Source organism: Triticum aestivum, chromosome 5A (genome assembly GCF_018294505.1).
Source record: "Triticum aestivum cultivar Chinese Spring chromosome 5A, IWGSC CS RefSeq v2.1, whole genome shotgun sequence".
Classification (NCBI taxonomy): Eukaryota; Viridiplantae; Streptophyta; class Magnoliopsida; order Poales; family Poaceae; genus Triticum; species Triticum aestivum.
The window spans coordinates 319,119,511-319,263,689 of record NC_057806.1 but is presented as its reverse complement, the minus strand read 5'-3'; positions in this window follow the sequence as shown (position 1 = coordinate 319,263,689).

The following is a 144,179-nucleotide window of genomic DNA, read 5'->3' as shown; positions in this document are numbered from 1 at the left end:
GTATGAATTATGGTTTGGGAAGAAACCTAAGATGTTGTTTCTAAAAGTTTGGGGATGCGATGCTTACGTAAAGAAACTTCAACCTGAAAAGCTCGAACCCAAATCGGAAAATGCGTCTTCATAGGATACCCTAAAGAAACTATTGGGTATACCTTCTACCTCAGATCCGAAGGCAAGATCTTTGTTGCCAAGTATGGATCCTTTCTAGAGAAAGAGTTTATCTCGAAAGTAGTAAGTGGGAGGAAAGTAGAACTTGATGAAGTATTGCCTCTTGAACCGAAGAGTGGCACAACTCAAGAAAATGTTCCTAGGTGCCTGCACCGACTAGAGAGGAAGTTAATGATGATGATCATGAAACTTCAGATCAAGTTGCTACTGAACTTCGTAGGTCCACAAGGACACGTTCTGCACCAGAGTGGTACGGCAACCCTGTCCTGGAAATCATGTTGTTGGACAATGGTGAACCTTTGAACTATGAAGAAGCGATGGCGGGCCCAGATTCTGGCTAGAAGCCATGAAATCCGAGATAGGATCCATGTATGAAAACGAAGTATGGACTTTGACTGACTTGCCCGATGATCGGCGAGCCATAGAAAATAAATGGATCTTTAAGAAGAAGACATACGCGGATGGTAATGTGACCATCTATAAGGCTCGGCTTGTCGCTAAGGGTTATCGACAAGTTCAAGGGGTTGACTATGATGAGACTTTCTCACCCATAGCGAAGCTGAAGTCCGTCCGAATCATGTTAGTAATTGCCGCATTCTATGATTATGAGATATGGCAAATGGATGTCAAAACGGCATTCCTTAATGGTTTCCTTAAGGAAGAATTGTATATGATGCAGTCGGAAGGTTTTGTCGATCTTAAGAATGCTGACAAGGTGTGCAAGCTCCAATGCTCAATCTATGGGCTGGTGCAAGCATCTCGGAGTTGGAACATTCGATTTGATGAGATGATCAAAGCGTTTGGGTTTACGCAGACTTATGGAGAAGCCTGTGTTTACAAGAAAGTGAGTGGGAGCTCTGTGGCATTTCTCATATTATATGTGGATGACATACTATTGATGGGAAATGATATAGAATTCTTGGAAAGCATAAAGGCCTACTTGAACAAGTGTTTTTCAATGAAGGATCTTGGAGAAGCTGCTTATATATTAGGCATCAAGATCTATAGAGATAGATCGAGATGCCTCATTGGTCTTTCACAGAGTATGTACCTTGACAAGATATTGAAGAAGTTCAATATGGATCAGTCCAAGAAGGGGTTCTTGCCTGTGTTGCAAGGTACAAGATTGAGCACGGCTCAATGCCCGACCACGGCAGAAGATAGAGAAAAGATGAATGTCGTCCCCTATGCCTCGGCCATAGGGTCTATTATGTATGCCATGCTGTGTACCAGACCTGATGTAAACCTTGCCGTAAGTTTGGTAGGAAGGTACCAAAGTAATCCCGGCATGGAACACTAGACAACGGTCAAGAATATCCTGAAGTACCTGAAAAGGACTAAGGATATGTTTCTCGTTTATGGAGGTGACGAAGAGCTCGTCGTAAAGGGTTACGTCGATGCTAGCTTCGACACAGATCTGGATGACTCTAAGTCACAAACCGGATACGTGTATATCTTGAATGGTGGGGCAGTCAGCTGGTGCAGTTGCAAGAAAAGCGTCGTGGCGGGATCTACATGTGAAGCGGAGTACATGGTAGCCTCGGAGCCAGCACAAGAAGCAATCTAGGTGAAGGAGTTCTTTACCGACCTAGGAGTTATTCCCAATGCGTCGGGCCCGATGACTCTCTTCTGTGACAACACTGGAGCTATTGGCCTTGCCAAGGAGCCCAGGTTTCACAGGAAGACCAGGCATATCAAGCGTCGCTTCAACTCCATTCGTGAAAATGTTCAAAATGGAGACATAGATATTTGTAAAGTGCATATGGACCTGAATGTCGCAGATCCATTGACTAAACCTCTTCCTCGAGCAAAACATGATCAACACCAGAACTCTATGGGTGTTTGATTCATCACAATGTAACTAGATTATTGACTCTAGTGCAAGTGGGGGACTGTTGGAAATATGCCCTAGAGGCAATAATAAAATGGTTATTATTATATTTCCTTGTTCATGATAATTGTCTATTGTTCATGCTATAATTGTGTTATCCGGAAATCGTAATACATGTGTGAATACATAGACCACAACATGTCCCTAGTGAGCCTCTAGTTGACTAGCTCGTTGATCAATAGATGGTTACGGTTTCCTGACCATGGACATTGGATGTCATTGATAACGGGATCACATCATTAGGAGAATGATGTGATGGACAAGACCCAATCCTAAGCATAGCACAAGATCGTGTAGTTCGTCTGCTAGAGCTTTTCTGAATGTCAAGTATCATTTCCTTAGACCATGAGATTGTACAACTCTCGGATACCGTAGGAGTGCTTTGGGTGTACCAAATGTCACAACGTAACTGGGTGACTACAAAGGTGCACTACAGGTATCTCCGAAAGTGTCTGTTGGGTTGGCATGAATCGAGACTGGGATTTGTCACTCAGTATGACGGAGAGGTATCTCTGGGCCCACTCGGTGATGAATCATCATAATGAGCTCAGTGTGACTAAGTAGTTGGTCATGGGATCATGCATTACAGAATGAGTAAAGTGACTTGCCGGTAACGAGATTGAACGAGGTATTGGGATACCGACGATCGAATCTCGGGCATGTAACGTACCGATTGACAAAGGGAATTGTATACGGGATTGCTTGAATCCTCGACATCGTGGTTCATCCGATGAGATCATCGTGGAACATGTGGGAGCCAACATGGGTATCCAGATCCCGCTGTTGGTTATTGGCCGGAGAGTTGTCTCGGTCATGTCTGCATGGTTCTCGAACTCGTAGGGTCTACACACTTAAGGTTCGATGACGCTAGGGTTATTAGGAAGATTTGTATGTGATTACCGAATGTTGTTCGGAGTCCCGGATAAGATCCCGGACATCACGAGGAGTTCCGGAATGGTCCAGAGGTGAAGATTTATATGTAGGAAGTTGTCATACGGTCACCGGAAAGGTTCAGGGGCATATCGGTATTGTACCGGGGCCACCGGAGGGGTTCCGGGGGTCCACCGGGAGGGGCCACCTCTCTCGGAGGGCCTAATGGGCTGTAGAGGAAAGGAAACCAGCCCTGCATGGGCTGGGCGCATCCCCCCATGGGCCCATGCGCCTAGGGTTGGGGGGGAAACCCTAAGGGGGGCGCCCCCCTTGCTTGGGGGGCAAGCCCCCTCCCCTTGGCCGCCGCCCCCTCTAGATCTCATCTAGAGGGGGCCGGCCCCCTTCCTCCTTCCCCTATATATAGAGGGGCAAGGGGAGGGATGCACACACCATCCAAGGCGCAGCCCCTCCCCTCCCCAACACCTCTCCTCCTCCGCAAGAGCTTGGCGAAGCCCTGCCGGAGTACTGCAGCTCCACCACCACCACGCCGTCGTGGTGCTGTTGGAGCCCTCTTCCTCAACCTCTCCCTCCTCCTTGTTGGATCAAGGCGCGGGAGACGTCCTCGCTCCGTACGTGTGTTGAGCGCGGAGGTGCCGTCCGTTCGGCGCTAGGATCTTCGGTGATTTGGATCACGACGAGTACGACTCCATCAAACCCCGTTCTCTTGAACGCTTCCGCTCGCGATCTACAAGGGTATGTAGATGCACTCCTCTCACCTCGTTGCTAGATGACTCCATAGATTGATCTTGGTGATGCGTAGAAAATTTTAAATTTCTGCTATGTTCCCCAATAGACCAGGGGCCCACACCCTTCTCACGAGGGTGGGGGGCGCGCCCCCCTACCTCGTGGGCCCCCTGGAAACCCTCCGACGCCAACTCCAACTCTATATATTTGCTTTCGGAGAGAAAAAAATAAGGGAGAAGAAATCATCGCGTTTTACGATACGGAGCCGCCACCAAGCCCTAAAACCTCTCGGGAGGGCTGATCTGGAGTCCGTTCGAGGCTCCAGAGAGGGGGATTCGTCGCCGTCGTCATCATCAACCATCCTCCATCACCAATTTCATGATGCTCACCACCGTGCGTGAGTAATTCCATCATAGGCTTGCTGGACGGTGATGGGTTGGATGAGATTTATCATATAATCGAGTTAGTTTTGTTAGGGTTTGATCCCTAGTATCCACTATGTTCTGAGATTGATGTTGCTATGACTTTGCTATGCTTAATGCTTGTCACTAGGGCCCGAGTGCCATGATTTCAGATCTGAACCTATTATGTTTTCATGAATATATGTGAGTTCTTGATCCTATCTTGCAAGTATATAGTCACCTACTATGTGTTATGATCCGGCAACCCTGAAGTGACAATAATCGGGACCACTCCCGGTGATGACCATAGTTTGAGGAGTTCATGTATTCACTATGTGCTAATGCTTTGTTCCGGTTCTCTATTAAAAGGAGGCCTTAATATCCCTAAGTTTCCAATAGGACCCCACTGCCACGGGAGGGTAGGACAAAAGATGTCATGCAAGTTCTTTTCCATAAGCATGTATGACTATATACGGAATACATGCCTACATTACATTGATGAATTGGAGCTAGTTCTGTGTCACCCTATGTTATGACTGTTACATGATGAACCGCATCCGGCATAATTATCCATCACTAATCCGGTGCCTACGAGTTTTCCATATACTGGTTTACGCTTATTTACTTTCCCGCCGCTACTGTTACAATCACTACAAAATACCAAAAACATCACTTTTGCTGTCTTTACTTTTCTTGCCATTACCACCACTATCATATTACTGTGCTACTAAATACTTTGCTGCAGATACTAATTTTCCAGGTGTGGTTGAATTGACAACTCAGCCGCTAATACTTGAGAATATTCTTTGGCTCTCCTTGTGTCAAATCAATAAATTTGGGTTGAATACTCTACCCTCGAAAGCTGTTGCGATCCCCTATACTTGTGGGTTATCACATCACACCAACGGCAGTGGGTTGCTATGAGAAATTGGCTGCGGTGCGCGTGCCGGTGGGGGTGTCATGAGACCCACAGGCGATGGTACGGGTGGCGACTTGGCGCATATCTAGTTGTTGCCTGCTGAAGAGCAGGTGGACGAGCAGCCAGCGGACATGGTTGCTGCGGCCAAACCTTCTGATGCTAGGCAGAGTAAGTAGAGAAGAGGAGAAGCGAACGTTGGATATGTCAGTTTCATTACTTGCAGAGTAGCATATCACCATATATAGTCATAGTCTAGGTTTGGATTCAAACCAGCTACAGGAGCACGTCTTTCTTTTTTCTAAAACTCGGCAACGTCTCTTTACTGGTACACTAGCTTGTTCTGTACACCTTCCCAAGTCTTTGATTTTCTTTCCTTTTTTTGCGAGGAAGGAAGGAGGACAAAATTGAGAGTTCCTGGGACTCGAACCCAAGACCTCTCGATTGAAAACCATGGGTGCTAGTCACTTATGTGGCGAACATTCCCTATGAGGAGGACGGCAGAGGAACGCATTTTCCTCATAGTTTTGTTCCTATATATATAAAAGTATGCTACTTGGTGTCCGCTTAGTCAACAAACGATTGTGCCAACCTTGACCATTGGATTGACATTCAACGTCTGTCGCATTTCTTCGGTCTCTTCTTCCTCGAGCCGCCAAAGCCAAACCAGCGCCGACGGGACCGCCTACTCCCACCTCCCACGGCTGGCTGTGATCTTCCCCGGCTCCTGTTCGTTCTGGTCCGAGGCCTCACCATCATCCTCCGCCTTGGTTCGCTCGCCGCGGTGCCGCCCTCCGGTGTTGTCAACATGGTTAACAACCGAGAGGAATAATGAGATGACTGTACATGGTGAGGATGACAGTAGGGACCCAGCAGCGCGGGCAGTAATTTTATTTTTTCGGGACGGAGAAGGGTATCAACTGGGTTATGCGGGACCCCGTGGCCCGTCTAGCCCAGGCTTTTATTTCATATGTTTAGCACATGACCAGCCCAGTTTGTTTTTTTCCTTTCTGAAAATGGCTAGCCAGCTATTTTGTTTTTTGCAGAATAACCAACGTAGGCCTACTTGCTTTTCTACGCCCTGCTGGGCCGGAAATCTTTCAAGACGAGGAGGGATGCATTTTGCCTAGAAAGTGGGCTATAAGTAATAAGAAATGGGCTATAAGTAATAATAAATGGGCTGTAAAATAAAAAAATACAGCAAATAGGCAATTAGTTCCAAAATACTGTTTTCTTTCGGATTTTGATATTTTAAATTTCATTGTTTTTGTGCCGGTAAAATTTCATTGAATTTAAATTAAGGTATATTTAGAGTTAAAATTAATTTGAATCTGGCTAGAAATTTCGGGTTGTATGCTGTTTGGGACAGATTTGGAGGCTGACTTGTGGGTCTACTAGGTTGACGTGTACTCTGACTTTGTCAACTTAGTCCACAAACGATTCTAGCAGCAGTGACCGTTGGATGTTAATCCAACGCCCGTGCTGCTTCTTCAATATCTGATCTTCTTGCTCCAGCCGCCCAAACCAGCTCCGGTGGGACTGCCTGCTCCCGCCTCCCGTGGCCGCTGTGCTGCCGCACAGGCCGCACCGCCCCACCCTACTTCATTACTGGCCAAGCCATTCCTCTACTCACCCACACCTCCTGTTATTTTCCAGCGACGGCAGCCGGACCAGTAAACCCTCGTACTCCCCACCGTGTGGGCAACCATTGCCGAGTCTTCCCCGGCTCCGTGTCGTTCCCTTCCTAGGCCTCGCCGCCGTCCACCGCCATGGTGCTCTCGGCACGGCCTGGTCAATGTGGTCAACGAACGACATCCATCGGCCATGGACTGTACGCGCAAAATAATGATTCCTCCACCTGACAGCTGGGACCCACTGGAAGGGCCTCTGTATTTTGCGAAAAAAACGTTCCCCCACTGACATGTCGGACCCACCAGCTATATCTTCGCACGCAAGGAAGTGCCTCCTTATTACGCACAAAAAAAGAATACCCCCTGCTAGCTGGGACCCACCATAGTGGGAGGATGACTTGTGGGCCAACTAAGTTGACGGGGACGGAGGGCTTTGTTAACTTAGTCAATATGAACGATTCTAGCTCCAGTGATCGTATGATGTCCATCCAACGGTCGTAGTGCTTCTTCAACATTTGGTCTTCTTGCTCCAGCCGCCCAAAGCAGCGCCGGTCGTGCCGCATGCTCCTGCCTCCCGTGGACGGCTGTGCTGCCGCGGAGGCCTCACCGCCCCCTACTATTCCCACCGCTGGCCAGGCCCTGCGACGACGACAACCTCACACCGCAGCCGAACCAGTGAACCCTCGTACTCCTCTCCGCGCGGGCTTCCGGCTCCGCGTCGTCCCCGGCTCCGCGTCGTCCCCTTCCTAGGCCTCACCGTCGTCCAGCGCCATGTTGCTCTCGGCGCGGTCTGGTCAACATGGTCAAGGAACGGCTTCCATCGGACGTGGACTATATGTGGAGAGGCTGACAGTTGGGTCCACGGCCGCAGCAAGGAAGTGCCTCCTTATTACGCGGAAAATAATGATTCCTCCACCTGACAGCTGGGACCCACTGGACGGGCCACTGTATTTCGTAGAAAAAACGTTTCCCCCTGACTGCTGGGACCCACCAGCTTCATCTTCGCAAGCAAGGAAGTGCGTCCGGGCAAAAAAAAAACGATTCACCCCCTGACTGCTGGGACCCACCAGCTACACCTTCGCATAGAAGGAAGTGCTCCGGGCAAAAAAAACGATTTGCCCCCCTGACTGCTGGGACCCACCGGCTACATCTTCGCACGCAAGGAAGTGTGTCCAGGCAAAAAAAAATGATTCGCCCCTGACTGCTGGGACCCACCAGCTACATCTTTGCAGGCAAGGAAGTGCCTGACAGTCGGGACCCACCTGGTCGAAGCGTGCGTAGCATTGTCATTCTGGTCGCGAACGTGTACGTACATACTGGTCGACGTAGAGGCGTGCATGTGTCATAGTAGAGGCGCGCACGTAGCATGTACACGTACGTACAACGACCAGGGTGTAAGAAAGAAAATACGGCCATGTATGTGTACATACGAGCGGGGTCTCGAATGCCTACTCGCACATACGTACGGCCAGGGCTCGTGTACATGGCTGGGTCAGAACGGAGAAACAACATTGTCGTCGTGTTCATGGGGAGGCAACGGAATGCGTCGTGTTCATGGGGAGGGAACGGAATGTGTCGTGTTCATCGGGAGGCAACGAAACGCGTGGGAGCCAACCGACTGGGTCGGAACGGAATGCGTGGTCATGTTCATCGGGAGGGCTTGGATGGAACAGGCAATGGAAACGAGGCCTAGCGTACCGCACAACGGAGGAAACAGACCTCCTACGTTCGGAACAGGGTCCTGTTGATTGGGAGGGGTCTGGCGTACCGCAAAACGGAGGAAACGGACCCCCTACGGTCGAAACGGGGGTCCTGTTGATCGGGAGGGGTGTGGCGTACCACAAAACGGACGAAACTGACTTGTGTTGGAGCGCTACGGTCGAAACGGGGGTCCTGTTCATCGGGAGGGGTGTGGCGTACCGCAAAACGGGACTCCACGGGATACTGTTCATCTCCACCGTCGACCTCCTCCAGCCTCCACGGGCTCCTGTTCATCCAGCCTCCACCGCGCGCTACTCCACCGGCTACTGTTCAACCACCCCTCCACTGTCTACTGTTCATCCATCCCTCCACACCACGGGGGCCTGTTCAACCACCCCTCCACGGGCACCCCTCCACCGTCTACTATTCATCCAACCCTCCACACCACAGGGTCCTGTTCATCCACCCCTCCACGGGCACCCCTCCACCGTCTACTGTTCATCCAGCCCTCCACCACACCACGGGGTCCTGTTCATCCAGAGGCAACGCCACCGCTCACTGTTCATCCAACCCCCCCGCAAGGCTCACTGTTCATCCCAGAGGCAGCATTGATCGGCTTCAGTTAGCAGCAGTAGCGAAGGAATCGCTTGATCGGGTTCAGTTAACAGCCATCGATCGATCGCTTGGGTTTAGTAACGCGTAGCCTGCAGTGCAATCGCTCGGGTTCAGTTAGAACCCAACGCCTCGCTCAGGTTCAGTTAGAGCCAACGCCTCGCACACACGTGCGTACGTGTATGAGAGATACGCGCATCGCTCGGCCCCGACCTCCCACCGTAACCGGGAACTCCCCGAAATTTTCCTCCCCCTCGCTTCTACCATGGTTTTTTCTGTCATGGACGGCCCAAAGAATGTCATGCAGCTACGTCTCCGTCCTGCCCAGGACAAAAAGCCCATTTTCTGTCATGATTTTTTGTCATAGAAGTAGGAACCCACCACATCTATGATGATACCGGGTTTTGTCACAATTATCGTCATAGAAGTGTCATATGTATGACAATTTTTTTTTGTTCGGCCCAAAATGTCACGGATGTGTCTCTTTTTGTAGTGTGCCCAACCGCTGACAGAGTGCGTGCGGAGGGACGTGAGTAGAGTGCTCCGCGGTCGCCTCAACAGCGAGAAACCATATATATATATATATATATATATATATATATATATATATATATATGCATATATATATATATGCATATAGCAGTTGAACATGCAAGGAAAAGCTGTCCACAAGCTGAGCGCGCCGACGGACACGAGCAGAGCGCGCCGCGACGCCTAACGACGAGCACAGCATGCTGCGGCGCCTAACGGCGAGCAGAGCTTGCCGAGGGACGCGAGCAGAGGCCGACACAGTGATATGTGGGAAATAAGACGAATTGTGCGAGCGATGTCAGAGACATCAAGCACGAATCAGATGAGAGTTGCATGTGCGATACGTGCCATACAGTCGATCCATCCGAGTTGTTTGTGATGGAATAAGCCATGTGTGTTGCGGGAAAACGCTTGCTGTTAAATAATCTCAAATTTAACCAAAAAGTGTTAATGCATGTTACAAAAATTGTATAACTGGAAACTATGTTCAAATACGAATCCAACGATATAATCTTTGGCGACATGCATTCGTATTTTATTAGTTAAATCCTACATATAAACCAGGACGGGGTATAGTAGGTAATTAAATCGCAAACATTTTTTTGTGTTAATCGTATGTGTGCGTGTCCTTTCATCCTTCTCTTGCACGTCTTCTCACCCCGCTGCCATAGACGGCTTACAGCGCAAGCTTGCGCAACGCGCGGGGGCGTTCTTTTGGCCAAATGGTGGCACCAATGAATCATATGTGAGCCCGCTCCCGCGCAACCTCACAGGTTCCCGCGCAAGCTTCCCGTCCGACTAGGTGAAATCCCCTAAAATCCCAATGCTTACCGGCCTGCTATATAAACCCTCACGGCCGGCGAGTCCTACATCACATTTTCCCCTCCCTCCCTGTAGCTTATCTCGTCTACTTCTCCCACAATCACCAATGGCACCGGTCCGTCGTCGTCGCTCAGCCACTCCGCCGTCATCAGAGGATAGCTCCAGCTGGGAGGCTACACCGCGGCAGCGGCTCAGTCCCCGTCATAGGGTAGTGCGCGTGGCATCCCTGTTGGGTGTGCGTAGAACACCCACCACATGCTCCGTCGCCGCTGCCCGTCGGCAACTTTTGCCGGCCGCCGTTGCCGCAGAGGGAGTCCTGGATTAGGGGGCCCCTGGGAGTCCGGGCTATGTGACATGGGCCGGACTAGTGGGCCGTGAAGATACAAGATAGAAGGCTTCCCTCGTGTCCGGATGGGACTCTCCTTGGCATGGAAGGCAAGCTTTGCGTTCGGATATGAAGATTCCTTTCTCTGTAAACTAACTTTGTACAAACCCTAGCCCCCTCCGATATCTATATAAACCGGAGGGTTTAATCTATAGGGGCAGTCATAATCATCCAGGCTAGACATCTAGGGTTTAGCCATTACGATCTCGTGGTAGATCGACTCTTGTAACCCCTATACTCATCAAAGTCAATCAAATAGGACGTAGGGTTTTACCTCCATCAAGAGGGTCCGAACCTGGGTAAACACCGTGTCCCCTGCCTCCTGTTACCTTCGATCCTTAGACACACAGTTCGGGACCCCCTACCCGAGATCTGCCGGTTTTGACACCGACATTGGTGCTTTCATTAAGAGTTCCTCTGTGTCGTCAATGAAGGATTCGATGGCTCATTCGATCGTCCACAATGATGTTGTTTCGGGGAGATTTCCCCCCGGGCCAAATTGTCGTGTTCGGCGGCTTCGTGCTGCGATCCAACTCGATTGGTCACCTTGAGCAGATCGACAGCTACGCCCCTGGTCATCAGATCAGTTTCGGGAACTTAAACTATGTCGCTGATATCCAAGGAAATTTGATCTTCGAAGCGTTTGCGGCCCCAATTGCCGCTCTAGCCTTAGATCCAGAGCAGGCCAACAGGTCCGAAGACGGGAGTCTAGAGCCCGCCGGACTCTTTGCACTTATGGAGCTTGCTGCCAGAGAAGCACCGGACACTCCGTCGGACTCTAGGTCCGAACTCTCGAGGTCCATGTGAAGCGGGTGCCACCAGGAGACTCCGACTACGGACAGCCCCACGGACTCTCGTTTCTCTGTCCAACCCTCACCTTTAAACGAGGCCCTGGACTTAATGCGATCACTCGCCATTACGGAAGGATCGCTTCTGAAATACGCCCCGCCCAGACTAGGGGCCGAGAGCGGAGAATTTTACGTCCCACCCACCACCCACTTCATAGCCACTGTCAAAGATTTAACCGACATGTTGGATTACGCCTCCGAAGACATTGATGGTATGGACGACGATGCGGGAGACGAACAAGGCCAAAACCCTACATTTATCGGACGATGGACGGCCACCTCCACATACAACGTGTACATGGTGGACACACCCAAAGAGGATGGCAACAACGACAATGAGAATCCGGTTGAGGACAAGCCCGCCGAAGCACCTCGAAAACATCGACGCCGGTGGCGCCGCTCAAAATCGCATCGCCAAAAAGACAGCAATACCGACACCGAAGAGAATAACACTTCAGAAAACGCCGAAGACCCTGAAGCCCCTGTAGAGCCAACATCCGAACAGGATGATTGGGAGGATGGGCAAGTAAACCCCGGCGATCCTGTCGGGAACGAGGACTCGGAGGATAGTAATTACCTACCGATCTCCGAAGAGGATGTGAGCATTGGCGATGAAGACTTCATCATTCTAGAGGAACCCCTCAAGAGTGCTTTTAGCACCGACTAATCGCCACTGCGAGAAGCCTGAAAAAGAGGCAGCAACAACTTCAAGCTGATCATGATTTGCTCAACGACAGATGGATTGATGTCCTGGCAGCCGAGGAATACGGCCTCACACCCCCAAAGAACTACCCGAAGTGCAAGCTACTACCACAATTTAACGACGAGGCCCCGGAGCCCATACCACCAATGCGCGATGCTGACAAACCTGACCAACCGCTGCGTGGCTGCTACCTCTTGAGCATGCGTTGATTTTCCCTTGAAGAGGAAAGGGTGATGCAGCAAAGTAGCATAAGTATTTCCCTCAGTTTTTGAAAACCAAGGTATCAATCCAGTAGGAGACTACACGCAAGTCGCCTAGTACCTGCACAAACAAACAAGAACCTCGCAACCAACGCGATAGAGGGGTTGTCAATCCCTTCACGGTCACTTACGAAAGTGAGATCTGATAGAGATAAAAAGATAAATATTTTTGGTATTTTTGTTGTATAGATTGAAAAGTAAAGATTGCAAAATAAACGGCGACAGAAATAGCTAGTTGACAGGAAAATAATATGATGTAAAGTAGACCCGGGGGCCATAGGTTTCACTAGTGGCTTCTCTCAAGATAGCATAAATTATGGTGGGTGAACAAATTACTGCCGAGCAATTGATAGAAAAGATCATAGCTATGATGATATCTAGGCATGATCATGAACATAGGCATCACGTCCGTGTCAAGTAGACCGAAACGATTCTGCATCTACTACTATTACTCCACACATCGACTGCTATACAGCATGCATCTAGAGTATTAAGTTCATAAGAATAGAGTAACGCATTAGGCAAAATGACATGATGTAGAGGGATAAACTCAAGCAACATGATATAAACCCCACCTTTTTTATCCTCGATGGCAACAATACAATACGTGCCTTGCTACCCCTGCTATCACTGGGAAAGGACACCGCAAGATTGAACCCAAAGCTAAGCACTTCTCCCATTGCAAGAAAGATCAATGTAGTAGGCCAAACCAAACTGATAATTCGAAGAGACTTGCAAAGATATCAAATCATGCATATAAGAATTCAGATAAGAATCAAATATTGTTCATAGATAATCTTAATCATAAACCCACAATTCATCGGATCTCGGCAAACACACCGCAAAAAGAATTACATCGAATAGATCTCCAAGAACATCGAGGAGAACTTTGTATTGAGATCCAAAGAGAGAGAAGAAGCCATCTAGCTAATAACCATGGACCCGAAGGTTTGTGGTAAACTACTCACACATCATCGGAGAGGCTATGGTGTTGATGTAGAAGCCCTCCATGATCGAATCCCCCTCCGGCAGATCGTCAAAAAAGGTCCCCAGATGGGATCTCATAGGCACAGAAGGTTGTGGCGTTGGAAAAATGGTTTCGTGGCTCCCCTGGATGTTTATAGGGTATAAGAGTGTATATAGGCGAAAGAAGTAGGTCGGTGGAGCCACGAGGGGCCCACGAGGGTGGGTGCGCGCCGCCCTACCTCGTGGCCTCCTCATTGCTTCCTTGAGCTCCACTCCAAGTCTCCTGGACTGCGTTTGTTCCAAAAAAGATCCTTGCGAAGGTTTCATTCCGTTTGGATTCCGTTTGATATTCCTTTTCTGCGAAACACTGAAATAGGCAAAAACAACAATTTGCACCAGGCCTTCGGTTAATAGGTTAGTCCCAAAAATAATATAAAAGTGCATAATAAAGCCCATTAAACATCCAAAACAGATAATATAATAGCATGTAACAATCAAAAATTATAGATATGTTGGAGATGTATCAAGCATCCCCAAGCTTAATTCCTGCTCGTCCTCGAGTAGGTAAATGATAAAAACATATTTTTTTGATGTGGAATGCTACCTAACATAATTTTCAGTGTAGTTCTATTTATTGCGGCATGAATGTTTACATCCAAAACATTCTAGACAGAAGTTTAATATTGACATAAAAATAATAATACTTCAAGCATGCTAACCAAGCAATTATGTCTTACCAAAATAATATAGCCATAGAAAGCTTATCCCTACAAAAACATATAGTTTGGCCATGCTTCATTTTCTTCACAAAAATGCTCCCATCACGCACAACCCCGATGAAAAGCCAAGCAATTGTTTCATACTTTAGCCTTTTCAAACTCTTTCAACTTTCACGCAATATATCAGCGCGAGCCATGGACATAGCACTATGGGTGGAATAGAATATGATGATGGAGGTTGTATGAAAAGACAAAAAAGGAGAAAGTCTCACATTGACGCGGCTAATCGACGGGCTATGGAGATGCCCATCAATTGATGTCAATGCAAGGAGTAGGGATTGCCATGCAACGGATGCACTAGAGCTATAAATATATGAAAGCTCAACAAAAGAAACTAAGTGGGTGTGTATCCAACTTGCTTTCTCACGAAGACCTAGGGCATTTTTGAGGAAGCCCATCATTGGAATATACAAGCCAAGTTCTATAATGGAAAAAACTCCCACTAGTATATGAAAGTGACAAAATAGGAGACTCTCTACCGTGAAGATCATGGTGCTACTTTGAAGCACAAGTGTGGAAAAAGGACAGTAACATTGCCCCTTCCCTCTTTTTTCTCATTTATTTTGCAAAACTTTCCTCACATGGGACAATGCTCTAATAATGAAAATCATCACACTTTTATTTACTTAGAACTCAAGAATTACAACTCGATACTTAGAACAAAATATGACTCTATGTGAATGCCTCCGGCGGTGTACCGGGATATGCAATCAATCAAGAGTGAATGTATGAAAGAATTACGAAGGTGGCTTTGCCAAAAATACGATGTCAACTACATGATCATGCAAGGCAATATGACAATGATGGAGCGTGTCATAATAAACAGAACGGTGGAAAGTTGCATGGCAATATATCTCAGAATGGCTATGGAAATGCCATAATAGGTAGGTATGGTGGCTGTTTTAAGGAAGATATAAGGAGGCTTATGCGTGATAGAGCGTATCATATCACGGGGTTTGGATGCACCGGCGAAGTTTGCACCAACTCTCGAGGTGAGAAAGGGCAATACACGGTACCGAAGAGGCTAGCAATGATGGAAGGGTGAGAGTGCATATAATCCATGGACTCAACATTAGTCATAAAGAACTCACATACTTATTGCAAAAATCTACAAGTCATCAAAACCAAGCACTACGCGCATGCTCCTAGGGGGATCGATTGGTAGGAGATGACCATCGCTCGTCCCCGACCGCCACTCATAAGGAAAGCAATCAAAGAACACCTCATGCTTCAAATTTGTCACACAATGTTTACCATACGTGCATGCTATGGGAGTTGCCAACTTCAACGCAAGTATTTCTCAATTCCACAATTACTCAACTAGCACGACTATAATATTACCATCTTTATATCTCAAAACAACTATCAAGTATCAAGCATCTCATAACATTTAATGCACTCTATACGAAGGTTTTAATTATACCCATCCTGGATGTCTATCATATTAGGACTAATTTTATAGCCAAAGCAAATTACCATGCTGTTCTAAAATACTCTCAAAACAATATAAGTGAAGCATGAGAGATCAATAATTTCTATAAAATAAAACCACCACCGTGCTCTAAAAGGATATAAGTGAAGCACTAGAGCAAAATTATCTAGCTCAAAAGATATAAGTGAAGTACATAGAGTATTCTAATAAATTCCGATTCATGTGTGTCTCTCCCAAAAGCTGTGTACTGCAAGGATGATTGTGGTAAACTAAAAAGCAAAGACTCAAATCATACAAGACGCTCCAAGCAAAACACATATCACGTGGTGAATAAAAATATAGCCTCAAGTAAAGTTACCGATAGATGAAGACAAAAGAGGGGATGCCTTCCGGGGCATCCCCAAGCTTAGGATTTTGGTTGTCCTTGAATTTTACCTTGGGGTGCCTTGGACATCCCCAAGCTTAGTCTCTTGCCACTCCTTGTTTCAAAATCCATCAAATCTTTACCCAAAAACATGAAAACTTCACAACACAAAACTCAACAGAAAATCTCATGAGCTCCGTTAGTAAAAGAAAACAAACCACTTTAATGTATTGTAATGAACTCATTCTTTCTTTATATTGTTTTTAAACCTACTGTATTCCAACTTCTCTATGGTTCATACCCCCCGATATTATCCATAGATTCATCAAAATAAGCAAACAACACACGAAAAACAGAATCTGTCAAAAGCAGAACAGTCTGTAGTAATCTGTAGGTTTCGAATACTTCTATAACTCCAAAAATCCTGATAAATTAGGAAGTCTTAAATAATGTGTATATTGATCTACTTTAGTTGGAATCAGTATTTTATCGCTCTCTTATAAAAAATTAAAATTATTCTCGTGAGCGCATACTTTTTGTTTTTTCCAGCAAGAATAACAATCATCCAAGAAGATCCTAAAGGCTTTACTTGACACAAACACTAATTAAAACATAAAAAACACAATCATAACAGAGGTTAGATGATTTATTTATTACTAAACAGGAACAAAAAGCAAGGAACAAAAATAAAATTGGGTTGCCTCCCAACAAGCGCCGTCGTTTAACGCCCCTGCTAGGCATAAAAGCAAGAATAGATCTAGGTATTGTCATCTTTGGTATTTTTTTAGAAGGGTTTTGCTCAGATCCGGGAGGTTCCTTATGTTTCCCTTCATACTCGGAGATCTTTATATCTAGAGCATCCAACCACTTATTACAAAGAGTGGTCAACATATTCATGTCGTGAAGGTTCCCACTAACATTTTTAAGGGATTCGAGAGATTTTTGCAAGATTTTAGTTACTTCGCATATTTTCTCAAAAACTTGGTTTCCCTCTTGAGTATGATGGAGTCCCTTTTGTGGGGGTAGTATTCCTACTATTCCCTCTATAATCTCATACGCAATATTGGGATCAACGTCAATAAAACTCCCTTTAGCGGAAAAGTCCAAGAGTTGTCTATGGGACATGGTTAGCCCAACATAAAAATTGCGAAGCAAAATCTTGAAATCCCCCCTATAGTGCAATTACGATAGGATTCTATCATCCTGTACCAAGCATCTTTTAAGTTTTGTCCTCGTCTTTGTTTGAGGTGAAGAACTTCAAAATTGGGAGACAAAGGAAGAGAAGAAGGGCTCGCCATGAAGATGAAACAAACGATCTAACACACGGACACACAAGAGGCAAGCGAAAAGAGACGAACAGAAAAAGGGCAAACAGAAAAAAGGCGAATAAAACGGCAAGGGTGAAGTGGGGGAGAGGAAAACGAGAGGCAAATGGCAAATAATGTAATGCGACAGATAAGAGTTTGTGATGGGTACTTGCTATGTCTTGGCTTCAGTGTAGATCTCCCCGGCAATGGCGCCAGAAATCCTTCTTGCTACCTCTTGATCATGCGTTGGTTTTCCCTTGAAGAGGGAAGGGTGATGCAGCAAAGTAGCGTAAGTATTTACCTTAGTTTTTGAGAACCAAGGTATCAATCCAGTAGGAGACTACACGCAAGTTTCCTAGTACCTGCACAAACAAACAAGAACCTCGCAACCAACGCGATAAAGGGGTTGTCAATCCCTTCACGGTCACTTACGAAAATGAGATCTGATAGAGATAATAAGATAAATATTTTTGGTATTTTTGTTGTATATATTGAAATGTAAAGATTGCAAAATAAACAACGACAAAATAGCTAGTTGACGGGAAAATAATATGATGTAAAGTAGACACGGGGGCCATTGGTTTCACTAGTGGCTTCTCTCAAGATAGCATAAATTATGGTGGGTGAACAAATTACTGCCGAGCAATTGATAGAAAAGCGCATAGTTATGATGATATCTAGGCATGATCATGAACATAGGAATCACGTCCGTGTCAAGTAGACCGAAACGATTCTGCATCTACTACTATTACTCCACACATCGACCGCTATACAGCATGCATCTAGAGTATTAAGTTCATAAGAACAGAGTAACACATTAGGAAAAATGACATGATGTAGAGGGATAAACTCAAGCAACATGATATAGACCCCATCTTTTTATCCTTGATGGCAACAATACAATACGTGCCTTGCTACCCCTGCTATCACTGGGAAAGGACACCGCAAGATTGAACCCAAAGCTAAGCACTTATACCATTGCAAGAAAGATCAATGTAGTAGGCCAAACCAAACTGATAATTTGAAGAGACTTGCAAAGATATCAAATCATGCATATAAGAATTCAGAGAAGAATCAAATATTGTTCATAGATAATCTTAATCATAAACCCATAATTCATCGGATCTCGGCAAACACACCGCAAAAAGAATTACATTGAATAGATCTCCAAGAACATCAAGGAGAACTTTGTATTGAGATCCAAAGAGGGAGAAGAAGCCATCTAGCTAATAACTATGGACCCGAAGGTCTATGGTAAACTACTCACACATCATCGGAGAGGCTATGGTGTTGATGTAGAAGCCCTCCATGATCGAATCCCCATCCGGCAGATCGTCGGAAAAGGTCCCCAGATGGGATCTCACAGGTACAGAAGGTTGCGGCGGTGGAAAAGTGGTTTCGTGGCTCCCTTGGATGTTTTCAGGGTATAAGAGTATATATAGGCGAAAGAAGTAGGTCGGTGGGGCCACGAGGGGAACACGAGGGTGGGGGCGCGCCACCCTACCTCGTGGCCACCTCGTTGCTTCTTTGACCTCCACTCCAAGTCTCCTGGATTGCGTTTGTTCCAAAAAAGATCCTCACAAAGGTTCCATTCCATTTGGATTCCGTTTGATATTCCTTTTTTGCGAAACACTGAAATAGGAAAAAAACAGCAATTTGCACTGGGCTTTAGTTTAATAGGTTAGTCCCAAAGATAATATAAAAGTGCATAATAAAGCCCATTAAACATCCAAAACAGATAATATAATAGCATGGAACAATGAAAAAATATAGATACGTTGGAGACGTATCAGTGGCCGGGACAGAGCGGCTGCTCAAGCCGAACACCACCCCTCACCACCTCGCCATAAGGGTAGAGAAACAGCGGCCCCAGGATACACCTATGACCTACGACAAGACCTGGACAATAGAGCCGGTCAGACCAGATCAATCTACGAATCAAGGGGGCGTGCTCCAACGCGCGATGATGGCCATCAGACTTGGCGTGACAAAAACAACCTCACACGAGCCGAAAACCGCATACGGCCTCCGCCCGAACTACGCCGTGATGTCGTCCGGTACAGAGGCGCCGCACACCCTCTATGCTTCACCGACGAAGTAATGGAACATTAGTTCCCAGAAGGGTTTAAACCCGTTAACATCGAATCATATGATGGCACGACAGATCCCGCAGTCTGGATAGAAGATTTTCTTCTCCACATTCACATGGCTCGCGGTGACGACCTACATGCCATCAAGTACCTCCCACTCAAATTAAAGGGACCAGCTCGGCACTGGTTAAACAACCTTCCAGAGAATTCTATTGGCACCTGGGAAGATCTGGAAGAAGCCTTTAGAGACAACTTCCAGGGTACATATGTATGGCCCCCAGACGCCGATGACCTCAGTCACATAGTTCAACAACCCGGAGAGTCAGCCCAGAAACTATGGACAAGGTTCTTAACTAATAAGAACCAAATTGTCGACTGTCTGGATGCTGAAGCCCTAGCGGCCTTTAAACACAGCATCCGGGATGAATGGCTCGCCCGACACCTCGGCCAAGAGAAGCCAAAGTCCATGGCAGCTCTTACAACACTCATGACCCGCTTTTGCGCGGGAGAGGATAGCTGGTTAGACCGCAACAACAATGGTACCTGCGAGCAGGTACCTCCGAGATCAGAAACGACAACGACAGGCCCCGACGCAACAAACACAAGCGTCGGAGCAACAATGATAATACCGAAGACACAACGGTTAACGCTGGATTCAGTGGCTCTAAATCCGGTCAACGAAAGAGGCCATTCAAAAAGAATAAAGGCAGTTCATCTAACTTGGACCGAATACTCGATCGACCTTGCCAAATTCACGGCACCCTAGACAAGCCCGGCAACCATACCCACAGAAGCTGTTGGATCTTCAAACAAGCTGGTAAGCTGAACACTGAACATAAGGAGAAGGGGTCGCCTAGAGAGGACGACGATGACGAACCTCACTCGCTGAATAAAGGAGGACACAAGAAATTTCCCCCCGAAGTCAAAACGGTGAATATGATATATGCTACTCATATTCCCAAACGGGAGCGCAAGCGCATTCTAAGGGACGTCTACGCGATAGAGCCAGTCACCCCGAAATTCAACCCTTGGTCAGCCTCCCCGATCACTTTCGATCGTAGAGACCATTCGACTAGTATCCGTCATGGAGGCTCAGCCGCATTGGTCCTCGGCCCAATTATCGATGGATTCCACCTTACGCGAGTCCGCATGGACGGCGGTAGCGGTCTTAACTTGCTATATCAGGACACAGTCCATAAAATGGGTATTGATTCTTCAAGAATTAAACCCACCAAAACTACCTTTAAAGGAGTAATACCTGGAGTAGAGGCCCGTTGCACGGGCTCAATCACATTGGAAGTCATCTTCGGCTCACCAGACAACTTCCAAAGCGAAGACTTGATCTTCGATATCGTCCCCTTCTGGAGTGGCTATCATGCACTGCTCGGACGAACCGCGTTCGCTCGCTTCAACGCGATCCCGCACTAGGCCTACCTCAAACTTAAGATGCCTGGGCCACGCAGTGTCATAACAGTCAATGGAAACACGAAACGATCCCTCTGTATCGAGGAGCACACCGCGGCCCTTGCAGCGGAAGTCCAGAATGGCCTTATCAATCCAAATACTACATCGGCAGTCAAGCCCCCGGACACCGTTAAACGCGTCCGGACCACCCTACAGAGCGACGATCAAGACCGTCTGGAGCTCGATTAGCAGTTCGGCCTCCATCTGAGCCCCAACTGCATCATAGCATATGTACCATGCGTACATAACTACGCACTAAAGATACCATGGGCAAAGACGGAGGCATATTGAAAATAAAATCCACAATACGACTCGACCCTATGTGGACCACCATATCATTTCTCCTTTCCTTATTTTTTCTTTTTCAGGTTCCTTAAACCCACGTCAACTTTTGATGGTACCAAGGGCACCGTTTCCAGTCCCTTTATGAAAAACCAATCGTTGATCCTCTTGAAGGATCACACACCAAGGAGCAACCCGATGCATACGTGCGACAGAGTATCTAAAGGATCTTTAAAGATCGCCTCTTCCTCTTTAGGACCCATACACATCTTTCCTGGGTATTCGGCATGTAAAATAGCCTGGATGCTTGTCACATCATTTGTAAAAATACGTCTTGACGTATCAATCAGACTATAATGGAACAGTCTTTCGCCCAACATACTCGGTACTGGCTTATCTCCTAATCTGTATTCCTTCTTTTTTTCTCGTCTGATTGCCATGTACACCTTGGTATGACCTAGATCGCCAGGGGATCCATTCAACCATGTACATGCCTTAAAAAACAAGTCCAAAACACTTTACAGTGCAAATTCGGCGTCACAAATATAGCATTATATGCATCGGCTCTGAATCATGTCTTTGGTCAATAGTTGGGTTGCTCGGTTCCTGTGGTTATTGCCTTACGTTCCACTTGTTCAGCTAAGGCAGTAAAGGGAGAACTACTGCAATTGTGTTTCTAGCTCATCCCGATAAACACCTTAGTAGAGAAAGCCGAAAACTGACTGTCATGGTGCGGCGAGAGCTGGTCAGCTATTCGGCGACTAACTACAAATCTCTTGCGCTTTTGCCCGCATTATGCGAAGGACGGTCTATGCCCGGTCAGGCGTCTACAACACCCAAGTTCGGATAATCGAGTAACACCAGGGGCTGCGCCTATAAACCTCATTGTCAAACTCCTATGGCCAAGTGAGAGCGATAAAGCCACATAGTCTGATTGCCTGGTTCGCCGCACTGACACCTCCTTCAAGGACCATGCTGGTTGGGTCAAGCGTGTCTAGGTGCCATTCTGAACCCCCCCGTACTACCTACGTGGGGGCTAAAGCCGACGACTGGCCAACTCTCAGATACCGTAAACGGCCGCATAGGAGGAAGCGATTTCAAAGTATAATAAGCAACACATTATACATAAGCCTTGTTTTATAATACAAAGTACGGGCATTACAGGTACATTCATTCAAAAATAGTGTCCTTCGAACACTGGCCCTCTACAATGCGGGAACCCGCCAAGACTACATCAAAATACCGCTCCGGTGTGCGGTGCTCTTTTTTCGCAGGCGGTCCCTCGGTTGCCAGCTTAACAACGTTCATCTTTGCACACTGCACCTAGACACGAGCGAAGGCCATCCGGGCACCTTCGATACAGGTCAACTGCCTTATGACATCAAGCCGGGGGCAAGCGCTGACGAGCCGCTTCACAAGCCCGAAGTAACTTCCGAGTATGGGTTCGGCTGGCCAAAGTCGGACTATAACATCCTTCATGGCCAGTTCGGCCACCCTATATAGCTCGGTCAGCTGCTTCAGCTGATCGCTGAAGGGCATCAGATGCTCTAGTGCAAGGTACTGTGACTAGAACAGCTTCTCCATTGAACTCCCCTCTTCGGCTTGGAAGAACGCCGCAGCACCGGCAATACTCCGGGGTAGATCCACAAACGCCCCTGGAGAGCTCCAAATGCAGGTCAGTAATATGTACCTCCTCCTTACAAATTTGCTTTGCATGTTAAAGGCCTTACCCGCCGCAATCTGCTTTGCTTCTTGGATCTCCCGGCAGGCGCCTTGGGCTTCAACCCAAGGTGCCTTCATGCTTTGGAGGGCCTCAGCAAGTTCGGAATCTCTACTCGAAAGCTTGCGCTCTACAGACTCACATTTTCCTATGGCATCCTTGAGCTCTTGCTGAACTTCCTCCACCCGTGATTCATGCTTTTGGCGGGCGGCCCATTCCCCCTTCGCCTCCTTCTTGGCCTCGGCCAGCGTGTTTTTGAGGGTCTCGGCCTCAGACACGTCACCTGTGAGCATAATTACAAAAATCAGCAAGATAGCACAACAACAAGCCATATCATGTCAAATGTGAATCGCATACTTCTCCGCCAACAATTTGTTGGTGCGGTTGAGCTCTTCATTGGCCCGCTCCAGCCGCCGCTTTAGTTTGGAAACCTCATCGGCATGGGAGGCTGCCGCCAACTTCGACGCCTGTTTGTTCAGATACACATGTATGTTAATCTCCTGCGAAATATTCGACCCCCTATTCGGCTTTTTCTTCGCGAGCGCTGAACAGAGTCTCAGGGGCTACTAACTATAAACAGGCCTTCTGTTTATTTAAACCATGTACCTCAAAGCCTGTCAGAAGGCTAGTATAGGCCTTGTTCAATTCGCTCTTAGCGGACCGAACCTTTTCAACCACCGCTCCCATAAGGGTGCGATGTTCCTCAATGATGGAGGCGCTCTGAAGCGCTTCCATCAGAGTGTCTGACGCCTCCGGATTGACAGAGGTCGCCGGTGGAGTCGACACACCCCCTTCCTTTGAAGGAGGCTGCTCGCCTGATCCTGGAGCCGTATCGGCCTCATGAATGATATTCAGTTGGGGGCCGAATTGGGCATGGCCCCTGTCGCCGGGCTCCATGGGGGTCGGTTCCCCCATGTTCTCGGTTGCAGAGGTATTGCCCTCTGACGCCACCTTGACGGTGTCCCACACCTCTCCGTGGTCTGGAGAGGCCCTTCGGGACAACACTTCGGTGTTGACCGTAGCAGTGGGTGGAGAGACTGATGGAGGCGACTCGCTCGCCATCATGTCGGAACCCAGCGAATTCCCAGAGGACGATGATTGCCGGGGGAGATCGTGGGCCGGACTACAATACATGATTATGTGCATTAGAATCACAAGGCATAAAGCCAAATACATACATTATCGTTAACCACTTACGATTCGGCCGAAGGCTTCGGCCTGGGGTTCCATTCGGGGACGGCTTCGGCATCCGATTCCGAATCATCTGAAAGGATAAGTTTCCCCTTTTTGGACGCTTTCGCCTCTAGATCTGCGGAAGCTCCCCTTTTCTTCTCCCCCCTTAGGGGGAGAATTGTGCTCCTCTTCTTCCTCCTCGTCTTCATCATGGGAGGAAAGAGCTTGGGTATCTTTGGATGTAATGTCCGAAGTACCTTTTTGGCGAAGGCCACTTCGGACCTTCTGGCCCTTCTTTTCCGGTGCCCGGTACGGCGTCGGAACTAGCATCTTCGTCAGAAGAGGTATAGTTGGGTCTTTGGGCAGGGGAGTCGGACACTTGATCCGCTCCTCCTTCTTCGTCCATCCCTAGGAGACAAGGGGAGGGGTTAAACTTACCCCTTGGGTCTACAAATCAAGGATATGATTGGGAATCCGAAAAATTTACTGGAGTGGTTGGGTGAGCGCAGTCATGGCCGAGGTCTTCGATCATTGGTGGCCACGACTTTTGGGCCTTGAAAAACAACTTCCATATATCTTCGTGCTTCATGCCGAAGAACTGCTGTAAGGTCCGAGGACTTGCCGGATCGAACTCCCACATATGGGAAATCCGGCGTTGGCAGGGGAGAATCCGGTGAAATAGCATCACCTGGATCATGCTGGCGAGGCTGGTGTTCTTGTCCACCATGCTCTTGACGCGCTTTTGCAACATGATCACCTCGTCGGATGACGCCCAATCTAGGCCCTTCTCGAGCCACGACATGAGCCGCATTGGCGGACCGGTTTTGAACTCGGGAGTGGCGGCCCATGAGGTGTCGCGAGGTTCCGTAACATAGAACCACTCTTGCTGCCACCCCTTCACGGTCTCTATGAAGGTCCCCTTGGGCCAGGTGACGTTAAGGAGCTTGCTCACCATGGCACCGCCGCACTCCACGGGTTGACCCTCGACTACCTTCGGCTTCACGTTGAATACCTTGAGCCATAGGCCGAAGTGGGGGGGATGCGGAGGAACACCTCACACATGACGATGAACGCCGAGATGTTGAGGAATGAATTTGGGGCTAGATCATGGAAATCTAGCCCGTAATAGTACATGAGTCCGCAGACGAAAGAGTGGAGAGGAAACCCTAGCCCGCGAAGGAAGTCGGGAATGAATATTACCCTCTCATTGGGCTCTGGTGTGGGAATGATCTACTTTTTGGCAGGGAGCCGATGGGCGATTTCCTTGGCTAATACCCCACCTCCCGGAGTTCTTTGATGTGCTCCTCCGTGACGGAGGAGGCCATCCACTTGCCCTGCACTCCAGATCCGGACATGGTTGGAGCGTTTGTTAGGGACGGAAAGGGTTGAAACTTGGGCGGTGGAGCTCGAGAGTAGATGGGCTGAGGAGGAAGAAGGCGTGGGGTAAAAAGGTGGATCCTTGTCTCCTTATAAAGGTAGTGAATATCAAGCGTCCCCCCCATGAGCCTTAAAACTCGCCTACTCCCCAGGAGTCGTGCGAGTGGCATGGTTGGATTACCCAAATCCGTATTTATGAGAATCCCGCAATAATATAAGGGGACATGATCTCTGCTTTGATAAGACATGTCAATGAATACCGCGTCTCGAAACGCGAAACGGGAGGTTAGAAAACAGTTCAAAATAATAATAAGGTCAGAACACCATACCTCGCTGAAAAAGTTGTTAGAAGACATACCTTATTTTTTGTTTAAAGTGTTTTGTCCTCATGGCCCCGGGTTGTAACTATTGTACAAAGCCGTATATAGTTCTTTTGATCAACTACTTTGGAGTATTCGGAGGAGGAACCCGGCTTGCAATGCCGAAGACAATCTGCGCGGCGAACACATTGTCATTGAAGCCTGGTTCAGGGGCTACTGAGGGAGTCCTGGATTAGGGGGTCCCTGGGCATCCGGGCTATGTGACGTGGGCCGGACTGGTGGGCCATAAAGATACAAGATAGAAGGCTTCCCCGTGTCCGGATGGGACTCTCCTTGGCGTGGAAGGCAAGCTTGGCGTTCGGATATCAAGATTCCTTTCTCTGTAAACCGACTGTGTACAAACCCTAGACCCTCCGGTATCTATATAAACTGGAGGGTTTAATCTGTAGGGGCAGTCATAATCATTTAGGCTAGACATCTAGGGTTTAGTCATTATGATATCATGGTAGATCGACTCTTGTAACCCCTATACTCATCAAAGTCAATCAAGCAGGATGTAGGGTTTTACCTCCATCAAGAGGGCCCGAACCTGGGTAAACACCGTGTCCCCTACCTCCTGTTACCTTCATTCCTTAGAAACACAGTTCAGGACCCCCTACGCTAGATCTACCGGTTTTGACACCGACAGCCGCCACACCATCGTCGAAAGTCAAGGACATCGCCCGCTCCACCGCCACGGCCTGTAGGCGAGAGGTGGCCATTGTGGCTGCCACCCCACTGCCGGCCATCAGCCGCTCCGCCACCGCGGCCCGAAGGCGGGATGTAGCCATCGTGGCCGCCAACCCGTCGTCGGCCGCCGTGGCCGCTAGCCCACCGTCGACCACCGGGATCATCACCCGCTCTTCCACCACCGCCCGAAGGAGGGAGGTGGAGGTGGAGGCCCGCACATGCGTCAGCGAACTTGCGTGCTACATCGAGTTCCTGTGGGAGGAGGAGGAGCACTTCATCGAGCACACAAAGAGCCTTACCACAGTCGTGGCCGCAGAACACGCTCACGCAGAGGCGAGGAATCAGGAGATCTACAAGCAGTCCGGCCGCTTCGAGAGGGATCGTCTGGAGCGATAGTGGGCGTTCGATATGGCGAGCGTCGTTGAACGTGCAGCAGTGGAAGACACCGTATTGCATTTGTCCAGCTTGTCGGCCTCCTCCTCGCCTGCCTCTTACTGAGCGTGCTTGATAGAGGAGAGGCTACCGGAAGTAGCACAAAGCCCCTCCGTAGTAGTATTTAGGGGCTATTTTGTTGAGTTTATCTGACTATAGATGTGTGGTGGAACTGTACAACGTACTTAAAATTAGCTAGTATATATAGTTGAACTAGCTATTTCGGTACATGGTTGGCAACAATTGGGGAAAGTTTGGTCGGTTCAGCTATCAAGTTGAACTGTTTGTATAAATTAAGAACAACTGCTTAATCTATGAATGAAATCTATGCTTAATTACTGAATTTTAGTTGCAAAAATTAGATAGTGCTAGTGATTTCTAGCTGCATATTTTGACAAATCGCAGTGTTATAAGGATTAACAAATGGCAATGTTACTAGATCAACAAATGTCAATCTTTCCAGTTTGACAAATGGCAACATACCCAATATGACAGATGCAAATCTTACCAAATTGTTTGTACGTGGTTGCACACGGGTCATCCAAAACAACCGTTTGCGTTGAAGGCATGACCATAGCTCTTACTTTGCATATGGGTGTTCTATCTAAAATGTTTGCGATCAAGAGATGCAGAAATTTTGCTCGACACATTTTCTCTTGGCTTCCCGGGGAAGCTGTCGGTTTGCATACCGGCGTTCTAACTAAAATGTTTGCAATCAAGAGCTGCACAAATCCTGCTAGGCACATTTTCCCTTGGCTTCCTGGGGAAGTTGTCGGTTTTGCATACGGGTGTTCTAACTAAAACATTTGCAATGAGTGTTTTATATTTAAAAACCATATTAAACTGCAGCTTGGGCGCCATTAATGTAGAGGATGTGAGCAAGGCGGGCAGCCATGGAAGTCAAAGGGCTCGCTTCCCAGTGAGCCTGCGTGGCGTACAGCTTGCATGCTTCCCGGTGAGCCTCCGCATTGGAGTACATCTCGCATGCCTCCCATTTAGTCAAGCACTCAAGCACCTGTCCGCACGGCACCTCCTAGCCATTAAAAGAGTGAGGCGTTGCATCAAGTGAATGGTTAACAAAACGCACACAATTTAAATTATATAAAACATTTGAGATGTTACAGTGGTAGCTATTTGTTTCATAATGCCTTTGTTGGCTGTTATTCGAGTGCGCCTTCTCTCAAAATGGACACGAAAAATATCACAGCATGTCGGGTGCCATTCCATTATAGCATTCCATGTTTCATGAATTTTAGGCGAGTTTTGGATTTACTAGAATTTAAAAGCAAAGTATCTCAATGTTTTGCCGGCAATCAACAGTGCCCTAGTGTTCGAAATTCATTCCCATTTCTTGCATGGGACCTAAGCATGCACCGAAGGACACAAATTTGATTTTTCAACCAATTTATATGCACTGGAGCATGTGCATGTAGTTCAAATTGGAATTATGCACATAAAATGCCTAGAAAACCCAGTTAATGTATAAAAATGTCCAAACGAACCCCGAAAAATTCCAAAATTAAACACAACACTCCTGTTGTTCTATGTTGACACTAGAAATTTTTTGAAAGCAATAAGAGGCAACGGATATCATTTCATCCCCAAAGGTGGCACGTTCCCTACTGAAACCATCCCGCTTGTTGTGAGAAGCTCTGGTTTGTGAGAAGCTTATACCCAAACTTGCCCCAAATGGGACAAATTTTTTACCACGGTGATGTAGGTTAGGAACCCTAATCGGCCGGTCTTTCACGAAAGGAGTGGATCCCACGAAGAACACGAAGAACACGAGGAGGGAAACGAGGGGAAAATCACAAGGGGAACACAAGAGAACACTCAAACCAACAATTATGATCACACATGCGCTAGATCCATTAACACAAAGGAAGATTTAAGGTCCAAAGTCAACAACGGACGATACAAGAGGTATCCGGTCTTCTCCGTGAGGAGGTCTTGATATTCTTCTCCGCAAGGAGGTCTTGTATCCATAGGGATTTTCTCCGAAGAGGGGCCGCGGTCTCTCTCATGGAGTAGATCAGATGTGGATGAGCAATGCTCTATCTCTAAATATGAGCTAAACCAATGCTAACCCTAGCTAGGATGAATAGGAGGTCTATTTATAGTCTTAGTGCAAAAGGGGGGCGGAAGGAGGGGGTACATGGGCTTCGGGCCTGAAACTGGACACAACCAGGTACCGGACGTCCGCTGGGGACCGATCCTCCGATGTCTCATGGGCGGCCGGACGTCCGGTGGCTGTCGGTCGTCCGCTCATTCTGTCTCGGAGGCTGGTGTAGAGGATTTCTGGAGGAGGACGGTCGTCCGGTCGCCGAACGTCCGGGGCGTCGGTCGTCCGCTCGTTTGGCTCGGTTGTAGGGGGCACCAGTCGTCTGGGCCGGACATCCGCTCGCTGGGGTTCGGCTGGAGCTTCAGGCTCCGGACGTCCCGTCCCGACTGGTCGTCCGATGGGTGGGACTTCTTCTCCAGCTCTCCTTCTTCTTCGTCTTCACGTCCATCTCCCTCTTCTTCTTCTCCTTGCTCCTTAGCTTCTTCATGGCCAACTCCTAGATACCTGAGTATGCACAATGTCTCCGTTTGAGTTAGTAGCCATGTCTCATGTGTATCGAAGTGGAAGTGTGAGGGGAGAGATGTCACCTCGGTTTCGAGAGCTCTTGCACGTGCTCGAGTCATGGGTCCTCTAGGCACTTGGTGAGGCGATGGTATGTCCATGGGGATGACCTTGGGATGCTCCGCATCATCTCCCCTCCCTTGGGGAAGATCCGTCCTTGGATCAAATTTGTCATCACCATGATAGGGGGAGAGATCTTTGACGTTGAAGATGTCTCTCATGTTGTACTTGTCGCACGGGAGGTCGATCTTGTAAGCGTTGTTGTTGTAGCGTGCAAGCACCTTGAAGGGTCCATCCGCGCGTGTTCGAAGTTTGGACTTGCGTTCTTGGGGAAAGCGGTCCTAGCGAAGGTGTAGCCACACGAGATCACCAATGTTGAAGACCATGGGGTTCTTGTTGATGTTGAGCTTGGTCACAAGTCGTTGTACTTGGCGCTCGATAGTATGTCTTGTATGCTCATGCACCTTATTGAGATGAGTCACACATGCACTTGCATCCAAGTTGATGCGCTCTTGGAGTGGTAGAGGGAGGATTTCCAATGGTGACAATGGGTTGAATCCGTAGACGACCTCAAAGGGTGACTTGCCGGTTTTTGAGTGTCTTGCTCGGTTGTAGGAGAACTCGGTGATAGGTAGGCACTCCTCCCACTCCTTGATGTTCTTCTTGATGAGTACTCGAAGTAGAGCGGAGAGTGTGTGGTTGGTCACCTCCGTTTGGCTGTCGGTTTGTGGATGATATGCCGTGGAAACGATTAGCTTGATCCCGAGCTTGGCGCATAGGGTCTTCCAAAAGTAGCTAAGGAATTTGACGTCACGGTCCGAGACGATAGTCTTTCGCACTCCATGTAGACACAATATTTCCCTACAAAAGAGATTAGCAACATGTGAAGCATCGTCTATCTTGTTGCAAGGAATAAAATGTGCCATCTTAGAGAAACGGTCCATAACGACAAATACCGAATCCTTTCCATTTCTAGTCCTAGGCAATCCAAGTACGAAATCCATGCTAATGTCTTCCCATGGTTGATATGGAATTGGGAGAGGCATGTAAAGGCCATGGGATTGAGCTTTGGACTTAGCTTTGCGACATGTAGAGCATAGGTTGGTGAAGCGGTTGACGTCGCGAAACATCTTGGGCCAAAAATAGTTCTTGGAGAGCATTGCGAAAGTCTTGTCGCATCCAAAATGTCCTATTAAGCCTCCTCCACGAGATTCCTGCAAAAGCAACAAACGAAGAGAAGACTCAGGAATGCAAAGCTTGTTAGCTCTCATAAGATATCCATCTTTGATGTAATAGCGTTCCCAAGAGGTGTGCGTCAAACACTTGGCATAAGGAGTAGCAAAAGTAGGATCATGTTCATACAAGTCTTTTATATGCTCAAAGCCAATGACATCCAATTCAACTTGAGTAACAAGCATGAATATGCGGGAAGGGCGCCCGCCACAATATTTTCCTTACCTTTGATGTACTTGATGACATAAGGAAAAGACTCAATAAATTCACTCCATTTAGCATGACGCTTGTTCAACTTGGTTTGGCCCTTAAGATACTTGAGTGTTTCATGATCGGTATGAATGATAAATTCATGAGGGCGAAGTGTAACACCCACAATGAGGCTATATCTCCCACGTGTCGGGGCACGACTTAGAGGCATGGCCGCATGGTAGGTTTGTCGCAAGAGGGGTAATCTTCACACATCCCATGTACTGAATAAGAAAGGGATAAAGAGTTGGCTTACAATCGCCGCTTCACACAAATACAAGTTATATATATATATATACATCATCCAGAATACAATCAAGGTCCGACTAGGGAACCAAAGTAAAAGAAGACAACCCCAAATTCTAGATCCCCGATCATCCCAACTGGGCTCCACTACTGATCAACAGGAAATGGAACAAAACAACGAACAAGATCTTCATCGAGCTCCCACTTGAGCTCGGTTGCGCCATCTGCACTGGTATCATCGGCACCTGCAACTGTTTGGAAGTATCTGTGAGTCACGAGGACTCAGCAATCTCACACCCACGAGACCAAGACTATTTAAGCTTATGGGTAGGAAAGGGGTAGTGAGGTGGAGCTGCAACAAGCACTAGCATATATGGTGGCTAACATACGCAAAAAAGAGCGAGAAGAGAAGCAATGCAACGGTCGTGAACTAGAAGTGATCAAGAAGTGATCCTGAAACTACTTACGTCCAAGCATAACACGAGACCATGTTCTCTTCGACTCCGCCGAAAAGAGACCATCACGGCTACACACGCGGTTGATTCATTTTAGTTAAGTTAAGTGTCAAGTTCTCTACAACTGGATATTAACAAATTCCCATCTGCCACATAACCGCGGGCACGACTTTCGAAAATTCAAAACCCTGCAGGGTGTCCCAACTTATCCCATCACAAGCTCTCATGGTCAACGAAGGATATTCCTTCTCCCAGGAAGACCCGATCAGACTCGGAATCCCGGTTACAAGACATTTCGACAATGCTAAAACAAGACCAGCAAAGCCACACGATGTGTCGACGGTCCCGATAGGAATCACACGTATCTCGTTATCAGGGAAACACCGGATGAGACTAGCTACGAGTAAAACCAAACCTCAAGTTTCCCCGAGGTGGCCCCGCAGCCAGCTCAGTTCAGACCAACACTTAGATAAGCACTGGCCCGGGGGGGGGTTAAATGAATATGACCCTCAGGAGAACGACTCCCAAGGGAAAAGGTAGGTGGTGGTGAGGCAAAAGGTAAAACCAAGGTTGGGCCTTGCTGGAGGAGTTTTATTCAAAGCGAACTGTCAAGGGGTCCCCATAACACCCAATCGTGTAAGGAACGCAAAATCAAGGAACATAACACCGGTATGACGGAAACTAGGGCGGCAAGAGTGGAACAAAACACCAAGCATAAGGCCGAGCCTTCCACCCTTTACCAAGTATACAGATGCATTAAAGTAAATAAGAGATAAGAATGATATCCCAACAATATCCATGTTCCAACAAGGAACAAACTTCATCTTCACCTGCAACTAGCAACGCTATAAGAGCGGCTGAGCAAAGCGGTAACATAGCCAAACAACGGTTTGCTAGGAAAGGTGGGTTAGATGCTTGACATTGCAATATGGGAGGCATGATATAGCAAGTGGTAGGTATCGCAGCATAGCAATAGAGCGAACAACTAGCAAGCAAAGATAGAAGTGATTTCGAGGGTATGGTCATCTTGCCTGAAATCCCGCAAGGAAGAAGAACGAGTCCATGAAGAAGATAAATGGACATAGTCGAACGGATTCCTCACAACTCCGGAACGAAACCGAAGCTAATGAGGGAAGCAACCAGGAAAGAAGCAAGCAACATAGTAAACAACCATCACATCAACATGGCATGATGCACAACAAAGTATGATGAATGTCCGGTTTAATTATGCATGGCATGACAAAGATCACAAACAATACTACAAATTAAGTGGAGCTCAATATGCAATGAGTTGCATATTGACGGAACACCACATGACTTATTTTGTTCTCTCCCGTTTAGGTACCCATCAATATTAAATGTTCTTAAACATGGCAAGGGGTGGAGCAAATGAAAACTACCTATCTAGGCAAGTTTAAATGAGGCCGGAACAACAAACAACAAGTCCAGAAAATCCTCATATGCAAAAATATGGATTTGGTACTGTTCTGCCCTAAACACAATTTTAGAGTTATTAAACATGCAAAGTAAAGCTACCATGATAAAGTATGCATTTTTCTACCCCATTTACATACAAAGTTTATTAAATTCGGAGCTACGGTTAATTAGTTATGAAATAAAGCATTTTAACATGGCATTTGAGAAAATTTAAACAAACAACATTTTAAACATCCCAAACATGCATGAAAGTTGGATATTGTGAAACTATATGAAATTCTAGTCATTTTACATATATAAATTATTTACATACGATGCACGGTTGGGGAGTTATGATATGCATGAACAGCAAGGGGTTTTCTGCAAAACTGCTCTCTCTAGAAAAATAGGAAAAACGTACTATGGAAAAACATGAAACGGGCCGTATGTAGCAGGCCCGATAGGAACATGGGAACTGGAGGGCTTCTCACCCATGGGCCTGGCCCAGTTGGAACCAGAGGAGGCCGGCTGAGGCAGCGGTTGGGCCGGCCTGCCTGAGGCCCACGCGAGCGCTGGATCTGGGCCGCGGAGATCCAGCCCACGCGGACGCGGTCAACGCGAGCGGAAACAATGAAGGCCAGGTGCGGCCATGGCAACGACGAGACCTCCGGCGCGGTGGCGTCGCGGGGAGCCACCGGATCCGAAGACGAGGTGGCTGGGACGAGCAGCTCCGTCGCCGGGGCACCGGATCTGGCCTGGGCGGCGTGCTCCAGCGCCAAGAGGGCGGCGACGGAGGTGGAATGTGGTGGTGTGGGTCGGCACGACGGCGAGCAGACGAGGTCGCCGAAGGAGAGGCGCTAGGCGGCGGAGGCAGGCACTCGCGGGGGAGACTCCGGCGGGGAGGCGCGGCACCGGCGAGAGGCGCGAGGAGTGGGGTTCAGTGCGGCGGCAGGGAAGGAGCTGGAGCGCGGGTTCACGGCGGGCGGCCTCGGGCCCAGACCGGCCCTGGGTGAGCTCGCGATGGGCCTCTAGGGCCACGGCGGCGGGGAGCGGCAGGGGTGACGCGTGGCGTCGCGGGAGTGGGCGAGGCTGGCGGCTGCGGTGGCGCAGGGGCAATCGGGAGGCGTCAAGTGGCGGGAGCGAGGTGGCGGTGCCGGATCCGAGGAAGGGGAGGGTTTGGCTGCGGCTATGAGGTAGGGGAAGGGCTAGGGATGCCCAAAAATGGCAAGGGGGCTGCTTAAATAGGGTAGGGGGTCTAGGGTTAGGGGAACTAGTCCGTTTTTGGATCATTAGATCTCGATGAGACGACTTCGGACGCGAGGAGGGGTAGGTGGGCTGCAGGTGGGCTGTGCAGAAGGGAAATGGCTGAGAAGAGAGGAGAGAGAGAGGCCCGACAGCAGTTTCGGAGACCGAAAACGTCCGACGTTTGACCGACTATATTGTCGCTATAGTTATCCGTTGAGGCATCAAACGATCTCTGAATGCAATGAAATTTGACAGGCATTCTATCTACACTATAACAACACCGCATGTCAACTTTCAACCCATTCTGAGAACATTTTCCGGCCACTTATAAAATAATATTTCGGACGTGCCGTGGGCGTGTGCAAGTGTGTTTGGGCTCAGAACGGACAACGGAAAGAACTTGGAGACCGAGACAGATGCAAGTTTTGAAAACGTGATGATGCAATGCGGATGATGACATGGCAAGATGCGACACGCAAGCAAAAGACAAGGTAACAACAGCGAATAACTGGAGGACACCTGGCGCGTCGGTCTCGGGGCGTCACAACACTCCACCACTACGAGAGGATCTCGTCCCGAGATCTAGGATGGCACCAGAGAGAAAACGAAAGATGAAGAGAAGAGGTAAAACTAAGTTGCTTCTTTTACAAACGAGTGAAACCATGAACCTTGAGAGGTTAAACAATTTGAAAGAAGAATACAACGGAGATGAACAAAGTTGAAGACACTTCGTTAGAAAAGAGGAACAAGGAACATTACTAGAGTCTTGTAGGTTGAAAGACATAAGAAAAAGGGTTGCAATGGACAAGAATTACATGCAAGCACTCCGGTAGAAACGAGATGTACAAGGAACGATAAAGACCAAATAGGACAACACTGCGGTTCGAAAAGGAAGGTTAAGAATATGAGCTTGACAAGATGAGAGGATACTTGATGAAAATCAACAACACACTGCCTCCAGAACTATTGAAAGAATGGCACAAGGGGTAAGAACGAATTCAGACGGCACTCCAGTTGAGAAGGGAGGTAAAACTTGATAAGATGAGAGAGCTCGAATGAAAATACGACACTCCAGTTAAATAGATAAGCATGAAAAGAACACGAATCCTCACAACTTGAGATGATGAGAGAAGAGAGCAACATCACAATACCTCCGGAAGAAAAGAAAGAATGGAATGGAATGAATGGAGGGAAGCAAGATCTTGAGAGAGCACGCTTACAACAAAAGCTAGAATGGAGTTGTTGGATTATCAACAACGAAAGGAAAAGCTTGATGTGGGCTTATGGAAGAAAACTTCTCAAAATTGAGGTGAAATTCCGCCACTAACGAAAACAATAGGTTGGATTGATATGAACAAGGAGACGAGAAACTTATTTCACCAGAAGGATAAATGAAGAACTTGGGTCATTTATAAGCACCATAAATAGCAACAATCCTTAGGGAAAGCTTTAGGTGAAATAAGCCCAAGATAACTCCAATGAAGAGATTGATGGTCTGAAAAGATGACTTGACCGAAGAGAAAATGATGGATTTAGATATGTCACTCTTGAAAACTTGTGAATCATGAAACACAAAGGGAAATTATCAACAATGACATAACACCACCTCAAAAGATGAGATATGAAAGAATTGCACTTCGGAATGCAATATGAAGAATGCTTGAACTCCTAAAACAAGACATGTGTTGAGCACCATGTTTATTTAAGAGTATAGCTTGGCGGATCATAACTCTAAGAGAAATCTTGAAGAACAATTGAAGAATGAAATGAATCCTTGACGAACAACCATGTAGAGCCTCTATGAAGAACTCCGGTAATAAAAGGATGATCAAAAGAAGTGAAGGATGAAAAGAATAAGATTGAAGCCTTGCAATGATTTAGATAGATCTTCGTGATGATATAATCGAGAAAACTTCAAACTCTGGAAAGAAAAGATGAAGGATCTCGAACCAAGAATGTGACATGATGAACAACTCTGGAAAGAAGAAGCTAGAACACTTGGATGGAACAAGAATAAGAATTATGTTACGCGTATCCTTCACCAATTTAAATTGATGACAAGCAACGGGTTTGGAATACTACTTATTCTCGTAGAAAGCATTAAGATAGATATAGCGCCAACTTGGGAAGGTCTTCAATGAACCACTGGTAGGATTCAAACAACGAATAAATTGATATGATAAACGAAGGAAGAAGACTCTTGAATGAACCACCGTAAGAATTGAAAATGGAAGAAGAAAAGATAAAGAAACACCAGAAAGAATTAGAAAATGAAAGAAGATACTTGAGGGAATTTGATACGTGAGAACGAATAGATCACGAACTGACTAGAGAATATTTGAATGATGCACTGGTAAGATTTGGAGAACGATAGCTACACGCTGAGAATGAATAATTCTGAGATGATGGGCTCTGGAGAATCAAACTGAAAAGACTCCTGAATTGCTCTGGATGGTTGAAAAGAATTCTCACAATCGAAAGTAATTATGAGAGGATGGCATCAAGCTTGAAGTACACATCTCTGAGAGAATAGATAAGATTTGGAGGAAAAACTCTTCTTCGGTCTTCAAAATCCGAGAATGACGACGAGAAACACCACCCTGAATTGTTGAGGCACTCCGGAATGAAAATTAGAAAGGTTGAACCAAAGATGAAAAGAATTTGAATGATCTTAGAGAAGGACATTTGACTGATGATAATTCATTCTTATGTCAACTTGGAGAAGAATTTGATAGTAGCTCCGGAAAATAGAAGAGTCGGGTAAGATCCTGGGAAAGACCTATGGGTTAGGGCCCACTCAATAGAACCACCGTTGAACAACTTAAGAAAGATTGCGCCAGTTGAATTAAATGGCTAGAATGAGATAACAACCTCGAGATATCTTAAACGGATTGATAATGGAGACAAAAATCTTCTCAGATATCTTCAACACTCCGGATACAAAAATAATAAGAGGTGGATGACTAAGAGGTGCGTCGGCATGAGAATACATTTGAAATGAGGAAAGGAATACGATCAACACTGAAAGCTTGAGTTGGATCCACTGGAGAAGAAAACGAGTAAAGAGTGACGAACTTGAGCGCCCTTAGCATTTTCATAAGAAACACCGGGTAAAATATTGAAAGAAAAGACTGAAGAGACTTACCATCGATAAAAGGATACTTGAATAAGGAATCTTAGTCCTTGAAGAAAAAGGGTGGGAAAACAAAGACAACTTGGAGACGGATGAAACAAACATCATTGACGAAAACTGAGATTGGATCTTGCGAATGGGAAAAATGATAGGATCATCTTGAAGAGAAACACACCGGTTGGAAATAGAATTAAGATGTCAATCTCGATAAATAAGAAGGGTTAGTATTCACATAGGAATATGAGAACACCGCTTAGGAAAGGTATGGAATCAACACTTGACATTGAAGCAACTCGAATACCAAAACCCAAAACAAAACAAAGGATTGGCTTGCAAAATAAGCCGAAACAAACATATGATAGATCCCAAATCCTATCATGTGTCTGTTGGAAAGATATACTACGAGATACTTGAATTCCCACTTATAAACTCCTGAAACTTTCTAGTTATGCAATCAGGTGTTGGGGATACAGGGGAAGCATAATATCTCACCCAAACTAACAATCCCTACATCCAGCTGTATCCATCCTTCAACACATAACCAAGAAACCTTCGGAAATCGTGTACCTCAACCTTCAAAAAGCATCTGTTATACAAGTTATGTCAATACTCCCGAACTCCCGCCCCATTACTGGGTGGCATCGAGGTTATCTCACCAATAACTGCATAAAAGAGATTTTCGATGTCGGCGAACTCAGGTATTCCAGAACTGCAACGATAAAATTGTGACGACAACACCTCGGAGCTCAAATCCCCGGGACACTGCCACAACCCCTAAATGTCAGGAGGCACCAAGAACAATGTTCTCGTCACAAAACCATCGGAACAATTCCAAGATACCCGTGTGATCCTAAAACAAATTTCATGAAATTTGAGGAGAGAAGAGTCAAAACTCTATGTTAGGAGGCCTCACCAGAGCGACGAAGGGACTGAGGAGTAAAAAGAATCCCACTCACCGATATATATAATCCTAAGACTCAAAACATTTTGTTCTAGACTCTACAACATCAGCGATTCGATCAAGCAGGGGGATCCTAAGTCGGGGATGGCTCTGATTACCAACTTGTAACACCCACAATGCGGCTATATCTCCCACGTGTCGGGGCACGACTTAGAGGCATAGCCGCATGGTAGGTTTGTCGCAAGAGGGACAATCTTCACACATCCCATGTACCGAATAAGAAAGGGATAAAGAGTTGGCTTAGAATCGCCACTTCACACAAATACAAGTTATACAATCAAGGTCCGACTACGGAACCAAAGTAAAAGAAGACAACCCCAAATTCTAGATCCCCGATCGTGCCAACTGGGCTCCACTACTGATCAACAAGAAATGAAACAAAATAACAAACAAGATCTTCATCGAGCTCCCACTTGAGGTTGGTTGCGCCATCTGCACTAGTATCATTGGCACATGCAACCGTTTGGAAGTATCTGTGAGTCACGAGGACTCTGCAATCTCACACCCGTGAGATCAAGAATATTTAAGCTTATGGGTAGGAAAGGGGTAGTGAGGTGGAGCTGCAGCAAGCACTAGCATATATGGTGGCTAACATACGCAAATAAGAAGTGATCCTGAAACTACTTACGTCCAAGCATAACACGAGACCGTGTTCTCTTGCCGGACTCTGTCAAAAAGAGACCATCACGGCTACACACGCGGTTGATTCATTTTAGTTAAGTTAAGTGTCAAGTTCTCTACAACCGGATATTAACAAACTCCCGTCTTCCACATAACCGTGGGCATGGCTTTTGAAATTTCAAAACCTTGCAGGGGTGTCCCAACTTAGCCCATCACAAGCACTCACGATCAACGAAGGATATTCCTTCTCCCAGGAAGACCCGATCCGACTCGGAATCCCGGTGCTAAAAGAAGACCAGCAAAGCCACCCTGTCGAATTTCGGGTTCCGGCAGACCCTTGAGGTTCGAACACTGGGGTGCGCGCGGAGATTTCGCCTCCTACCTACCTGCACCCCTCCGCCACGCTAGGATCAAAGCTATGAAAAGAACAACACAAGGGACACAGGGTTTATACTGGTTCGGGTGACCGTTGTGGTGTAATACCCTACTCCAGTGTGTGGGGTGTGGATTGCCTCTTGGGCTGATGATGATGAATAATACAAGGGAGGACAGCCTCGCGAGGGTCTGTTCTTGGCTGGGGCGATGAACTGCTGGGAGGAGTTCAGCCACCTTTCTCTCTCTCCCTCTTTCCAATTGGTCGACCCTTTGCGATGTGGGTGTCTGGCCCTATTTATAGAGGCCCTGGTCCTCTTCCCAAATATTGAGCGGGAAGGGAGCCAACAATGGCGGGCTAATTTGAAAGGGGACAACAAGTATCAACTATCCTGACAAAAGTAGTCTTCGCCTGCGCAAAGCTCTGGTGATGACGCCGTCTTGGGCTCCATGGTGACCTCCGTCTCGTAGTCCTCCTGGTCTTGGTCTCGTTGCACCGAAATGGCAACCTTTGCCTGATGCCTCGGTACTCCGCGGCTGCGCTTGCCCCCTTTGCACCAAAGAGGAAAGGAGGACGCTGCGCGGGCTGGCACCCGCCTGGCGCCTTGAGTCGTCATGGCTTGCGTCACGGGCACCTCGCGAGGTACCCCGCCTTGATCTCTCCGCCTCCTCGTGAGCCAGCCTGACGAGGCCGTGCCTGAGAAAGCTCCGTGTCGTCCGCCCCGCGAGGCTTGGCCCCTCGCGAGGGTCTTGAGTTTGTGTTCGTGAAGATGGGCCGTGCTGGGCCCCCCTTTGAGCCACACCGCAGGCTGCAGGCAGGCAAGTCTAGGGACCCCCGTTCCCAGAACGCCGACAGTAGCCCCCGGGCCCAAGGCGTGCCTGGACTTGGCCGTGCAGGGAGGCGGAAGGGAAAGAGCGAAGCGCCGCAGGCCCTAACAGCCTGCGGCCTTAGGCGCCACGCGGCAGTTGATTGGACATGGGCGGCACTGTTCCCCCATGCCCTCCTTATCTTGCGCCTTGCAAGGCGGACCCGTAGTCGTACACAGCCGTTCCCCTTTTATCGCTCGAGCGCTTCCTGTCCTTCCTCCGCTCGAACCCTGGTTTCTGTTTTCAATTCAATCTCGAATCCTGCCCCCCCCTTTCCTATCGCCATGGCCCCGACGAAGAAGGGAAGAGGGAAGAATCCTGTGTCTCTGCCTCACCCGCCGCCGTTGGCGGCCCCCGCCGAGGGCTTGGGGAAGGTCAGCTTGGCTCTGGCCACCATCTTCAATGAATGCGGGAGAACAACGGCCTGGCCCGCGTCCCACTTCTCCATCGGCAGGATAGTTACCGAGGTCCCATATTTCCCCGACGCCCTGTGGGCAGGTCTGGTTCCCCCCTTTTCTGATTTCTTCAATGCCGTGCTCTCCCACTATCAGATCCACATGCTGCATCTGAGTCCTGAATCCATCACCCTCCTTTCGGTCTTCGCCTTCGTCTGCGAAGCCATGGTGGGCATCCCTCCTTCGGTTGCCTTGCTGCGCCACTTCTTCTCGCTGCATCTTGTCGACCCTACCCAATGCTGGGCGTGCGTAAGCTTCGTTGCCGCGCCAGAGACTGCCGCCTCTGGGATTGACTTCAAGCTCCCCCTGCCCGCGGTTGGGTTCCGCGAGCGGTGGCTGTATGTGGACGCAGGGGTGCCCAGCCCCCTGCTAACGGAGCCGACCTCGCCTGCTGTCCCCAATTCGGGCTGGGGCCAGGTGGCGCTTGAGAGCCCCCGGCTCGTCTTCGTCTGGCGCCGCTTCGCGCTCTTAAGGTCGCTTGGCGTGACAGCGCCCAAGGTGGTGAAGGAGTTCCTGCTATGCCGCGTTGCTCCTCTTCAACGCCACTCTCGCCGGATGTGGGCCTTCCGTGGGCGCGAGGATAGTATGAGGCTCCAGGAAGAGGACCTGGCTCCTGAGGTGCTGAAGACGGCGCTCTTGACCCTGGCTGGGGACCCCAACCCCGGCAGCGTCCGGCAGGGAGGGGCCTTGCTGTACCTCTGCCAGAGCAGGGTCGACTTTGTGAAGCAGATGCCTGCCTTTGATGAGTGGGGGCTGCGCCCCGCCGGCCTTCAGGGGTCTCGCGAGAATCCGGTGGTGGTGACTGCCCTTCCAGTCGGCCAAGGCGACTCGTCCTCGAGTGGCGGAGCAGGGAGGTACGAGGCGCCAGAGGCCGAGGGGGCTCCCGTCGTGGTGACGGCACCGGGCGAGGCTCATGAGGAAGCAGTTATCGGGGCCCGTACCGCTGAGGCTGAGGGTGACAAACAGCTGCCCTCTGCGCCTGCGACTGGGGCCCCTGAGGCTCCAGCTGCTTCTCTTGGGGAGGCGATTGGCGGCGCACATCAGGCAGGCGCCCCTGACGCTGATCGTCTTGACGCTCCATCTTCGTTGCAGGTCGATCCCTGCGCCCGACTCTTAGGCCGCTTCCGCGTGGACTTTGGGGCTCTCCGGAAGAGAAGGGAGGCCCTGGGCGACGGTTACCCTTGTCGCCTGCTGAAGCGTAGAAAGTACTTCGCCACTGATGAGTAAGCCTTCTCCTTTCCCTGCTCCCGATCCTTCTGTTACTCTTACTGACCCTTGCTCCGCAGGCCCCTTCCAGCCGAGCTTGCTGAGACGGCCGAGGAGTTGTCCCCTTTGGCTTTGCCCCCTCCACCGTCCTCGAGCGCCCCGAGTAGCGGAGCCCTTGTGGCGAGGACGATCGAAGAGGCGAACCATCCCGAGGCGTACCATGGCCCCGCGCACCTCGCGATTCTCCTTCGCGAGCCCTCTCGTGGCATAGCCAACCTGCCATGGGCTTCTCGCTTGGTCGTGGACTGCGATTGGCTGAGGCGCTTCATGCACTCTTCTCCTGAGGTTGGGCTGGCCCCAGGCCGGGCTTCTGACGCGGCGTGCCCGGCCGTCGCGAGGGTGCCAGCCCCCAGCACCCAGCCCGGAGGGGGAGCGCTGACCTGGAGCCCCTGGCGCTTGCTTGGGGCAGATGATGGTGTGGAAGACGTGCTTAAGCGCGCTCAGGAGCGTCGCGCTCTCTGCCAAGGATTCCTTCGAAGGGCGACTGACGCAGTGAGCCTGCTTTGTGAGGAGCTTGCTGATGAAGACGTGCGCCTTGAGGCCGAGGGCCTGCGCCTGGCTGCAGAGAGGTGCGAGCTGGAGGGCGCCATCGCCCTTGCGCGCCGTCAGCGCGACCTTGATGAAGCAGAGGCCAAGGCGTCGTTGATGGCCTCTCGGGAGGCCCGATCTCGGGCTGCCGAGGAAGCTCGGGAGGCTGACCGGCGGCGAACGGCTGCAGAGGAGCGGGCTCGGGAGCTCCTGGCCTGGTGCCACTCGCTGGAGGAGCAGGTGGAGCTGCGCGAGGCAGCCCTCGCGTCGATGAGGGTGGCCTCCGGCGACTCGGCGGAGCTCCAGAAGCGTGAGGAGGCGCTGACGCTGGAAGCCGCCGAACGTACCCGCGAGTACGAGCGTCTGGAGACGAGGGAGCGCTTAGTGACGCAGGCGGAGGACGATGTCGCTGCACAGGAAGCCCGTGTCCTGGAGGAGGTCGGACGTCGGGTGGCGATGGCGCATTTGAACCTCGAGCACGAGTTCGAGGAGAAGCTGGGGTTGATCCGGGCCGAAGCCGAAGGCAGGACTGCTGCCCTGAGGGCCAAGCTGGAGGAGGTGACGCGGCGGGCCGATGCTTCCCGGGCCGCCCTTGAGGTGGCGCAAGGTGGGCTAACCACCTCCCAGGCTGAGGTGCTCCTTCTTCGCCAGCGGGTGGAGGAGGCTGAGGCCGTCGCGCGCCAGAACACGGACGAGATACGTCAGCGGCGGCTCCTGGAGCATGAGCACGGCCCCATGCTGACCACGCTCCGGGAGAGGGCCAACGCGGCCTTGGGCAACATCTGCGAGGAGACCGTCGGCGAGCCGCACGCGGTTAACTACGCGGGCAATCTTCAATTCTTTACTGACGTGGTGACGCAGCTGGAGGCGCGGTCGATCAGGGCTGACAGGTTGGTGGAGGAGAGGAGCCGCGCCCTGCTCAGGCGCGCCTTTTCTCGTGTCTTCAGCCATCTCCGGAGCATGGATCCCCACTTCGATTTCGACGCCGCCATCGCCCCAGTCCCCCAGGCCGTCCGAGGTGAGCTGGCGCACTGGGTGGAAGACCATGTGGAGGCTCTTATCAGGGCCTTCGCCTCGGACAACGACGACGCGATCGTGGCGGCCGACGAGGGCGGCGTGACGGGCGGCCCTGACGCCGCTGGTGGCAACGCGGGCAGCGGTGGCGAGTTCAGCGACGCCAGCAACGGCCCCGATGGCGCTCCTGAGGACGCATTGGGAGATTCATCCGACTGATTGTGCATCGTTCCTGCTTACCCTGTATGAATAGAACTCAGGTTTTGGCCTGATAGCTGTGAGAGCATTTTGGAGGGGGAGCCCCTCATGTAAAACTTGTGTTTATCGTATCAGTAGGAGCTACATTGCCCATGCGCCCGCGCCAAGTGGTTGGCTTAAGCGACGCGCTGGTCGGCTAATTTACCTTTGTCCCGTGCTGGCCCTGGGGCAGCCCGCAGGAGGCTGTGGAGCCCGGAGTGTTTCCTGATTGAATCCGTTGGACCTGCAGTAAGACGCCCTCCTGAGAGGACGCGGCGGCGGCAGTCTGGGCTGCGCGCAAGCTAGGCCTGACCCGGCTCGCGAGGGGCTCACGAGGGGAGGCAGCTGAGGCGAAGCGGTAACCGAAACGCGAGAAATTGCTCGAACGAGACTAAGCACCCCTTCCCCGAACACACGCAAATCTCAAATTCGAATCCAACTTGAATCCAGCGGGGGAAAGCGGCAACCAAAGGGAAGAGCAACAAAAGCAAACAAAAGGCCGCGTCCGGCACCTAGTCTAGTCTTGGACGTCTTCTCACCAGCGCGGAGCTAAGTGCTGCCACTGGGCGTGGGAGGGAGCCCCAGGGCCTGAGGCCGGCACCCCTGAGACTCCGGGGCGTGTACAGCCCCACTCATTATTACGTGAGAGTGTCACGGGGCGGCGAGCTTCACAGGCACTGGGCCTTCTTCACAGGTACTGGCCTTGCTTCATATCGCCAGATGAGGGCCCCGCCTTGCGCCACACTCTAGTGCCATCAGCAACGACCGGAAACCAGGACGCCGCCCGATGGGGTAGAGCGGTCGCCAGCGGTTCCCCCGACGACCACGGGTCCTCCGCCGGGGGCAGGCCCTGGGGCACCTCCCCAGCGGAGGGCCTACCTCCTGAGAACGCCTTGCTCCGAACGCCGCGGTGGCGATGTCGGATCCCTGCCTCTCTCCTGCAGCCCCCTGCGCCCTCCTCCCGAGGGGTAGGAGACTGTGGGAGCGGGGCAGCTGCTCGCTGCGGCGACCTGCACCTCCTGCGATCCATGGTTAGCGTATACCTGCTCCTGAAGAATTAGCGGTACCCGATAATCGTTGCCTCCAGCGTGGCCAGTGGGACCGTCCCGGGGCTCCTGGAAAGGCTCAGCTTCTAGTGCCTCGTCCCCCCAGCTTGGGCTGAGGAGCGAGCCTTGTCCGTTCTCGTGAGGGTGTCCTTGGTCCATCATGAGGGGCACGTATTCCTCCGGCGCCGTCATCCCGAATGCCACGCCGTAATGCCCCGCATGCCACGCGGTCCTGCCTGACGCGCCCACCGTGGGGTGGCAGCGCGGCCGCCCACTGGGGCCACGGGTCGCGTTGAGTCCTTCTTCTTCGCGGACCGGGGGCGGGGGCAGCGCCGCCGCCGGTCCGGCGCTGACAGCTTCGCTGGCGTCGGAGTAGCCTTGGAGCCCGCGGGCGCGCGCGGGGCCCCCGCGTGGGTCGCCCTGGGCTTGAGATGGGAGCTGGGTGGAGAAGGGGTGAGCCCCCGAGGCGGCGAAGCCCAGGAGCTCTGCCACTCGCTCCAGCAGCACGTCGTGGCCGCCCTCCAGCAGTCTGCACTGCAGCAGCTCTCGGGCCACCGTGAGTGCGGCTCTCGAGTTCGCCTGCTCCCGGCGGGTGTACGGTGTCGTGGTCGCGGCGTGATTGGAGGCCCTTGCTGCCGACCGCGCCTGCCGCGGTGTAAGAGTTGTCGAAGCCTGTCCGCGTCGCCCGCGGCCCGCAGCGCCCTGCGGACCGCGAGCTGCCTGGGGCACGGGGTCGCCCGAGGCGAGCGGTTCTGCGCGGGCGGGCCACGCAGCCCATGGGTCTGGGTTGCCCTCCTGGTCGCCGGGCATGGTGATGACGACGCGACGGGGCACGGAGCGGTGGAAGACGAATTCCGGCGCACCCCTACCTGGCGCGCCAAATGTCGGATTTCGGGTTCCGGCAGACCCTTGAGGTTCGAACACTGGGGTGCGCGCGGAGATTTCGCCTCCTACCTCCTGCACCCCTCCGCCACGCTAGGATCAAAGCTATGAAAAGAACAACACAAGGGACACAGGGTTTATACTGGTTCGGGCCACCGTTGTGGTGTAATACCCTACTCCAGTGTGTGGTGTGGTGGATTGCCTCTTGGGCTGATGATGATGAACAATACAAGGGAGGACAGCCTCGCGAGGGTCTGTTCTTGGCTGGGGCGATGAACTGCTGGGAGGAGTTCAGCCACCTTTCTCTCTCTCTCTCCCTCTTTCCAACTGGTCGACCCCTTTGCCATGTGGGTGTCTGGTCCTATTTATAGAGGCCCTGGTCCTCTTCCCAAATATTGAGCGGGAAGGGAGCCAACAATGGCGGGCTAATTTGAAAGGGGACAGCAAGTATCAACTATCCTGACAAAAGTAGTCTTCGCCTGCGCAAAGCTCTGGTGATGACGCCGTCTTGGGCCCCACGGTGACCTCCATCTCGTAGTCCTCCTGGTCTTGGTCTCGTTGCACCGAAATGGCAACCTTTGCCTGACGCCTCGTTACTCCACGGCTGCGCTTGCCCCCTTTGCACCAAAGAGGAAAGGAGGACGCTGCGCGGGCTGGCACCCGCCTGGCGCCCTGAGTCGTCATGGCTTGCGTCACGGGCACCTCGCGAGGTACCCCGCCTTGATCTCTCCGCCTCCTCGTGAGCCAGCCTGACGAGGCCGTGCCTGAGGAAGCTCCGTGTCGTCCGCCCCGCGAGGCTTGGCCCCTCGCGAGGGTCTTGAGTTTGTGTTGGTGAAGATGGGCCGTGCTGGCCCCCCTTTGAGCCACGCCGCAGGCCGCAGGCAGGCAAGTCTGGGGACCCCCGTTCCCAGAACGCCGACACACCTGATGCTTTGCCGACACCCTCGCATCAGACTTGTTATAAGGTGTAAGTCGCACACATAATATGGTTTTCTGAGGCGGAGCAAAACGGTCGTAAACTAGAGTGTGAGTGACTAGCTATGAGATACACAAACGTGTTCAACCTGCAAAGTTTCACGCCGAGTGTGGCCCCCGCCATAACGCGGCAGCTCGAAAGTTACGGAGTCCAAACTTAGACACAAGCACTGGTAACGAGGGTATAAAATAAAGACATTTGACCCTCGGGGATGTCCGACAATCCCATAGGGCTCACATAGTTCTCAGGGCAACTAGATTGTCCAAGTGAGGCAAAAGAGTAAACGCTACAGGTTTGCAGGCCTTATGACCTGTTGAGGAAGTTGCAAATGTAAATTCAAAGGCGAACTATCAAGGAGTCCCCATAACACCCAACCATGTAAGGAACGCAAAATTGGGGAACATAACACCGGTATGACGGAAACTAGGGCGGCAAGAGTGGAACAAAACACCAGGCATAAGGCCGAGCCTTCCACCCTTTACCAAGTATATAGATGCATTACAGTAAATAAGAGATAAGAATGATATCCCAACAATATCCATGTTCCAACAAGGAACATACTTCATCTTCACCTGCAACTAGCAACACTATAAGAGGGGCTGAGCAAAGCGGTAACATAGCCAAACAACGGTTTGCTAGGAAAGGCGGGTTAGAGGCTTGACATGGAAATATGGGAGGCATGATATAGCAAGTGGTAGGTATCGCGGCATAACAATAGAGCAAACAACTAGCAAGCAAAGATAGAAATGATTTCGAGGGTATGGTCATCTTGCCTGAAATCCTACAAGGAAGAAGAACGAGTCCATGAAGAAGATAAACGGACGTAGTCGAACGGATTCCTCACAACTCCGGAATGAAACCGAAGCTAACGAGGGAATCAACCCGGAAATAAGCAAGCAACATAGTAAACAACCATCACATCAACATGGCATGATGCACAACCAAGTATGATGCATGTCCGGTTTAATTATGCATGGCATGGCAAAGAGCACAAACAATACTGCAAATTAAGTGGATCTCAATATGCAACGAGTTGCATATTGACGGAACACCACATGACTTATTTAGTTCTCTCCTGTTTAGGTACCCATCAATATTTAGTTCTCTCTGGGGGGAGCCACCGGATCCGAAGAGGAGGTGGCTGGGACGAGCAGCTTCGGTTGCTGGGGCACCGGGTCCGGTATGGGTGGCGTGCTCCAGCGCCAAGCGGGCAACGACAAAGGTGGAACGAGGCAGCGTGGGTCGGCGCGACGGCGAGCAGACGAGGTCGCCGGTGGAGAGGCGCTAGGCGGCGGAGGCAGGCTCTCGCGAGGGAGACTCCGACGGGGAGGTGCGGCACCAGCGAGAGGCGCGAGGAGCGGGATTTAGTGCGGCGGTGGGGAAGGAGCTGGAGCGCAGGTTCACGGCGGGCGGCCTCGGGCCTAGACCGGCCCTGGGCGGGCTCGCGATGGGCCTCTAGGGCCGCAGCGGCGGGGAGCGGCAGGGGAGATGCGTGGCATCGTGGGAGTGGGCGAGGCTGGCGGCTGCGGCGGCGCAGGGGCAATTGGGAGGCGCCAAGTGGTGGGAGCAAGGTGACGGCGCCGGATCCAAGGAAGGGGAGGGTTTGGCTGTGGCTATGAGGTAGGGGAAGGGCTAGGGATGCCCAAAAATGGCAAGGGGGTTGCTTAAATAGGGTAGGGGGTCTAGGGTTAGGGGAACTAGTTCGTTTTCGGACCATTAGATCTTGATCGGATGACTTCGGACGTGAGGAGGGGTAGGTGGGCTGTGCAGAAGGGAAACGGCTGATAAGAGAGGAGAGAGAGAGAGGCCCGACAGTAGTTTCGGAGACCAAAAACGTCCGATGTTTGACCGATTATATTGTCGCTATAGTTTTCCGTTGGGGCATCAAACGGTTTCCGAATGCAATGAAATTTGACAAGCATTCTATCTACACTATAACAACACCACATGTCAACTTTCAACCCATTCCGAGAACATTTTCCGGCCACTTATAAAATAATATTTTGGACGTGCCGCGGGCGCGTGCAAGTGTGTCTGGGGTCAGAACGGACAACGGAAAGAACCTGGAGACCGGGACAGATGGAAGTTTTGAAAACATGATGATGCAATGCGGATGATGACATGGAAAGATGCGACATGCAAGCAAAAGACAAGGTAACAACAGCGAATAACTGGAGGACACCTGGCGCGTCGGTCTCGGGGTGTCACACAAAGATAGTGTTCCCATTCATGCAAAACACGGACTAAAGCATATAGCTCTTTGTCATAGATGGGGTAATTGAGTTGCGCGCCGGAAAGTTTCTCGCTAAAGTAAGCTATGGGGCGCTTCTCTTGCGTTAACACACCTCCTATGCCATTACCGCTAGCATCGCAATGAATCTCAAAGCGTTTTTCAAAGTTGGGTAATGCAAGCACGGGAGCATGAGTAAGCAAATTCTTAAGCTCACTGAAAGCGGTATCTTGGGACGGCCCCCAAACAAAAGGCGCATTCTTCTTGCTCAAAGCATGCAAAGGCGAAGGAATGGTGCTAAAATCTTTCACAAAGCGATGATAGAAACCCGCAAGGCCAAGAAAGCTACGCACTTGTTGCAAATTGGTCGGTTGTGGCCAAGTCTTAATAGCATTGATCTTGGACTCATCAACATGAACACCCTTAGAAGATACAACAAAACCCAAGAAAACGAGCTTATCAACACCAAAAAGGCATTTCTCCATATTAGCATAGAGATGCTCTTTTCGAACAGTTTGTAAAACAGTTCGGACATGAGTGACATGCTCTTTGAGAGACTTGCTAAAAACAAGGATATCATCAAAGTAGACCACAACAAACACACCAATGTAAGGGTGAAAGACATGATTCATAAGACGCATAAAAGTACCCGGTGCTTCCGAACACTCATACAAGCCAAACTTGGTTTTGAAAGAGGTTTTCCATTTATCACCCTCTTGTATGAGGATTTGATAGTAACCACTCTTAAGATCAATGTTGGAAAATATAGTGGCACCGCTAAGTTCATCAAGCATATCGTCAAGGCGTGGAATGGGATACCTATAACGAACGGTGATAGCATTGATAGGTCTACAATCGGAGCACATGCGAAAGCTACCGTCTCTTTTTGGCACAAGAATGACCGGGACGACACAAGGGCTCAAACTTTCACACACATGTCCATGGTCTATGAGATGCTTTACTTGCCTTTGTATTTCTTTGGTTTCTTCGGGGTTGACGCGCTAGGGAGCTTTGTTCAGAAGAGGTGCTCCGGGGATGAGGTCGATGCGGTGCTCGATGCCTCGTAGTGGAGGTAGTCCCAAAGGTAGCTCGTCGGGGAAAACATCGTGAAATTCCTACAAAAGAGAAGATAACACTAAAGGTAGAGTGTGAGAGGTGTTAGCTTGTGTTTCATTGTCGTTGCACAAAAGGACATAGTGTATCACACTAGATGGGTTCTCACACACTCCTCTTATCTCACTTTTGGTGGCAAATAGGACTAAGTTCTTCTTTTCGCTCATGATGGAGGCGCTCAGTTTTGGCTTGTGGTGCTCACTCTCTTTTTGGTGGCTCGCTCTCTCACTATGCTCTCCACGATGGGTGGCTTGCTTGTCGGCGACCACTTGGCTTGGAGACATGGGATGAAGTACATACTCCTTTCCCTTCATCTTGAAGATGTAGTGGTTAGTTCGGCCGTTGTGGATGACTCCTCTATCAAATTGCCATGGGCGTCCAAGGAGAAGGTGGCAAACGGTCATTGGAACGATGTCGCACTCCAAGGAGTCCTCGTCGGCGCCAATTTTGAAGGAGACTTATACTCGATGCTCGACTTGGATAGTGTCGGAGTCGCTAAGCCGTTGGACTTTGTATGGATGTGGGTGCTTCGTCTTGGGTAATTGGAGCTTGGAGAAAAGTTCTTCACTTGCGAGATTATGACAACTCCCTCCATCGATGATGACCTTGACATATCTTCCATTGATGCCGGCCTTGGTGTGGAATATGTGACATCTTTGGTCTTCATCTTGGTGATGTTGGAGAGCCAAGACCTTGGAGACAACAAGAGCAGGACTTGAATCTTCATCGCAAAAGACTTGTTCCTCTTCATCGTTCACTTGTCGGTGCATGGCAACTTGTTCAAGAGCGTCCATTTCTCCTTCACTCATTGAGTCGTAAGTGCCGTCGTCGTTGAGGATCATGGTGCGCTTGTTGGTGCACTCATAGGACTTGTGGCCTCGGCCTCCGCATGTGAAGTATTTGAAGGAACTCATCTTGACGGTCTCATCGGTTGGGGTAGATGATGATGAAGCTCTCGACTTGAAGTTCCTCATTGTAGGAGGATGACTTGGAGTAGACGAAGCTTTCTTGTGACTCGACTTGTCGGCGTTGCTTGTAGAAGGCTTGGTAGACGGTGTTGGAGTCGTTGAAGCTTGGGTGTTGGAGAAGCCGTATGACTTGGATGAGAACTTGGCATACTTGTAATCGTCTTGCACTTGACATTCCGCTTTGGTGGCTTGATGCACTAGCTCGATGAGGGTCGAGTATGGTTAGAAGTCGGTGATCTTCTTGATAGGATGGTTGAGTCCATTCAAGAAACGTGTCATAGTTTGCTCATCATCTTCCGTGACATTGGCACTTATCATGGCAATCTCCATCTCCTTGTAGTACTCTTCAACGCTCTTGGTTCCTTGCTTGAGTAGTTGGAGCTTCTTGAAGAGGTCTCGGTTGTAGTAGGTAGGCACAAAGCGTGCTAGCATGACATCCTTCATTTGCGCTCAAGTAGTGATGGTTGGTTCACCTCTTGCCTCTCGGCGCTCGATAACTTGTTCCCACCAAATGAGGACATAGTCTTGGAACTCAAGGGATGCCATCACGATGTTCTTCTCTTCTTCATAGTTGTGAAAACGGAAGATTTTGTCGACCTTCAATGCCCATGAAAGGTACTCTTCGGGATTGTTGCTTCCATTGAACTTGGGCATGGTGAACTTTAGCTTGTCCTAGCGTTGCTCTTCATTGTGTTGGGGTCGAGGATGATGACGCCCATGTTGTTGATGATTGTCAAACTCGTGTTGCTCTTGGTGAGGAGGGTTGTCAACCTCAGGTTGCTCTTGTCATGTTGGATTTCCAATGTCTTCATGGTCTTGATGAACTTGATGTTCTTGGCGAGCTTGTGGAGGAGCTTGTCGAGCTCTAGGAGGAGCTTGAGGAACTTGATGATGCACGCGAGCTTGAAATCTTCTTTCTTGAACCTCTTCGCAAAGTGCTTCCTCTTGTTCATGCCGATGGCGGTTGCATGTGGTGATGGCGTGACTTGAATCTTGAAGGGCACGTTGCGCCTCGAGTGCTTGAGCTTCAAGGAGTTGTTGTTCTTGGTGTTGTGCCTCGGCATATTGTGCTTCTTGGTGTAGGCGCGCTCGCTCTTCCTCCTCATGTTGGCGTTGTCGTTTCCGTTCTCGTGCTAGCGCAAAAGCCTCTTGGGTTTGACGTTGCCAGTGCTCTTGAGAGTTGGTGTCGCGTATAGGATTGAGGCTTGCTTGACAATCGTTGCGCGTGGCATGTCGAAGAGTGTTCCATGTCGGTGTGCTTGAGCTGGAGAGGGTGAAGTCGGAGTGTGTACTTGAGCGGCTCCTTCTTGATGAAGAAGAAGTGGAAGAAGAGCGGTTGAGCAACAAAGCGCGAATCTCATCCATTCTTGCGTCATTCTCTTGGTTGTGATCGTCGAGCTTGTGGTCAAAGTAATTGAGGGAGTCCTGGACTAAGGGGTCCTCGGGCGTCCAGCCTGCTATCCATGGGCCGGACTGATGGGCTGTGAAGACATGAAGGCCAAAGACTATACCTGAGTCCGGATTGGACTCTCCTTGGCGTGGAAGGCAAGCTTGGCGACCGACTATGAAGATTCCTTCTTGTGTAACCGACTCTATGTAAACCCTAGATCCCCCCAGTGTCTATATAAACCGGAGGGGATAGTCCGAAAAGGACACATTCATTACCATAGTCATATAGGCTAGGCTTCTAGGGTTTAGCCATCACGATCTCGTGGTAGATCAACTCTTGTAACACCCATCAATATCAATCAAGAAGGACGTAGGGTATTACCTCCATAGAGAGGGCCCGAACCTGGGTAAACATTGTGTCCCCCTTCTCCTGTTACCATCGATCCTAGACGCACAGTTCGGGACCCCCTACCCGAGATCTGCCGGTTTTGACACCGACATTGGTGCTTTCATTGAAAGTTACACTGTGCCATCGACGAAGGGTTCGATGGCCCCTTCAATCATCTATGGCAACTGTCGGTGTCAAAACCGGCGGATCTCGGGTAGGGGGTCCCGAACTGTGCGTCTAAGGCGGATGGTAACAGGAGGCAGGGGACACGATGTTTTATCCAGGTTCGGGCCCTTGATGGAGGTAAAACCCTACGTCCTGCTTGATTATTATTGATAATATGAGTAGTACAAGAGTTGATCTACCACGAGATCGGAGAGGCTAAACCCTAGAAGCTAGCCTATGGTATGATTGTATGTTGTCCTACGGACTAAAACCCTCCGGTTTATATAGACACCGGAGGGGGCTAGGGTTACACAAGGTCGGTTACAAAGGAGGAGATATACATATCCGTATTGCCTAGCTTGCCTTCCACGCCAAGTAGAGTCCCGTACGGACACATGACAACGTCTTCAATCTTGTATCTTCATGGTCCAACAGTCCGGCCAAAGGATATAGTCCGGCTGTCCGGAGACCCCCTTATCCAGGACTCCCTCAGTAGCCCCTGAACCAGGCTTCAATGACGATGAGTCCGGCGCACAGTGTTGTCTTCGACATTGCAAGGCGGGTTCCTCCCCCGAATACACCATAGGAGAGTTTGAATACAAGGATAGTGTCCGACCCTGCAAAATAAGTTCCACATACCACCGTAGAGAGAATAATATTTCCACAAATCCAATCTGCTGACATGTTTTGGCAGCATGACATTATGCCATGGCCCGGTGATTATTCGAACCGTTTTTCCTTAACCAGCCCACACATAACGCGAGGCGGTTTCTTGACACGTCTTGTCAAAGCAGAGATCGTGTTCCCCTTATTATGGGATTCTCATTAATATGGACGTGGGTAACCCAACCGTGCCTAGGACTCCTAGATTTTAGGCAAGTCTCAAACGGCCACGAGGAGGACGCTTGATATTCACCCTCTTTATAAAGGGACAAGGCTTTTACTTTTTCCCTCCCGTGCTCAATCGAATCCTTCCCCCGCCTCGAGTTCTAACACCCAAAGCCCAGGTCAGGTGGTTTGGACCTTCAATCATGTCCGGATCTAGCCTTCAAGGCCGGTGGATGCCTTCCTCCGTCACGAAGGAGGATATCAAGAAGTTGAGGGAGGACAGATACCTGACCGCCGAAATTTCGCATAGGCTACCCACCCGAGGGCAGGTCATCCCTACTCCCGAACCCAACGAGAGTGTTGTGTTTGTCTCCCACTTCCTCCGAGGACTAGGCCTCGCTTTGGATCCCTTTGTTAGGGGTCTTATGTTCTATTATGGGCTGGATTTTCATGATCTGGCCCCAGACTCCCTTCTTCACATCTCGTCATTTATTGTCGTCTGTGAGGCCTTCCTCCGCATTACCCCTCACTTCGGCTTGTGGCTCAAGATCTCCGATGTGAAGCCGAAGATGGTCGAGGGATAGTCCGCAGCGTGTGGAGGTGCTTTAATAAGCAAAATTGCTGATGCTCCATGGCCAAAGGGTTCCTTTCCAGAGGTGTCCGGATTGTGCCAACGGGAGTGGTTTTATGTCACAGCTCCCCGAAGTGCCAAGTGGGTAGCTGCCCCCATCTTTTGCTCGGGCCCTCCACCGCAACTAATGTCATGGATCAGCAGGGGCTGAGCTAGGGTCCAGCCAAGGACGTGCCCATACTTCAGAGCCGCATCCGAGATCTCTTCGAGGGAGATTTCAGTATGGTTATGGTAATGCAAGTCATGTTGGTTCGTCGAGTCCAGCCTTGCAAACGCCAGCCCCTCCGCATGTGGGAATTCATCCCGGAAGGACCGCGCACTATTCAGAATTTCCTCGGCCTAACGCACGAGGAGATGTACAAATCGTTCTTCGGACCTCAAATAGAGTGTCCGGACATTACCGAGGACGTGGGCCTGAGCAGCAACCGCACCGCGGACCAAGTAAGTAATCCCATGGCCGAACACACTGTCCTTTTTATTTATCATGATGTCATTCTGAAGAATCGCTCTTTGACTAGGACTGGATAACAAAGGCGAAGATGATCCGGTGTTCGGCCCCCCTTCCTGAAGGCTTGGACAATCCGGTGCTGGAAAAGATGCTCGAGCCAGCACCTTGCCAGGTGCCCCCAAAGGAAGATGAAGGGGGGAATAAAGAGGGCGAAAGCGGGCCTCCACCGCTACCTATTCCAACTAAGGGAATGAGGTCCTCCGTGAGGGAGGATAACCCAGGGGAAGAATCTGACATTCCTTCGCCCCGGGGAAGGAAGAGGACTACCTTTGAAGATCCGGAAACCAAAGTTTCCAAACGGGAGAAGAAATCTCCACCAGAGGGTCCTGCCTCGGAGGGTGCTCTTGCCGCACAATCCCCGCGCGGGGATCAGCCCTCTAACGAGCTGTAAGTAATCAAAAAGTACTTAATAGTGAAGATATCCTACCTTACTTCTGAGGAAAATAACCAAAGCATTTATCTTGCAGTTCGGATCTTAGCCCTTCTCAGCAGAGCTCGTCTTCAGGGGATCTTCTTCCGGAGATGATGGAGAGCGAAACGCCTCCCCCGGACTCCCCAGCTCAAGAAGCGGGCGACCTTGAAGTGTTGTCGCGGAGGGTTTCTCCTAATCCGGCAAGGCCAGAAGGTAATCCTATGGCCACCCGAAGTCCCCAGTATCCGGCTCTTGAAGAGAGCAATCAAAAGAGTCCGACACCGTTTGGTGCGCGGTCGAATGTACAGAGGGATCTACTGGAGAAGGCGGCTATCTCAGAAGAGCACCGCACATTGATGGGTACGGTGATTGAAAGGATTTCGTCCGCCGAAAGCGGGCTGCATGAAGCCTTTATGAGTCTACTGATGGGTTTTGAGGTACGTGAAATGATGTATTTTTTTGAAAGTACCGCACATTTTTAGATGTGCCCTGTGTAGATAGTATCCCCTGAGACTCTGGTTGTCGTCGAAAACGGCGGCAAACAGAGGATCATAGTCCCAGGCAATAACCAAACTGCCTTTACGTGCAGGTGGTGGAGGCGCCGGTGGCTAGCCGGACTGATAGGGTTGTCGAACTAAAGCGACAACTGGATGCGGCCGATGCCGACATCGTGCTTGTTGACAAGCGGCTTGACGAGGCACAGGGTAGGTGAATTTTCTGGTGAATGTCACATAGTAAGAGCAGCATGATGCCAGTATGTTTAATATGTTGTGACTGCAGATGGAGCTGCCACCGTGGAGACCCTTCGGGCGGAGCTTGCCCGAGCCAAGGAGCAAGCAAGGAGTAGTAATGCGGCCGCTTTAAAGGCGGCCGAAGAGTTAAGGGCCGAAAAGGCCGCGCATTGCGAGAGCAAAGAGAAAATGGCCAAGATGGCTGTAAAGTTAAAAGACACTGCCAGCTATTGCCAGCTTCTTGAAGAGGAAAACCGGGCGAAGGCGATGGACCTGGAAAAGGCCACGATGGCGACCAAAGACACCCACTCTGCGATGAGAGCGAAGAAGGAGGAGCTGCGTCAAGCCGGGGATATCGCGGCTGGGAAACCCTTCATGCTGCGGAGGAAGTTTGGAGATCCTCAGTATGCCCCTCTGGACCAGCTGTGGAGTTCGGCGGACGCATATATGGACTTGGCGGCGAGTGCTGTCGATGCGGCCGAATACTTCCGAGATCAAACAGATCGGGAGGTGGACAAGCTATTCTGGTCACAATTTAATGTTCCAGAGCGTCCTCTTCCATTGGCTGATCGGCTTGCCGAATGGGCCGAGTTGAATAGATTGTCCGGACTCGCCATGTGGTCTGTTGTGGATCATCTATGGCCGGAAAGGCCAAAGCCAATAGCTATTTTAGTTTGGTGCAGTAGTTCCTTGGTGCAGTGCCGCGCATTGATGCGATGAAGAGGTCGGCGTGCATAGAAGGCTCGCGGATGGCCCTTGCCCGTGTCAAAACATACTGGGCGGAGATGGATGCCACCACTGTCGCGGCGCAGGGTTCGGCCATAGGCCGAGTGGCTGCCGAGCACTATTTTGAAGAGGTTCTTGAAGGCGCTCGTTCCATAGAGGCCCAGTGCTCGAAAAATATTATGTTTGAATGACATGTATTCCCATTGTAAAAACAATGTTTTATTAAGTTTATCAAGGTTGTATTTATACTTTTGCCCGAAAGTATTCTGATGCCTCCTGTGCGGCCGTTTATGTATATATGTATATAACCTGAAAGATTGCAGTCGTCAGCTTCAACCCCCACGCATATAATGCGGGGGTGTTTGCAGAAGACGCATGTTCACACTTGATCCAACGTCTTGGTCCATTAAGGAGGTGATAGCGCAGCGAACTAGGCAACCGGACTATAATGCTTTAACACTTTCACTTAGCTAGAGGAGTTTGACAGTGGGGCTACTATATAGCCCTTGGTGGCTCCGCACTCATCCAAATTCGGGGTGCGTACATGCATGGCCGGGAAATGGCCCTTCGTTAAGGTGGAGGAATCCCGAAGATTCCGATAGGTTATCGAGTGGTTGACCAGTCTCACGCTATATCATGACAGTCAGTTTTCGGCTTTCTCTACTGAGGTGCTCGCCCGGATGAACCAGGGCACAATCGCAGTAGTTCTCCTGGTGCCGTCTTAGCCGATAGAGCGGAACGTAAGGCAACAAAACACAGGAGCCGGGCAAACCCAACATTTGACCAAAGACATGATTCGGAGCTGGTGCATATAAGGCCAAACTCGTGACGCCGAACACTCCCTAAGGTATTCGGTCTTTATGGTGTAAACTGGGCCTAAACAGTGCCCTTTGTAATAATCCTGTGGTGTCCAGGTACGTGCATTATTCTAACATGGCCACATGCCAAGATGCCAGCATCCTTCTCAATTGTACTGAGAATCTGAGGGATGTGTATCAACAAGAGACAGTAAAAAAGGTTTATCGAGGGTCTTAATCTAAAAAGAATCCTTGGAGCGGGTCCCTGCTACACGTCTGCGCCTGTGTCTCCGTTGTGCCGTATCCTGGACGGGTGTAGCACGATGGTCATCTGTAAAAGAGAGGAACTTAGTTGAAAAGTTGTCGTGCAAAAAGGTAGGTTATACTAAAAAACCATGTACAATTCAAGACGAGTAAAATTGAGCCTGATTGCCACTTGTGCGCGCGCGTTGAGCCCCTTGTATTGTAATAGGGGTATAGCCATCAAACATGTATCAATTACCTATAGCTGTACCGAACTCGTCCAACCGTGTCCGTGGTCTTAACGACCTGTCAGATGCTTTAGTTGGTGAGGCCGTTTAGAGCCGCACGATTTTCCGCGTGCAAGGAACGCTCCATATTTCCAGTTACTGTAATGATGCCGCGTGGACCGGGCATCTTAAGCATGAGGGAAGCGTAATGCAGTATTGCGTTAAAACAGGCGAAAGCTTCGTGTCCAAGTAGTGCTTGATGGCCACTTTCGAACGGAGCGATATGGAAGGTTAAATTTTCGCTGCGGAAGTTATCGGGGAAGCTGAATATAACCTATAGTAGCAGGGAGCCCATGCAATGGCCTTCTGGGCCTGGCGTTACTACTTTAAAGGTACTATTGCTATGGCTAATTTTTGCTGGGTCTATCCCCATGTTGCGTACTGTGTCCTGATATATCAGGTTTAAACTGCTGCCGCCGTCCATCAGGACTCGTGTGAAGTGGTATCCGTCAATTATTGGGTCTAATACCAAGGCAACCCATCCTGCACGCCGGACACTTGCTGAGTAATCCCGATGGTCAAAAGTGATCGGTTGGGACGGCCAGTGGCAGAACTCCACGATGATAGTCCCCGGGGCATGTGTCTCTGGGAGTGCTGCTTTGTTTCTCCCCTTTATTACGTGTAACACGTTGACTGTTTTGACTTCTGGTGGGAATTTCTTCTGTTCCCCAGTGCTTTGCTTGCGAGGCTCGTCCTCGTCTTCGCTTGTTATATCCTGCCCCTTATGTTCGGTGTTGAGCTTGCCGGACTGCTTGAAGACCCAACATTCTCTATGGGTATGATTTGAAGGTTTGTCGGGGGTACTATGGACCTGACATATTTGGTCCAGAATCTTGTTTAGGCTGGACAGTTCGTCTCTGTCGCCTTTGGGTGGCGGCTTTTGCTGACCTGGCCGAGAGCTTCTGAATCCGGCATTTACCGCCGTGCTTTTCAGGCCGTCTTCTTTATTCCGGCGCTTGTTTTTGCTGCGTCGTGATTTCCCGTTTCTGTCCCTGACTTCGGATGTACTTGGGTCGCTGGTGCTGCATCGGGCTAACCAGCTATCCTCGCCCGCGCAAAAGAGGGTCATGAGGCTTGTTAATGCTGCCATTGTTCTCGGCTTTTCTTGGCCGAGGTGTCTGGCGAGCCATTCGTCTCGAACATTGTGCTTGAAAGTTGCTAAGGCTTCGGCGTCCGGACAGTCAACTATTTGGTTCTTCTTAGTGAGGAACCTGTTCCAAAGCTTTCGGGCTGACTCTCCGGGCTGTTGGGTTATATGACTTAAATTGTCTGCATCCGGTGGTAGGACATAAGTCCCTTGAAAATTTGCTCGAAAGGCATCTTCGAGCTCTTCCCAGCTTCCAATGGAGTTTTCGGGGAGGCTTTTAAGCCAGTGCCGAGCTGGCCATTGAGCTTGAGGGGTAAGTATTTCATGGCGTGGAGGTCGGGCCTCGAGCCATGTGGATATGGAGGATATAGTCCTCAATCCAGACCCCAGGGTCCGTTGTTCCGTCGTATGCCTCTATGTTTACGGGTTTGAATCCCTCTGGAAATTCATGGTCCATCACCTCATCGATGAAACATAGGGGGTGTGTGGCACCCTTGTATTTGGGTGTACCGTGGTGTTCGGATGTTTGTTGTGTTGTATTGCGTACTAGAGCGCGCTTGCGTGACCCGTATATGGATCTGGTTGCGCCGTCCTTTTGAGGTGAGCCCTCGCGTGGATCACGTACTGGCTTATGTGCGGTGTCATTTGCCGCTCTATATTGGCCACGAGGTCGTCTATCCGACCGGATGGCCGTTTTGTTTTCGAATTGCGTGGGATCTAAGGCCTCCTCGTCGAATTCAGGTAGCAACTTTCGCTTCGGGTAGCTATTGGTGTGGCAATTACCGCCGTACTTCGCTGCAGTGTTGAGTACTTCACTCCATCTGATTTTGAGTGTGTCTTGCGTAGCCCTGAGCCTTTGCTTCTGCTTTTTCAGAGTCCTCGCAGTGGCAACAAGCCTTTGATGGGCACTCTGTTGCTCCGGGCGCTTGTTTGGTGTGATGTCGTCTGGACTGTTATTTTCGACGGAGTTGGGTTGTTTGGTTTGATTCTCCGTGTTGCCCTGATCGGGCGATGGTTCGCCCTGCTCTATCGCTGGGTCTACATGACCGCTGTTTATGCCGAGGCGGGATTTGGAGCGGCGCTTACGCCACTGCTTTGACTGCTTCTCAAGGGAACAACCCTTCGCTGCGTCCTTCCGTTCGTCGTCGTCGTTTTCTTTGGGTGTGTCCACCATGTATACATCGTATGATGAAGTGGGCGTCTAGTGCCCTGTGGGCAGTGGTTCTGTTCGTCTCCTGCATCGTCGTCCATACTGTCGATGTCTTCAGAGTCGAAGTCGAGCATGTCGGTCAAATCGTCGACAGTGGCTACTAAGTGGGTGGTGGGTGGGCGATGAATTTCTTCGTCATCCGCATCCCAATCCCGCCGAACATAGTTCGGCCCGGACTCTCCTAACAGGGAGAGAGACCTTAATGAGTTCAGTATGTCGCCGAAGGGCGAGTGCTGAAAAATATCCGCGGAGGTAAACTCCATGATCGGCGCCCAATTGGATTCATTAGGTACGGGCGTAGGCGGTTCGGAGTCCGTGGCCGCGGAGGAATCCGGGAGTTCGGTGTCACGGATCTCATGAAGGGTAAGGTCGATACTCGGCTCGATCGCCGATGAAAGTGCGGCCTTCGTGGCGGGGTCTATCCACCCGTCCATGGATGGTGCAACTGGTTCCGAATTGAGGGTCGGAGCAGTTGCCGGTGCGATCTCCTAAACACTGTCATATGGTAGAGCTAAATCATACTCATCGTGACCGTGTGGCGCACAAGGCAGGGGCTCGAATCCGTCGAAGATCAAGTCTCCGCGGATATCGGACGTGTAGTTTAAGTTTCCAAACCCGACCTGGTGGCCAGGGGCATAACTCTCAATCTGCTCCAGATGGCCAAGCGAGTTGGCCCGCAGTGCGAAGCCACCGAATACAAAGATCTGTCCGGGGAGAAAAGTCTCACCGTGGACTGCATCGCTATCGATGATCGAGGGAGCCATCAAGCCTAATCGGCGACGACACAGAGGAACTCTCAATGAAAGCACCAATGTCGGTGTCAAAACCGGCGGATCTTGGGTAGGGGGTCCCGAACTGTGCGTCTAAGGCGGATGGTAACAGGAGGCAGGGGACACGATGTTTTACCTAGGTTCGGGCCCTCTTGATGGAGGTAAAACCCTACGTCCTGCTTGATTATTCTTGATAATATGAGTAGTACAAGAGTTGATCTACCACGAGATTGGAGAGGCTAAACCCTAGAAGCTAGCCTATGATATGATTGTATGTTGTCCTACGGACTAAAACCCTCCGGTTTATATAGACACCAGAGGGGGCTAGGGTTACACAAGGTCGGTTACAAAGGAGGAGGTATACATATCCGTATTGCCTAGCTTGCCTTCCACACCAATTGGAGTCTCATCCGGACACGGGACGAAGTCTTCAATCTTGTATCTTCATGGTCCAACAGTCCGGCCAAAGGATATTGTCCAGCTGTCCGGAGACCCCCTTATCCAGGACTCCCTCAGCGACGCTGTCCAAGGGGAAACCTTCCTCTCCGGATAGATTTTCGTATTCGGTGGCTTCGTACTGCGGGCCAACTCGCTCGGCCATCTGGAGCAGATCGATAGCTACGCCCCTGGCCACCTGGTCAGATTTGGGAACCTGAATTACGCCGCAGATATCCGTGGAGACTTGATCTTCAACGAATTCGAGACCGTGGCAATCGCTCCCCTTCGCTCCGAGGAACATGACCTAAATCTGTCATCGGATCACATCCAGGAGATGGTCCCCATTGCTGTAACGGCCTTAGAGCCAGAGCAGATCGCGCCATCCGAAGCCACAGAGTCCGCGGCGTTGGATCCGCACACGGACTCGGCACCCGCGATATCTGTGTCAGTAGAGCTCTGGATTCGTCTCCAGCTATAAATTTTGGGCCCTATACGCTCGCGGACACTAAGCTAGATCGGTTATCGATCTTCGAATTCAGTGCCGCAGACGTCTTTCAGCATGCACCCTTGGGCGATGTGCTAAACTCTTTAAGGAACCTGTCATTCACGGGAGGCTCGTAGCCGAACTATGTTCGGTTCGAACTAGGGGCTGACGACGGAGAATTTTGCTTCCTGCCCGCCACCCACTTCATAGCAACCGTCGAGAACTTAACCGACATGCCCACCTCTGGCTCTGTAGAGATTGACGGCCTAGACAATGATGCAGATAAAGAGCAAGGCCAAGATCCGCCAGTCATCGGACGCAAAACGGCCACCCCTTTGCATGACGTGTACATGATCGATACACTCAAAAAGCCTCGCGACAGAGACAAGGGAGACCTAGTTAAAACTCTTGAGTCACAGTCTAAGCCCCGACGCCCCAAGCCGCACTGCAACAACAATGGCACCGAAGAAAACAGTACTTCGGACGGCGCCGAAAGCAATGAAGACCCTATGAGAGCAACATTCGAGCAGGAGGAACAGGAAAACGAGCAAGTCAGCCCCGACGAACGGGCCCTGCACAACGATGGATCGGAAGACGAGAACTACCTTCTGCTCTCCGAAGATGAGGAAAGCCTCGGCGACGAAGACTTCATCGTACCCGAAGAGCCCCTCAAACAGGAGCGCTCTAAGCGCAGGCTGATAGCTACGGCAAGGAGCCTGAAAAACAAGTAGCAGCAGCTTCAAGCTGACCAAGACCTACTCAACGACAGATGGACCGAAGTCCTGGTCGCCGAAGAATACGGCCTCAATGGCCCAGCCAAAAGCTACCCAAAGCACAGATCGCTCTACCAGTCCGATGACAGGGCGTCGGGGCCCATACCATCATCACACAACACGGCAGGTCGACAGCAACTCTATCCAGATAGAAAGGCAACCCAAGCCGAACACCAGACCGCCACACCTCGCCGTAAAGGCAGGAACAATGCAGGCCAGGATTATCCAGTCAACCTGTAGAGAGACTGGGACAATAGAGCAGGAAGTGCAAGACCGATCTACGCATCACCAAAAAATGCTTCGACACGCGACGATAGCTACCTATTCGGACGTGCCACAACTCGCCGCGACCAGGCCGAAAACCACAATGGGACTCCTTCAGAAATACGCCACAGTGTGGCCCAACATAGAGGCGCCTCACACCCGTTTTGCTTCACCGATGAGGTAATAGATCATGAATTTCTCAAAGGATTCAAACCCGTCAATATTGAATCATATGACAGGACAACCGATCCCGCAGTATGGATAGAAGATTTCATCCTCCACATCCATATGGACCGTGGAGACGACCTCCATGTCGTCAAATACCTACCACTACAACTAAAAGGACCATCTTGGTACTGGTTAAACAGCTTGCCTGAAAATTCCATAGGCAGCGGGATGGACTTGGAAGAGGCTTTCCTCAATAACTTCCAAGGAACACATGTCCGGCCACCGGATGCCGATGACCTAAGTCACATCGTCCAACAGCCCGGCAAATCAGCCAGGGAGCTCTGGACCCGGTTCTTAGCTAAAAAGAACCAAATCATTGACTGTCCGGACGCGGAAGCCCTCACGGCTTTCAGACATAGCGTCCGGGACGAGTGGCTTGAACACTACCTCGACCAAGAAGGACCTAAATCCATGACAACTCTCACTGCTCTGATGACTCACTTTTGCGTGGGAGAAGATAGTTAGCTCGCTTGTAAAGGCAATAGCGGCAGCAACCAGGGCACCTCCGAAATCTGAGGAGCCAACGGCAAGCCACGAGGAAGCAAAAACAACAGTCACACTGACAATAAAAGACCAGGCAACACAGCGGTCAACGCCGGATTCTACAACCCCAAGTCTGCTCAGCGGAAGAAGACATCCAGGGCGAACCAAGATGAACCATCCAACCTAGACAGGATTTTGGACCGACTCTGCCAGATTCATGGCCACCCCGATAAACCAGCCAATCACACCAACAGAAACTACTGGGTCTTTAAAAAGACTGGCAAGCTCAACGCCGAACATAGGGGAAGGAAGCCGCCAAACGACAGGGATGACGGAAAGGTTCACCAACGACAAACCGGGGGTCTGAAGAAGTCTCCACCTGGGGATCGACTACCCCTAGAACGGCAATAGCAACCCGACTTCCGCCGCCCACTCTGTACACCTACAAAGTTTGTACCACACATACATCATTACGCACTCCAAGATACCATGGGCATCGGCGGAAGAACAATACAGACAAACCGGCGAGCACTCCAGTAACCTTTTTCTATGTATAGCTATTTACTTTCTTTTTTATTTTCCTCTTTCTATGTCCTTTAAAAACAGGTGATGAACATGACAAAAATTGGAAACCGGCTCTATCGGAGTCCGGACCCGTATGCTCACCTAAGGGGCTATGTCCATCAAGGACTCCCCCCCACCGAGGACTGGCGGCGCAGACGTGTGACAGGATGTCCAAAATAACCTTTTGTAGACCGCACTCTCTATGTTTCGAGCCTATACTATGCATGTTCCTCCGCCTCCAACACCGAGCATGTCAAATAGCCGGGGATGGCTTTTATATACATATATCATAAGTAATCATCGGCATATCACTCAGTTACGAGTAAACAATAACCGAGATAGTCATACGTATGGTTTTCCCGACAAATATGGCTCCTACGGTTATTTCACAAAAATACCTTGGCTTAACTTGCCAGGGGCTCGTTGTGGGAACAAATGAGTTGCTAGTAAAAGTCCGAACAACTCTATAGCACACTTCGGCGTTGCAAGTTTGGCCTTATATGCATCAACTCCGAATCATTGTCTTGGGTCAATAGTTGGGTTGCCCGGCTCCTGTGCTTGCTACCCTATGTTCCGCTCTATCGGCTAGGGTAGTAAAGGGAGAACTACTGCGATTGTGCCCTGGTCTAAACCGGATGAGCACCTCAGTAGAGAAAGCCGAAAACTGATTGTCATGATGCGGCGTGAGCTGGTCAAGCACTTGACGACTTACTAGAATCTTTAGCGATTCTCCATGTCACACGAGGGATCTTTTTCAGGTCAAATATGTAAGGTGCCATACGCCGCATACATACCAGGGGCTATGTCATAGCCCCACCATAAATCTCCTATGGCTAAGTGAAAGTGTTAATGCCCCATAGTCCGATTGCCTAGTTCGCCACATTATCACCTCCTTCATGGACCAAGACGTTGGATAAGAGTGATTAAATGCTTTTCCGAACACCCCCGTACTTCCTACGAGGGGGCTGAACCCGATGTCTGGAAAACTTTCAGATTATATCAAAACGGCCGCACAGGAGGAATTCAAGCTTTCAAGCAAAACATAAATAGATTAAACTATAAAATTGTTTTTAGAATTTTTATACACTTCACTCGAACATTACATCTTTTGAGCACTGACCCTCTACAAAGCGGGCGGCCTCTAGGATGTCTTCAAAATAATGCTCCGGTTCCGGACGGTCCTTGCATTTGGATGGACCCTTTGTCGCAACATCGATGGCCTTCATCTTCCCCCGGAACGTCTTGACTCGGGCAAAGGCCATCCGTGCACCCTCAATGCACGCAGACCGCTTCACAGCATCGATACGGGGCACCGCGTCAACAAGCCTTTGCACTAAACCGAAATAGCTGTTCGGAACAGGCTCGTTTGGCCACAACCGGACTACGACGTCCTTCATGGCAGCACTGGACATCCTATGAAGTTCGGCCCACTGGGACATCTGTTCATTAAGCAACAAAGGGCGCTTTGACGCGCCAAACTGCAACCAAAAAAGCTTCTCCGTTGCATATCCATCCCGCGCTTGGTAATATCGTGCCGCATCGGCAGAACTCTTTGGCAAATCCAAGAACTCGTCCGAAGAACTCCATACTTGGTTGAGCTGGGCATAGTTCGGGCCGCCGAACTTGGTTTGTAGTAGAAAAGGCTTTCCAGCCGCAATCTCCCTCGCCTGTCAAACCTCCTCACGGGCCGCTCCACATTCCGAACATGCTCCTCTTGCCTCTTGTACGACCTTCTCTAAATTAGCCGTTAAGGCTTCATTCTTCTTCTCCAAAAATTCACAGCGTCCGGTAGCATTCTCCAGCTCGAGCGTCACCTTGGATATCTTCTCCTCATCTTGGCGCTGTGCAGCTCGCTCGGCTTCTAATTCAGCCCATGCCTTTTCGGCAGCAACACTGCTACACCGGGCCTGCTCTTTGGCCCGGGCCAACTCCGCTCGAAGAACTTCAACGGCGGCAACACTATCTGCAGCCAAATTTCAGCGTTATGCTTACACTAAAAAAATATATGAGGATCGCACCGAATACATACCTTGCGACTTGTCAAGACGCATATTGATTAAAGCAAGATCATCCCTTGCCACATCAAGCTTCCGCTGTAAATTGGGAATCTCCATAGTCCGGGAAGTGGCCAAAGGGGAAACAACCTGCGTTCAAGGTTTATCAGGTTAGTCCTCAAATGATCATTTTTCGATCCTCCGCTTTGCTTCCCAACGGAAGCCAACCCAGTGTCTATATAAACCGGAGGGGATAGTCAGAAAGGACACATTCATTAGCATAGTCATATAGTCTAGGCTTCTAGGGTTTAGCCATCACGATCTCGTGGTAGATTAACTCTTGTAACACCCATATTCATCAATATCAATCAAGCATGACGTAGGGTATTACCTCCATAGAGAGGGCCCGAACCTGGGTAAACATTGTTGTCGGATTTCGGGTTCCGGCAGACCCTTGAGGTTCGAACACTGGGGTGCGCGCGGAGATTTTGCCTTCTACCTACCTGCACCCCTTCGCCTCGCTAAGATCTAAGCTATGGAAAGAACAGCACAAGAGACACAGGGTTTATACTGGTTCGGGCAACCGTTGTGGTGTAATACCCTACTCCAGTGTGTGGTGTGGTGGATTGCCTCTTGGGCTGATGATGATGAGCAATACAAGGAAGAACAGCCTCGCGAGGGTCTGTTCTTGGCTGGGGCAACGAACTGCTAGGAGGAGTTCAGTCACCCTTCTCTCTCTCTCTCTCTCTCTCTCTCTTCTCGATTGCGATCCGATCTCCCCTACCCTGTGGGTGGCTAGTCCTATTTATAGGCAAAGGCCCTGGGCCTCTTCCCAAATATTGAGCGGGAAGGGCGCCAACAATTGGCCACTTTGAAGGGGAACATCTGGTACACTTATCCTGACTAAAGTTGGTCCTCGCCTGCTAAAGGCTCTAGTGGTGATGCTGGCTTGGGCTCCACAATGACTTCCTCCCTGCCGTTGGACTGGTCTTGGTCTCGTTGCACCGAAATGGGTGCCTTTGCTTGATGCTCTCGCTTGCGCTTGCTCCCTTTGCACCAAAGAGGAAAGAAGGACACTGCGCGGGCTGGCGCCCGCCTGGCACCCTTGGTCGTCATGGCTTGCGTCACGGGCACCTCGTGAGGTACCCCGCCTTGATCTCTCCGCCTCCTCGCGAGCCAGCCTGATGAGGCTGTGCCTGAGGAAGCTCCGTGTCGTCCGCCCCGCGAGGCTTGGCCCCTCGCGAGGGTCTTGGGTCTGTGTTGATGAAGATGGGCCGCGCTGGGCCCCCTTTGGAGCCACGCCGCAGGCCGCAGGTAGGCAAGTCTGGGGACCCCCATTCCCAGAACGCCGACAATGGTGTCCCCTGTCTCCTGTTACCATCGATCCTAGACGCACAGTTCGGGACCCCCTATCCGAGATCCGCCGGTTTTGACACCGACAGTAATCCCTTGTATGTTGCTTGGAGAGTCGCAAGTCGGCGGCGAGGTTGTCGATGCGTTCACTCATTGCTTGTTGCTTTTGATGCAAAGCACGTTGTGCACCAAAGAGGTGGCTCTTGGTGACGTAGGAGTTCATGTCGTCGTCGTGCTCAATGAAGAGTGGGTTGGTAGTAGTACTTGGCCTATCCATCATTCCAAGAGAAAAATGTGTGTGGTAGAAAGAGAAGAACGAATACCAAATGTACCTTGACCGAAGTTGAAAGTGGATAAATGATCACTCCAATGTGGACAAGGAAATAGCACAATTGGTACCAATTCTTGTCGGTTTCTCACACCTACACAAGTAAAAGCTTATGGTGGAGCTTGGTTAGGATGGTGGCACAAAATTTGATGCAATTGTAAGTGAGCTTCAATAATGTTGAAAAAGATTCGCAAGATTGCAATGCAACAATTAGACCAAGCAATATAATGTACACAGAAACACACACGGAAAAAGATAAGTGGGGTCGTGCAACCAAGGGTGAGCCAAAATGTGGAATCCACAAAAATGCCCTTGTTGCACAACACTAGAGAGACGCTAGCACGATTGCACAATAGGCGGATACAAAGACTTGTGCACAACCTACTAAGCAAAAATGCAACGACTTCTATCCCAAGTATGCTCTATGCAAGGTGTTTCTATGATATGATCCAAGATGATCTAATATGACAATCTTAATGTTGTATGATGCTATGGTTCTTGATTAAAAGCTCTTTGCTTATCTTTCCCTTTTGCTTAAAAGCTTGTTTGGCTCTTTGATGTTTGAGCTCTTTTCTCATGCAATGCTTCACGAACCAAGATAGCAATTGTGTATGCGATGACAACCTTGTGACACAAGAGATGATACCAAGATATGCAACAATTATGTATGTATGATTTGGGAAGTATGATCACTAATGTGCACAAGTCTCATTGCCGACAATACTCAATGGTTAGTCTCGATGGGTAAGCAACGCAAAAGAGTGAGGCTATGATGGCTATCAATGTAATGGCAAGAGTGATATGTCCAAAACCAAGATGAGGTTACCGTTCTTGCTTACAGTATGGTGTGAAAATGGTGGCACGAATACCAAGATGTAGTTGAGGTGGTCGTTGTTGATGACGTGTCCGTGCCGAAGATGAGCGGTGGTGATATTGACGTCGAACCGTACCTAGATAGCCGAAACACAAAAGGATACGGAACCGCAACTCAAATTCTCAAGGTTCGAAGTAGCAACACGTGTTGGAGTGTCAAACGGGTAATCAAAGGTGGTGGTATGCGGAAGTGGTGATGGTGTATAAGTGGTAGGAGTGCGTATGCGGAAATGTTGGGCGGTGGTGGTGACTAAACTGAAAAAAAAAATCAGTTTCGTCAGGTAACTCCGGACGTCCGGTGGTGAGCGGTCGTCCGGCCGTCGGACGTCCGGTGGCGAGCGGACGTCCGGTGCCTGGGCACTATTCGGGCACGGGATGAATTGCATGTGTACGAGGTGGATGAGGTGACAATCGTCGAATTCGGGTGATTTTGTGGAAGGAAAGGGTGGGGAAAGGGGGGGAAAACTTTATGCACTCAAAACAAAGCAAATCCACGGATCAAATCCAACAAAATTTCAACACACCCAAATCACAAAAAAAATTGGGGCTATTTTTGGTGGGGATTTTCGAATTTAGGGAAGAACACAACAAAATTAGGCTAGAAAACAACGAGGGGAGGCTCCGAAATTGTGATCAATGTGGCTCATGATACCAAGATGATGTAGGGTAGGAACCCTAATTGGCCGATCTTTCGCGAAAGGAGCGGATCCCGCGAAGAACACGCAGAACATGAGGAGGGAAACGAGGGGAAAATCACAAGGGAAACACAAGAGAACACTCAAACCAACAAGTATGATCACAAATGCGCTGGATCCATGAACACAAAGGAAGATACAAGGTCCAAAGTCAACAACGGATGATACAAGAGGTAACCGGTCTTCTTCGTGAGGAGTTCTTGATGTTCTTCTTCGTAAGGAGGTCTTGAATCCAAAGGGATCTTCTCCGAAGAGGGTTCGCGGTCTCTCTCATGGAGTAGATCCGATGTGGATGAGCAATGCTCTATCTCTAAATATGTGCTAAACCAATGCTAACCCAAGCTAGGATGAATAGGAGGTCTATTTATAGCCTTAGTGCAAAAGGGGGGGGGGGGCGAAAGGAGGGGTACATGGGCTTCGGGCCCGAAACTAGACACAGCCAGGTACCGGACGTCCGCTGGGGAACGGTCGTCCGGTGTCTCATGGGCGGCCGGATGTCCGCTCATTTTGGCTTGGAGGCTGGTGTAGCGGATTTCCGGAGGAGGCCGGTCGTCCGGTCGCTGGACGTGCAGGGGCATCGGTCATCCGCTCATTTAGCTCGGGTGTAGGGGGCACCGGTTGTCCGGTCCGGGCTGGACGTCCGCTCGCTGGGGTTCGGCTGGAGCTTCAGGCTCCGGACGTCCGGTCCCGACCGGTCGTCCGGTGGCTGGGACTTCTTCTCCAGCTCTCCTTCTTCTCCATATTCACGTCCATCTCCCTCTTCTTATTCTCCTTGCCCCTTAGCTTCTTCATGGCCAACTCCTAGATACCTGAGTATGCACAATGTCTCCGTTTGAGGTAGTAGCCATGTCTCATGTGTATCGAAGTGGAAGTGTGAGAGGAGAGATGTCACCTCGGTTTCGAGAGCTCTTGCACGTGCTCGAGTCATGGGTCCGCTAGGCACTTGGTGAGGCGATGGTAGGTCCATGGGGATGACCTTGGGATGCTCTGCATCACAGGCATGTTGATGCCGCTCCGTGATAGCATGCCAAGTTTCATGAATTCAGATGAGTTTTGGATTTACTAGAATTTAAAAACCAAGTATCTCAATGTTTGCGGCCGAGTGACGGTGGCAGGGTCTTTGAAATTCATTACCATTTCTTGCATGGGACATAAGCATGCAACCAAGGATACATATTTGACTTTTCAACCAATTTATATGCACTGGAGCATGTGCATGCAGTTCAAATTTGAATTATGCACATAAAATGCCTACAAAACCAAGTTAATGTATAAAAATGTCCAAACGAACCCCGAAAAATTCCAAAATTAAAGACAACACTCCTGTTGTTCCATGTTGACACTAGAAATTTTTTCAAAGCAATAAGAGGCAACCGATATCGTTTCCTCCCCAAAGGTGGCACGTTCCCTACCGAAACCATCATGCTTGTTGTGAGAAGCTCTGGTTTGTGAGAAGCTTATATCCAAACCTGCCCCAAATGGGACAAAAAATTTACGACAACATGTTGATGCCGCTCCATGATAGCATGCCAAGTTTCATGAATTTTAGACGAGTTTTGGATTTACTAGAATTTAAAAACCAAGTATCTCAATGTTTGCGGCCGAGTGACGGTGGCATGGTGTTTGAAATTCATTCCCATTTCTTGCATGGGACCTAAGCATGCCCCGAAGGACACAAATTTGTTTTTTCAACCAATTTATATGCACTGGAGCATGTGCATGTAGTTCAAATTTGAATTATGCACATAAAATGCCTGGAAAACCCAGTTAATGTATAAAAATGTCCAAACGAACCCTGAGAAATTCCAAAATTAAACAAAACACCACTTTTGTTCTGCGTTGACACTCAAACACTCAATTTTTGTTTGAAATCAATAAGAGGCAACGAATATCGTTTCGTCCCCAAAGGTGGCACGTTCCCTACCGAAACCATCACGCTTGTTGTGAGAAGCTCTAGTTTGTGAGAAGCTTATACCCAAACTTGCCTCAAATGGGACAAATTTTTTACAACGGCATTTTGATGCTGCTCCATGATAGCATGCCAAGTTTCATGAATTTCAGATGAGTTTTGGATTTACTAGAATTTAAAAACCAGGTATCTCAATGTTTGCGGCCGGGTGACGGTGGCAGGGTGTTTGAAATTCATTCCCATTTCTTGCATGGGACCTAAGTATGCAACCAAGGACACATATTTGTTTTTTCAACTAGTTTATATGCATTGGAGCATGTGCATGTAGTTCAAATTTGAATTATGCACATAAAATATCTGGAAAACCAAGTTAATGTATAAAAATGTCCAAACGAACCCCGAAAAAATTCCAAAATGAAAGACAACACTCCTGTTGTTCTATGTTGACACTCGAAATCTTTTGAAAGCTATAAGAGGCAACGGATATCGTTTCGTCCCCAAAGGTGGCACATTCCCTACCGAAACCATCACGCTTGTTGTGAGAAGCTTTGGTTTGTGAGAAGCTTATACCCAAACCTGTCCCAAATGGGACAAGTTTTTTACCGCGACATGTTGATGCCGCTCCATGATAGCATGCCAAGTTTCATGAATTTCAGACGAGTTTTGATTTACTAGAATTTAAAAACTAGGTATCTCAATGTTTGCGGCCGAGTGATGGTATCAAGGTGTTTGAAATTCATTCCCATTTCTTGCATGGGACCTAAGCATGCAACTAAGGACACGGATTTGATTTTTCAACCAGTTTATATGCACTGGAGACATGTAGTTCAAATTTGAATTATGCACATGAAATGCCTGGAAAACCCAGTTAATGTATAAAAATGTCCAAACGAACCCCGAAAAATTCCAAAATTAAACACAACACTTCTGTTGTTCTAGGTTGACACTCGATTTTTTTTGAAAGCAATAAGAGGCAACGAATATCGTTTCGTCCCCAAAGGTGGCACGTTTCGTACCGAAACCATTGCGCTTGTTCTGAGAAGCTCTGGTTTGTGAGAAGCTTATACCCAAACCTGCCCCAAATGGGACAAATTTTTTACCACAACATGTTGATGCCGCTCCATGATAGCATGCCAAGTTTCATGAATTTCAAATGAGTTTTGGATTTTTTAGAATTTAAAAACCAGGTATCTCAATGTTTGCGGCCGAGTGACGGTGGCAGGGTGTTTGACATTCATTCCCATTTCTTGCATGGGACCTAAGCATGCAACCAAGGACACAGATTTGATTTTTCAACCCGTTTATATGCACTAGGGCATGTGCATGTAGTTCAAATTTGAATTATGCACCTGAAATGCCTAGAAAACCAAGTTAATGTACAAAAACATCTAAACGAACCCTGAATAATTCCATTTTTTGACGGCACGCCTATAGTTGCATGTTCACTGTAGATAAAAATTCTAGTAATTCAAACACCACCCTTTGTAGGTGTGACCCCATTACATAATTCAAATCAAGACGATAAATCAAGTAGATCACACACAGTTTATTATCACCAATCGTGTGAGATACAACACAAAATATCTTGGAGCACCGTCGGTGTATAGTACGCCTATGGCTTACAAGAGAAGGTGTGTCGGCTACCGTCCACATCCGGCGTGTCAAGCACACTAGCTCACTCCCCAAATATCATTTCACTATTCATTCGTCGCCGGCGAAAGATGGGGACGTGGACCCGCGTTATGAGGGCAACTTTGGCGGCCCACTCCGGCGAGAGTGCGGCCGCAGCCGCCAGGCGCGTGCTAACAAGCTTCGTGAGACGACCACAGTCTGCATCCGAGCGGGCAAGGTAGCCCAAACGGCCGTTGTTGCTTCTCAGGCGGCGGCAATAGCATGTGCCTCGGGGATAGCAACTAGCGAGAGCGGCACAACAGCTGTCCGTTCCGCAGCGCGGCCTTAGCCCTGATGGAGGCCGCCCACTACCATGTCAAGGCCGTCCACGCCCAGCTCATGGTGGTTATCGCACAAATCAAACGAAGCTTCTCCGACAATGGTCGGCAACCCACGGCCAAAGAGTTGGCAATCTCCGAGAGAGTTCGAGTAGCCGTCCGTTCCTTCGTGGCATAGCTTGCCATGACGGAGCTCGCCAAGGCCTAGATCGCGGCCGCCCACGCCCAGCTCGTGGCGGCCTATTCCAAAGATATGGCGGACGCGGACGGAGAGATGCTTGCCGAGTATGGTGTAATTGATGCCATGGAGCCCCTTCCCTAGGAGACCATCGGGCGTGAGCTGGACATGGAGGCGGCGGCGGAGATCGACGAGCACCAGTCGTAGTAGTACTCTTTGTTTCATTTAATTAAGAGCGCCGATCTTTAATTTGTTAGAGTAATGTTTAGGTCAGCCAGCTCTGTTTAATTGCTGAACTTGCTCGATTAAGAAGTGTGGGTGTGCTGTAGTCTCCTTTGTGTACCCAAATTATGCAATGACGTGCATGACCACTGTAACCAGGGAAATTTGAACCAATTTTTTTGACTTTCAAACTCATCACACACGGGTTAAGCTATCCGAATCGTTTGTGATGTTCACATATCGTACACGGTTCTGAATAAGGAACCATGTCTGATGACACTTTGCATGCCAGTTTTTTCGCTGAAGCGACTCCAAATTTTTGGCTTCCGCGGAAATATCTACCTCCCCGCCCCTCCCCTTACCAACATTTCCCCTGTTTCCACCTTTCTTTTCAAGTTGAAACCTTCACTCCTTGCTTGCAGCGCCGCCTCCTCACTGGTGACCCTCCTCCACGCTACTCGGCCTCGCCTATCCAGGCAGGTAATCCACACCCGACCCCCATCCTCCTCCTCCTTCCACATCCCACATGCCCCGACCGCCGGTGCGACACCTTCCACCCAAATCACCGACCCCTCCACCAAATAAGTGCCGCCCTAAGCCATGGAATTAACTCGCACACATGTACACAAATATGATTTTTCAAACCATTTTGGTTAGGCGTTGCATGTAGATGTTGTTCAAATTTGAATTACGGTCATTAAATGGCTAGAAAATCACTTAAATGTCTTTAAAAGGTCAAATGACCCCTAGAATTTTCCTAAATTTCCCATTACAATTGTAGTAGGGCACGTTAGACATAGAAAAAAAATTGAAGGCCGCAAGAGGAAGCTATCTCCCGTTCGTCATCAAACATGCATTGTTCCCTCTCAGAACCATGAGTCTTCTAGTGACTTGCTCCGGTTTGTGAGGGGTTTGTGTCCAAACTTTCATCAAACATGCCAATTTCTTTACCACATCATCTTGGTGGCATGCCATTACATCAACCAATCTTTCATGTGTTTCTGTTTTTTTGGAATTAAAATGCCATGTCACTCCATGCACACGTATGCATGTGTCCATGTCTTGAGACAAACATGTTTGAAAATTCCTTCTAATTTACTGCACATGGAATTAACTCGCACACAAGTACACAAATATGATTTTTCAAACCGTTTTGGTTAGGCATTGCATGTAGATGTAGTTCAAATTTGAATTACGGTCATTAATGGCTAGAAAATCACTTAAATGTCTTTAAAAGGTCAAATGACCCCTACAATTTTCCAAAATTTCACATTATAGTTGTAGGAGTGCACATTAGACGTACAAAAAAATTGAAGGCCGTAAGAGGAAGCTATCTCCCGTTTGTCATCAAACATGCATTGTTCCCTCTCGGAACCACGAGCCTTCTAGTGAGTTGCTCCGGTTTGTGAGGGGCGTGTGTCCAAACTTTCGTCAAACATACCAATTTCTTTACCACATCATCTTGGTGGCATGACATTACATCAACCAAGGTTTCAGGTGTTTCTCATATTTTTTTTATTTTTTGGAATTAAAATGCCATGTCAGTCCATGCATACGTATGCATGAGTCCATGTCGTGAGAAAAATATGTTTGAAAATTCCTTTTAATTTACTGCACATGGAATTAACTCGCATACAAGTACACAAATATGATTTTTCAAACCGTTTTGGTTAGGCGTTGCATGTAGATGTAGTTCAAATTTGAATTACGGTCATTAAATGGCTAGAAAATCACTTAAATGTCTTTAAAAGGTCAAATGACCCCTAGAATTTTCCAAAATTTCACATTACATTTGTAGTAGTGCATGTTAGACGTAGAAAAAAATTGAAGGCCGTAAGTGGAAGCTATCTCCCGTTCGTCATCAAACATGCATTGTTCCCTCTCGGAACCATGAGCCTTCTAGTGACTTGCTCTGGTTTGTGAGGGGTGTGTGTCCAAACTTTCGTCAAACATGGCATTTTTTACCACATCATCTTGGTGGCATGACATTACATCAACCAAGGTTTCATGTGTTTCTGAGTTTTTTTATTTTTTGGAATTAAAATGACATGTCACTCCAGGCTTAATAGTGTCATAGCCGTTAGACCAACATGTTTGAAAATTCCTTCCAATTTACTGCACATGGAATTAAATCGCACACAAGTACACAAAATATGAGTTTTCAAACCGTTATGGTTAGCTATTGCATGTACACGTAGTTCAAATTTCAATTACGGTCATTAAATGGCTAGAAAATCACCTAAATGTCTTAAAAGGTCAAATGACCCCTGGAATTTTCCAAAATTTGACATGACAGTTGTATTAGTACTACAAAATTTCTCGTTCATTTAAAACACCATCCGTTGCCACTTTACTTCAAATTCGTCTTTCACAGCTAATAAAAAATATCTACAACATCACACACAGTTGCTTTCTAGGAACCGTTTGCGAAGAAAATATCTGGGTCTATTTAGGTCTCCCTCCTTAAGCTTCGCCGACTCGTCTGCTCCAGTGCCGGCAACCCCCGAATCCACGAATCCCGATCCCCATTTCCGCACCCCCTTCTTGCAAAGATGACGCTATGGAAACGCTTCGTGAAGGCCCGTACGATGGCCGCGTCCCCCCGAGCACCGCCGCCTATGCCGAGAGTGTTGCCGTATCCGCATTGAGCGCGGGCGCTTCCGCCGAGTGGGCGTCTGCGACAGCCGACGGGGCAGCTGTAGCAGGCGAGACGGCTGTAGCTGCTACTGCGATGACGGCTGCAAACGTTGAGAGTGCTCGAGCTGGCATCTGTGTCGCCGATGTCGCCCTGGCCTGGGTCGAGGCCATCCATGCCAAGATTGAGGATGCACACGCCAAGATATTCCAGGCCACCTTGGACTCCAGCATGCAACCCACGTCTGAAAAGGCGGCGGTGGCCATGGAGCACCTGCTTCCTCATGAGGTCGCCGAGCGGGAGCTGGAGATGCAGGAGGCGGCAGAGATCGAGGAGCGCCGGGAGGAGGAGTTGCACGTGGCCGAGGTTGAGGTAGAGAAGAGTTTGTCCGTCGAGGAATCGGCGGTGGAGTACCAACGCGATCTCTGGCGCAACCACTACTACGAGTACTACCACCTTGAGGGCGGTGCCGAGGACGAGGACACGGTCGACTTCAGCAGGGGGTGTGGAGTCCACCGACGGCGGCATGTCGCCAGGACAAGTCATCGACGTCTCATCTCACACTGGCGATGCATAGGCCGGCGCGGCGGCAGATTTGTTAAAATTATACGTACTTAGGCTTTGTTTTTAATGCTGGTCTTTTGTTAGAGCAATTTTTAGGTCAACTGGCTCTGTTTAATTACTAAAATTGCTCAATTCAGTAAGTGTGGTATGTGTGCTTGATACGTCTCCAACGTATCTATAATTTTTGATTGCTCCATGCTATATTATCTACTGTTTTGGACTATATTGGGCTTTATTTTCCACTTTTTTATTATTTTTGGGACTAACCTATTAACCGGAGGCCCAGCCCAGAATTGCTGTTTTTTTGCCTATTTCAGTGTTACGGATAAACAGAATATCAAACGGAGTCCAAACGGAATAAAATCTTCGGAAACGTGATTTTCTCACCGAACGTGATCCAGGAGACTTGGACCCTACTGCAAGGGATCAAAGAGGTGGTCACGAGGGTGGGGGCGCGCCCCCTGCCTCATGGGCCCCTCGGTGCTCCACCGACGTACTCCTTCCTCCTATATATACCTACGTACCCCCAAACGATCAGAAGAGGAGCCAAAAACCTAATTCCACGCCGCAACTTTTTGTATCCACGAGATCCCATCTTGGGGCCTGTTCCGGAGCTCCGCCGGAAGAGGGCCGTCATCACGGAGGGCTTCTACATCACCATAGCCTCTCCGATGAAGTGTGAGTAGTTTACTCGGACATTCGGGTCCATAGTTAGTAGCTGGATGGCTTCTTCTCTCTCTTTGAATCTCAATACAAAGTTCCCCCCCTCTCTTGTGGAGGTCTATTCGATGTAATCTTCTTTTTGCGGTGTGTTTGTTGAGACCGATGAATTGTGGGTTTATGATCAAGTCTATCTATGAATAATATTTGAATCTTCTCTGAATTCTTTTATGCATGATTGGTTATCTTTGCAAGTCTCTTCGAATTATCCGTTTGGTTTGGCCAACTAGATTGGTAGTTCTTGCCATGGGAGAAGTGCTTAGCTTTGGGTTCAACCTTGCGGTGTCCTTACCCAGTGACAGAAGGGGAAGCAAGGCACGTATTGTATTGTTGCCATCGAGGATAACAAGATGGGGTTTATTTCATATTGCATGAATTTATCTCTCTACATCATGTCATCTTGCTTAAGGTGTTACTCTGTTTTTAACTTAATACTCTAGATGCATGCTAGATAGCGGTCGATGAGTGGAGTAATAGTAGTAGATGTAGAATCTTTTCGGTCTACTTGTCACAGACGTGATGCCTATATACATGATCATGCCTAGATATTCTCATAATTATGCACAATTCTATCAATTGCTCAACAGTAATTTGTTCCCCCACCGTAGAATACTTATGCTCTTGAGAGAAGCCACTAGTGAAACCTATGGCCCCCGGGTCTATTCTCATCACCAATCTCCATCACTTTTATATTGTTTTGCTATTTCTTTTCCTTTAATTTTTACTTTGCATCTTTATACCAAAAATACCAAAAATATTCTATCTATCAGATCTCACTCTTGTAAGTGACCATGAAGGGCTTGACAACCCCTAATCGCGTTGGTTGCGAATAGCTATCGCTTTGTGCAGGTACGAGGGACTTGAGCGTGGGCTCCTACTGGATTGATACCTTGGTTCTCAAAAACTGAGGGAAATACTTACGCTACTCTACTGCATCATCCCTTCCTCTTCGGGGAAAACCAACGCAAGCTCAAGATGTAGCAAGAAGGATTTCTGGCGCTATTGCCGGGGAGTCTACGCAAAAAGTCGATATACCAAGTACCCATCACAATCCCTATCTCTCGCATTGCATTATTTGCCATTTGCCTCTCGTTTTCCTCTCCCCCCAATTCACCCTTGCCGTTTTATTCACCCTCTTCTCTATCCTCCCTCTCTATTTGCCTTTTTGTTTGCTCGTGTGCTAGTTTTATTGCTTGTAATCATGGCTAGTCTCATATCTTCTCCGTTGTCTCCCGAGAGTGAAGTTCTAAATTTTAAACAAAGGGAGGGAGAAAATCTAAAAGATGCTTGGTATAGAATTTGCAATGCTCAAAATAGATCTACCAGGAAACAATCTACCTTAGTTCTTCTTCGCAATTTTTATGTAGGTTTTAATCCTTGGAATAGATATATCCTCGATACCATTACCGGAGGGAACTTCTTGGGTAGCCATACTTTTGATTCTTATAATGCTATATTAGATTTATTTGGCTGACCACCTCTTTTGGTTAATGGAACCATATTAACTTTGGAGCATGTTATGCAAAGACTTGAAATCATTGAAAACAAAGTTGCCACTATTGAATCAATTGAAAATCTAGATAAAAAGATCCACAATCAAATTATTCAATATGGACCTAAGGTAGGAATGACTTTGAAAAATATTAAGGAAAAGGAACCCATAGTTAATGAGAAGATGAACTTCGATTCTACTAGAATTGATAAACTTGAAGGTATCATTACAAATTTGGGAACCGCTTTTTCTTACGTAAAGAATACTCCTAGTCCTCCTACTAAAATTGCCATGCTTATGTATGTCCCTAAAAATAAGGTTGAATCATCTAGTAAGGAAACTGCGGATCTTAAATCTATAAGTATTCATCCCAATATTTTTGCTATCATTAAGGAACCATTTATTACAAATGAATTTTTCGATCTTGTGCCTAAAGGTTTGATAATTAATAAAAAGAAAAAATTTCCTAAAGATGGTAGAAGCCTAATTGAAGAATTGCCTACCAAAGATAGCAATACCTAGATCTATTCTTGCTTGTTATGCCTAGCTAGGGGCGTTAAACGATAGCGCTTGTTGGGAGGCAACCCAATTTTATTTTTATTCCTTGCTATTTGATCCTTTTTAGTAATAAATAAATTATTTAGCCTCTGTTTTGGTTGTGTTTTTTGTGTGTTTGTGCCAAGTAGAACCGTTGGGAAGACTTGGGGAAAGTCTTGTTGAACTTGCTGTAAAAAACAGAAACTTCAGCGCTCACGAGAACTGCTTTCATTTTTATTCGAAGAGTGCTATTTAGTTAATTCTTTTTGCAGATGATTAATATATAAATTCCCACGTCCATAAATTTATTTTAGAATTTTTGGGGTTCCAGATCTTGCGCTATCTACAGATTACTACAGACTGTTCTGTTTTTGACAGATTCTGTTTTTCGTGTGTTGTTTGCTTATTTTGATGAATCTATGGATAGTAAAATAGTTTATAATCCATAGAGAAGTTGGAATACAGTAGGTTTAACACCAATATAAATAAATAATGAGTTCATTACAGTACCTTGAAGTGGTCTTTTGTTTTCTTTCGCTAACGGAGCTCACGACTTTTCTATCTTGAGTTTTGTGTTGTGAAGTTTTCAAGTTTTGGGTGAATTCTTTTGATGGATCATGGAACAAGGAGTGGCAAGAGCCTAAGCTTGGGGATGCCCATGGCACCCCCAAGATAATCCAAGGACACCAAAAAGTAAAAGCTTGGGGATGCCCCGGAAGGCATCCCCTCTTTTCGTCCACTTCCATCGGTAATTTACTTGGAGCTATATTTTTATTCACCAACATGATATGTGTTTTGCTTGGAGCGTCTTGTATTATTTGTGTCTTTGTTTGTTAGTATGCCACAATCATCCTTGCTGTACACAGCTTTTGAGAGAGCCATACATGAATTAAAATTTGATATAATACTCTATGTGATTCACTTATATCCTTTGAACTAGATAATTTTGCTCTATGTGCTTCACTTATATCCTTTGAGCTAGATAATTTTGCTCTATGTTCTTCACTTATATCCTTTGAGCTATATAATTTTTCTCTATGTGCTTCACTTAGATCTTTTAGAGCACGATGGTGGATTCGTTTTAAAGAAACTATTGATCTCTCATGCTTCACTTAAATTAATTTGAGAGTCTCTTAATAGCATGGTAATTTGCGTAATAATAATATGCTTGGTATTCAAGATTTGTGAAACTTTCTTTTGAGTGTGTTGAATACTAAGAAAAGATTGAAACATGACAATTGTTTTGAGATATGGAGGTGATAATATTAAAGTCATGCTAGTTGAGTAGTTGTGAACTTAAACAATACTTGTGTTGAAGTTTGTGATTCCCGTAGCATGCACGTATGGTGAACCGTTATGTGATGAAGTCGGAGCATGATTTATGATTGTCTTCCTTATGAGTGGCGGTCGGGGACGAGTGATGGTCTTTTCCTACCAATCTATCCCCCTAGGAGCATGCGCATAATACTTTGCTTTGATAACTTCTAAATTTTTGCAATAAGTATATGAGTTATTTATGACTAATGTTGAGTCCATGGATCATACTCACTCTCACCCTTCCACCCTTGCTAGCCTCTCTAATACCGCGCACCTTTCGCCGGTATCATACACCTACCATATACCTTCCTCAAAACAGCCACCATACCTACCTATTATGGCATTTCCATAGGCATTCCGAGATATATTGCCATGCAACTTTCCACCATCTAGTTCATCATGACACATCCATCATTGTCATATTGCTTAGCATGATCATGTAGTTGACATAGTATTTGTGGCAAAGCCACTGTTCATAATTCTTTCATACTTGTCACTCTTGATTCATTGCATATCCCGGTACACCGCTGGAGGCATTCATATAGAGTCATACTTTGTTTTAGTATCAAGTTGTAATCATTGAGTTGTAAATAAATAGAAGTGTGATGATCATCATTCAATAGTGCATTGTCCCAAAAAAGGAGAAAGGCAAAAAAAGGCCCAAAAAATATAAATAAATAAAAAGGGGCAATGTTACTATCCTTTTTCCACACTTGTGCTTCAAAGTAGCACCATGATATAGCAAGTCTCATATATTGTGCTCCAAAGTAGCACCATGTTCTTCATATAGAGAGTCTCATATGTTGTCACTTTCATATACTAGTGGGAATTTCACATTATAGAACTTGGCTTGTATATTCCAATGATGGGCTTCCTCAAATTGCCCTAGGTCTTCGTGAGCAAGCAAGTTGGATGCACACCCACTAGTTTTTTTGTTGAGCTTACATACATTTATAGCTCTAGTGCATCCGTTGCATGGCAATCCCTACTCACTCACATTGATATCTATCGATGGGCTTCTCCATAGCCCGTTGATACGCCTAGTTGATGTGAGACTATCTCCTCCTTTTTGTCTTCTCCAAAACCAACATTCTATTCCACCTATAGTGCTATATCCATGGCTCGCGCTCATGTATTGCGTGAAGATTGAAAAGGTTAGAGTATGAAACAATTTCTTGGCTTGTCATCGGGGTTGTGCATGATTTAAATACTTTGTGTGGGGAAGATGGAGCATAGCTAGACTATATGATTTTGTAGGGATAACTTCCTTTAGCCATGTTATTTTGAGAAGAAATAATTGCTCTGTTAGTATGCTTGAAGTATTATTATCTTCTATGTCAATATAAACTTTTGTCTTGAATCTTTCTAATCTAAATATTCATACCATAATTAAGAAGATTTGCATTGAAATTATGCCAAGTAGCACTCCGCATAAAAAATTCTCTTTTTATCATTTACCTACTCGAGGACGAGCAGGAATTAAGCTTGGGGATGCCTGATACGTCTCCAACGTATCTATAATTTTTGATTGCTCCATGCTATATTATCTACTGTTTTGGACTATATTGGGCTTTATTTTCCACTTTTATATTATTTTTGGGACTAACCTATTAACCGGAGGCCCAGCCCAGAATTGCTGTTTTTTTGCCTATTTCAGTGTTTCGGATAAACAAAATATCAAACAGAGTCCAAACAGAATAAAATCTTTGGAAACGTGATTTTCTCACCGAACGTGATCCAGGAGACCTGGACCCTACTGCAAGGGATCAAAGAGGTGGTCACGAGGGTGGGGGGCGCGCCCCCTGCCTCGTGAGCCCCTCGGTGCTCCACCGACGTACTCCTTCCTCCTATATATACACACGTACCCCCAAACGATCAGAAGAGGAGCCAAAAACCTAATTCCACCGCCGCAACTTTCTGTATCCATGAGATCCCATCTTGGGGCCTGTTCTGGAGCTCCGCCGAAAGAGGGTCATCATCACGGAGGGCTTCTACATCACCATAGCCTCTCCGATGAAGTGTGAGTAGTTTACCTCAGACCTTCGGGTCCATAGTTAGTAGCTGGATGGCTTCTTCTCTCTCTTTGAATCTCAATATAAAGTTCTCCCCCTCTCTTGTGGAGATCTATTCGATGCAATCTTATTTTTGCGGTGTGTTTGTTGAGACCAATGAATTGTGGGTTTATGATCAAGTCTATCTATGAATAATATTTGAATCTTCTCGGAATTCTTTTATGCATGATTGGTTATCTTTGCAAGTCTCTTCGAATTATCCGTTTGGTTTGGCCAAGTAGATTGGTAGTTCTTGCCATGGGAGAAGTGCTTAGCTTTGGGTTCAATCTTGCGGTGTCCTTACCCAGTGACAGAAGGGGCAGCAAGGCACGTATTGTATCGTTGCCATCGAGGATAACAATATGGGGTTTATTTCATATTGCATGAATTTATCTCTCTACATCATGTCATCTTGCTTAAGGCGTTACTCTATTTTTAACTTAATACTCTAGATGCATGCTGGATAGCGGTCGATGAGTGGAGTAATAGTAGTAGATGCAGAATCGTTTCAGTCTACTTGTCACGGACGTGATGCCTATATACATGATCATGCCTAGATATTCTCATAATTATGCACAATTCTATCAATTGCTTAACAGTAATTTGTTCACCCACCGTAGAATACTTATGCTCTTGAGAGAAGCCACTAGTGGAACCTATGGCCCCCGGGTCTATTCTCATCATATCAATCTCCATCACTTTTATATTGTTTTGCTATTTACTTTGCCTTTACTTTTTTACTTTGCATCTTTATACCAAAAATATTCTATCTATCAGATCTCACTCTCGTAAGTGACCGTGAAGGGCTTGACAGCCCCTAACCACGTTGGTTGCGAGTAGCTATCGCTTTGTGCAGGTACGAGGGACTTGAGCATGGGCTCCTACTGGATTGATACCTTGCTTCTCAAAAACCGAGGGAAATACTTACGCTACTCTGCTGCATCATCCCTTCCTCTTCGGGGAAAACCAACGCAAGCTCAAGACATAGCAGTGTTGTACGCTCTTTTGTGTGCCCAAATTAGCAAGCGATGTTAAATTATGCAATGATGTACCTGGGGAAATTTCCACCAAAATTTGAATTATCAAACTCATCCCATGCTCGCAAAGCAGAAGAATCATTTGCGATGCACACAATCGTTCAAAGTGAATGGTCCGGCGGCACCGCGCGCAAAGTTTCCCTCCACATTTCCAAAATTTTGGCCTACCGCCAAAATATCTACACCCGCCCACCTTCCCCCCTTCCCCACCCCTTTTCTCCCCAACCACAAGTCACATTTCCCATGTTTCCTCCTTCCTTCCTTCCTTCCTAAGCTATAGCCGCTTCCTCGCTCTCGCCGTCTCGCATCTTACCGCCGGGGTCACCATGGTCTTCTTCAAAGACCTCTCCAGCGGTTCCTCCTCCTCCAACGAATCCTTCACCACCCAGGTATGGCTCTCTTCTCTCTCTCGGGCTATGACTTGGAATGAAGGATTTTTACCCGGCGGTTGATTTGAGTCATTTCTTTCTCTTGTAGCTCCCTAGGACCATCAGTGGCAACAAATGGAGCAGGTTGGCTGAAGATCTATCTGCTCGTTGTCACCATCAATCTCCATGCGTGAAGCTAGTTGCGTTTGAATCTATGGACAGTGGGAGGAAGTTTCTGGCATGTGCAGAGAAGGTTAGACCCTCTTTCTTTGTTATAAATCATTTGTTAGATGTGATTTAGACACTGTCACGATCCCAACCCATTGATACCACACCTTCAACCAAACACATCCTAAGATAGTGTCACAGTTTGTACCTAGTATCTTAAATTGTTGCCATCTCATCAGCGGTGCCATTAGAAAATTATTTGGCACCACTTCAGTAGTTTGTACAACCAACTTTGTTCCACACACCTGAGCAGCCAAGCAGTAAAATACTAAATCTTTATGGCATGAAGGAACTGGGCATCGGAGCAACTACGTGCTCCGGAGTCCGGGTCCCTGATTTCTTTCTGCTGCATCGGCTCGCCAGTGCAGCGCACCGGTGCGAGATGTAGCAACAATTGTCTTTACCCCAGTTTTGGCATACATAGTGGACGGACTTAGTGCTATTAGTTCGATGTTACTAAATTTGTGCATGTACACACCTGTTAGTATCAATTTGCTGTCATCCAAACACTATTGCTATGCTATTGCAGTTATATTTACCTTCCTCATAAAATGTTCAATTTGTTATTTATTGTACATGAGTAAGAACTTGTAGCATTGTTGTAGTTAATTATTGCTTCTGATGTTCCAGAATTTGGTTGTTGTCTCAGTAGCAATTAATTCATTTGCACATTGATCTTTTTGAGAAGATATGTCATAATTAACAAGTTTCTTTAGATTTTCAAAATAAGCATTGGTGATTTTCTATGTTGCTATAAACCCATTTCCCTACAATTGTTACTGATCTAGTTTTAAATATTATAGGATGAACAGAAGTGTTCTTACATGGAGTGGGTTGGTCAAGAGTGGCCACAGTCTTTGAAGATGTGCCTAGCGAAGCTCTGGAGCATGTATGAGGAAGAGAACAGACGTAGGCTTAGAGAAACTGTTGTCAACACTGAAGAATATTTGAACATGCAGGATAAAAAGTTGAAGGTGGAGAATGAGCTCAGATTTTTTAAATCAGACTTTGCTAAGATGGTGTTGGCGAAGGAGGAGGCACTTTCCCAGTTGGCCCGTGCAAAACAGGTTCTTACTGAACTGAAAGTAGAGGTGGATAAGACGAGCCTGGATGATCTCGATTAGGGAAATGAATATATTGTTCTTATGAAGTTGAACTAGCTATATGTTGTACTGTGTTGTTTTCATGTAGCTACCATACTGTGATGTTATAATATATTTATGTGCCTAGTATGAAATTGGCAAACAGCTATTCGATATGAAATGTGAATTTGCGTAATACTGGAATTATTAATTGTAAACTAATAAACCTGCTAAATGTGTTATGGACCTTTGCAAACGGTTCTAGCAGTAAAAGCGCTTGCGATGGATAGCCCAATGCCACACAATTTTCTTCATCAAATCGTGTGTGATATAGTTGATAAAAGCAAACAATTAACCAAGGCAGGCCGTGTGTGATAATTACACCTTTCACACACGATCCTACACATAAAACTGTGTGGGATGTACGTATGAATGGAAACGTTTTCCCTGGATTGACTGTGTGGGATGTACATAAGAATGGAAACATATTCCTTGGATTGATTGTGTGTGATATACATACGAACGAATTTTTTTCTGGGATTCACCATGTGGGATGCACATACCTACGGAAATGTTTTTCTCGGATTACCATGTGGGATGTACATACCTATGGAAATGGTTGGGTTTTGATGCCTCGCCCGATCACACACGACCCCAGCTTGTGTCCCAGGAGGGCCTAACCCCGATGATTTCTAGGTCGTGTGGGAACGACCCCCCTATCACCCACACTCACTTGGCGACGGTTCCAAATGCCATCGTGAAAAGGGGTTAAAAACCATTTGTATAGCACCAACGCGCACCCCTATTAATGCATATAAAACATCCAAAACAGATAATATAATAGCATGGAACAATAAAAAATTATAGATACGTTGGAGACGTATCAGGCTTCAGTGATTGCGGGATGTCAGTGATGTCTACTACGCAACTTTATTCCTGTAGAATCGTGTTGGGCCTCCAAGCACAGAATTTTGTAGGGCAATAGCAATTTTCCCTCAAGTGGATGACCTAAGGTTTATCAATCTGTGGGAGGTGTAGGATGAAGATGGTCTCTCTCAAACAACCCTGCAACCAAATAATAAGAAGTCTCTTGTGTCCCCAACACACCAAATACAATGAAAATTTGTATAGGTGCACTAGTTCTACAAAGAGATGGTGATACAAGTGTAGTAATGATAGTAGATATTGATTTTTGTGATAGTGACAATAAAAAAAACAAGTTAGCATCTAACAGAAGTGAGCACAAACGGTATTGCGATGCTTGAAAACAAGGCCTAGGGTCCATATTTTTGCTAGTGCAATCTCTCAACAATGCTAATCTAATTGGATCATATAACCATCCCTCAAAGTGCGATTAAGAATCACTCCAAAGTTCCTATCTAGCAGAGAACATAAGAAGGAAATGTTTGTAGGGTACAAAACCACCTCGAAGCTATTCTTTCCAATCGATCTATCAAAGAGTTCGTACTAAAATAACACTAAATAATTTCAAATTCATAATACTCAATCCAACACAAAAACCTCAAAGAGTGCCCCAAGATTTCTACCGGAGAAACAAAGACAAGAATGTGCATCAACCCCTATGCATAGATTACCCCAATGTCACCTCGGGAATCCGCGAATTGAGTGCCAAAACATATATCAGGTGAATCAATATGATACCCCATTGTCACCATGGGTATTCATAGCAAGACATACATAAAGTGTTCTCAAATCCATAAAAGTATTCAAACCAATAAAACGAAATCTCAAAGGGAAAACTCAATTCATCACAACAAAATAGAGAGAGGAAAACACCATATAATTCAACTATATTAACAAAGCCCGCGATACATCAAGATCCTGCCATCTCAAGAACACGAGAGAGATAGAAAGATTAAACACATAGCTACTGGTACAAACCCTGAGCCCCGAGGGTGGACTACTCCCTCCTCATCATGGTGGCCGCCAGGATGATGAAGATGGCCACCGGTGATGATTTCCCCCTCCAGTGGAGTGCTGAAACGGGGTCTAGATTGGTTTTTTCGTGGCTACAGAGGCTTGCGGCAGTGGAACTTCAGATCTAGGGTTACCCTAAGGGTTTTTGGAATATTTGGCAATTTATAGGGTGAAGAGGCGGTGCGGGAGGCCACCGAGGTGGGACAACCCACCTGGGCATGCTTGGGCCCCCAGGCGCGCCCTGGTGGGTTGTGATCTGCTCGGAGCTCCCCTCTGGTACTTCTTTGGCCCACTGGGTGTCTTCTGGTCCAGAAAAAAATTCTCCAAAAAGTTTCGCTGCATTTGGACTCCGTTTGGTATTGATTTTCTGCGATGTAAAAAACAAGCAAAAAACAACAACTGGCACTAGGCACTATGTCAATACGTTAGTCCCGAAAGTGATATAAAGTTGCTATAAAATGATTGTAAAACATCCGAGAATGATAATATAATGGCGTGAATACTTCATAAATTATAGATACGTTGGAGACGTATCAACATCCCCAAGCTTAATTCCTACTCGCCCTCGAGTAGGTAAATGATAACAGAAATAATTTATGAAGTGTGAATGCTAGCAAAGTGCAAAAGTTTGATCAATGATAATTTCAATCACTTTCCCTAGCATCATAGCAGCAATTCTTTCTCATATGAAAGTAGCAACCAATTCACATGTTAAGGTTCAAACAATGAATTCTCTTGAAACTCAACAACCTATATTCTTAGTCACCAAACAATTGCAATTCAACTTATTCAACATATTCTAAGTAAGATCTCCACATACTCAATCATCATATAGTATTCTATGATTGCTAGTACTCAAAGCATATTATTAGAGAAAACGGCATCCATCGAACAAAGAGAAAGATAGGGGCTTAATATTTTGCCTCCCAACTCATTTAGCATAGAGATAATTGTCCACAATTATAAATCATGATCAAATATATTTGACTGGTCATATGTGCCTAGATCTTTCCCCACCACATGATGCTTGCCAACTAGAGAATACTTGAGGTTGAAATGAGAACACATTCCATTGACTCTTGCATAAAAGTAAATACTGAAAAAGTAAAAGATAGGCCCTTCGAAGAGGGAAGCGGAGGTTGTCATGCACTTTTTACTTGGATGCCCAAGCTCTTAATGCAAAGGAACGTCAAGTTATATTTCCCCTTATGACAACAACCTTTATTATGCAGTCCGTTGCTTTTATTACTTTGCCATCACAAGTTCGTACAACACTCAATATTCCCTTACGATAAAAGATCAAACATATTTAGGAGCAATTTTTATTGCTTTATGCACCGATGATAACTTACTTGAGGGATATTATTCAATCCATAGGTAGGTATGGTGGACACTCATGGCAAGAAACTGGGTTTAAGGGGTTTTTGGATGCACAATCAGTATCTCTACTTAGTACGAATTTTTGGCTAGCAAAAGATCCTAGGCAAACACCACATGTTGGAGGATCCAGGACAATATAACTTCTATGCAAATATACACAACCATAACTCATTACGTTGTCTTACTTGTCTAACTTCAACTAATTTGCTCAAGTTTGAAACTAATGGGTATTCACAATCATAGAAGATGTCCAAGATAATATATTTGCATGTGAAAGTTCTCTTCCTTCTACTAATCATTCATGAATTGCTTGTATGACCAATATTGTGATTATCAAGCTTCAAAAGATTTCACTTTCTAAACCCAATGCGAAGCTATTACTAGGCATGATATGAACATATAATTTCAACTTCATGATATTCAATTCATTCATCAATTTACTCATAGGACATAAGTGAAGCACAAGAGTAAATGACAAACTACTCCAGAAAGATATAAGTGAAGATCAAGCGAGTAGTTAAGTAAAGGGGTAGCTATTTGAGGACTCTCTTTTATTTAGAACTTCCATATCTAAATATTTTATTAAAACAGCAAGCAAAAAAATGACATTCCAACAATAGCACACATCATGTGAAGAAGGAAAAACTTAGGATCAATCGATAGTAACCGATAATTGTTGATGAACAAAGGTGGGATGCCTACCGGGGCATCCCCAGGCTTAGATGATTGAGACTTCTTGCAATATTATCTTATGATTCCTTGGGCATCCCCAAACTTGAGCTTTTGTGTCTCCTTCATTCCTTTCATATCACAGTTTCCCTAAATCTTAAAAACTTCATCCACACAAAACTCAACAAGAACTCGTGAGATAAGTAATATAAATCAATGAAATAACCTTGTCATTATCTACTATAGCAAATCACTAAAATTATTATTTAACATTTCATACTAAATTCCTCTGCATATTTAATAATCCTATCCTCAAATAGAATCATTAAACACGGAAACATGTGCAAACAATGCAAACATAACAGCAATCTGCCAAAACAGGACAATTTGTAATGGATGAAGAAGTATCCATACTTATTTAACTCAATTTTTTTTGAAAATTTAACACACTGTAGAAAATTTACCAGAGCTTATTGTGCAAAAAGTTTCAACATTTTATCACATTCTGATTTTTCTTGGGAATGTTTGCAACAGCGACAAACTTTCAGTTTTGAAATAGCAGCTCATATACTTGCAAAATAAGCATGGTAAAGGCTATCTGAGGGAGTCCTGGATTAAGGGGTCCTCGGGTGTCCAACCTGTTGGACATGGGCCGGGCTGATGGGCTGTGAAGATACAAGACAGAAGACTCTCTCCCGTGTCCAGATGGGACTCACCTTGGCGTGGATGGCAAGCCTGGCGTTTGGATATGAAGATTCCTTTCTCTGTAACCGACTTTGTACAACCATAGCCCCTCCAGTGTATATATAAACCGGAGGGTTTAGTCCGTAGGGGCAATCATAATCATACAGACTAGACTTCTAGGGTTTTAGCCATTACGATCTCGTGGTAGATCCACTCTTGTAACCCCCATACTCATCAATATCAATAAAGCAGGACGTAGGGTATTACCTCCATCAAGACGGCCCGAACCTGGGTAAAACTTCGTGTCCCCTGTTACCATCAACCTTAGACGCACAGTTCGGGACCCCCTACCCGAGATCCGCCGGTTTTGACACCGACATTGGTGCTTTCATTAAGAGTTCCACTGTGTCACCGCCAGAAGGTTCGATGGCTCCATCCATCATCTGCAACGATACTGCCCTAGGGGAGGTTTTTCTCCCCGGCCAGATCTTCGTATTCGGCGGCTTCGCACTATGGGCCAACTCGCTTGGCCATCTAGAGAAGACAGACAACTACGCCCCAGGTCACCAGATTAGTTTTGGAAACCTGGATTATGTCGCAGATATCCGAGGAGACTTGATCTTCCAAGGATTCACGACCCCCACCTGCGCTCTGGCCTTAGAGCCGGAGCGCCTTGCCAGGACCGAAGACGGGATTTCTAAGCCCGCCGGACTATCTGTGGCCATTAGGCCCACTACTGGAGAGCCGAAGTTAGCAGCGTCGCCGGCAACCATCACAAAGCCAGACTCTTCCCCGGACACTGGCTCCGAACTCTTGGAGTCAGCATCGTGTAGCTCGTCCAAAGAATTCCCTTCCCGCCATGTTCCATGGACTCTTTTCTCCCCCGACAAACCTCACCGTTAAGTGAGGCTCTAGACTTGATGCGATCCCTCGTAATTACAGAGGAGCAATGTCCGAACTACGCCCAACCCGGACTAGGGGCTGAGAGCGGGAAATTTTACGTCCCATCCACCACCTACTTCATCGCCACAGTAGAAGACTTAACTGAAATGCTCGATCACGGCTCTGAAGACATCGGCGGTATGGACAACGATGCCGGAGAGGAGCAAGCCGAAAACCCGCCGTTTACCGGACACTGGACGGCCACCTCTTTGTATGATGTGTACATGGTGGATACACCCAAGCAGGGTGACAACGATAATGAGAAAAATCCAGTAGAGGATAAACCTCCCGAGATACAACAAAAGTGCCGACGGTGCCGCTCTAAATCACGCCGCAGCAAAGACAACAATACCGGCATGAGAGACAACAACACTCTGGATGATGCCGAAGACAAAGAAAACCCCGTCGAGCAAAACTCTGAACAAGACGATCGGGAGGATGGGCAAGTTAGCCCTGACGAACAGGCTGCAAATGAAGACTCGGAGGACAGTAATTACCTTCCACCCTCCAAGGATGAGGTGAGCCTCGACGACGAAGACTTTATCGTTCCTGAGGAACCTCTCAAGCAGGAGCACTTTAAGAAACGGCTACTAGCCACTGCATGGAGCCTGAAAAAGAAGCAGCAACAACTTCAAGCTGATCAAGATCTGCTCAATTATAGATGGACTAATGTCCTGGTAGCAGAGGAATACGGCCTTGAGCGCCCAACCAAAAGTTACCCGAAGCGTAAACTGCTACCTCAATTCGATGATGAGGCACTTGAGCCCGTACCATCAACGCGTAATGCGGCTGATAGACCACCACGTGGCCGGGACAAAACGACAACTCAAGCCGAACACCAGCCCGTCCTACCTCGCCGTAAAGGCAGAGATACAACAACTCAGGGATACACGTATAACCTGCGGCAGGACCTAAAGAATAAAGCAGGTCCGGCCAGATCGATCTACGGATCACGGGGGTGTGCCCCGACGCGCGACGACGGCTATCAAGCCGAACATGGCAAGCACAATCACGTCTGGGCTAAAAACCGCAGACGGACTCCATCCGAACTACGTCACGATCTGGCCCGATATAGAGGCGCCGCACACCCCCTCTGCTTCACTGATGAAGTAATGGAACATGAATTCCCAGAGGGGTTCAAACCCGTCAACATCGAATCATATGATGGAACCACAGATCCCGCGGTATGGATTGAAGACTTTATTCTCCTTATTCACATGGCCCATGGCGATGATCTTCATGCCATCAAATACCCCCCCCCCCTAAAACTCAAGGGGCCAGCCCGGTACTGGCTGAACAACCTGCCTGAAAACTCTATTGGCAGCCGGGAAGACCTAGAAGACGCCTTCAACGACAACTTCCAAGCCACATACGTCAGAGCTCTGGATGCCGATGGCTTAAGTCACATAGTCCAACAGCCCGGAGAGTCGGTGAGGAAATTCTGGACTAGGTTCTTAACTAAAAAGAACCATATCATCGACTGTCCGGATGCTGAAGCCCTAGCGGCCTTTAAACACAGCATCCGCGACGAATGGCTCGCCCGACACCTCGGCCAGGAAAAGCCAAAGTCCATGGTAGCCCTCACGGCACTCATGACCCGCTTTTGCGCGGGCAATGATAGCTGGCTAGCCCGTAGCAATAACAATACAAGCAAACCTGGCACCTCGGAAGCCAGAAATAGCAACGGCAAGCCCCGACGCAACACACACAAATGTCGAATCAACGATAACAATACCGATGACACAGCGGTCAACGCCAGATTCAGTGGCTCCAAGCCTGGTCAGCGGAAGAAGCCATATAAAAGGAACAATTTGGGCTCTTCCAGCCTAGACCGTCCATGCCACATCCATGGCACCCCTGATAAACCAGCCAATCATACCCACCAGAGTTGTTGGGTCTTTAAACAATCCGACAAGATAAATGCCGAAGACAAGGAGAAGGGGTCGCAAAGTGAGAATGACGACGAGGAGCCCCATCTGCCGAACACAGGGGGACAGAAGAAGTTTCCCCCTCAGGTCAAAATGGTGAACATGATATATGCTACCCATATCCCCAAGAGGGAGTGCATGCCCGTGTTCAGGGACGTCTATGCGATAGAGCCAGTCGCCCCAAAATTCAACCCATGGTCGTCCTGCCCGATCACCTTTGATCGCAGGGACCATCCGACCAGTATCTGTCATGGTGGTTCAGCCGCACTGGTCCTCGACCCAATAATTGATGGATTCCACCTCACACGAGTCGTCATGGACGATGGCAGCAGCCTCAACCTGCTTTATCAGGATACAGTGCGCAAAATGGGAATCGATCCATCAAGGATCAAGCCCACCAAAACTACCTTTAAAGGAGTCATACCAGGTGTAGAGGCCCGTTGCACGGGCTCAAGCACATTGGAGGTCGTCTTCAGATCTCCGGACAACTTTCAAAGCAAAGAGTTAATCTTCGATATCATCCCTTTCCGCAGTGGCTATCACGCACTGCTCGGACGAATTGCATTTGCGTGATTCAATGCGGTGCCATGATACGTCTCCAACGTATCTATAATTTTTTATTGTTCCATGCTATTATATTATCAACCTTGGATGTTTTATATGCATTACTATGCTATTTTATATGATTTTTGGGACTAACCTATTAACCTAGAGCCCAGTGCCAGTTTCTGTTTTTTCCTTGTTTTTAAGTATCGCACAAAAGGAAAATCAAACGGAGTCCAATTGACCTGAAACTTCATGGAGATCTTTTTTGGACCAGAAGAAGCCCACTCAGTACCGGAGGTGGGCCAGAAGAGCCCTAAGGCCACCACAAGGGTGGGGGGCGCGCCCCCTGCCTCATGGGCCCATCGTGGCTCCCCTGACCGACTTCTTTCGCCTATATATGTCCATATACCCTAAAACCATCGGGGAGCACAATAGATCAGGAGTTCCGCCACCAAAAGCCTCCGTAGCCACCGAAAACCAATCTAGACCCGTTCCGGCACCCTGCCGGAGGGGGGAATCCCTCTCCGGTGGCCATGTTCATCATACCGGCGCTCTCCATGACGAGGAGGGAGTAGTTCACCCTCGGGACTGAGGGTATGTACCAGTAGCTATGTGTTTGATCTCTCTCTCTCATGTACTTGAGATGGTACGATCTTGATGTATCGCGAGCTTTGCTATTATAGTTGGATCTTATGATGTTTCTCCCCCTCCACTCTCTTGTAATGGATTGAGTTTTCCCTTTGAAGTGATCTTATCGGATTGAGTCTTTAAGGATTTGAGAACACTTGATGTATGTCTTGCATGTGCTTATCTGTGGTGACTTTGGGATATTCACGTGATCCACTTGATGTATGTTTTGGTGATCAACTTGGGGTTCCGCTCGTGAACTTATGCATAGAGGTTGGCACACATTTTCGTCTTGACTCTCAGGTAGAAACTTTGGGGCACTCTTTGAAGTTCTTTGTGTTGGTTGAATAGATGAATATGAGATTGTGTGATGCATATCGTATAATCATACCCACGGATACTTGAGGTGACATTGGAGTATCTAGGTGACATTAGGGTTTTGGTTGATTTGTGTCTTAAGGTGTTATTCTAGTATGAACTCTATGATAGATTGAACGGAAAGAATAGCTTCGTGTTATTTTACTACGGACTCTTGAATAGATCGATCAGAAAGGATAACTTTGAGGTGGTTTCGTACCCTACAATAATCTCTCTGTTTGTTCTCCGCGATTAGTGACTTTGGAGTGACTCTTTGTTGCATGTTGAGGGATAGTTATATGATCCAATTATGTTATTATTGTTGAGAGGACTTGCACTAGTGAAAGTATGAACCCTAGGCCTTGTTTCCTAGCATTGCAATACCGTTTATGCTCACTTTTACCACTTGCTACCTTGATGTTTTATATTTTCAGATTACAAATACCCATATCTACCATCCATATTGCACTTGTATCACCATCTCTTCGCCGAACTAGTGTACCTATACAATTTACCATTGTATTGGGTGTGTTGGGGACAAAATAGACTCTTTGTTATTTGGTTGCAGGGTTGTTTGAGAGAGACCATCTTCATCCTATGCCTCCCACGGATTGATAAACCTTATGTCATCCACTTGAGGGAAATTTGCTACTGTCCTACAAACCTCTGCACTTGGAGGCCCAGCAACGTCTACAAGAAGAAGGTTGTGTAGTAGACATCAAGCTCTTTTCTGGCGCCATTGCCGGGGAGGTGAGTGCTTGAAGGTATATCTTTAGATCTTGCAATCGAGTCTTTTTGTTTCTTGTTTTAGCACTAGTTTAGTTTATAAAAGAAAACTAAAAAATGGAATTGAGTTTGCCTCATACGCTTCATCTTTTTAATATCTTTTGTGAAAATGATGGAAAGGAAAGTTGTGTTCAAATGCTAGAAGAAGAAGTCTATAAAATGTTTGTCACTAAATCTATGAATGATGAGCATGATTGCAATGTTGTTAGTATGAATCCCTTGAATATCCATAGTACTAATGATGATTGCCCAGTCATGATGAAAATGTCTCTTATAAGCATGTCAACTTTTGTGGAGTGCATAGAGTTTGCAAGTACATTCCAAATAGGGAAGATATATTTTACAAGAGGCATAAATATTTAGAAACTAAATGGTTGCAAGAGAGGCTAGATGTTTGTGCTGAAAATTTAAAATTTCTTCACCATAGTTGTGAACTTTGCAATGAACATGGTCATTTAAATCTTCAATGCTAATTGTTCCATGATCATATCGTGTCCAAAAATTGTGATGATTTGATTTCCCTTGCACATCATAATGAAATTAGTTTGCTTTTGGGTTATGAAGAAATGAAACGTATAACTAAGCATATTCCAAAATATAACCTTGAGAAATTCCTCGATATTGATCTAGAAGAAATTTTTATGTACTGTGCGGTGAATTGCATTGAAAATCCTTATATTGCCAATTACATAAAGAAAACAAAACAAATAGAGGATGAAGAGAATACTAATGAAAGGGAAGAGGCTTCTCAATATTCTCCTATTATTTCTTATGATGAATCAGGTAACAAGGAGGAGCCTTCTAATCAACCAATCTGATCAATAAGGAGCTCCAAAAAGAGGATTGAACCCACACATAATGTGAAGAAGAAAAAGAAAATACGAAGGAGCAAAGGTGAAAAGGTATCCCTCCCAAATGATTTTGCCCCTATTACTCATTGTGATGATGATAATTGCTATACTATTGGTGCTATCCATACTATTAATGATGAGAGCGATTATGCTTATGATATGAAAAGGCCCAAGATTGGGGATGCTATGTTTGATGAGAATGAAATGTTTGAGAATATATTTTCTGCAATTAATGTTTGCCCCAAGCTTGGGGATGCTATGTTTAATGAAGATGATATTTCTAGCCTCCCAAGTTTTGATATGCAAATTTGTTATGATGATAGCATGCCTCCTACTTATGATGATTATATTGATGAAAGTGGGTTTGGAAGAGTGTAGAATTTAGGAAGTAATGATCCCACTATTTTGGAGGATGTTGAATCTTATTGTGATAATTTTGAAAGTGGATTTGGGCAGGTCATGACTTTATTTAGTAATGATTCCACTATCTTGGAAGAGGTTTCAATCGATTATGATGAGAACAAAGTTGCTACTTATGATGATTATTGTGCTGATACTTATGCTATAAAAAGTAGTGATGATTATATTTATAAACCTTTTCATGATTATGCTTACCCTTTTTCTGAACATTACTCCTTTAATGTGGAAACAATTTATATTCGAGTTTCTTATGATACTCCCACTATTCCGAACGAGAAGAATTTTGCTTATGTGGAGAGTAATAAAATTTGTATGCTTGTAGATCATGAAAAGAATGCTTTATGTGATAGTTATATTGATTAATTCATTCATGATGCTACTGAAAATTATTATGAGGCAGGAATATATGCTTGTAGGAGTTGCAATAATATCAAGTTTCCTCTCTATGTGTTGAAAATCTTGAAGTTATGCTTGTTTTACCTTCTTATGCAAGTTGATTCTTGTTCCCATAAGTTGTTTGCTCACAAAATCCCTGTGCATAGGAAGTGGGTTAGACTTAAATGTTCTAGTCATATTCTTCATGATGCTCTCTTTATGTTACAATTCTTATCTTTTATGTGAGCATCATTGAAATCATCATGCCTAGCTAGGGGCGTTAAACGATAGCACTTGTTGGGAGGCAACCCAACTTCATCTTTGTTATTTTATTTTTGATCCTATTTAGTAATAAATAATTAATCTAGATTCTGCTTGTATGTGGTTTTATGTTTTAGTTAGTGTTTGTGCCAAGTAGAACCTTTGGAAAGACTTGGGGAAAGTCTTTGCGATCATGCTGTAAAAACAGAAACTTTAGCGCTCACGAGATTTGCTGCCATTCCTTATTGGATAGTGCTATTTAGTTAATTATTTTTGCATATTATTAATAGATAAATTACTCACGTCCATAAATTTATTTTAGAATTTTTGGGGTTCCATAAGTATACGTTTGATCCATATTACTACAGACTGTTCTGTTTTTGATAGATTCTGTTTTCTATGTGTTGTTTGCTTATTTTGATGAATCTATGAGTAGTATCGGAGGGTATGAACCATAGATGAGTTGGAATACAGTAGATATTACACCAATATGAATTTGTAATGAGTTCACAACAGTACTTAAGCGGTGATTTATTTTCTTATACTAACGGAGCTTACAAGTTTTCTGTTAAGTTTTGTGTTGTGAAGTTTTCAAGTTTTGGGTAAAGATTCGACGGACTATGGAATAAGGAGTGGCAAGAGCCTAAGATTGGGGATTCCCAAGGCACCCCAAGGTAATATTCAAGGACAACCAAGAGCCTAAGCTTGGGGATGCCCTAGATGGCATCCCCTCTTTCGCCTTCGTTCATCGGTAACTTTACTTGGAGCTATATTTTTAGTCACCACATGATATGTGTTTTGCTTGCAGCGTCATTTTATTTTCTTTTGTTTTGCTTGCTGTTTGAATAAAATACCAAGATCTGAAATTCTTGAATGTTAGAGAGTCTTCATATAGTTACATAATTATTCGACTACTCATTGAGCTTCACTTATATCTTTTGGAGTACTTTGTCATTTGCTCTAGTGCTTCACTTATATCGTTTTAGAGCACGGTGGTGGTTTTATTTTGAAGAAATAGATGAATTCTCATGCTTCACTTATATTAGTTTGAGAGTCTTTAGAACAGCATGGTAAGTTGCTTTGGTTATGAAACTAGTCCTAATATGATGGGCATCCAAGATGGGTATAATAAAAACTTTCATACAGAGTGCATTGAATACTATGCGAAGTTTGATACTTGATGATTGTTTTGAGATATGAAGATGGTGATATTAGAGTCATGCTAGTTGAGTAGTTGTGAATTTGAGAGATACTTGTGTTAAAGTTTGTGATTCCCGTAGCATGCACGTATGGTGAACCGTTATGTGATGAAGTCGGAGCATGATTTATTTATTGATTGTCTTCCTTATGAGTGGCGGTCGGGGATGAGCGATGGTCCTTTCCTACCAATCTATCCCCCTAGGAGCATGTGCGTAGTACTTTGTTTCGATAACTAATAGATTTTTGCAATAAGTATGTGAGTTCTTTATGACTAATGTTGAGTCCATGGATTATACGCACTCTCAACCTTCCACCATTGCTAGCCTCTCTAGTACCGCACAACTTTCGCCGGTACCATAAACCCACCATTTACCTTCCTCCAAACAGCCACAATACCTACCTATTATGGCATTTCCATAGCCATTCTGAGATATATTGCCATGCAACTTTCCACCGTTCCGTTTATTATGACATGCTCCATCATTGTCATATTGCTTTGCATAATCATGTAGTTGACATCGTATTTTTGGCAAAGCCACTGTTCATAATTTCATACATGTCACTCTTGAATCATTGCACATCCCGGTACACCCCCAGAGGCATTCGTATAGAGTCATATTTTGTTCTAAGTATTGAGTTGTAATTCTTGAGTTGTAAGTAAAAAGAAGTGTGATGATCATCATTATTAGAGCATTGTCCCAGTGAGGAAAGGATGATGGAGACTATGATTCCCCCACAAGTCGGGATGAGACTCCGGACGAAAAAAAAAGAAAAAAAGAGGCCATAAAAAAGTGAAAAGGCCCAACTAAAAAATAAAATAAAAAAATGAGAGAAAAAGAGAGAAGGGGCAATGCTACTATCCTTTTACCACACTTGTGCTTCAAAGTAGCACCATGATCTTCATGATAGACAGTCTCCTATGTTGTCACTTTCATATACTAGTGGGAAATTTTCATTATAGAACTTGGCTTGTATATTCCAATGATGGGCTTCCTCAAAATGCCCTAGGTCTTCACGAGCAAGCGAGTTGGATGCACACCCACTTAGTTTCTTTTCGGGCTTTCATACACTTATAGCTCTAGTGCATCCGTTGCATGGCAATCCCTACTCACTCACATTGATATCTATTGATGGGCATCTCCATAGCCCGTTGATACACCTAGTTGATGTGAGACTAACTTCTCCTTTTTGTCTTCTCCACAACCACCATTCTATTCCACCTATAGTGCTATGTCCATGGCTCACGCTCATGTATTGCGTGAAGATTGAAAAAGTTTGAGAACATCAAAAGTATGAAACAATTGCTTGGCTTGTCTTCGGGGTTGTGCATGATTTAAATATTTTGTGTGATGAAGATAGAGCATAGCCAGACTATATGATTTTGTAGGGATAGCTTTCTTTGGCCATGTTATTTTGAGAAGACATGATTACTTTGTTAGTATGCTTAAGTATTATTATTTTTATGTCAATATTAAACTTTTGTCTTGAATCTGATGGATCTGAATATTCATGCCACAATAAAAAGAATTACTTGGATAAATTTGTTAGGTAGCATACCACATAAAAAATTCTGTTTTTATCATTTACCTACTCGAGGACGAGCAAGAATTAAGCTTGGGGATGCTTGATACGTCTCCAACGTATCTATAATTTTTGATTTTTCCATGCTATCATATTATCAACCTTGGATGTTTTATATGCATTACTATGCTATTTTATATGATTTTCGGGACTAACCTATTAACCTAGAGCCTAGTGCCAGTTTCTATTTTTCCTTGTTTTTAAGTATCGTAGAAAAGGAAAATCAAACGGAGTCCCCACGGAGTACCGGAGGTGGGCCAGAAGAGCCCCGAGGCCACCACGAGGGTGGGGGGCGCCCTACCCCCTGGGCGCGCCCCTGCCTCATGGGCCCCTGACCTACTTATTTCGCCTATATATGTCCATATACCCTAAAAACATCGGGGAGCACAATAGATCGGGAGTTGCGCCGCCAGAAGCCTCCGTAGCCACCGAAAACCAATCTAGACTCGTTCTGGCACCCTGCCGGAGGGGGGAATCCCTCTTCGGTGGCCATGTTCTTCATCCCGGCGCTCTCCATGACGAGGAGGGAGTAGTTCACCCTCAGGGCTGAGGGTATGTACCAATAGCTATGTGTTTGATCTCTCTCTCTCTCTCTCACGTTCTTGAGATGGTACGATCTTGATGTATCGCGAGCTTTGCTATCATAGTTGGAGCTTATGATGTTTCCCCCCCTCTACTCTCTTGTAATGGATTGAGTTTTCCCTTTGAAGTGATCTTATCGGATTGAGTCTTTAAGGATTTGAGAACACTTGATGTATGTCTTGCATGTGCTTATCTGTGGTGACATTGGGATATTCACGTGATCCACTTGATGTATGTTTTGGTGATCAACTTTCGGGTTCCGCTCGTGAACTTAAGCATAGGGGTTGGCACACGTTTTTGTCTTGACTCTCCGGTAGAAACTTTGGGGCACTCTTTGAAGTTCTTTGTGTTGGTTGAATAGATGAATCCAAGATTGTGTGATGCATATCGTATAATCATACCCACGGATACTTGAGGTGACATTAGGGTTTTGGTTGATTTGTGTCTTAAGGTGTTATTCTAGTACGAACTCTATGATAGATTGAACGGAAAGAATAGCTTCGTGTTATTTTACTACATACTCTTGAATGGATCGATCAGAAAGGATAACTTTGAGGTGGTTTCGTACCCTACAATAATCTCTTCGTTTATTCTCCGCTATTAGTGAATTTGGAGTGACTCTTTGTTGCATGTTGAGGGATAGTTATATGATCCAATTATGTTATTATTGTTGAGAGGACTTGCACTAGTGAAAGTATGAACCCTAGGCCTTGTTTCCTAGCATTGCAATACCGTTTACGCTCACTTTTACCACTTGCTACCTTGCTGTTTTTATATTTTTTAGATTACAAATACCCATATCTACCATCCATATTGCACTTGTATCGCCATCTCTTCACCGAACTAGTGCACCTATACAATTTACCATTGTATTGGGTTTGTTGGGGACACAAGAGACACTTTGTTATTTGGTTGCAGGGTTTTTTGAGAGACACCATCTTCATCCTACGCCTCCACAGATTGATAAACCTTAGGTCATCCACCTGAGGGAAATTTGCTACTGTCCTACAAACCTCTGCACTTGGAGGCCCAACAACGTCTACAAGAAGAAGGTTGTGTAGTAGACATCAAGCTCTTTTCTGGCGCCGTTGCCGGGGAGGTGAGTGCTTGAAGGTATATCTTTAGATCTTGCAATCGAGTCTTTTAGTTTCTTGTTTTATCACTAGTTTAGTTTATAAAAGAAAACTACAAAAAAATGGAATTGAGTTTGTCTCATACGCTTCATCTTTTTAATATCTTTTGTGAGTATGATGGAAAGGATAATTGTGCTCAAGTGCTAGAAGAAGAGATCTGTAAAATGTTTGGCACTAAATATTTGAATGATGAGCATGATTTCAATGTTGTTAGTATGAATTCTTTGAATATCCATGATGCTAATGATGATTGCACTAGTTATGATGAAAATGCCTCCTATAAACATGTCAATTTTTGTGGAGTAGGCTGGGTTTGCATGTACACACCAAATAGGGAAGATAGATATTGCAAGAGGCATAAGTACTTAGAAACCAAATTGTTGCAAGAAGAGCTAGATGAATGTGCTGAAAATTTATCTTTTCTTAGCCCTACTTGTGAACTTTGCAATGAACGTGATCATTTTAGTACCCAATGCAAATTGTTTCATGAGCGTATCGTGTCCAAAAATTGTGATGACTTGATTTCCCTTGCACATCATAATGAACTTAGTTTGCTCTTGGGTTATGAAGAAATTAAATGTAGAACTAAAAGCCCAACAACGTCTACAAGAATAAGGTTGTGTAGTAGACATCAGGCCACACTATGCTTATCTCTAGCTCAACATGCTCGGACCACGCGGTGTCATCACAGTCAATGGAAACACAGAGCGCTCCCTCCGTATTGAGGAGCACACCGTGGCCTTGGCAGCAGAGGTACAGAGCAGCCTTCACAAGCAGAACCTTAATTCGGCGACCAAGCTCCCAGACACCGTCAAACGAGTCCTGACTACTCTCTCTGCAGCAGGACAGTCCAGCTTGTCAGGAGCTTGACTAGCAATCTGGCGTCCGTCTTAGTCCTGACCAAGTGGTGTCATGCGTACCGCGCGTACATAACTACGCACTAAAAATACCAACAGAGATGGATCCATAACCAGACTGTGGTCCACAATATGGTTTGACCTTCCCTGGAAACACATACTCTTACTTTTCTTTTTATCCTTTTCAGGTTTCTTTTTCACAGGCCCCTATTGACGGCCTGATAATCGGTCCTTTCGAAGGACGGACATACAAGGCGGCAAGTAGCACAAACGTGTGGGGGAATATCTAGATGTTCTTCTTAACGATCATTCTACCTGTTTTCAGGACCCGTACGTAGCTCCCCCTTGGTCTTGGCATGTTAAATAGCCATTGTTTTCTTATCGCACTATTGGTACAAATATGCTTTGACGTATTAATCAAAATTATAATGGAAAGAGTTTGCGGCTCAAATTATGTGGCACTAGCTTACTACTTCATTTTATTTCGCTATTTTATCGGTTGCATACGTACACTTTGGTACGCTGTAATTCACCAGGGGCTTTATTGCGCCCCATACTATGGCAACAAGTCCGAACACTTTTACAGTATAGTTCGGCCTCCGAATTTAGCATTATATGCATCGGCTTCGAATCATGTCTTTGGTCAATAGTTGGGTTGCGTGACTCCTGTGCTTACTACCTTACGTTCCGCTCTATCATCTAGGGTAGTAAAAGGAGAACTACTGCGATTGTTTCATGGTTTATCCAGATGAGCACCTCAGTGGAGAAAGCCGAAAACTGACTGTCATGATGCGGCATGAGCCGGTCAGCTCTTCAGAGGTTAAAATCTCTTGCGATTTTTTCCGCATTATGCGGCGGATCGGCCTTCACCCGATGAGGTGTCTACAACACCCTAGTCCGGACTAACGAATACTAGGGCCTACGCCTACATTTCTATTATCAAACTCCTATGGCTAAGTGAGGGTGATAAAGCCACATAGTCTGATTGCCTGGTTCGTTGCGCTAAACACCTCCTTCAAGGACCAATTTCTTAAATCAAGAGTATTTAGATTCCATCCCGAACACCCCCGTACTACCTACGTGGGGGCTGAAGCCGACGACTGGCCAACTCTCAGATTTGATAAAAACGGCCGCACAGGAGGTAAAATTCCAAAATAAACAGCAAGCATTATATTACACATCAGTCTTGCTTTCATCATACATGGCGGGATAACATGAAGATACTCATTCAAAGATAATGTCTTTTGAACACTGGTCCTCTACAGAGTGGGATCCCTTGAGGACATCATCAAAATACCGCTCCGGCGTGTGGTGCTCCTTGCCAGCGGGCGGTCCCTCGGTCGCGAGCTTGATGGCGTCCATCTTCGCCCACTGTATCTTGACACGGGCGAAGGCCATCCGCGCACGTTCGATACACACCGACCTCTTGATGACATCATGCCGGGGGCAGGCATCGACCAGCCGCTTCACGAGGCCGAAGTAGCTGCTGGGTATGACTTCGGCAGGCCTTAGCCGGATTATTAAATCCTTCATGGCTAGTTTGGCCACCCTATGCAGTTCCACCAGCTGTTTTAGCTGATCACTAAAGGGCACCGGATGTTCTGGCGCAAGGTATTGCGACCAGAACAGCTTCTTCGTCGAGCTCCCCTCTTTGGCTCAGAAGAACTCCGCAGCGTCGGCAACGCTGCGCGGCAGATCCGAAAACGCTCTTGGAGAACTCCAAATCCGGATCAGTAAGAGAAATCTTCTCTTCACATACTTGCTCTACATAATAAAGGCCTTACCCTCCGCGATTTTTCTGGCCTCCTGGATTTCCCGGAGGGCGCCCTGGGCTTCAATCAGGGCATCGTGTGCGCTTTGGCGAGCCTCGGTGAGTTCGGTCTGCTGATCCACAATATTATGCTCCAAGGATTTGCATTTCTTCACGGCGTCTTGGAGCTCCTGCTGGACCTCACCAACTCTAGCCTCGTGTTTTTCCCGGGCGGCTTGCTCCTCTGCCGCTTTCTTTTTGGCCTCGGCTAGCGCCATCTTGAGGGCTTCCACCTCGATTGCCACTCCTAGTAAATATCATGGCATTACGGTCAGCACAAATCACTCATCCTTTTCGGATATATAGAAAAGTTCATTGCATACCTTGCTTGTCTTCTAGTTCTTTTTCACACAACCGACCTCTTCCTCGACCTGCTCCAGACTCTGCTTTAGTCCGAGACCTCAGCAGCATGAGAGGTCGCAACTAGCAACGATGCCTGCTTATTCTCATAAGACATATCTGGTTAGTCTCCTGTGAAAATTACTTAATCCTTTGTCTGGCTTTTCCTTCCGAACACCGGACAGAGGCTTAGGGGCTACTGTCTATACTATGACATTCTTTTTATTGCGTCGCTTACCTCAAAGCCTGTTAGAAGGCTTGTGCAGACTTCGGCCAGTCCGCTCTTTGCGGACTGAATCCTCTCAACCACCGTACCCATGAGGGTATGGTGTTCCTCAACAATGGAAGCACTTCGCTGCGCTTCCATTAGAGCATCCAGTGCCTCTGGATGGACAGAGGTCACCGATGGGATTGGCGCACCTCCTTCCATCGAAGGAGGCTGCCTGCCGGATTCGTATAGGTCTCCGGGATCGTATTCGGTTGGGGGCCAAATTAGAGATGGCCCCCATTGCCAGTCTCCATGGGGATCTGCTCCCCCATGTGTCCGGTGGCCGAGGTGTTATCCTCTGGCGCCACTGTGATGGCCCCCTATGCCTCCCCTTGAGCCGGGAGTGTCCTTCGGGACAACACTTTAGCATCTTCCACAATCTTGGGAGAGGAGGCCACCGGAAGGGACCCGTTGTCCATCACCTTCAGATCCAGTGAGTTTCCCAAAGATGAGGATTGCTCGAGGTTGGAACGAGCCGGACTGCAAGTGCATGATTCAACATGTTAAAACTATGAAGTAAAGAAGCTGGATATTTGTGTGCGTCTTTGAGTACTTATGATTCGGCCAGGGGCTTATCCCTGGGACGCCACTCGAAGCTGCTGTCAATGTCCCACGCGGGGTTGTCCATGGCGGAGGCCTTCCCCTTCTTGGACGCCTCTTCCCTCCAGATGCATGGAGGCCGCCCTTTTCTTCCTCCCCCCCCCCACTCAGGGGGAGAATTGCTTTCCTCCTCCTCCTCGTCGCCGGTGGTGGGAGGGGAGTGGGTTTCGGCGTCTTCGGACGTCATGTCCGGAGTGCCCTTATGGCGAAGACCACCCCTGGTCCCCTTGGCCTTCTTCTCCGGTGCTTGATAGGGCGCTGGAACCAACATCTTCGTCAGAAGCAGGATAGCTGGTTCTTCGGGCAGCGGAGCCGGACACTGAATCCGCTCCACCTTCTTTGTCCAGCCCTGAAAAAACAAATTGGGAAGCTTAGACATCTTCCTTGAGTATGCAAGTAAAGGATACACCTTGAAATATGGAAAACTTACCGCACTAGCGGGATGGGCCAGGTCGTGCCCGCGGTCCTCGGTCGTCGCCGGCCACGTCTCGTTGGCCTTGAAGAGCACCTTCCAGATGTCTTCGTGCGTAGTGCCGAAGAATTGTTTCAAGGTCTGGTGCTTGGCCGGATCGAACTCCCACATGTGGCAAGTCCAGCTTTGGCACGACAGGATCCGGCGAGCGAGCATCACCTGGATCACATTGATAAGCATGACATTCTTGTCCACCATGCGCTTGATGCACGTCTGAAGTGCTGTCAGCTCGTCCGACGAAGACCAGTCCAGGCCCTTCTCTAGCTAGGAGGTGAGCCACATCGGGGCGCCGGACTGGAATTCAGGAGCCGCGGCCCAAGTGGCGTCGCAAGGCTCTGTGACGTAGAACCACTACTGTTGCCACCCTTTGACAGTCTCCACAAAGGTATCTTTGGGCCATGTGACATTGGGCAGCTTGCTCACCATGGCGCCTCCGCACTCTATATGTTGGCCGTCCACCACCTTCGGCTTCACGTTGAAGATCTTCAACCACAGTTCGAAGTGGGGTGGAATACAGAGGAAGGCCTCGCACACGACAATAAATGCCGAGATATTGAGGAAGGAGTTGGGGGCCAGATCGTGGAATTCCAGCCGGTAGTAGAACATGAGTCCGCGAACGAATGGGTGGAGAGGAAATCCCAACCCGCGGACAAAGTGGGGGATGAACACGACCCTCTCATGGGGCTCCGGAGTAGGGCGATCTGTCCCTTGGCCGGAAGCCGGTGGGCGACTTCCTTGGCTAAGTACCCGGCCTCCTGGAGCTTGGTAATGTCCTTCTCCTTGACGGAGGAGATCATCCACTTACCCTGCGCTCCGGATCCGAACATGGCTGGAGTGCTTTTTTGAGATGGAAAGGATGGAAGCTTGGGCGTTGGAGCTCGAGAATGGATGGGCAAAGAGAAGGAAGGCGTGGGTGAAAGAGGTGAATCCTTATCCCTTTATAAAGGCAGTGAATATTAAGCGCCTCCCCGCTCGCCTTGAAACTCGCCTATTCCCCAAGGGTCGTGCAGATGGTGCGGTTGGATTACCCACGCACGTATTGATGAGAATCCCGCAATAAGGGGACACGATCTCTGCTTTGACAAGACGTGTCAATAAAACCGCATCTTGAAACATGGAGCGGGAGGCTAAAAACGGTTTGAAATAATGACCAGGCTGTGATGTGATGTCACGCTACAAAAGTTGTCAGTGGATTGGACTCATAAAATATTACTCTCTGCGTATGTGTGGTACTCGTTTTGCAGAGACGGACACGTTTTCTGTTCGAAGGCGGTTTTGGAGTATTCGGAGGAGGAATCCGCCTTGCAATGCCGAAGACAATCTGCGCGCCTGACACCTCGTCATTGAAGCCTGGTTCAGGGGCTACTGAGGGAGTCCTGGATTAAGGGGTCCTCGGGTGTACGACCTGTTGGACATGGGCCGGACTGATGGGCCGTGAAGATACAAGACATAAGACTCTCTCCCGTGTCCGGATGGGACTCACCTTGGCGTGGATGGCAAGCCTGGCATTCAGATATGAAGATTCCTTTCTCTGTAACCGACTTTGTACAACCCTAGCCCCCTCCAGTGTCTATATAAACTGGAGGGTTTAGTCCGTAGGGGCAATCATAACCATACAGGCTAGACTTCTAGGGTTTTAGCCATTACGATCTCGTGGTAGATCAACTCTTGTAACCCCCATACTCATTAATATCAATCAAGCAGGACATAGGGTATTACCTCCATCAAGAGGGCCCGAACCTGGGTAAAACTCCGTGTCCCCTGTCTCTTGTTACCATCAACCTTAGATGCACAGTTCAGGACTCCCTACCCGAGATCCGCCGGTTTTGACACCGACACTATCCTTGCCACTTTTGTTGAAATAAAAGATGCAAAAAATTACTCTAAATAACAGCAAGCAAATCCTATCAAAATAAAATTATGCTCCAAGCAAAACACATATCATGTGAGGAATGAAAATATAGCTGCAACTGACGTTACCGATAATGTTGGAGACGAAAGACGGGACGCCTTTCGGGGCATCCCCAAGCTTAGTTGCTTGGATATTCCTTGAATATCACCTTGGGGTGCCTTGGGCATACCCAAGCTGAGTGTATTGTCACTGTTTATTCTACGCATATCGATATCTCACCCAAAACTTGGAAACTTCAATCATACAAAAGTTAACGGAACTTCGTGAGATAGGTTAGTATGATGAAGAGCAAACCATTCACTTGGGTACTGTCAAAGACAAGATTCATAATTGTTTCCACATAATTCATACTGTACTCTATAATTTCCACAATTTATATTGAGCAATATAAGCCATAGAAACTAGAAAACAAGCAAAATATGCATTGAAAATGGAATCTGTCAAAAACAGAATAGTGTGTAGTAATCCGTACTCCAACCATACTTCTGCTACTCCGAAAATTTGGAAAACTTAGGACAAAGTAGGGAATTTGTATATCTACCGCGTGTAAAAAATTCAGAGCAAAATAATGTTCCTGTGAATTGTTAAAATTCCTGGACTGAGCGCAAAAATTCCTGTTTTTGCACAGAATCAAGTCAACTATCATCCACGCTATCCCAAAGGCTTTACTTGGCACTTTATTGAAACAAAAGCTATAAAACATGATTAATACAGTAGCCTAATCATGCGAAGACACTAAGACATTAGGTAAAAGTGTTGGGTTGTCTCCCAACAAGCGATTTTCTTAAATGCCTTTTAGCTAGGCATGATGAGCTCCATGATGCTCGCATAAAAGATAAGGATTCAAACATAACAAGAGCATCATGAGTCATAAGTTCCTCTCTCATAATAATTTTCATTAGCATCATGAATAGATTCATCAATATAACCATCACATAAAGCATTCTTTTCATGATCCAAAAGCATAGAAAATTTATTACTCTCCATATAAGCAATTTTATTCTCATTCATAATAGTGGGAGTATCATAGGAAACTCAAATACTATAAATTGTTTCCACAATAAAAGATTAATGTTCAGTAAAAGGATATTCAAAATTATGACAATAATTGTCACTACTTTTTATAACATAAGTATCATCACAATAAATCATAAGTAGGAGGCATGCAATCATCATAGCAAATTTGATCATTCAAAGTAAGGGGACTACAAATATCATCTTCATTAAGCATAGCATCCCCAAGCTTGGGACAAACATTAATTGCAGCAAATAAATTCTCAAACATGTCATTCTCATCAAACATAGAATCCCCAAGCTTGTGGCTTGGCATATCACAAGCATAATCACTCTCATTATTAATAGTATGAATAACACCAACGGTATAGCAATTGCTATCATCATAATTTCCAAAGTTGGTTCCAAAAAGATTTCCTAGATTATAAGAAGTATCATTATCTTCCCAATCATAATCATCACAACAAGCAATAGGCATAACAAAATCATCATCAATAGTGCTCTCAGACATTATGCCATAAGAAATAGAAGCAATATCATCATCAAGTGCATCATCTTCCACAATTATTTGTGATTCATTTCATGAGGCATAACAATAATAGGAGAAACATTATTTGGGAGAGATACCTTTTTACCTCTATTCTTTCTTCTTTTCTTCTTCTTCATCACATCATGTGTGGGTTTAATTAATTTTTTAAAGCTTCTTATTGATGAGATTGGTTAAATAGGGAGCTCCTCCTCGTCACCTATTTCATCATGAGAGACAATAGGAAGGAAAGTGGAAATCTTTACCCCTTCATTAGTATTACTTTTTATATTCTACTCCCTCCATTCCTAAATATTTGTCTTTCCAGAGATTTCAACAAGTGACTACATACGGAGCAAAATGAACGAATATATACTCTAAAATATGTCTATATACATCCGTATGTGGTAGTCCATTTGAAATCTCTAAAAATACAAATATTTAGGAATGGAGGGAGTATTGGTTTTCCCATATTTATATAGTTGGCAATATAAGCATTCTCATTTTTTGACACCTGAAATAGTAGGACAGGCTCCTACTGTATGTATTAAATTAAAGTATCAAAAAGTTCTTACAAAGTCATAATCGTACATCCATGGCCATAGTAAATAGAAAGTAAAGTTAGGAAACCAATGTAAGTACTAGACTAAGGGACAACAAAGGATTGGGCAAAAGAGGAAATAAATTGTCTGTGCTTCTCTTTGGCTCTATGTATGAGTATAGAGAAGTCTTCTTTGAATCTTCTTGCCCATGAGCCGACAGTGGGGCCTATCCTTCGGAAGTGCTTGTTATTTCTTTCTTTCCACAAACTCCAGGAGGCATATAAAAAGATCTCCATAAACATTGGGTTGTTCCATACTGTTTTGGCTTCCTTGATCCAATTTAGACGATCTCCATTAGTTGTCCAGTGGATGTTCAAAGTGTCCCAACAAGCCACACTGAAATGACAAGTAAAGATCTTGTGTTCGATCGTTTCTTCCTCGGTGCTGCCACACATGATGCAACCATGATTGTCACCAATGTTATAGTGCCTTCTCTTAAGCATGTTTCTGGTGTTCAGATGATCTGAGAGTAGTAGCCAACCAAAAACCTTGATTTTCATTGCAATTTACCATGCAAAACATATAGATATTTTTTAGATTAGTTTCAATGTCCTCCGTGAGATTGAATACTTCAAACCAACTACTTTTATGTGTTAGTTCTTCACTCCCTAAAAATAAACAAAGCTCATTATAAAGTTCAAGGGTGATCAAGTCATTACAATATTTGGACACGATTCGATCATGAAAAGCATGCATTGGAAATTAAGGTGACCAACTTTATTGCAAAGTTCACAAGTAATAGGACAAAGAGAACATAATTTTGTAGCAAATTCATCTATCACTTTTAGTAAAAAAATTGGTTCTATCATGTTTATGCTTCTTACAAAATCTATCTCCCCTATAAGGCACATCTTCACAAATTTTATGCACTCCACAAAAATTGACATGCTTATAAGAAACATTTTTAACACGACTAGTGCAACCATAATTAGTATTTTAGATATTCATGGAATTTATACTAACAACGTTGCAACAAACATCATCATTTATGCCAAACATTTTACTGAATTCTTCTTCTATCAATTGAGCACAATTTTCCTTTCCATCATTTCCACGAAAGACATTATAAAGATGGAAAATATGAGACCACATCAATTCCATTTTTTTGTAGTTTTCTTTTATAAACCAAACTAGTGATAAATCAAGAAACTAAAAGATTCGATTGCAAGATCTAAAGATATACCTTCAAGCACTCACCTCCCCGGCAACGACGCCAAAAAAGAGCTTGATGTCTAATACGCAACTTTATTCTTGTAGACTCGTGTTGGGCATCCAAGCGCAGAGTTTTGTTGGACAGTAGAATTTTCCCTCAAGTGGATGACCTAAGGTTTATCAATCCGTGGGAGGTGTAGGATGAAGATGGTCTCTCTCAAACAACCGTGCAACCAAATAATAAGAAGTCTGTTGTGTCCCCAACACACCAAATACAGTGGAAATTTGTATAGGTGCACTAGTTCAGCGAAGAGATGGTGATACAAGTGTAGTAATGATAGTAGATATTGATTTTTGTGATAGTGACAATAAAAAAAAACAGCAAGTTAGCATGTAACAAAAGTGAGCACAGACGATATTGCAATGCTTGAAAACAAGGCCTAGGGTCCGTACTTTCGCTAGTGCAATCTCTCAACAATGCTAATCTAATTGGATCATATAACCATCCCTCAAAGTGCGATGAGGAATCACTCCAAAGTTCCTATCTAGCGGAGAACATAAGAAGGAAATGTTTGTAGGGTACGAGACCACGTCGAAGCTATTCTTTCCGATCGATCTATCCAAGAGTTCGTACTAAAATAACACCAAATAATTTTAGATTCATAATACACAGTCCAACACAAAGAACTTCAAAGAATGCCCCAAGATTTCTACTGGGGAAACAAATACAAGAACGTGCATCAACCCCTATGCATAGATTACCCCAATGTCACCTCGGGAATCCACGATTTGAATGCGAAAACATATATCAAGTGAATCAATATGATACCCCATTGTCACCATGGGTATTCATAGCAACACAAACATAAAGTGATCTCAAATCCATAAAAGTATTCAATCCGATAAAACGAAATCTCAAAGGGAAAACACAATTCATCACAACAAGATAGAGAGTGGAAAACACCATATGATCCAACTATATTAACAAAGCCCGCGATACATCAATATCGTGCCATCTCAAGAACACAAGAGAGAGAGAGAGATTAAACACATAGCTACTGGTACAAACCCTCAGCCCCGAGGGTGGACTACTCCCTCCTCATCATGATGGCCGACAGGATGATGAAGACGGCCACTAGTGATGATTCCCCCCTCCGGCAGAGTGCCAAAACGGGTCTAGATTTTTTTTCGTGGCTATAGATGTTTGCAGCGGCGGAACTTTCGAACTAGGGTTACCCTGAGGGTTTTTGGAATATTTGGCAATTTATAAGGCGAAGAGGCGGTGCGGGAGTCCATCGAGGTGGGCACAACCCACCTGGGCGCGCCCTAGTGGGTTGTTCTCTCCTCGAATCTCCCCTCCAGTACTTCTTTGGCCCACCGGGTGTCTTCTAGTCCAGAAAAAATATCCAAAAAGTTTCACTGCGTTTGGACTCCGTTTGGTATTGATTTTCTGCGATGTAAAAAACAAGCAAAAAACAGCAACTGGCAATGGGCACTATGTCAATAGGTTAGTCCCAAAAAATGATATAAAGTTGCTATAAAATGATTGTAAACATCCAAGAATGATAATATAACGACATGAATAATTCATAAATTATAGATATGTTGGAGACATATCAGTCAGCAGCACATGCCAAGTTGCGAATGAAAAGACCTGAAATATCAAACAGAATTCCTTGAGAGATGGCCAGAAGAGCATTTCCTACGATGCCATTGATAAAATTTGGTCTGTTCGTTGGCGTGAGAGAATTGCATATGATATGAAACATCACTTTGTTGTCATAGGACGACTTCTTAGGATCTACATCAACACATTCATCTCCGACCAAACTGGGATCCATCAGCATGTGAAGTTTTTCTTTGCACACTTCCCAATAATGCAGCATGTGTTATCAACCTTTTCCAAACTCACATCGAGGAAGTTTCAACCTAGCCAAAAAACGGATCTACCGAGCATTTTATCCTTTCCCTTCCAGTCATCCACTCGACAATCCATGTTGAGCTATCTCCAAGCCCTCGTGAGATGTACAATATAGCATAGAACTGATGGATTACCTCTCAATTCCAGCTATGATTAAAGCGCATGAAGCCTTCCAGAAGAGCATGCTCTATATGCTCTATGGCATGGTGGAAACAGGGTATTTCTTTGAGCTCAACAAAGTTTAGTATCTTGTGATTGAATATTCTATTCTTGCCAAACAGGATCCGAGCATAATACATAGCTTGTTCTTCGGCCCAAAACGTGGGTGACAGTGAAGTCCTTTCTCCCTCATACGGGCTGGTCCCAAAAAATGTTAGCTTTGAAAGATGAAGCTCCTGATTGAACGCAGGACCGTTTGGGCCATATCTAGCAGGGAACAAGGGAAATGTTTCTTGGCAATTTTTTAGATTTTGATCATCGCTTATTTCCATGGGCTGAATATCATTAGATGCTGGCACATTCTCATTGATTGGCTTAAGTGGAGCAGGGGGCCTTTTCATCTTCGCAGGCGCATATGGCATTGGAGCACTAGTCTGACCTTCATTTTCCATCACTGGAACTCCTTCAGCGGTATTCTAGCTATCAGGAACTAGGCCCTTTTCTTTCGGTGAACTTTCATGTGTGGGAGGCATAACAACTTCGTCGAACACTTGGGTCAGAACACCATCTTTTTCGGTCTGCTGGGGCATAACAGTCGGTACAACTTGTTCATGAGCCATATGCTCTTCATCTTTCTTTTCTTCCTGTTCTGGCTGCGAAGCAACAAAAGAAAAAGCAAGATCGACATCCATCTAGGTAGGGGCACTAGATGATATGACCGGGGTGCTATTTCCTCAGGAAGCATTTTGCTCCCCCTCAGCCTTGTCATCCTCCTTGTTGGATCCGGAGGGCTCAACTTGCATATCCTTTGATGGTGATAGAACAGCCTTATCAACCTCTGTTTCTTCATCAATTTTCTCTTCTGAGGCTAGTTGCTCAGGCTGGACATTTCCTTCATCAGGGTTGTTTAGAAAGATGTCAATAACATCAACCTCTTGAGTAGCAGAGGTAGGAATGATAATTGTCGCAGGTTCAGCTTGCTGTAGGGGTTCATCCTCATGAGCAGGGGACGGAGGTATCTGTTGCAGAGGAGTACTTGAATCAATGGGAGAATCAATTGCAACATTCCGAATACGGTGATCTTTGATAGCCTCCGGTTTGCTGGCTCTTGCTTTTTCTTGCTGATGTTTTCTTCCTTTTCCCTTCGTCGAGTAATTTCTGCTTGACATGCAATCTCATAATTCCTTCGGTCACACAGCTGAGAAACTTCCATCTTCAGTCGTGCATTCCACTCAATCTTATTGTTCCTCATAACAGTGAGAGATTTGGTGAGCTCAAGAATGTCCTTGTTCAGGGTCTTTCTTTCAGATTCAGTATTTGCATTATTCCTCATTTGCTCGAGGGTTTTCTTGTCCTCGACAGCTTGGTTTAGATCCTTAGTAATCTCTCCCAGCTCAGCAAAATGTTTTGCTACCAGCTTGGTAACATCATCGGGCAGATCCAAACTACTCAAATCAGCTGATTTTGCATTGTAGGCAGCACATTCAATAAGATCAATCATAAAATCGAAGTCATACTTATGTCCCTCCATGGAAGAAGGAACACATGTTTTGGCCTTCTTGGAAGCAACAATAGCTTTCTCTCCGCAGAAGGGGCAGCAGAACCCAAAGGTTTATCTAAGACTCGAGCGGGAGCAAGCCTTGGTGACATTCTCAACAGAGGTGAAACCTTCGCTAGTGATGGAGTTTGATACTGCTTGTTAAGAAGAGCTCCCTGGTCATACATTGGTATTTCATCGGCAACATCTCCATCGGAGGATTCATCAGATGAGGTAGAAGCTGCCTTCCTAGATTTTCTGGTAACTAATTTTTTTTCTAGAAGCCCGAGGGGAAACCGACTTCCTTACCTTTGTTTCCTTTCGGGCAGAGGCCCGTTCCTTCTTCTCTTGAACATCTTGTTGGGTTAACACGACATTTATCTGTTCCACTTGATTTGTCTTTGTGGCCTTAGCTTCATGCTTGGCCTTGGCCTTTGCTCTCTTTTCCACTTCTTCGAGAAAATCAACCATTGTTTTCAATGAATCAACATGAGCATTTGCAGGAGGATGTGGCCTGATTTTCATCGTCTGGACCGAGGCAACCTTCGGCGATGCAGTCATTCTAGGGTGGAGTGAATGCGAACAAGATCTGATATTTCCTTTAGACGTTCTCATGATTGGACCATTTCTTCGGCCAGTGGCGTCGAATATTTTGAAGCCTGTTATTTGTTTTGGTTGCGGTTTCAACTCCAGGTGGAATTTTATATCCTTCCGGGTCAGACATCTCAACCGCGGTGTTCCGCTCTCTGCCACGACCTCCCTTCTTGGGATTTCCATCATAAAACAAAGACTTTGAATCAGTGATCTGTTCATCCTCTGGCTGACTGTGAGCCGATGAAATATCATCTTCTTCTTGCTCAGATTCTGACTCGGATTTCTTCTTCAGAACCTTGGGTGGCTTTGATGGTTTTCCACCACCAGTCAACTTGACTTGTTCAGCCACAACCAGTTGTTGAGGCATTTCTTCTTCTGACCCAGACTGGTCTTTCAAACTATGAGCCATGACCAATGCTGAGATAAAAACAAAAGAAGGCAAGGGAAAATAGGACAAGGTCACAAACATGCACATAATCATTTTTTACGTAACATAGAAAGTTTTTTGGAAGTAGCGAAGGAGTCCATGGTGAACACTTAGGAAGATATCATCGACATGATTGCTATATGCCATACAGACAGAGTAACACCTATCTAATGTTTTGTCAGAACACATATGAACCCTAGATCCAAATTGACTAGTGCGAGGAAAAACTACAAACTGTACAAGTCACACCTTAGAGAAGTCGAAAGATCTATCACAAGCAAAATAAATAGTGAGAAATCACACCGGTAAGAACAACCCTAGAACAGAGGAAAGACAGGGCTAGCTCCAGATCTATGCGCCCCAACTTGGCAGCAAAGATCAACTACGACAATGCGGAGGAGAGGATGTACCGCACTGACGTGACAAACGACGGCGAGGATTCATCGGAGTTGCATGGCGAGGTGCATTGTCAGCATCGCATGGAGATTGGGCTCGGGAAGAGAGCGAGATAGGGTTTGAGGATGATCTGAAGAAGAACAAAAGAAGGAGACGCCTGGAGGGGGTATTTATATAGCCAAAAAGCACGGGACGTTCCACATTCAATGGACGTGATCACGATCGTGAGATCGTGGGCACGTGTCAACCGTTTCCTACGAAATTCTCGAAAACTGAACGGAAGGCCGAAAGGTTTGAAGGGCAAGCACCAAAAGCAGATTAAAGTTCGAAGTTGATTTCATTCGCGATCAAGGACACCAGATTGAAATCTTGTTCAAATCAAATTGCATGTTTATGATGGAAAACAAAGATCAGATGAAAAAGAATAGAGGGAAAATCACGGTCCGAGCCAAAATACTCAGGTTACGAGAGAAAATACAAAACCAACAAACACTAAGTGATTTGACATTCATACAGAACTCAAACACGACAAAAAACAAAGAAACAGAACGAATAACACAAGGAACTAGCACCAACAATCAATCTCAGGATGAAGGATAAACAAGAGGATTTCATGAGACAACATTCATTGGGATCAGGGCTCCACAGACCCAATAAGGTCTAAACTCTAGGGTGTGTGCGAAGGATCTAGCCTAACCACGACTTACTGCTCATCCCCCATGGCTTGGCTGAGGTGAGTTCGTGCGAGGAAGAAGGGGAAGTTGACACGGTGGTTTACCCAGGTTCGGGCCACCTTACATTGTAAAACCCTACTCCTGCTTTACCGAGGATTGCCTCTGAGGAGGATGAGTATGAACTGGTACAAGATGGAGATGCCTCGAGAGAGCTCAATGGCCGGGGGATTCGATCCTTCTCTACCGTGGAGTCTAGTCCCTATTTATAGTGGCCTTGGTCCTCTTCCCTCATAGCTTAGGCGGGAAGGGATACCACAACGACCAATTTTGATGGGGGACAAGAGTACATCTTATCCTAACTAAAGGTGGTCTTCATCTGCAATGCTTTTGGTCGTGACGCCGTGGTGGGCTCGGCGTTGACCTCCGTCCTACATAGCTTGTGGTCTTGGTCTTGTTGCACTGGAATGGAAACCTTCGGGGGATTCCTTGGGAACCCACGTACGTCTTTGCCTCCTTAGCACCAAAGAGGAAATTCTCCTCTCATTCGCCCGCTGACGCCCGCCTGGCCTTGGTCATCATGGCTCACGTCATCATGCGCCTCGTGAGGTGAGGTGCTTGCATAGAGATCTCCGCTCCGCGCGAGGCAGCCTCGGGAGGCAACTCCTCGGGAAGGGCTTAGTGTTGTTCTCCTCGCGGGGCGGGGGCCTCGCGAGGGTCTTGACGTACAGTCTTGTAGCTAGGCTGTACCGGACCATCGAGGGAGCCACGCGCTAGGCCGCAGGCAGGTATGGGTACCCCCGATCCCAAAGTGCCGACAATAGCCCCCAGGCCCAAGGCACGCTTGGCCTGGCTTCGAGGTGAAGGCAGTGAAGGGAGGACGAAGCGACGCGGTCCCTCATTGCCTGTGGGCCAGGCTTGACACATGGTGCACGACGGGAGGCGGACGTCCCCACTTCCCTATGTTGCCTCGGCAACCGCCTAGGCTGGCAAAAAGCCTGGCGCGCCGGCTGCAAGGCCATCATTGCTCATCCTCATCTTGCCCTGATCCCCTTCTCTAGCCAGAAGCTCCTCAGATCCAGTCATTGCGACATCTCTCCCTTCTTCCCCGAATGGCGCCTGCCAGGAAACCGAAGCCCGTGGCCCAGGTCGCGACCTCCTCTTCCCGCGCGCCGACGCTCCTGGCCTCCTCCATCGTCAAGAAGGAGGACCTCAACCCTATGCTCCCCTTGATGGCCGATGACTGTAATGAGTGGGGCGAGACCCGCATCTGGCCGAGCTCCACCACGCCCGACGATCGGCCAAAGACGTCTTACGCTATGTCTCCAATGTATCTATATTTTTTGATTGTTCCATGCTATTATATTATCTGTTTTGGATGCTAATGGGCTTATTTATACACTTTTATATTATTTTTGGGACTAACCTACTAACCCAAGGCCCAGTGCAAATTGCTATTTTTTTCCTATTTCAGTGTTCCACAGAAAAGGAATATCAAACGGAATCCAAACGGAATAAAACCTTCGAGAGAGTTATTTTTGGAACAAACATGATCCAGGGGACTTGGAGTGGACGTCAAGAAGTCAACGAGGAGGCCACGAGGTAGGGAGGCACGCCTGCCCCCCTGGGCGTGCCCCCACCCTCATGGGCCCCTCGTGGCTCCACCGACCTACTTCTTCCTCCTATATATATCCATATACCCCGAAAACATCCATGAGCACCACGAAACCCTATTTCCACTGCCGCAACCTTCTGTACCCAAGAGATCCCATCTTGGGGCCTTTTCTGGAGCTCCTCCGGAGGGGGAATCAATCACGGAGGGCTTCTACATCAACACCATAGCCTCTCCAATGATGTGTGAGTAGTTTGCCTCAAACCTTCGGGTCCATAGTTATTAGCTAGATGGCTTCTTCTCTCTCTTTGGATCTCAATACAAAGTTCTCCTCGATCTTCTTGGAGATCTAATCGATGTAACTCTTTTTGCGGTGTGTTTGTCGAGATCCGATGAATTGTGGGTTTATGATCAAGTTTATCTACGAACAATATTTGATTTTTCTCTGAAATCTTTTATGTATGATTGGTTATCTTTGCAAGTCTCTTCGAATTATCAGTTTGGTTTGGCCTACTAGATTGATCTTTCTTGCAATGGGAGAAGTGCTTAGCTTTGGGTTCAATCTTGCAGTGTCCTTTCCCAATGACAGTAGGGGCAGCAAGTCATGTATTGTATTGTTGCCATCGAGGATAAAAAGATAGGGTTTATATCATATTGCTTGAGTTTATCCCTCTACATCATGTCATCTTGCCTAATGCGTTACTCTGTTCTTATGAACTTAATACTCTAGATGCATGCTGGATAACGGTCGATGTGTGGAGTAATAGTAGTAGATGCAGAATCGTTTCGGTCTACTTGTCGCGGACGTGATGCCTATATATATGATCAGGCCTAGATATTCTCATAATTATGTACTTTTCTATCAATTGCTCGACAGTAATTTGTTCACCCACCGTAATACTTATGCTATCTTGAGAGAAGCCACTAGTGAAACCTATGGCCCCCGGGTCTGTTCTCTATTATATTAATCTCCTTTCAACTAGCTATTATTATTATCTCTATCAGATCTCACTCTCGTAAGTGACCATGAAGGGATTGACAACCCCTTTATCGCGGTGGTTGCGAGGTTCTTATTTGTTTGTGCAGGTACGAGGGAGTTGCGTGTAGTCTCCTACTGGATTGATACCTTGGTTCTCAAAAACTGAGGGAAATACTTACGCTACTTTGATCCATCACCCTTTCCTCTTCAAGGGAAAACCAACACAGTGCTCAAGAGGTAGCAAGAAGGATTTCTGGCGCCGTTGCCGTGGAGATCTACGCACAAGTCAAGACATACCAAGTACCCATCACAAACTCTTATCCCTCGCATTACTTTATTTGCCATTTGCCTCTCGTTTTCCTCTCCCCCACTTCACCCTTGCCGTTTTATTCGCCCTCTTTTCCGCTCTCCTCTTTTTCGTTCCCCTTATCTTTTCTAGTTCGTCTCTTTTCGCTTGCTTCTTGTGTGCTTGTGTGTTGGATTGTTTGTCACGATGGCTCAAGATAATAGTAAGTTGTGTGACTTTTCTAATACCAACAATAATGATTTTATTAGCACTCCGATTGCTCCTCTTACCGATGCTGAATCTTGTGAAATTAATACTGCTTTGCTGAATCTTGTCATGAAAGATCCGTTTTTCGGCCTTCCTAGAGAAGATGCCGCTACCCATCTAAACACCTTTGTTAATTTGTGTGATATTCAAAAGAAGAAAGATGTGGATAATGATATTGTTAAATTGAAGCTATCCCCGTTTTCACTTAGAGATTGTGCTAAAACTTGGCTTTCGTCTTTGCCTAAAAATAGTATCGATTCATGGAATAAGTGCAAATATGCTTTTATCTCTAAGTATTTTCCTCCCACTAAGATCATCTCACTTAGAAACGATAATATGAATTTTAAGCAACTTGATCATGAACATGTTGCACAAGCTTGGGAGAGGATGAAATTAATGATACGTAATTGCCCTCCACATGGTTTGAATCTTTGGATGATTATGCAATTTTTTATGCTGGATTGAACTTTGCTTCTAGAAATCTTTTAGATTCGTCCGCGGGAGGCACTTTTATGGAAATCACTTTAGGAGAAGCTACTAAACTCCTAGATAATATTATGGTTAATTATTCTCAATGGCACACCGAAAGATCCACTAGTAAAAAGGTTCATGCTATAGAAGAAATTAATGTTTTGAGTGGAAAGATGGATGAACTTATGAAATTGTTTGCTAATAAGAGTGTTTCCTCTGATCCTAATTATATGCCTTTGTCTACTTTGATTGAGAATAATAATGAATCTATGGATGTGAATTTTGTTGGTAGGAACAACTTTGGTAATAACGCATATAGAGGTAATTTTAATCCTAGGCCGTTTCCTAGTAATTCCTACAACAATTCTTATGGAAATTATAATAATATGCCCTCTTATTTTGAATCCAATATTAAAGAATTTATTAGTTCACAAAAGAGTTTCAATGCTTTGATTGAAGAAAAACTGTCTAAGATTGATGAGTTGGCTAGGAACATGGATAGAATTTCTCTTGATGTTGATTCTTTGAAACTTAGATCTATTCCACCTAAGCATGATATCAATGTGTCTCTCAAAGCTATGAGAATTTCCATTGATGAGTGCAAAGAAAGAACCGCTAGGATGTGCGCAAAAAAAGATTGCTTTGTGAAAGCGTGTTCTTCTAGTTTTCATGATAATAAGGATGAAGATCTAAAAGTGATTGATGTGTCCCCTATTAAATATTTGTTTTGCAATATGAATCTTGATAATGATGGGACTGGAGATGAGTCAACTTTAGTTAAAAGGCGTCCCAATGATCCAGAGATGCTAAAATTGGTAAAAGTGGGATCAGAGAGGTCAAAACTTTACATAGCAATGAACCCACTATTTTGGATTTCAAGGAATTTAATTATGATAATTGTTCTTTAATAGATGGTATTTCCTTGTTGTAATCCGTGCTAAATTCTCCGCATGCTTATAATCAAACTAAAGCTTTTACTAAACATATCGTTGATTCTTTAATGCAATCTTATGAAGAAAAGCTTGAATTGGAAGTTTCTATCCCTAGAAAAATTTATGATGAGTGGGAAGCAACTATTAAAATTAAAATTAAATATCATGAATGTTATGCTTTATGTGATTTGGGTGCTAGCGTTTCCACGATTCCAAAAACTTTGTGTGATGTGTTAGGTTTCCGTGAATTTGATGATTGTTCTTTAAATTTGCACCTTGCGGATTCCACTATTAAGAAACCTATGGGAAGAATTAATGATGTTCTTATTGTTGCAAATAGGAATTATATGCCCATATATTTCATTGTTCTTGATATAGATTGCAATCCTACATGTCCCATTATTCTTGGTAGACCTTTCCTTAGAACTATTGGTGCAATTATTGATATGAAAGAAGGAAATATTAGATTCCAATGTCCGTTAAGGAAAGGCATGGAACACTTTCCTAGAAATAAAATAAATTACCTTATGAATTCTATTATGAGAGCCACTTATGGATTGCATAACAAAGATGATAATACCTAGATCTATCCTTGCTTTTATGCCAAGCTAGGGGCGTTAAACGATAGCGCTTGTTGGGAGGCAACCCAATTTTATTTTTGTTACTTGCTTTCTGGTTCTGTTTAGTAATAAATAATTCATATAGCCTATGTTTGGATGTGGTTTTATGATTTTAATTAGTGTTTGTGCCAAGTAGAACCTTTGGGAAGACTTGGGGAAAGTCTTTGCGATCTTGCTGTAAAAACAGAAACTTTAGCGCTCACGAGATTTTCTGCCATTTTTTACTAGAGAGTGCGATTAGGTTGATTATTTTTGCAGATGATTAATAAATAAATTACTAACGTCATCAATTTATTTTAGAATTTTGTGGGTTAAATAAGTATTCTAAACCTACAAATTACTACAGACTGTTCTGTTTTTGACAGATTCTGTTTTTCGCGTGTTGTTTGCTTAATTTGATGAATCTATGGCTAGTATCGGAGGTTATGAGAAATAGAGAAGTTGGAATACAGTAGGTTTAACAAAAAAATAAATAAAGAATGAGTTCATTACAGTACCTTAAGTGGTGGTTTGTTTTCTTATACTAACGGAGCTCATGAGATTTTCTGTTTACGTTTTGTGTTGTGAAGTTTTCAAGTTTTGGGTAAAGATTTGATGAATTATGGAATAAGGAGTGGAAAGAGCCTAAGCTTGGGGATGCCCAAGGCACCACAAGGTAAAATTCAAGGAGAACCAAAAGCCTAAGCTTGGGGATGCCCCGGAAGGCATCCCCTCTTTCGTCTTCCTCTATCGGTAACTTTACTTGAGGCTATATTTTTATTCACCACATGATATGTGTTTTGCTTGGAGCGTCTTGTATGATTTGAGTATTTGATTTTTAGCTTACCACAATCATCCTTGATGTACACACCTTTTGGGTGAGACACACATGAATTGGAATTTATTAGAATAGTGTATGTGCTTCACTTATATATTTTGAGCTAGATAATTTTGCTCTAGTGCTACACTTACATCTTTTTAGAGCATGGTGGTGGTTTACATATTTTGATCTCTCATGGTTCACTTATATTATTCTGAGAGTCCTTTAGAATAGCATGGTAATTTGCTTTGGTTATGAAATTAGTCCTAATATGATAGGCATCCAAGATGGGTATAATAAAAACTATCATAGAAAGTGCATTGAGTACTAGGAGAAGTTTGATACTTGATAATTGTTTTGAGATATAAAGATGGTGATATTAGAGTTGTGATAGTTGAGTAGTTGTGAATTTGATAAATACTTGTGTTGAAGTTTGCAAGTCCCGTAGCATGCACGTATGATAACCGTTGTGTAACAAATTTGAAACATGAGGTGTTCTTTGATTGTCCTCCTTATGAGTGGCGGTCAGGGACGAGCGATGGTCTTTTCTACCAATCTACCCCCCTAGGAGCATGTGCATAGTGCTTGGTTTTTGATGACTTGTAGATTTTTGCAATAAGTATGTGAGTTCTTTATGACTAATGTTGAGTGCATGGATTATACGCACTCTCACATTTCTATCATTGCTAGCCTCTTCGGTACCGTGCATTGCCCTTTCTCACCTTGAGAGTTGGTACGAACTTCGCCGGTGCATCCAAAACATGTGATATGATACGCTCTATTACACATAAACCTCCTTATATCTTCCTCAAAACAGCCACCATACCTACCTATTATGGCATTTCCATAGCCATTCCGAGATATATTGCCATGCAACTTTTCACCATTTTATTTATGACACGCTTCATAATTGTCATATTGCTTTGCATGATCATGTAGTTGACATTGTATTTGTGGCAAAGCCACCATGCATAATTTATCATACATGTCACTCTTGATTCATTGCACTTCCTGGCACACCGCCGGAGGCATTTATATAGAGTCATATTTTGTTCTAGTATCGAGTTGTAATCATTGAGTTGTAAATAAATAGAAGTGTGATGATCATCATTAATAGAGCATTGTCCCAAATAAAAAAGAGAAAGGCCCAAAAAAATAAGAAATAAAAAGGGGCAATGCTACTATCCTTTTTCGACACTTGTGCCTCAAAGTACCACCATGATCTTTATGATAGAGAGTCTCTTGGTTTGTCACTTTCATATACTAGTGGGAATTTTTCATTATAGAACTAGGCTTGTATATTCCAACAATGGGTTTCCTCGAATGCCCTAGGTCTTCGTGAGCAAGCAAGTTGGATGCACACCCACTTAGTTTCTTTTGTTGAGCTTTCATACATTTATAGCTCTAGTGCATCCGCTGCATGGCAATCCCTACTCCTTGCATTGACATCAATTGATGGGCGTCTCCCTAGCCCGTTGATTAGCCGCGTCGATGTGAGACTTTCTCCTTTTTTGTCTTCTCCACATAAACCCCCTATCATTATTCTATTCCACCCATAGTTTTATATCCATGGCTCACGCTCATGTATTGCGTGAAAGTTGAAAAAAGTTTGAGATTACTAAAGTATGAAACAATTGCTTGGCTTGTCATCGGGGTTGTGCATGATGAGAGCATTCTTGTGTGACGAAAATGGAGCATGACCAAATTATATGATTTTGCAGGGATGAACTTTCTTTTGCCATGTTATTTTGAGAAGACATGATTGCTTAGTTATTATGCTTGAAGTATTATTATTTTTATGTCAATATTAAAATTTTGTCTTGAATCTTTCGGATCTAAACATTCAAGCCACAATAAAGAAAATTACATCGAGAATTATGCTAGGTAGCATTCCACATCAAAAATTCTGTTTTTATCATTTACCTACTCGAGGACGAGCAATAATTAAGCTTGGGGATGCTTGATACGTCTCCAACGTATCTATAATTTTTGATTGTTCCATGCTATTATATTATCTGTTTTGGATGCGAATGGGCTTATTTATACACTTTTATATTATTTTTGGGACTAACCTACTAACCCAAGGCCCAGTGCAAATTGTTGTTTTTTGCCTATTTCAGTGTTTCGCAGAAAATGAATATCAAATAGAATCCAAACGGAATAAAACCTTCGGGAGAGTTACTTTTGGAACAAACGTGATCCAGGGGACTTGGAGTGGATGTCAAGAAATCAACGAGGAGGCCACGAGGTAGGGAGGCGCGCCTGCCCCCCTGGGCGTGCCCCCCACCCTTGTGGGCCCCTCGTGGCTCCACCGACCTACTTCTTCCTCCTATATATATACCCATATACCACGAAAACATCCATGAGCACCACAAAACCCTATTTTCACCACCGCAACCTTCTGTACCCAAGAGATCCCATCTTGGGGCCTTTTCCAGAGCTCCGCCGGAGGGGGAATCAATCACGGAGGGCTTCTACATCAACACCATAGCCTCTCCGATGATGTGTGAGTAGTTTACCTCAGACCTTCGGGGTCCATAGTTATTAGCTAGATGGCTTCTTCTCTCTCTTTGGATCTCAATACAAAGTTCTCCTCGACCTTCTTGGAGATCTATTCGATGTAACTCTTTTTGCAGTGTGTTTGTCGAGATTCGATGAATTTTGGGTTTATGATCAAGTTTATCTATGAACAATATTTGATTTTTCTCTGAAATCTTTTATGCATGATTGATTATCTTTGCAAGTCTCTTCAAATTATCAGTTTGGTTTGGCCTACTAGATTGATCATTCACTACAAAAAAATACACTTCCGTGATGATACGTGTTTGTCACAGTAGATCGCGTTTTTTTCATGCATGTACATCCATGACAAATTTATGACAGAATCAAGATAGTCATACTTGTGCTGTCGTAGAAGTGTTCCATGACATTACCGAAATTATCATCACGGAAGTATCCACTTCCATGACGATAAATCGTGCTTTACAGAAGTGCTTTCGTCAAGGGTGACCGACACGTGGCATCCACCATAACGGAACGCCGTTAAGCTATCGGGTCGGGTTTTGGATCCGATAACCCGTTAACATCCCCGACCAATGGGGATTTCCCACGTGTAAAATCATCATTGGCTAGAGGAAACACATGTCGGCTCATCGTTGGGACAGATGTCATCCGCTCACTAGACAGAAGGCGCCTATGATACGTCTACACGGGGCACGGCCGAACAGTGGCCCATTCCTGTGAAAAGGCCGGCCCATTTGGCTTGGTCAAAAGCTGGCGGGCTGGCCCATGGAAAGCCTGTTAACGACCTATTCGCATATAGCCCATTTACAGCCCGCTAACCAAAGGCCCGTTACACCCTATCCGAATTAGGCCCAGTAGCGTCATCTGGGCCATCCAATATGATTCCAGCCCGTTTTCACTTCTAGCCCATGTATAGTCCATGACGTCTTTCGGCCCATATGAGGCCCTTTGTAACTCTTGGCCCATTAGCGGCCCATGCTAAAACTGGCCCATAATGAACAGTGTATTACTTTACACCCATTAACGGCCCGTGGTGAAACTAGCCCGTAATGAACAGTGTATCACTTTATACCCATTAACGGCCCGTTATTCCGTTGGGCCGTTTCCAGCCCAAGTTAACTTTCGGGCTTTTGAGGGCCCATTTATTCTTGGGCTCATTTGCAGCATTCGGTTACTTACGGCCCGTTACTGCCATTTTCTGCTTGTGGGCCAAATTCAGCCCGTCGTTACAGTCGGCCCGTTTGTGGACCGTTAGTCTGTTGGGCCATTTTCCTAGCATCACCAAATATGGCCTATTAATGACCCGTTATGGTCAGCCCATAAAACGTACGATTTCCATTAAAGGCCCATCTATGGCCCATTAAAGGCCCGTACAAGACCCATAAATGAGTCAGCGGCCCATGGATCCTACAAGACGTAGAAGGCCCATGGATTCGACGGCCCGTGAAGGGCCATGGTCGGGCGAGTTGGCCCCCGTTTGAACGATATAGCATATTCAAAGAATTATCCTACTCAATACTATCACCTCTAAAAACCATACACTATACAACAAAGAGATCAAGGCATAGAAAGGTAGAATAATCATACACTATACAATAAAGAAATTACAGCCGATTATACCCACGGGGCATTATGGTTCGGCATAGGTGATAATAAAGCATACACAAACAGCAAATTACATACACTGGGCAAATACAGCTCATACATCATGGACGCGCATCAACTTAACTCCATTTGAACTATAATCTCTTCAGAAAATAGGATTGGCCGGATTCAGATAGCACAAATTTCAGTCTGCAAAATCTCCAATTCCTTCATGGTTACCTCAGTGTCTTGTTTCATTTTTTGACTCCTGCATCTAATACCTGCATGTCCAGTCTCAACTTGTTGATTATACGTTGACAATCATGTACACGTTGTCTTGCCACCTCTAGTTGATGCTCGAGAACATCAGCACATTCCAATTCCAATCCATAATCATTCAGTAACGGCCATGCCGCACTGCTCGCAGATCTTTGTGTTGATGTCACTTCATCCTGAAATGTTTCTGTAAGTACACATGACTAGGGCAAAAATATAGTTACAACAGTGAAGCGAACAAGACACTATTTTTCCCTCGTTACATTACTCATGCACGAAATGGATGTTCTAGAACTAACACTAATACATGTTAATGGACAGTAACGCGAGGTCTAATCAAAAAGTGTTAGTCACTTTCAAAAATGTTACACTCAGAAGCATAAGCAGGTGATATTTTTAAAAATTATAAAAAATATAGTCTGTGCAGCCTGCATATAGAAATCCTCTTAGCTCACTAGAGGAGCATGATGTTGGGCCAATCGAAAACACAGACAAGTTACAAATTTAGACAGCACGTTGCGTATAAGTAAGCAAGCAGTTGGCCATTCTGTGCCTCAATTAAAGTCTTAGGGAGCATAATGAACAGAGAGGTGTTTCATACAAACATACTACAGCAGGCAAAACTATGCAATCATTAGCGTAGTATAAACTAGATTGTGTGCCGTCATGCAATATAGTTGGTTATAGACTTCAAAGCTTCAGGGCACACTTTCGGCAGAGTAATTAAATGGTAAGGCCTTTAATTATGTCAACTAATAGTGATACAAGTACCGAACATCAGGCATGATTATTTGGGCATCTCATTAACTGAGAACAAATAAAGCAATTGAAAAGGGAAAATTAACTATGCCTGAAACAAACAAGGAATTGAACTGTTGAGTTGCATACAGTGACTTACCTTAGCAGGTTGAAGAGGCTCAGCGCAGCTCCTACTTCTCTTGCAAGGCTCCTTCCTAACATCTTGTACTTGGAAATCCTCAATCTTATCTTCATTGCACCCCCTCTGCAAGATGACACAAACTAGTTACTCATCTCCTTGGAAGATAAATATGCATACTTTCCTGTCTGTGAACACAAAAGAATGAGATTATAACAAAACAACACCACATAATGAAACATGCCGCATCTCTTGCACTTGCACACAATGAAATGAGCATTTACTATGTTTGCACTATGTAAAAACTAAGCATACCTTCGAAGTGGATCTCCAGGTACTCTTGGAGAGCCTACTGTAGTGTACAGCCAAACCTTTATGTCACCTATGAGTTAGACAAGGCACCACTACAGCAGCCCTTAGTGTTTAAATCGTTGACAAGCTCGGTTAGAGTGTTAGGTCAAGAACATCAAGTAATCAAAATAAACAGTCCTAGTATGGCTGGCTGATGCAAACAAGCAATTGAATAGATGTGTGAGAAAATCTTACATATCAAGAAAAGAAGCAAAGAAGGAGGCCTAAAGACCATCACTTGACTGACCAGATTTAAGGGACATTTAAACATCATGTGCAACGTATGAACTAACATAAACATTGCATATTCCAGATTCTACAATGGAATGCACATGTATTAGGTTATGCCATGTATGATGATGCCTAAATGTACAGATAGCAGGCATGAGTGATTCATCATTGCACGCACAATTGAATTGCAGGTTAAGGGCCAGTTCGATTCCGCCTTTTCAGGCCATACTGTCAAAATAAGCCATGAAAGATGTAAAGAAGTCATTTTTGAGTTATGGGCTTGGGCTTAACTAATTTCGCTTTGGAGGGGGGTGGTTCGGGTAGAACCTCACTAAAAATTGAAGGGAAGGGGAATAGTGAAATGACTCTATTGTGTGCCTATATTACACTCAAAATGCAACTGCTGACGCCCATGTCACACCTGACCCTCAAGTAAAAACAAACACGCAAGCATTCATTGCCCTGCCCACTTGCATCTCCTCTCCCCTTTCCGTCTACCTTGATCCCCTGCCTGCAGCACTAGGGTTCCTCCAGCGAGCCGTCGCCACTGGTCCCATCTGGCCTGGTCCTCGATGATGCTATATCCAGCTAGGCTACATGGCCGGCGGGTAGGGGCAAATCTCCCTGGCTGCTCCTCCTTCTGGTGCCGCCCCTCATTCTCATGGTCTCCAGTAGCTACTCCACTTTGGTTCGGCCAACGCACTACTCCGACGGGTGCTGCACAACTACGGCTGATGCCACACTGCGGCAGAAGGCACCTTATTCCCCCTCCCCTCCTCCCAGGCCATGGCCTTGAGGTGCTGTTGAAGGATGAGCTCATCCAACAAGGTGAGGATCTCCTCTGATTTTTTGCCAAATTTTCATTCTGATCCACTATACGATGAATTGCTATGAGCTGCTTCTGCTGCTGCTATATGATGCATTGCTATGAGCTGCTCCTGCTGCTGCTATACGATGAATTGCTATGAGCTGCTATTGTTCTATGATGAATTGCTATGAGCTGTTGCTGCTGCTATAGGATGAATTGCTATGAGCTGCTGCTGCTATATGATGAGTTGCTAAAAGTTGCTCCTGCTGCTGCTATATGATGAATTGCTATGAGCCGCTCCTCCTGCTACTATATGATGAATTGCTATGAGCTGCTCCTGCTGCTGCTATATGATGAATTGATATGAGCTGCTGCTGGTATATGATGAATTGCAGACTGCTGCTGCTGTATGATGAGTTGCTATGAGCTGCTACTGCTGCTATATGATGCTTTCAGGTGGTGCTGCTATACGATAATAACCAGCAAGTTGGACCATCAAATTTCAACAAATAATTGTTCTTCATTTAAATGTGGGTCATGCGTTCTTCGTTTAAATTAGGCAATGGGATCTCTATGGAAAACATTGACCAAAGTAGATTGTGCCAAGTAGATGGTATCTTTGTATTTGCAATTTGAGAAAATAGTGATGGTCTGTTTTCCTATCATATTAATTACTGCACTGGGTTCAATTTGTGATGTTTGCAAGTCAAATTAATTTCCATATGGGCAGAAAAATGAAAAAAATATAATGCAATCTAGACTTTCTACTGATCATACCAAAGATAAGCTGAAAACGCAATGAAAAGAACTGGTTGGCTTATTACATGGAGCTTATATTCACAGGTGCTTATTTTCTTAGGATAACTCGTAATAACTGTCCCTAAGAAACCTGGCTAATAGAACTAGCATACAAATAACATGTCACGATGATTGCAATGGAGGAGTGACGTACCATAGCACATTGTATAGGCTCACCGCCGCCTCTCCTTTTTTTGCGATGTTCCATGAAATTGCCACATACATCTTGTACTTTTTCATTGTGTAACCCTATCCACAAGTTGACACGGCTAATTTCAGACATCTCTACATGATACAACATTGCATATCCCTTGCGCATACTTAAACCACCAATTAACGATTGTGTGCGTACCATAAACTAGCCATGACTCTGTATGCTGGACTAGCATGCACTCTAAGGGAGCCTAATGTAGTGCACTGGAATTCCTACATGCCACCTACGATTTTGTGTAATGTACTGCCCTTGTTCCTAAATATATGTCTTTGTAGAGATTCCAGTATGGACCACATACAGATGTATATAGATGCATTTTCGAGTGTAGACTCACTCATTTTGCTCCGTATGTAGCCTATAGTGGAATCTCTAGAAAGACTTATATTTAGGAACAGAGGTACGAGGTAATATCATGTATGACATCTACATATCTAATTTAGCAGCCATTAGTAGAAATCATTGTCTGCACATAGGGATTACTGGTCGGAAATCCTAGCAAAGCACGCTGGCAGGCACAGAACAATACAAGAGAGAGAGAGACGCTTACAAGATCATAGCAATGCCTCAGTCCAGGATCTTGGTTGGCCAAGCTATTAGATCCAGAAGAAACATCATCCTTGTACTTTTTGCCAGCTGCATAACAGGTAACAGCGACCGGTTAGTATATTTGAAGTACATCGGGCAGGTGATGCTGGATGGGTTTAGAGGTGACAAGTACCTAGGCCGTGGCGGGTGCTTGGCATCTCTCCAGACGGTGGGAATCAGGTTAGAAACGTCGAGGGTGATGACGCTGCGCTGGCTGTCAGGGTCCGGTAAGGAGATCTAGAACCGTCGAGTAGGGTGTCTGTGGAGCGGCTCCGGTAGGGTGGACTACGGTGTGGGCGAAGCGGATCCGTGGCCGTGGATGAGGGCGTAGGTGAAGCTGCTCTGCTGGTTGGGTTAAGGATGGTGTCGACGACGCGGATCTGCGGCTGTGGATGGGGCGTCAGAAGCTGCTCCGGTGGTTGGTTTAAGGATGGTGTCGACGATGTGGATCTGCGGCCGTGGAAGGGGCGTCAGAAGCTGCTCCGGTGGTTGGGTTAAAGGTGGTGTCGACGATGCGGATCTGTGGCCGTGGACGGGGCATCAGAAGCTGCTCCGGTAGGTTGGATGAGGGTGCGAGGAAGCGGATCTGAGGCCGTGGACTTGTGAGTTGGCAAAGCGGCCCCGGTAGGCTTGAGAATGGTATAGGCAAAGCTACTCCGGTAGGGTTGACGATGGTGTCGGCGAAGCGGCTTCGGTAGGGTTGAGGAAGGTGTCGGCGAAGCGGCTCTGGTAGGGTTGAGGAAGGTGTCGGCGAAGAGGATCAGAGGCCGTCGACGGGGGCGTCGGTGGGGCGGCTCCGGGGCGTGTGGACGAAGCGTCTCCGGTGGGGAGTACGAATGAGCCGCTGCAGATGCGCGGCGGTTGACGAGAGTACCGGCGAAGCAGATCTGGCGCCATGGACAAGGCCGACACTGAATGGGTTGTGGTACAGTGGTGGATGAGCAGTCTACTTGTTTCTAGGGGAGGTGGGAGGGGTAGATGGCCGGAGAAGCAGATCCGGCGAGGTGGAGACCGTTGGCAGTGAATGGGCTATGGTACACCGGTGGATGAGCAGTCTAGGGTTTCGAGAGGGGAGGGGAGAAAGGGCGATGAAGTACGGACGGCGTGATGTAAGATGCTCTAGTGCTGTGGAGTTAGTCATTTTTGCGGGAGGGGGAGAGGAAATGTGGGTGCCGTGTAGTGGGGGAACCGGAAGTTACCAAAGCAGCCCCGACCTATCATGTAGATGAGGGCGGTATTGTAACTATTGGTCTCCGTGCACCAAGGACAAAAGGGGGATTTCGCATGCTAAAGACTAAGGTGGTGGAAATTTTAGAAGGAGGCGGGAGATTTTGCCGCCCGCGGGATCATTCGTATCCAGTTTCAACTAATTTTGGACCGTGCTAGCAGGAAGGTCATGCTAGACTGTGTACACGGGGCACGCGTCAGCAGTTAATAACTGGTGTGAAGTCCACCCCGGAAAAAAGACAATAACTCGGGATGATGCGCCGATAACTTGGACGTTCACACGGGCGCGGCCAATCGTACGGGTGTAGTGGCACGTTCACAAAAAAGGGATCAAATGCTCAGCCTATGTATTTCTCGTGTAAATAGATAATTTAGTGCCATTGGTTATTTACTTTAAACATAATGCATTGACGTGTTAGTGTAGAGGCGCACAAAAAGAAATGGATATTGTAGTCAGCTACTTAAAAGTGTTATGTCATATGATTAGGTAGCCTCCGTTTCATAAATTGCGTACCCGTTGAATTCATATATGAATATTACATACATTACTTCAAAATAGAAACTTAAATCATCCAAGACTAATGAATTTGAATGCAAGAGTAACAATGGTGCATGTACATGATAGCTACATTGGTTGTTTGAAGGAACATCACTGTAACTTTGGCATGCACAACTGAAAAGGTTTATTTAAATAGAAAAAATGTGATATGTGAGTGTCCAATCTTTATAGTGTTGAATCGATATTGTACCTTTGGCCACGATATGAAGTAGATATTGACTTATGTTCAAGCGATGCACGTCCATGATCGCTAGATAGTGATACATGAATGAATTGTGCAATCTCTCTCACACGCATACATATCTCATTTCCCTGTGGGCATCGAAATCACACACGCGCACTTCGTGTATTTCTCTTCCTCTGCCAGGGTTAAATTCGTCTTTCTACACTGTCCTAAAAGTCTCTCACACATAAACACACACACTCTCTATGTCTAACACGCCCACCCCTGTAATTCCGCCCACCCACAGCCACTAATGTCTCAAAGTATAATAATGTCTCTCGCACATATGCTATCTACCTATCCCTTAATATAGCTAGATATGTGTCACACAAACTCCTTCTCCCTACTAGCAAGATGCCCATGCATTGCATGGAACATCAAGATGCATTTGTATGAGAAGTTCATCTTGTGGGAGAAAATGATGAACGAGGGAATGCCTTATTTGCAAATGCGGAGAGGGGTGTGGGTATCTTTTTGCAAAATTTCCATAGTTTCCTTCCTGTCCGTCGGATATAAATCGGATGGCCTATATTGCAGGATGGTGGGAACACCATCATCACCAACTCTGTTTTTTATAAGAGTAGAGATATGTGAGTGTCACTGCCCCCCACACACACCCACACTTCCCAACACCGAAGGAGTAGGGTGACACCTCGATCTTGATACTAATCTATCGACTGGCTTCTCTCTCAAACATACGCACACACACACTACCCGACCGAAGGAGTAGGGTGGCACATCGATCTTGATAATAATCCATCTACTCCTCTTTCAAACACACACACACACACGCTAGTTGTGCCTCTGTGCCTACCGCGCACACTCTCGATACGTCTTTCTCTCCCCCAACAATGACATCAGAAGGGTGACAACTCGATCTGATCATAATCTGTCAATTGGTTTCTCTCTCAAACATTGTGTCTCGGTGCCTCGCTCGGTAGCCCCCTTGATATGTAGACTTCTCGCGCGCGCACAGTTGTAGTGACGATGACGCTGAACCCAGTGTGCCTTGTTTTTACCGGCCTCATGTGATGGTTTTCACCCTGTTTTCTGTTAATTAACAAGGCAACCTTTTCTTTGTTACTAATAGTGAATCTGAAATCATTTGGGGAAGACATAAAATATATCACTTCAACCCAATTATCGCTGCAACTATTTTAAAAGAAATCAGCTAGCTGCCCGTGCGTTGCACGGAACATCAAGATGCATTTGTATGAGTAGTTTATCTTGTGAGAGAAAAGGTTGAACGAGGGAAGGCCTTATTTGCGAACATGGAGACACGTGTGGGTATATTTTTGCAAAATTGCCATAGTTTCTTTCCTATCCGTTAGATATAAATCTGACGGTCTATATTGCAGGATGGCACGCACACCATCATCACCAACTTTGTTTTATACTCCCTCCTTACGAAAATACTTGTGATCAAAATGGATAAAAAGAGATGTATTTAAAACTAAAATACGTCTAGATACATTTCCTTTTATCCATTTTGATGACAAGTATTTACGGACAGAGGGAGTATTTGTCTTTTTAGAGATTTCAACAAGTGACTATGACCGGACCTTACCAACATATTCAAAAAAGTAGTCCATAATTTTGATGTTACCCTCTTTTCTTGGTGGTGCAATACAATCTGGATACCTCATAAATAAATAAAGTACTACATGATACTAATATATGATACATGGCGCAGGAGTACTAAGTATTATTAATATAGTTTTGCTAGAACTCATCTAGATGAGATATAATTTGGTCTCATTCATCTTTTATAGCCATTGGATGTGATGCTATATAAGATGCGTGTGTGCTGACGTGGATTGTATTTGTTCTTGTGCAACGAACTGACCACTGCATGTCATGTTTGATAATCTCAAGTCATTAAAAGCATACAAGCCCCACATCTCTGCTTGGTTGATGCTACCTCTTAAGCTTGCGTTGGATTTCCCCGAAGAGGAAGGGATGATGCAGCAGAGTAGCGTAAGTATTTCCCTCAGTTTTTGAGACCAAGGTATCAATCCAGTAGAAGGCCACTCTCAAGTCCCTCGTACCTGCACAAAACGATAGCTACTCGCAACCAACGCGATTAGGGGTTGTCAGTCCCTTCACGGTCACTTACGAGAGTGAGATCTGATAGATATAATATTTTTGGTATAAAGATGCAAAGTAAAAAGTAAAAGGGAAAGTAAAAAGCAAAGCAAGATTAAAGTGATGGAGATTGATATGATGAGAATAGACCCGGGGGCCATAGGTTTCACTAGTGGCTTCTCTCAAGAGCATAAGTATTCTACGGTGGGTGAACAAATTACTATTGAGCAATTGACAGAATTGAGCATAGTTATGAGAATATCTAGGCATGATCATGTATATAGGCATCACGTCCGTGACAAGTAGACCAAAACGATTCTGCATCTACTACTATTACTCCACTCATCGACCGCTATCCAACATGCATCTAGAGTATTAAGTTAAAAACTGAGTAACGCTTTAAGCAAGATGACATGATGTAGAGAGATAAATTCATGCAATATGAAATAAACCCCATCTTGTTATCCTCGATGGCAACGATGCAATACGTGCCTTGCTGCCCCTTCTATCACCGTGAAAGGACACCGCAAGATCAAACCCAAAGCTAAGCACTTCTCCCATGGCAAGAACTACCAATCTAGTTGGCCAAACCAAACGAATAATTCAAAGAGACTTGCAAAGATAACCAATCATGCATCAAAGAATTCAGAGAAGATTCAAATATTATTCATAGATAGACTTGATCATAAACCCACAATTCATCAGTCTCAACAAACACACCGCAAAAAGAAGATTACATTGAATAGATCTCCACGAGAGAGAGGGAGAACTTTGTATTGAGATCCAAAAAGAGAGAAGAAGCCATCTAGCTACTAACTATGGACCCGAAGGTCTGGGGTAAACTACTCACACTTCATCGGAGGGGCTATGATGATGTAGAAGCCCTCCGTGATGACGGCCCTCTTCCCGCGGAGCTCCGGAACAGGCCCCAAGATAGGATCTCGTGGATACAGAAAGTTGCGGCGGTGGAGTTAGGTTTTTGGCTCCTGTTCTGATCGTTTGGGGGTATGTAGGTATATATAGGAGGAAGGAGTACGTCGGTGGAGCACCGAGGGGCCCATGAGGCAGGGGGCGCGCCCTAGGGGGGCGCCCCCCACCCTCGTGACCGCCTCTTTGACTCCTTGGAGTAGGGTCCAAGTCTCCTGGATCACGTTCGGCGAGAAAATCACGTTCCCGAAGGTTTTATTCCGTTTGGACTCCGTTTGATATTCCGTTTCTTCGAAACACTGAAATAGGCAAAAAACAACAATTCTGGGCTGGGCCTCCGGTTAATAGGTTAGTCCCAAAAATAATATAAAAGTGGAAAATAAAGCCCAATATAGTCCAAAACAGTAGATAATATAGCATGGAGCAATCAAAAATTATAGATATGTTGGAGACGTATCAGGCATCCCCAAGCTTAATTGCTACTCGTCCTCGAGTAGGTAAATGATAAAAAGAGAATTTTTGATGCAGAGTTGTAACGCCCCAAGACCGATGTGCTAGGTGTCTTCCAGTTATTCGCCGTGTTGCCTTGTCATTGCTTGCGTGTCATGCATTTCCATATCATGTCATCATGTGCATTTTCATTTGCATACATGTTCGTCTCATGCATCCGAGCATTTTCCCCGTTGTCCGTTTTGCAATCCGGCGCTCCTATGTCACCCGGTGTCCCCTTCTACCTCTTTTCGTGTGCGGGTGTTAAACGTTTTTGGATTGGACCGAGACTTGCCATGCGGCCTTGGGTTACTACCGGTAGACCGCCTGTCAAGTTTCGTACCATTTGTACTTTCTTTGATACTCCAACGGTTAACCGAGGAACCGAAAAGGCCTCGTGTGTGTTGCAGCCCAACACCCCTCCAAAGTGGCCCAAAGCCCACCTAAACCCCCTCCATCATCTCTGTCGTTCGATCACGATCACGTGGCCAAAAACCGCACCTCATTTGGACTCTCCTAGCTCCCTCTACCTATATATATGTGCACCCCATCAAAATGCACGGACGAAACCCAAAAAACCCCTTCCCTCGCGCCGCCGGACGCGTCCTCACCGCGCCGGACATGTCCACCGCGCCCTCCACCTCACTCCGACCAATCGGGTCGTGCCACATCAGCAGCGCCGCCACCTTGGGCCATTCCCATCGCAGCAGTGGCACCCCGCCGCCCTACTTCGCCGCCGCCGCCCGGGGCCCAGATCCGGCCCGTCCCGGGCCGGAATCGGGCCGCGCCAGGCCCGCGCTCCGCCGCCCGACCTCACCAGCGCCTCCACCCCGCTGCCCCTCGAAGCCCACTGCTTTGCCACCATCGATGAGCACCACCGTCCCGGTGAGCTTGCGCCTCCCTGTCGCCATGTCTCTTGCTTCTCTCTCTCTCTCTCTCCCTCTCTCGATCTCTCCTCATCTCTCTCTCTCTGCACTTCAACAGGAAGCGCGGCGCCGCCCCGATCCGCTCCCGTCGCCGTTTGGAGATCCTCCGAGGACGGATCCGGCACCCTCTCCTCTGGATCCGTCCGTTCCCGCCGATCCCTGCCGTGCCCACCTCGCTGGAAACCCTCCCAGCCGCCGTTGACCGCGCCACGGCCTCCTGCCTTGTGTAGTCGGACGAAGGAGACGACGAAGCGAGCGTCGCCCCTGGGCCCGACCTCGTCCAGGCCCGCGCCTGTCGGCCCACCTTCCTCTCCTTCCTTCCTGGGCCGAGCCCAGTGGTGAGCCTCTCCTATTTCCCTCCCTGTGCACATCTTAGTTATCTAGCGCTCATGATCTTTTTCTAAAATCTGCTAAGTCCCCAGATCTCAGTAACTTTATGCAATTTTCATCGCATCATAACTCATCATCCGTTGCCCCGATTCGTGCGTGTAGCATATCAAAATGTTCGTCTCGACGAGTACATCATTTCATCTCATTGCATCATTTTCATTTGAGCTCATATGGATGCCCGAAATGTCGTTGGAAGAGGGCTATGTGATGAATTTGTCAGATCTGTTTCAGCAAATGGCATTTTGTCATTTTTGCCATGATCAATGTGTGCACGATATGACCCTGAGCTCTACATGTGTTTTGTTATATGTCATGCCATCTTTACAGGGGTGTATGCCATGTATTTTTGTGATCTTTGTGGTGACTAGCACAAGCTTGCATAGTAGCGTAATCGTTGATGCTGATTTCAGGGACTTAGAATTTCACTAAGTCCTTGTCCTGTTTTTGCTTTTATGCCATATGTTCATGTTGTTTCCTAGTGATCCGTGCCTCTTTTGAGGATGATCAGTAAGGATGTTTTGTTAACATTGTGGTGCTATATCCATCCATGTCTTTTTTGCATTTACGGAGCATCCTAGCTTGAGTCAATCGAGCTCTACTTTTGCTATAAAATGTTCCTGGCAGATTGTTAACTTGTTTAGCAATTTTGCCAAGCTTGTTGTTATTGATCCGTGCATGTTATGGATCCCTGCCATGTATTTTGTTGCCATGTTTGAGTGCTGTAGCATATTTATCTTGATGCATTTAGTTGGTCACTTGTTGTTTATCGCAGACCGGTGCCATATTTGTTTTGCTCGCCATTTCCAAACCGTGCATCCGATTCCGGTGATCTTTATATCGATTTCAACCGAAATGACCTCACCTTTCCAGTGGCACTATTGGTTTTCCAAGTTGAGGCCAGGTTCAATCATTCCTTTCCAAATCATGCATATGCATCACATACCGCATCCCGCATATCATATCATGTTCATGTGTTGTTTGTTTACTATGTTGTGTGCTTCTTTCCGGTGTTGCTTCTTCGGGTTGGTTCCGATAATGTCGCGTTTGTGAGGACCCATTCGACTACGTCTGTTTGTCTTCTTCATGGACTCGTTCTTCTTCCTTGCGGGATCTCAGGCAAGATGACCATACCCTCGAAATCACTTCTGTCGTTGCTTGCTAGTTGCTCGCTCTTTTGCTATGCCTATGCTGTGATACCTACCACTTGCTTATCATGCCTCCTATATTGTTGAACCAAGCCTCTAACCCACCTTGTCCTAGCAAACCGTTGTATGGCTATGTTACCGCTTTGCTCAGCCCCTCTTATAGCGTTGTTAGTTGCAGGTGAAGATTGGAGTTTGTTCCATGTTTGGAACATGGATATTTTTTTGGGATATCACAATATCTTTTATTTTATTAATGCATCTATATACTTGGTAAAGGGTGTAAGGCTCGGCCTTATGCCTGGTGTTTTGTTCCACTCTTGCCGCCCTAGTTTCCGTCATATCGGTGTTATGTTCCCGGATTTTGCGTTCCTTACGCGGTTGGGTTATAATGGGAACCCCTTGACAGTCCGCCTTGAATAAAACTCCTCCAGCAAGGCCCAACCTTGGTTTTACCATTCGCCACCTAGCCTTTTATTTCCCTAGGGTCGGCCAGCCCAAGGGTCATCTTTATTTTAACCCCCCCGGGCCAGTGCTTCTCTAAGTGTTGGTCCAACCCAGAGCATCGTGCGGGGGCTGTCCCTTGGCAACTTGGGTTACGTTGGCTTCCGTACGCTTAGCTTATCCGGTGTGCCCTGAGAATGAGATATGTGCAGCTCCTATCGGGATTTGTCGGTACAGCGGGTGGTCTTGCTGGACTTGTTTTACCATTGTCGAGGATGTCTTGTAACCGGGATTCCGAGTCTGATCGGGTTTTACCGCTAGAAGGAATATCCTTCATTGACTGTGAGAGCTTGTGATGGGCTAAGTTGGGACTCCCCTGCAGGGATTTGAACTTTTGAAAGTCGTGCCCGCGGTTATGGGCAGATGGGAATTTGTTAATGTCCGGTTGTAGAAAACCTAAAGATTATCTTAATTAAAATGCATCAACCGCGTGTGTAACCGTGATGGTCTCTTTCCGGCGGTGTCCGGGAAGTGAACACGGTGTTGGAGTAATGTTTGACGTAGGTTGTTCTAGGATCACTTCTTGATCATAGTTGTTCGACCGTACTTTTGCCTTCTCTTCTCACTCTCATTTGCGTTGTTAGCCACCAAATATGCTAGTCGCTTGCTGCAGCTCCACATCATACCTTTACCCTTCCGATAAGCTTAAATAGTCTTGATCGCAAGGGTGTGAGATTGCTGAGTCCCCGTGACTCACAGATACTTCCAAAACCAGTTGCAGGTGCCGATGTTACTGAGCAGGTGACGCAACCAAGCTCAGGAGGAGCTCGATGAAGATCTTGCCCATTGTGTCGTTTCTGTTTCTAGTTGATCAGCAGTGGAGCCTAGTTGGGGTCGATCAGGGATCTATGTAGCTTTTGGGGTAGTCTTCTTTTATTTTGGTTCCGTAGTCGAACCTTGATTGTATTTGGATGATGTAATGCCTTATTCATGTATTGTGTGAAGTGGCGAGTGTAAGCCAACTATGTATCTTTTTCCCTTATGTATTACATGGGTTGTGTGAAGATTACCTCACTTGTGACATTGCTTTCAATGCGGTTATGCCTCTAAGTCGTGCTTCGACACGTGGGACATATAGCCGCATCGAGGGCGTTATAGGAGTGCTACTTGGCATAATTTCAATGCAAATCTTCTTAATTGTGGTATGAATATTCAGATAGGAAGATTCAAGACAAAAGTTCATATTGACATAGAGAATAATAATACTTCAAGCAAACCAACAAAGCAATTATGTTTTCTTAAAGTAACATGGCCAAAGAAAGTTCATCCCTACAAAATCATATAGTTTAGTCATGCTCCATTTTCATCACACAAGAATGCTCTCATCCTGCACAACCCCGATGACAAGCCAAGTAATTGTTTCATACCTTAATAATTTCAAACTCATAAACTTTCACGCAATACATGAACGTGAGCCATGGATATAGCACTATGGGTGGAATAGAATAATGATGGGGGTTATGTGGAGAAGACAAAAAGGAGAAAGTCTCACATCAACGAGGCTAATCAACAGGCTAGGGAGATGCCCATCGATTGATGTTAACGCAAGGAGTAGGGATTGCCATGCAAGGGATGCACTAGAGCTATAAATGTATGAAAGCTCAATAAAAGAAACTAAGTGGGTGTGCATCCAACTTGCTTGCTCACGAAGACCTAGGGCACTTGAGGAGGCCCATTGTTGGAATATACAAGCCAAGTTCTATAATGAAAATTCCCACTAGTATATGAAAGTGATAACTCAAGAGACTCTCTATATGAAGAACATGGTGCTACTTTGAAGCACAAGTGTGGAAAAAAGGAATAGTAGCATTGCGCCTTTTTATTTATTTTCTCTTTTTTGGGCCTTTTTTTCTTTGACCTTTCTCTCTTTTTTTGGGACAATGCTCTATTGAATGATGATCATCACACTTCTATTTATTTACAACTCGATACTAGAACAAAGTATGACTCTATATGGATGCCTCCGGCGGTGTACCGGGATATGCAATGGATCAAGAGTGACAAGTATGAAAAAATTATGAATGGTGGCTTTGCCACAAATACTATGTCAACTACATGATCATGCTAAGCAATATGACAATGATGAATGTGTCATGATAAACTGGATGGTGGAAAGTTGCATGGCAATATATCTCGGAATTGCTATGGAAATGCCATAATAGGTAGGTATGGTGGCTGTTTTGAGGAAGATATAAGGAGTTTATGTGTGAAAGAGCGTATCATATCATGGGGTTTGGATGCACCGGCGAAGTTTGCACCAACTCTCGATGTGAGAAAGGGCAATGCACGGTACCGTAGAGGCTAGCAATGATGGAAGGGTGAGAGTGCGTATAATCCATGGACTCAACATTAGTCATAAAGAACTCATATACTTATTGCAAAACTCTACAAGCCATCGAAAACCAAAGTATTACGCGCATGCTCCTAGGGGGATAGATTGGTTGGAAAAGACCATCGCTCGGCCCCGACCGCCACTCATAAGGAGGACAATCAGATAACACCTCATGTTTCAAATTTGTTGCATAACGTTTACCATAGGTGCATGCTACGGGACTTGCAAACTTTAACTCAAGCACTTCTCAAATTCACAATTACTCTACTAGCATGACTTTTATATTACTACCTCCATATCTCAAAACAATTATCAAGCATCCAACTTTTCTTAGTATTCAACACACTCAAAAGAAAGTTTCACAAATCTTGAATACCAAGCATGTTATTATTAAGCAAATTGCCATGCTATTAAGACTCTCAAAATAATTTAAGTGAAGCATGAGAGATCAATAGTTTCTTTAAAACAAATCCACCACCATGCTCTAAAAAATCTAAGTGAAGCACATAGAGCAAAATTATAACGCTCAAAAGATATAAGTGAAGCACATAGAGCAAAACTACTTAGCTCAAAAGATATAAGTGAAGCACATAGAGTATTCTATCAAATTCTAATTCATGTATGGCTCTCTCAAAAGGTGTGTGCAGCAAGGATGATTGTGGTACACTAACAACCAAAGACATAAATAATACAAGATGCTCCAAGCAAAACACATATCATGTTGGTGAATAAAAATATAGCTCCAAGTAAATTACCGATGGAAGTGGACGAAAGAGGGGATGCCTTCCGGGGCATCCCCAAGCTTTGAATTTTTGGTGTCCTTGGATTATCTTGGGGGTGCCATGGGCATCCCAAAGCTTAGTCTCTTGCCACTCCTTGTTCCATAATCCATCACAAGAATTCACCCAAAACTTGAAAACTTCACAACACAAAACTTAAAGTAGAAAACTTGTGAACTCCGTTAGCGAAATAAAACAAAAGACCACTTCAAGGTACTGTAATGAACTCATTATTTATTTATATTGGTGTTAAACCTACTGTATTCCAACTTCTCTATGGATTATAAACTATTTTACTAACCATAGATTCATCAAAATAAGCAAACAACACACGAAAAACAGAATCTGTCAAAAACAGAACAGTCTGTAGTAATCTGTACGTAGCGCAAGATCTGGAACCCCAAAAATTCTAAAATAAATTGCTGGACGTGAGGAATTTATCTAGTAATCATCTTAAAAAAGAATTAACTAAATATCTCTCTCCAAATAAAAATGACAGCAGTTCTCGTGAGCACTAAAGTTTCTATTTTTTACAGCAAGTTCAACAAGACTTTCCCCAAGTCTTCCCAACGATTCTACTTGGCACAAACACTAATTAAACACAAAAAACACAACCAAAACAGAGGCTAAATAATTTATTTATTACTAAACAGGAGCAAAGAGCAAGGAATAAAAATAAAATTGGGTTGCCTCCCAACAAGCGCTACCGTTTAACGCCCCTAGCTAGGCATAAAAGCGAGGATAGATCTAAGTATTGCCATCTTTGGTAGGCAATCCATAAGTGGCTCTCATGATAGTTTCATATGGAAATTTTATTTTCTTTCTTGGAAAGTGTTCCATGCCCTTTTTAATGGAAATTGAAATCTAATATTCC